Source organism: Natator depressus, chromosome 4 (assembly GCF_965152275.1).
Source record: "Natator depressus isolate rNatDep1 chromosome 4, rNatDep2.hap1, whole genome shotgun sequence".
Lineage (NCBI taxonomy): Eukaryota > Metazoa > Chordata > Testudines > Cheloniidae > Natator > Natator depressus.
This window is the reverse complement of record NC_134237.1, coordinates 96,558,485-96,680,380: the sequence shown is the minus strand read 5'-3', so window position 1 is coordinate 96,680,380 and position 121,896 is coordinate 96,558,485. Positions and strand designations below refer to the sequence as shown.

General features: G+C 42.7%; 1 protein-coding gene across 4 annotated transcripts; it reads left to right on the top strand.

Annotated features, from left to right (window-relative positions):
• Positions 1-2,805: 2,805 nt before the first annotated feature.
• On the top strand, positions 2,806-81,705 carry N4BP2 (NEDD4 binding protein 2). Of its 4 annotated transcripts, none has more exons than XR_012639350.1 (17): positions 2,806-3,011; positions 35,414-35,768; positions 39,806-41,078; positions 43,286-43,410; positions 44,580-44,668; positions 48,906-48,982; positions 50,427-50,582; positions 54,118-56,510; positions 58,375-58,460; positions 59,524-59,569; positions 60,673-60,893; positions 62,533-62,651; positions 64,481-64,619; positions 67,017-67,205; positions 71,605-71,773; positions 72,745-72,876; positions 73,798-73,894. XR_012639350.1 is itself a non-coding variant. In XM_074951520.1 (17 exons), exons 2-17 carry the CDS (start codon positions 35,540-35,542, stop codon positions 78,198-78,200), a joined length of 5,481 nt encoding a protein of 1,826 aa, XP_074807621.1. In that variant the 5' UTR covers positions 2,806-3,011; positions 35,414-35,539; the 3' UTR covers positions 78,201-81,705. The 4 variants fall into 4 exon arrangements, 3 of the variants coding, with proteins under 3 accessions (XP_074807621.1, XP_074807623.1, XP_074807622.1); XM_074951520.1 differs by lacking the exon at positions 72,745-72,876 and adding an exon at positions 78,155-81,705 and having other exon boundaries at positions 73,798-73,921; XM_074951521.1 differs by lacking the exons at positions 2,806-3,011; positions 72,745-72,876 and adding an exon at positions 78,155-81,705 and having other exon boundaries at positions 35,443-35,451; positions 35,539-35,768; positions 73,798-73,921.
• Positions 81,706-121,896: the final 40,191 nt, after the last annotated feature.

The window sequence follows — 121,896 nt, the reverse complement described above, 5'->3', positions numbered from 1 at the left end:
GTCTTGTCTTTAGTTAGTGTAATCTCTATGGGTATGTCTATGTTGCAGTCAGGCGCTGTTACTGCAGCACACGTAGGCATACCCAAGCTAGCTTTGATAGAGGTAGTTCACTAAAAATAGCAGTGAAGTCATGGCAGCATTGGGTCTGGTATGTACCCAGGCTTTTGGGTGAGCTTGACTTGGGCAGGTGCCACAGCTTCACTGCAATTTTTAACAAACTAGCTTAGGTAAGCCTACATCTGCTGCAATCACACCCCCCAATTATAGTTAAGGCTACGTTTTAGTCATGGATACTTTTAGTAAAAGTCATGGACTAGTCACGGGCAGTACACAAAAATTCATGGCCTGTGACCTGTCCATGACTTGTTCTACATACCCCTTACTAAAACTTGGGTGCTCTGGGGCATGGGGCAGCCCAGGGCACTGTGAGTGCACGGGAGGTTGGTAGTGGCGTACTAGGGGAGAGGGGAGAGGGATGGGCTGGAGGGGCTGGCAGGCTCCTTACCCAGCTCCGCGCAGCTCCCAAAAGCGGCTGGCATATCCCTGCGGCCCTGAGGTGGAGGCATGGCCAGGGGGACTCCGTGTGCTGTCCCTGCCCTGAGTGCTTGCTCCATGGCTCCCATTGGCCAGGAACTGCGGCCAATGGAAGCTGCGGGGGCGGCGCCTCTGGGCAGAGGCAGTGTGTGGAGCTGGACTTGCTGGCCACTTCCAGGGAGCCCCCTCCCCCGAGGTAAGCGCTGCTCGAAGCCTTCACCTCCTCCCGCTCCCCAACCCCCTGCCTCAGCCCTGATCCCCCTCTCACACTCAAACTCCTGCTGCTGCTGGGGGTGGGGGGTGCAGTGACCCAAGACTGCCCCTGCAGCAGCTGGTGTGGCTGGCCCGGGGGCTGCCTGAACTGCTCAGGCAGCCCGCGGGCCAGACGCTGCAGAAGTCACAGAGGTCCCGAAAAGTCACAGAATCTGTGACTTCCGAGACCTCCATGACAGACTCACAGCCTTAATTATACTGTACACATACCCTATAAAGGACTGTCTTCATTGAGCCCAACACAACAGGGCCCTAATTGTGAGTGGGAACTCAGGGCGCTGCAAAAATACATATAACACTAATGTTGTTCATCTCCCTGCTAATGCTTGGTTGAATATTTGTACAGCATTTTAAAAATGTGAATTACTATTTAAGTTTGGATTGCCACCTCTGAGGTACAAAAAACTGGGACACCCACAATGATCGAACCCATAAAACTGGACAGCTGGTAGTGTGCATTGAGCACCCTTACAGATTTTTGGGGACAGCTACCTCAAAAAAGGAACATCTGGCAGTGTTTACTGAAAACCCTTATAGATTTCCTGAGACAGCTACCTCAGAAAAGGGACAGCTGGCAGTGTGTACTGAACACCCTTACAAAGATTTCCCAGGACAGCTATCTCAAAAAAGGGGTGATCCAGGGAAAACCTGAACAGGTGGCAACTCTAATCCAACTGTTAAGAATTATTACTAACTAGATGAAAATGTTAATATAATTGCAAGCTTCTCAGGACAAGTACTACTTCATATTTTGTTTTACAGCACCTAGAACAATGTGGCCTCTGTCTTGATTGGGGACTTTAGGCACTATTGCAATAGAAACAATATCAGGTGGTTGTTTTTTTAATTCAGGAAACATAGATGGTTCCTACCTCCACGTTAACTCTGCCTCAACCACAATGCATAGATACTATTTTGCTGTTAAAAGAAAAGGAGTACTTATGGCACCTTAGAGACTAACCAATTTATTTGAGCATAAGCTTTCGTGAGCTACAGCTCACTTCATCGGATGCATACTGTGGAAAATACAGAAGATGTTTTTATACACACAAACCATGAAAAAATGGGTGTTTATCACTACAAAAGGTTTTCTCTCCCCCCACCCTACTCTCCTGCTGGTAATAGCTTATCTAAAGTGATCACTCTCCTTACAATGTATGATAATCCAGGTGGGATTTCCAGCACAAATCCTGTTGTTTATGCATACTGTAATGTGTTACCGTTCCCACCCTCCCTCCTAAATAAGTGCTACAGAACAATCAGTGAGATATAGAACCACAGACTCTTATGATTCTAAAGCCCAAGTCTGGGACCCCCAGATCAGCGATCATGGTGTTTCCGTCTCCCTCATTCTGTTCATGTTGCAGAAGGGGCTTTTGAGTCAGGACATTTCCCTCCAGTCTCACTACTACCCGGAAAAGGCCAAACAACTGCAAAGCTCCACCACGCTGGGGTCTGGACTCTGTGCGGCTGGCAGGGGGAGACCAAGCGAATGACAGTGAGGCTCAGACAGTCAGAGCCTGGCTGGGAAGGGGCTGGGCTCGTCCATGCCGCGGCCAGTACTCCCACGTCCCCACATACAAAGGCTCCAGCCTGGATCCTGCCTGTCTATGGCAGGTACCGCCGCTTGCCCGGGTTCCCCTGCGGTACGACTGAGCCCCGTAGTTGCCAGGTGTCCAGTTTTCAACCAACACCCAGTGGAAAAAGGACCCTCCCCAGGCGGGTGAAAATGAGCGAGTGAGCGAGGGTGGGGGGCAGCGAGCGACAGAGGGAGGGGGAAGGTGGAGTGAGCGGGGCAAGGCTGGGGCAGAGGTGCTGGGTTTTGTTCAGTCAGAAAGTTGGCGACCCTGTGGCTTCCTCTCCGCAGACGAGCGGGGCGCGGGTTCTGCTGCCAGCGCCGGGCTGGGGCGGGGGGTTTCCTGGCGGGCGGCGCTGCTGGGCCAGGCCCCGGGGGGCGGGGGAGAAGAGTAGCGCGGAGCCGCCTCTTGGGCTGTTCTTCCCCGGCCGGGCGGAGAGCGGCACTGTGTCCCCGCGGCGCGGCGCACGCTCCGCCTGAGCCGGGGCCCTCTCACCCCTGCTCCTGCCGCCGCCGAGCAGCCTCCTCTCCCCGGGCACCTATTGGAAAACCCGGGAGGTGGGCGGGCGCACCACGACGCGAGCCGCTGGAGGCCGCTCAGGGCTGCGCCTCCCCGGAGCTGTGTGAGGTAAGGGCGGCCCTGGGGGGTCGCTGCAGGGAGCGCGGCGCGGGTTGGGTGAGGGGGCCGCGGCTGCCGGGGAGGAGCCTGCGGGCGGTTGTTCCTCTTGTTTCCAACAGGGGCGAGCTGCCTGGCTTCCGGGGCCGGCCGATCCGGGCTCTGCTGTAGAGCGAGGCCTTGTCCCACCCGCACTGGCCAGTGCGTCGCGGCCCTCGTCCCCTCCCACCGCTGCCGGCCGCCCCGCCTCATCCCCCGGCCATAGGGGCACTGGGAGCTGCCCTCGCCCCGTCCTGTGTCCTCCGCCTTCCCACACAAGGCTGCCCCGGAGGTTCTTCTCTGGCCCCAGCACATCACCCCTGTGGACTCACCAGCCTGCTGGGAGATGAGCCGCCTGCAGCTGGGGGTATCGCCCAGGCAGCGCTTCTTGTGGGGTGGGAGATTTCCCATCTTTTCGAGCCAGTATGGGAAATGCTGAGCGGAGTGGTGGAAGCGTGGCGGGGCTGCGTTGGCAGGACTTTGCAGGCTAATTGGCTTAGGGCTTGACTACACTGGGAAATTGACTGGACTAGCTCTCTCCGAGCACTGTCGTGGAAGTTTTAGGGCATTTCCAAAGCAGAGTGATTATTCTGGAATAAAAGAACTTGTAGCAGAGCAACTGCACCACCTGCGCTTTTAGTTGAAGCTAGCACTGTAGTGGTGCAGAAGGACCCTGTGCAGGATACAAGTTCTTGGCTGTACACACACGAAAGCTGCACAAAGAGTAGGACCCTCCTTAACTAGTTAGTAACTGCCTTGCTGCCACGCATGAATGATTTCCCATCAAAGGCTCTTTTGTCTTAAATCAGTACAAGTTACTCTAGTTCAAAACTGTAACTGTATCCGTGGGAGTTAAATTGATTTAGGGGCAGTGTGGACATATGCATCCCACTCTAATGTAATGAAATCAGTGCAAGAAGGCCATAATCTTTCATTGCAAAAATGGCCTTCCTGTTTACCTTTCTACACTCACTTCCTTTGGGGTTAGGCAAACCAGAAATCAAATAACACTGGCAAGTGATAGGATTCCATTTGTGAGCTTTCAAGCAAATCTAGACATTACAATAATGCTGGCAGTACTTTTGCGCCCTTCCAATCACTTTGACGTGTGGTCATGAGGTATATTACAAGTATGGAAGCCACTTGTAATACCAAAATTCCTGACAAGATTCACTCTCTTCTTGCTAATCTAGAAGTATGTGTAGATGCTATTGTTCCTCCAAACTTACATACTCTAAGTTACCTCACACTATAACAGCAGCCATGTCAGGATAGTGTATTACAGCTCATCTCCAAACACTTAGTTTGGCTATAGCAAGATTCAGATCTACTCAAATTCACCCCAAAATATAGATTTTTGTAAAAGATTCTTCACACATATAACCTGTGGAAATGTTTGTTTAATTTGTTTTTAAATCTTACGAAGTATAAGAAATAGCTGTTTGCCGTGTTCTCAGTTCAAAAAGTGAATGCGTGAGAACCTTAAAGCGAAACTAACAATGCACAGAATGATGCAATTTACTTTAAAATAAATTAGTATTTTTAGACATTTTTGTTTTTTAATAGTCTCATGATTGTTTACAATGTGATTTTTATGTTTTGTCCATTTTAAACATAATTTTAATCTATACTTTAGACGTTGGTTATGGGAATAACCAGAGTGTAATCACGTGTTGCAACGTGGCTGATGTTGGTAGAGATGTGATTTAAAATATTGGACAGGAATATTGCACTCTTGTTTTCAATACTCTTCATATTTTTCCCTTGACCCCTTCCTTTAAACAACTTTAAACTTGTTCTAACTAATGTAAACAACTTGAGTGCTAAGTTTTTAAACATTTACAGTTCCTCCTCCGTGATATATTTTTCAGCATGCTCATTAAGACTTGTGGTTGACTTGTGCCCCCATTTGCTGAAGTCAGGGGTGGCAACTCTGCTAAAAATAAAACAAAAACCTAAATACAAATCCTACTGGGAGTTAGCCTCCAGTTAAACAAAATAGCAGTTGCGAAGAAGTCAGTTGGTTCCTTCTGCATATATTTCATCTCAGTGACGTTAATTTCAAGAGGGCTATTTAAATAAAAGCATTATTTAACATGACAGTCTGAGGGTTTGTCTACACTACTGGCTGTAGCTGTGCTAGTGTAGTGTCATAGTGTAGATGTTTCCTACACAGATGGAAGGGGTTTTTCTGTCTCTGTAGGGAATACATCTCCCTGAATAGCAGTAGCTTGGTCAGTGGAAGCTTTCTTCCCTCAACTAGGGATGTAAATATTGTTTAAAAAGTTAATCGGTTAAATGATTGAAATTATATCGTTTAACTGATTAACCCATTAAAGGGAGAGGGGCTGGGGGCTGCTGCTCGGGTTGGTTGGCCGGCTGGGGAGCTGCTCCTGCCGGCCCGGGGCTGGGGATAAATGGTTAAACTGGTAAACTGGTAAAACTAATGCTTACCGGTTAAGCGTTTAGCTGTTTACTATTTTACATCCCTACCATCAGTTTACTCTTTTACATCCTTAGCCACATCTACGCTGGGGGTTAGGTTGGCATACCTACGTCATTCAGGGATGTGAATTTTTTCCACACCTGAGAAACAAACTCAGCTAGGAGCAAAGAACTTACAGTATTCTTTATGGTCTTTCCCCCTTCTTTCTATGTTCTTCCCTCACAGAATGTATTTATTTTCCCAAATTTTTTTTGTTTGCTGGCTTCGTCAACACTTTCATTTTTGATAAAACTTTCTCATCGTGGCAGTAGTAGTGGTGCATCATAACCAATGGGCGCAATAATGGAAGCACTAATGTAGGCTGGCGGCCAGTCTACACTAGTGTTGCAACTGCATTGGTGGAAGATTTTAACAAAAATGTAGGCAAGGCTTTAGGGCCCATCAACACCACATTTTAAACTGTCAGGGACCCAATTACAACACAGTTCTCTTTTGTACTGTAGGTGGGATGTTAACTGTGTTACAAAATAGAACCATGTTGTAACTGAAACACTGGATAATGGTAATATATTAATAGGGTTTTGTGGCATTTGTAATTGTCTTGCAGTTGGGCCTTATTTTCCTGGCCCTCTGCCTTTGGCTTCAGTTCACCTTAGTTTTCATGTGTTGATATATCCTCTATACCAAAACAAAATATATTTGATGAAAAAGGACCCTCTTAAAGGAACATCTGTGAATGGAATTAACCTGTTTAAAAATACAGTCCAAGAGGATTACTTTTATGTGGGAATTTAGTGCTAGTGAAAGCTGCTAAATAGTTAGCTCTGAGTCTTGTCTACACTGGGGAAGTGTTTGAAAGAATTGTCTGTGGTTGAAGTCCTACCATAGAGAAGTCTTCAGCACTATGTTAGTTAATTCTGCTGAAACTGCGGAAGTGCTGACGTAGACCAGGCCATAGGGCTTAACTACACATGGAAGTGTTATTCCTGATGGCTTATCTGCACTTGAAACGCTACACCACTGCTGTAACACTTCACTGTAGATGCTACCCACACTGATGGGAAGGGTTCTCCTGTTGGTGTAGGTAATCCACTTCCACAAGAGGCAGTAGCTAGGTCAATGGAAGAATTCGTCCTTTGACCTACTGCTGTTTACATGGGGGCCGGGGTAGGTCAGTTGAACTGTGCCATTCAGGAATGTGGAATTTTCATACACCTGAGCTCTATAGCTGCGTCAACCTAACTTTAGTGTAGGCCAGGCCTGAAAAACTCCATGGGCTTATCTGTATTGAGTCTTGGGGTACATCTACATTATGGAGACTATAGATCAGCCTAACTATGTTGGTGTAGCTATGTTGGCATAACCCCATAGTGTAGATGTGCCTACACTGACTGAAAAGGGTATTTCCTTCAGTGTATTAATACTAGGGTGACTAGACGTCGTGATAATAGTGGGACTGTCCCGATAGTTAGGTGTTTGTCCCACATCCCGACCTATGTATGGTCGGGACGCCATTTGCCATGGGGCTGGACTGGTCATCCTGGCTGGCAGACTCCCTACCTGGCTCTGTGCAGCTCCCGGGAAGCTGTGAGGGCAGGGCCTGCGGACACGAGAAACACACAGAGCCCCATGGCTGCTTCTGATCCTAGGAACTAGAGGGACCTGCTGTCCGCTTCTGCCACCTGGATCCCGCCCCTGCCCCAGCCCTCAAGTGAGAAGGTGGGCGGAGAGGCTGGCTGTGGCAATGGGGCATGCATGGTATGGCCAGATGCACATTGGTCCACCTGGCCCTGTGCTGCCAGCATGCCCCTTCCTGTTGGGGGTGGGCCCATGCTGTGCCACACAGCTCTCCGACCCAGCGCCCCCGGGTCAGCTATGCCCTGCACATCACCACCCCTGCCCAGCGTCCAGCCCCCCACAGCCCCACCACAACTGCCCAGCAACCCATACAGAACCCCCCACTCCCTAGTTCCCCAACACACACAGATCTCCCCCTCCCCTACCACCAGTGCCCTTCCCCATAATCCCACCACCACAACTACACAGTGCCCCGCAAAGACCCCCACTGCCCAGCGCCCTGACACACACAACTCCCCCAGTGCCCCCCCCAACAGGCCTCCCAGTGCCTAGCACCCCAAAGCACACAAACCTCCCCCAAAGCTCAGCACCCTCCACCCCTCACAGCCCAGCAGTCCCCCACAAACCTCCCAGACACTCACTCCCACATGCTCTGCCGATTCCCCGGGCTTCAGTCACTGGCCCTGCTGAGAGGTGAGGTAACTGTCAGCTGGGCTGAGCCAGCAGCGCGACCCAGGCTGGAACTGGGATCATGCACCACTGCCCCGTGGCTTCAGCCAGGGCTGGAGCCAGGGCCCCGTTCCCCCGCCCCGCGGGTTGTGGCAGGGGCTGCAGCAGGGACTGTATGCCCCTCTCACAGCTTCCTAGGGCTGTGTGCCCCTCTCCCCCATTGCTCTGGTCGGGGCTGTGCACTTGTGACTGGCCCCTCCCCCCCCATGTGTCCTGATATTTTACTCTTGCAATCTTGTCACCCTAATTAATACCACCTCCCTGAATGACAGTAGCTATATAGACAGAAGCATTGTTCTGTTGACATAGCTGTGTCTGCACTGGGGGTTAGATCAGCATAGCCATGTCAGTCAAGGTTCTATTTTTTTCACACCTCTGACTGACATAGCTTTGACAACCTAACTTCTAAGTTAGAGCAAGCCTTAGCATGCATCATGCTGGGGTGTGAATGTAAAATACACTAGTCTGCTGTGCACTTAAGGGCATGGCTACACTTGTGAGTTAGAACGCATTAAAGCAGCCCAGTGTGCTCTAACTCACGACCCGTCCACACTGGCAAGGCACGTAGAGCTCTCTGACTCCGCGGCTAGAGCACTCCTGGTACTTCACCTCGGTGAGTGGAATAACGTTTGATGCACCACCTCTGGAGCGCTGCGGCACCAGTGTGGACGCCCTGGTCTGTTAATGCGCTCTGATCGCCTCCAGAAGTGTCCCACAATGCCTGTTCTAGCCTCTCTGATCATCAGTTTGAACTCTACTGCCCTGCCCTCAGGTGACCAACCATCAGACCCGCCCTTTAAATTCTCTGGGAATTTTGAAAAATCCCTTCCTGTTTGCTCAGCCACGCGTGGAGTGCTCTCAGCGAATCTTTCCAGGTGACCATGCCTCCACGCGCCAGGCGAGCCCCAGTATGGAGCAATGGCGAGGTGCTGGACCTCATCAGTGTTTGCGGGGAGGAAGCTGTCCAGTCCCAGCTGCACTCCAGCTGTAGGAATTACGATACCTTCGGGCAGATATCAAGGGACATGATGGAAAGGGGCCATGACCGGGACGCACTGCAGTGCAGGGTTAAAGTGAATGAGCTGTGGAATGCCTACCGCAAAGCCTGCGAGGCAAACAGCTGCTCCGGTGTTGCCCCCGCGACCTGCTGTTTCTACAAAGAGCTGGATGTGATACTTGCGGGCAACCCCACCTCTACTCCGAGTACCACCATGGACATTTCAAAGCCCAGTTCAACAAGGCAGGAGGAGGAGGAGCAAAGCGGGAGCAAGGGTGCTAAGGTGGAGGAAGACACCCTGGAATCCCTAGATGCATACAGCCAGGAGCTTTTCTCAAGCCAGGAGGAAGGTAGCCTGTCGCGGCGGCCGGTGCTTGGGGAAGGATAAACACCAGAGGAGGTGCCCGGTAAGTGGCTTTTATTTTGGAAAGGAAATTGTTCAGTGCGGGCTCTTGGGGCGAGGAGGGTTAGGGCTGCATGCATGCCTAGATGCGGAATAGGGTGTTGTTGTGCTCTCTCACATTGTGGTAGTCGGCCTCAGTGATCTCTTCAAAGGTCTCATCCAGAACTTGGGCAATGCGCTTGCTCAGGTTTCTCAGGAGAGCCACTGTGGTCCTTGACCCAGTCAGGCTAACGTGTCCGTGCCACTGTGCCAGGAGGGGTGGAGGGACCATTGCTGCACATAGGCAAGCTGCATATGGGCCAGGGCGGAAGCTGCATTGTAATAGAAGACCCTCCCTTTTTTGGCTTTGAAAACATTCTTTATTATTGCATAAAGTAAAAGATACCTTAGCCCAGGAAAGCAGCAGGCACTGCAAGTCAGCGTAGCAAACACAGATTCCTACTAACATTGGAACCACTGCACTTCACTCCTGTGCAGGGAACCAGACGTTACTGCTGGCTTTCAGCCTCAGATTGCTCCCTCAAGGCATCCCTAATCCTTGTAGCCCCGCGCTGGGCTCCTCTAATAGCTCTCTCTCTGGCTGTTCAAATTCAGCCTCCAGGTGTTGAACCTCCAAGGTCCATGTCTGAGTGAAGCTTTCACGCTTCCCTTCACAAATGTTATGGAGGGTACAGCATGCCCTGGATTAAGTTTAGAAGTGTGTGCAACAAGAGTGATGTAGTGGTGGGAGTCTGCTATAGACCACCGGACCAGGGGGATGAGGTGGATGAGGCTTTCTTCCGGCAACTCACGGAAGCTACTAGATCGCATGCCCTGATTCTCATGGGTGACTTTAATTTTCCTGATATCTGCTGGGAGAGCAATACAGCGGTGCATAGACAATCCAGGAAGTTTTTGGAAAGCGTAGGGGACAATTTCCTGGCGCAAGTGCTAGGGGAGCCAACTAGGGGGGGCGCTTTACTTGACCTGCTGCTCACAAACCGGGTAGAATTAGTGGGGGAAGCAAAAGTGGATGGGAATCTGGGAGGCAGTGACCATGAGTTGGTTGAGTTCAGGATCCTGACGCAGGGAAGAAAGGTAAGCAGCAGGATACGGATCCTGGACTTCAGGAAAGCAGACTTCGACTCCCTCAGGGAACAGATGGCCAGGATTCCCTGGGGGACTAACATGAAGGGGAAGGGAGTCCAGGAGAGCTGGCTGTATTTCAAGGAATCCCTGTTGAGGTTACAGGGAGAAACCATCCCGATGAGTCGAAAGAATAGTAAATATGGCAGGCGACCAGCTTGGCTTAATGGTGAAATCCTAGCGGATCTTAAACATAAAAAAGAAGCTTACAAGAAGTGGAAGGTTGGACATATGACCAGGGAAGAGTATAAAAATATTGCTCGGGCATGTAGGAAAGATATCAGGAGGGCCAAATCGCACCTGGAGCTGCAGCTAGCAAGAGATGTCAAGAGTAACAAGAAGGGTTTCTTCAGGTATGTTGGCAACAAGAAGAAAGCCAAGGAAAGTGTGGGCCCCTTACTGAATGAGGGAGGCAACCTAGTGACAGAGGATGTGGAAAAAGCTAATGTACTCAATGCTTTTTTTGCCTCTGTTTTCACTAACAAGGTCAGCTCCCAGACTGCTGCGCTGGGCATCACAGAATGGGGAAGAGATGGCCAGCCCTCTGTGGAGATAGAGGTGGTTAGGGACTATTTAGAAAAGCTGGACGTGCACAAGTCCATGGGGCCGGACGAGTTGCATCCGAGAGTGCTGAAGGAATTGGCGGCTGTGATTGCAGAGCCCTTGGCCATTATCTTTGAAAACTCGTGGCGAATGGGGGAAGTCCCGGATGACTGGAAAAAGGCTAATGTAGTGCCAATCTTTAAAAAAGGGAAGAAGGAGGATCCTGGGAACTACAGGCCAGTCAGCCTCACCTCAGTCCCTGGAAAAATCATGGAGCAGGTCCTCAAAGAATCAATCCTGAAGCACTTACATGAGAGGAAAGTGATCAGGAACAGTCAGCATGGGTTCACCAAGGGAAGGTCATGCCTGACTAATCTAATCGCCTTTTATGATGAGATTACTGGTTCTGTGGATGAAGGGAAAGCAGTGGATGTATTGTTTCTTGACTTTAGCAAAGCTTTTGACACGGTCTCCCACAGTATTCTTGTCAGCAAGTTAAGGAAGTATGGGCTGGATGAATGCACTATAAGGTGGGTAGAAAGCTGGCTAGATTGTCGGGCTCAACGGGTAGTGATCAATGGCTCCATGTCTAGTTGGCAGCCGGTGTCAAGTGGTGTGCCCCAGGGGTCGGTCCTGGGGCCGGTTTTGTTCAATATCTTCATAAATGATCTGGAGGATGGTGTGGATTGCACTCTCAGCAAATTTGCGGATGATACTAAACTGGGAGGAGTGGTAGATACGCTGGAGGGGAGGGATAGGATACAGAAGGACCTAGACAAATTGGAGGATTGGGCCAAAAGAAATCTGATGAGGTTCAATAAGGATAAGTGCAGGGTCCTGCACTTAGGATGGAAGAATCCAATGCACCGCTACAGACTAGGGACCGAATGGCTAGGCAGCAGTTCTGCAGAAAAGGACCTAGGGGTGACAGTGGACGAGAAGCTGGATATGAGTCAGCAGTGTGCCCTTGTTGCCAAGAAGGCCAATGGCATTTTGGGATGTATAAGTAGGGGCATAGCGAGCAGATCGAGGGATGTGATCGTTCCCCTCTATTCGACACTGGTGAGGCCTCATCTGGAGTAGTGTGTCCAGTTTTGGGCCCCACACTACAAGAAGGATGTGGATAAATTGGAGAGAGTCCAGCGAAGGGCAACAAAAATGATTAGGGGTCTAGAGCACATGACTTATGACGAGAGGCTGAGGGAGCTGGGATTGTTTAGTCTGCAGAAGAGAAGAATGAGGGGGGATTTGATAGCTGCTTTCAACTACCTGAAAGGGGGTTCCAAAGAGGATGGCTCTAGACTGTTCTCAATGGTAGCAGATGACAGAACGAGGAGTAATGGTCTCAAGTTGCAATGGGGGAGGTTTAGATTGGATATTAGGAAAAACTTTTTCACTAAGAGGGTGGTGAAACACTGGAATGCGTTACCTAGGGAGGTGGTAAAATCTCCTTCCTTAGAGGTTTTTAAGGTCAGGCTTGACAAAGCCCTGGCTGGGATGATTTAACTGGGAATTGGTCCTGCTTCGAGCAGGGGGTTGGACTAGATGACCTTCTGGGGTCCCTTCCAACCCTGATATTCTATGATTCTATGATTCTATGCGGATCTAACCTTGGGGATGCTGTCATCGGCCAAGTCCAGCTTCCCATACAGAGAACGTTAGCGGCCCTTTAAACGGCCAAAAGCACACTCCACAGTCATTCTGCACTGGCTCAGCCTGTTGTTGAACCACTCCTTGCTGCTGTCAAGGCTCCCTGTGTAGGGTTTCATGAGCCACGGCATTAAAGGGTAAGCGGGGTCTCCAAGAATCACAGTGGGCATTTCGACTTTCCCTATGGTGATCTTCTGGTCTGGGAAAAAAGTCCCAGCTTGCAGCTTCCTGAACAGGCCAGTGTTCCGAACATTACCCAGAGTCACAGTTCTTCTGGGCAGGATAGGATTAATGGCCCTGCAAACTTGCATCAACACGATTCCAACGGTCGACTTCCCTACTCCAAACTGGTTAACGACCGATCGGTAGCTGTCTGGAGTTGCCAGGTTCCAGATTGCAATAGCCACCCGCTTCTCCACTGTCAGGGCAGCTCTCAATCTCGTGTCCTTGCGCCGTAGGGTGGGGGCGAGCTCCTCACACAGTCCCATGAAAGTGGCTTTTCTCATCCAAAAGTTCTGCAGCCACTGCTCGTCATCCCAGACTTGCATGATGATGTGATCCCACCACTCAGTGCTGGTTTCCCGAGCCCAAAAGCGGCGTTCCACAGTGGTGAGCATGTCCGTGAATGCCACAAGCAATCTTGTGTCGTATGCATTACCTGAGTGGATATCGTCAGAGTCCTCACTGCCAGTTTGGATCTTGAGGAGTAACTCGACCGTCAAATGTGACGTGCTGGCGAGACTTGTCAGCATATTTCTCAGCAGTTCGGGCTCCATTCCCACAGACCAAAAGGGAAGAGAGAGCGCACAGCACAAAAAACGTTGAAAGATGGTGCCAAATGTGCACGGAAGCAGAGGGGTTGCTGGGATGCGAACCGATGCATTACTGGGCGTTGGGACAGGACCCAGAATGCCCCGCACCCCCTGCCCCCTTCCCACAAGCCACAGCGCCAGAATGGGAAGAAGTGCTCTGTGGGATAGCTGCCCATAATGCACCGCTCCCAATGCCGCTGCAAGTGCTGCAAATGTGGCCACGCCAGTGTGCTTGCAGCTGTCATTGTGGACAGACTGCAGCGCTTTCCTTACTGCACTCTCCGAAGGCTGTTTTAACTCAAAGCGCTCTACATCTGCAAGTGTAGCCATGCCCTAAGTCACCATGTGGACCCTGATACAGTGCACTAAAAGTTCCATGTAGATAAGCCGTATCTGTGGACAGTCTTATTCCAGAATAAGAGTGCCTTGTTCCTGTTAATTTAACCCGCTTTCAAAATGCATTAATTTAAATAGGAACCAAGGCACTCTTTTTCTGGAATAAGAGTGTCCACACATGGAGTTATTCTGGAATAGTTGTTCCTGAATAACTGTATGTGTAGACAAGCCCTTACTTGCTTGTTTAGCACTTACCCTATTAGAAAGTTTTGACAAAACAAATTGTAAAACATGGTTGACTGAGCTGGCTGGACCAGGATGTTAAGGTCTTTTAAAAATTGGCAAAATTCTGAATTCAAATGTCTAGTCTTCAGTGATTTTACTTTATTTTCTACCACTGTGATGCATCTGTGACAGCTTGTTTCACAAACATATATTTGGGTTAGAAAGTGGGATCATCAAATTTAAGTGCTAGAAGAAAAAAACTCGGGATTTTGTCCATCAGCCATACTCCAACCTCTTCATCCTGTTCTGGACACAACCTTTGATCTTTATATTTGGGATGAATCTTGTTGGCTAAAATAGTAGAAATATTTCAGAAATCTTCCAGATGCTACTTTGAAACTACGTTTTCAATAAGATTGGGATGGTAATGTCAGGAGCTTGTAATCTGTCAAGTCGTTCATCACTTTTGTAAATTATTTCCTTTTTGTTAAGGACGGTGTTATGTAAAATATGCTCTATGTTTTGATCAAAGTTCTCCTTATGCTTAAAAAAAATTCCAACATACTTTGGTGCAGATGTGTAGACAATCTTCTTAAGAGTTCCATGAAGTGTCTTTAGGAAATTGGGGCGTCAGTCCTCCTTTTTGAACCAACCAACCATAACAGTGGTTGTGGAAGAATGTTTAAACTTCCACAATGTGCTTTAGTCCATAGTTGTGGTCCACTAATTTAACAAGATTGAAAACGCCATATAGCACCAGTGTAAACATGATTTAACACCTTTAGCTCAGTCTAGGAAGTCCAATTTTAGCATTAGGCCAAAATGTCTCTATTAGTGTTAAATGGGGTTTTCAGTGAGTTAAGTTAGCTATATTGAGCTAATTTAACTCAATTGAAAACCCCGCTTAACACTAATGTAGACATATTAGGGCTGTTGAGCTAACTTGACTGAAAAAAGCACTATTTTCCTCATCTAGACAGAGCCTAAAAAAGCTTGATCACTCTGGCTGCAAGGGATATATTCTGATTTCTGTGCGCCACAGTTTCCCTGTGTGCTTAACTCCCCACATCGTGAGCTGAATCTTTTCCTGACTGTCTCAGGTGTAGTGGAGAATTCTTTCATGACAGCATAAGAACTACTATGAGGACATAAGAACCAAATGAAAAAACGTATTTCTAGTTTGAACTCTATTCTGTTTTTCCAGTTATGGTTGGTGAGTTATGGCTATGTCTGATGCAATTCAGTTTTTTCTAAATTAGTAACTAGAGAACTTTGATTTCGACTAGGGATATCTTTGTCCTTCAGAAAAATGAGTTAAATCTGACTGAGCTCATTGCACATGTGCCAGGGTAATTGTCATTAAATGTTAGAATATGTGGCTGTAAAATAAATTATATTATCCGGACTTTAAATTTGCTCAGTGTTATTAGGTTGTTTAAAAATTATGTACGGTATTTTGTTTTGTATTTTGATGATTTCTCTTTATAAAGAAAGTGCACCCTTACCAACTGATGCCTGATTCGTACGTTCAACAATATGGTTTCCTGACAACAAGAAAGCAGCATACCAGATATCTACAAACTCTTTGATGAATGTAAACATTGGTGCTGGTTTCTGCAAGATGTGAAGGGACTCACCGCTAGGTAACCTAATATGATGCATCCGATGAAGTGAGCTGTAGCTCACGAAAGCTTATGCTCAAATAAATTTGTTAGTCTCTAAGGTGCCACAAGTACTCCTTTTCTTTTTGCTAATATGGTATAGTCAACAAAGCTCAAAAGGTAAGTTCCTTTAGAATTATTATTTTACTTTGAAGGACATAAATCCACACTGTGTAGCGGTCAAGGAGTTTATTACGTACAGCGCTGACGGAGTGTCACCTTGCTTATTAGGCTCAGAGACACTGTCAATCAATTGATTACAATGGAATATATGGATTTTCCATGGGTGGGGGAAAGTGACTGGATAGGCAGTCCCACACCCCCGGATAGGTTTAGCTGCAAGACATGATAGCACAGTAGCCAATGGTCAAAATGTTACATAATGTCTCCGCCCATGGTCTCAAGTTGACAAATTAACATTTAGCATTTAATTAGTACTTTAATAAATGTATTAGTATAAAATATATGTTGAATTCTGATTTGGGGTCCATAGGAATGAAGTAGCTCCTTTGATTGTCCAACAGATACATATCTAGGGGTAAAAGCAAAGAAACAGTGAAAGTATATGGCAATAAAGATTGTCTTTCAAGTTGCTTATTTATGTTTTAAGGCAGGCATTGGTCCCTGGGAAAGGGAGGTGGGAGGAGGTCATATATTATACTGACATGCTTGAACCTTTCATAAACTCAAGGTTGGTTGTGTGGGAAGAACATCTCCCTACAGAAGAAACTAACACAACAGAAACAGGGCTTCTTTGACCTATTTGCAACTTTGAATAAGATGCAATTATTGCCCCCAACATCTGGCGTTTTGCTGACCAGGCATATCTTAGCAAAAGCAAGGTTATCTTTGGTTATTCTGCTTTTTCTTAGCGAATTCCTATTTGCTAGGCCTCTGACCTCTTGACCAAACTCTGGACTTTTTTTCAGTCTGTAGAGACTCTATAGTCTTTCAAAACAAAAAAAAAAAAGGAACACTGAAATGTTTTGAGTATATGTGGTTTGAAAAATAGAATGTCAAATAGAAATATTGATTCTTTTAAATCTAGTTACTTAAATATCCTCTCTCAAATTTCTCTGAGCAATTTAAAATTAACATAGGAGTCAGACCACCCGAGATTGTATGATAAAAGCTAGGCCGTTTTAAGGTTTATACATGAACTGGAGGCCTCCACGATAAAAACATGTAAGTGTTTTTTCCCCACTTGTCTCAAGGTCTGTCTTTTTTTTTTTTTTCTTGGACTGTTCTGTGCCCCACAGTGTTTGTTTGCTCAATACCTACCCATTGTTTAGATGCAAATTCCCACCGCCAATTATTCTTGGGGGTTGGGGTTTTTTTGACCAATCACGCTTGTTTTGGGTGGGTTTATTGACAACTGTTGGTCCGCTTTTTTGTATGAAACATAAAACCAAATTTGGGACCACTTCTAGTCATTAATCTCATGCAAAGCTCAAAAACTTACCTGACATGACTAAGTACTAAGACAACTAATGGCTTTGAAAAATTACCTATACTTGCATTCCCCCCTTGATGCAGTGCCCCCTGTGAATTAAAGATTGCAACTTTCTAATTGCACAAAACTGAACACCCTTGCCCTGCCCCTTTTCTGAGGCTCCACCCCACTCACTCCGTCCCCACTCCCTCTGTTGCTCACTGTCCCTCATTCTCACTCACTCACTTGTTTTCACTGGGTTGGGAAGGCTCTAACCATCAGTAGCCAGAACTTTTATTGATTTGGGGGACAATTGGAATATTGAAAGAGGAGAAAAAGGAGACACATTGAGCCACTTTGTCCTCTGTTAATGCGATCAATTAACATTGGCAGCATAACAACACACCTGCTCGTTCTCCCAGTGGAGTGTAATATGCTGACACCTGAATGGCAAATGAGAAATAATTGCTTTCGGTCCTGGGAGCTGTGGTTAGAATACTTAGCCATCAGGGCATAGCCAAAAGGAGAGGCAAGAGAAGGCTTCATTCTTTCCTTCCTTCCTCTTTCCTAATGTCCTGCTGTGACAGTCTGTACCCCTATATTTATTCTTTTACAGGATTATAATAAGTTCTGTACAAAGTATGCCTTGTGAGGTGTCATTTGAAAACTCATAATCTGGTGAATATTATTGTCTTGTTAAAATATGTGTGGCAACACTGTGTGTAATGTTGTAAGATTTTATTGCATGATGTTACTGAAGTATGTTGTAATTTTGGGGTGTGCCCACAGACCAATTCATCAGAGACAGAAAGGCTAGCCAACACCCCAGCCAGGTTTCAGGGAGATCAACTGGTTAAATGGCCATTCTTTAGCAGGAGAAAGGGTGTGAGTGAGAAAATCTACATCTTGAACAAAGGAACAGTTTAAAGTTCCCTCCAAACAGACTTTCTGTCACTCATGGCTCAGCTGGAAACAGGTTTTGTGAACCAGCTGGAGATGCTTCTAGCACAAAAGATTGGATTATAGGAGAGGACAATGCCTTGGGCACTCCTCCCTTTCTTTCTGTTCATGGTGTCAACAACTCCTGAAGTACGGGAGAGGGGGAGTCCTGTCTGAAGAGGCGTTCAGCCAGTAAAAGATTGCAAAAAAACATGTGGTGAGAAAAACCTTTGCTTTTAATTCACTTAGCTTGCTAAATTAAGCCTGTCTACACTGCAACTTTACAGTGCTGCAACTTTCTCACTCAGGGGTGTGAACCCTCCTCACACCCAGAGCGCTGCAAGCTTCAGCACTGTCAAGTGGCAGCGTAGGCAGTGCACCCAGCGCTGGGGGCTACTTCCTTCGTGGAGGTGGGTGTGGTTTTTTTTTATCGTGCTGGGAGAGCTCTCTCCTAGCGCTGGAGCCACAACTACACAGCCACGTTACAGTGCTGCCACAGCAGCCCTTTAACGTTGCTAGTGAAGACATACCCTTAGATGGTAGCTGTGTTTTACCTTTTATTTCCTTTGTAACCTCATTACTTTTAGGCCTGGTGTACACTGGCAAGTTTTTTTTGCTGAAAGTCAGCTTTTGGTGATGAAACAGCAGGGGTGTCCACACTGACAAGCCACTTTTTGCGCCAAAACTCCTCAGTTGCAGTGCTGTAATAAAACCACCGCAATGAAACTGATAAGGCTTTTTGCGCTGAGGCTGCCTGTGTGAATGCCTTGATTGCTTTTATCGCTGTAATTGGTCTCATCCAGAAGTGTCCCACAATGCCTGGAGTGACCACTCTGCTCGTTGTTTTGAACTCAGCAACTCTGCAGGCATGCACCCCTCCCCTTTCAAAGCTCTGTTCTGACAGCTGGCATGCTGTGCTGCTCTGCTCCGGGACACAAAGCAAATTGTTAATGTGGAATGCCCCTGCTGTCATCCACAATACGAACAGAGGCAGACAGGCGGGGTGGATATGTGTGTATGACAGCGAGAGAGACTCTGTGCTGTGCAGAGCCAGAGAGGGAGGCGGGAGCTGAGGTCAGGATCTCCGCCTTCCTCGTCTCAGGACTGGTTCTCCTGAGGACCTCGTCTCAGGAATTCCTGCGGCTATCTGAATTCACGAGACAGCATGCCGACACATTCTCCCCCAACACACGCTGTCTGTTTCCCACCTCCCCCTCCATACACAGGCTCTCTGTCTCACACACTCTTCCACACTTCAGTTGAAAAGCAGCTGGCAATGGGATTGAGAAATCTGCATCATGTGATGCTGTACCCGCCCCATGAGGCATTGCAAACCCTTCCCAAAGCACCCTGCGGCCAGTTGCATAGTGGGATAGCTACAACAGTTCAGTTCTCTCTTTGTCGTTGCAAGAGCTGCTAGTGTGAGTGTATCCCAGCGATACAAGGAGCTAGTGTGGACACACAACAGCGCTTTTAATTAAAGTGCTTTAATAAAAGTGCTATAACTTTTGGCGCAAAACTTGTAAGTGTAGACATACCCTTAGTCACTTAAAATCTTTCTTTGTGTAGTTAATAAACTTATTTTATTGTTTTATGTAACCAGTGTGTTTGGATTAAAGTGTGTGGGAAACTACAAGGCTTGTGCGTGTAATTTCCATTGATGAAATGATGGACTTTATATGAGCTTGCATTGTCTAGTAGGGTGCTGGGCAGTACAAGATGCCTATTTCTGGGGGAAAGTCTGAGTTGGAGAGTTTGCTGGTGTTCTCCTGTGGTGTAATTCATGAGCAGCTGGTTATAGCACTCATTCTGTTACATGCTGGAGACTGTGTGTGAGTAGACCAGGAGTGGTTGTTCCCAGAGTGGAGCACTGTAAGAAGCACCCCAGGTTGGAGAACTGAGAGGACACAGCAGTTCAATGGTCCAGATTGTACTCTGGGGAATGTCACACCTGCTTCCTCAAAGTCTGCTCCAGTGAGGCAGAGAGGTCACCAGTCATCCACCCCTCTCTTCCAGTCTGCGGGAAAGAAAGGTACTTTGGGGATTGGAAGGGAGGAGAGACCAACAGAACCCTTGGCATGGTGAGAAGAATGGGGGGCCCTGATTTGGGGTGAGAGGGGAAGGGAAAGGAACAGAGCTGCTGGGATAGTGGGGAGAATGGGGCACCCTGCTGGGGCATGGGGCTGCACATACAATCCCTGTCAGGAGATTGGGGAGCGTTGCTAGGAGTCCCTGACATAGAGATGGATTGGAGGCTGGCACACAGAGTGCTTGTAGGGTGAAATGGAGGACTGCAAGGAGCTCCTGGTGTGTGCAATAAGCTTGGCCTACAGAACCTAAAAAGCATGCATCCCCCTTGTTTTTTAAAGAATACATCACTTGCAAAATGAAATTGGTCAAATTAAATAGTTTTTAGGCAGCATCTGATGTTCTGGGGAGCAAGTGGTGGAGCTGTCTCGGTAGCAATGCTTCCTAAATATTTTGTGGTATTTCTTTTAAATTTTCAAAATCAATATCATTTTAAAAAAAAAAGCTGTAAAGTAACTTAATATGTGGTGTGAAAAGAAAAGAAGAGTAGTAGTCCTTTTTCATTGTTATTCTTTTATATAGGGCATATCAGTATGGATTTAACAGTTTTAACCTCAGTTTTATATACTACTTCAACAAAGAAATAGCAGTAATTGAGATGAGAGGGAAAGAGAACGAGCTAACTTTTCTTATATTAGCACAATCAACATACAAAAAATGTATTTGTATACAGATAATTTAGATCTGTGACAACGGTGGTTTGGATCGAAGCAGAACCTGAAATATTCAATGGAGGGTATCCAAGTGTGTTTGTATACCCCCCAATTAAAAAAGGTGTAATAAATAGTGGGAGTGGCAAAAATTTTCTTCCGCCTCCTTTATTTACTTTTGCCATTACTGTCATTATTACTAGAGAGCTGAATCATAGCATTACCAAAGCTCCAAACAAGAGACAGCACGTTGTTATGCTGTTCCTGGAGAAGGCCAGGAAGCAGATTTCAGAGTAACAGCCATGTTAGTCTGTATTTGCAAAAAGAAAAGGAGTACTTGTGGCACCTTAGAGACTAACCAATTTATTTGAGCATAAGCTTTCGTGAGCTACAGCTCACTTCATCGGATGCATACTGTGGAAAGTGTAGAAGATCTTTTTATACACACAAAGCATGAAAAAATACCTTCCCCCACCCCACTCTCCTGCTGGTAATAGCTAGATAAGCTGTTACCAGAAGGAGAGTGGGTGGGGGGAGGTATTTTTTCATGCTTTGTGTGTATAAAAAGATCTTCTACACTTTCCACAGTATGCATCCGATGAAGTGAGCTGTAGCTCACGAAAGCTTATGCTCAAATAAATTGGTTAGTCTCTAAGGTGCCACAAGTACTCCTTTTCTTTTTAGGAAGCAGATTGTGATTCAGGCAGTTGCAGCCAGCTTCTCGATCTCCCCTTTTCCAAAGTTTCCTTCCCCTGGTGTTGCTATAATAACCACTGCAATGCAGCGCTCACCACTCCTTTCCGATTCGGAGGCAGATAGGCCTATGTATAAAAACTGAATGACACAGTTGCGATTTTTAGAAGGAAAAGACTTTCTTGCTCAACCAAGTTAGTCTAACCTTTCAGCCAGATTTTGTGTGTGCAAGTCAAACTGTTGAGTACCACAATATGAAAGAGGAAATTATAAGCATCTGTCTGTAGAAGAGGAACTATTCTATCTACATGGCTGAGAGAATGTCTGATTGGTATTTTCGTATTTTTTTGTTTCAAATTTTTTATTAGCCTTGCATTTAAAAAAAATAATGTTGACCTTTGACTTTTGTAGGTTTTGTTGAGATAATGTCTGTAAACTGACCCATGACCTGAAGAGTGTCAAAATATGTATAGACCTGCTGACTAGATATATTTTTGGATCTGTGGGATTTCGGAGCCCAAAATTACTGGAATGGGGAGTTGGGGTTTTTGTTTTTGTTTTGTTTACTTAAATGTGACCCCTGACATCACCCAAAGGGGTAGGATTAGACTTGAGAAGAGGAGTATCTCATTCTGAATTCATCTAAGAATTTTAAAGGAGGAGGAATCAGGTAAGCCACCATCCTAAAAAAGTGAAGGAAAGAAGAGCCTTAGCTTTTGGCTAATGGCTTGTTGACCTTTGCTTGTTTGGTTTGCTTGCCTGCAATGGCTGCTCACCTCTGGCCATGTGTTACTTCCATGTCTGACAGAGAGGTCTGTACTTCCTCCATTTTCCCAGCTGGCCACTGAGGTAGGAGTCCAGTAGCGTGCAATGTCAAAATCTACGATCAAGGAAATCCCAGCTGATGGCGGGGAGAGGGTGGGGTGCATAGAACCACAACATTTATTTGAGAATGGCACCTATACAGCAGTTCCTAAACAGCTGTGATGTCAAAAAACTCACATTCATAAATATAATGAGTTAGGAGTTGTATGTTTAATCCAGAGAGGTCATGTTAATTTCATTTTGTGGGGAGAATGGAGGGAGAGAAACAGGCTATTCCCTAACCACCAATAATTTGGGTAGATGGCCTTAATTGGCATCAGTCTCGATTAGCTTTATTCTCAGAAGGTTTTGACCTTCCATGTATCAAATCAGTTTGGCCGGAATATAAATATGCCAGTTATCATTGTGATTCATAGTTAAGCTTGGAAGGATTAGTTTTTTATTGATACATGCCGATTTCACCGTACACTCACAAATCTTTGAAAAGATATTTCTACCGATGATAGTTGAAATTTACAGACTGGCAAAATAAGAAACTTCTTGAGAACTTATTAGAGTTTGATTTAAGGCAATTTACTTTGTATATTTTAACATATGATATTGACAATTTGTGTTTTAATGGCTATAAAGCTTTAACTTTTGTAATCTCCACATCTGTTGTCATTAAATAATTATTCTCACACACACACTCACACACCGCAACCAATTTCCCACAACTGAAAATTTAACTGTCCCTTTTTTTAGGGCTGGCATTAAATTAAAAAATTGTCTTCAATGTCTTTCACCAAATTAAAGTCCTTTCATCTATTGTTTGGATAACTGTGGATTTTTTGATCAATTTCATTGCAGTCTTGAAGCATTTTGATCTAAATTTGAAAGATTCCAGTGTCTCTGGGGAGTAATTCATATAACACATTGTAGCCAGCACGAAACAATTTAGTAAGTTGCAGGGTATGGGGGATGTCTGTGAAAGGGAGAGGTTTTGGCTGCATCCTAACTTGAACATCAGTCAAGGTCTCAGCAAATTGTGTTACATCTACATGTGGTAAGTCAGAAAGCTGGATTGACTCTGTGTCCTGTTTCTCATTCTCCAGTTTCTTGACAGATGGCAGATACTTATGTTCAGTCCATCAAGAAATTAGAAAAAGATGTCATTCATCAAACTTGGGAAAAATTCAAGTACCTTCTATCACCAGGGTGCCCACCAATACCCTGAGTAAGGCAGATATTTTGATACCCATACCTTTATCCACTCACAAAATACTACCAATTTTTTAGTATAATTCTTGGGACAGATGTCTCCTGTAGAAATTTCTAGAAATATCAGAGTGAAGGCTATTGCCAAGTATCAAACATATACTCAGAAAATATGAGCCCTGCACATGTCTATAGCATACTACACTTTTGTTATTAAACACAAAATCATTTATATTCTGCATAAATCATGAGTCTAAAATTAAGAGGCAAATGCATACTACTGATAGGACAAAGGGGTTACTCACTTTCAGGTGCACGTCTTGAACCTTTGTAAAGAAACATTCACCAGACATTCATTTGCTGAATAATTTAAATCTCTTTTTGATGAATTAGTGTGTCACGCTGTCTTGCAGTGGCTCATGAACATGAGTACCAACCTTAGGGCAGACTGTTAGGAACCAGAGCACAAGCCCAAATTGGCTGTGATTTCTATACTTCAAAGTCAAGTGAAATCTCCTCAGGTACTATAATAGACTTAACATGGAGTCACAGACAGTTCCCTGGGGTATTCTGATCTGTTTTCCCACACAGTTAAGTCTACCTTTGTGATAGATGGTCCCTTACACCAAGGATCACAGCAATATTCAGATTACTCTCAGGACCAGTTACCTACCCCAGGTCAGTTGCACTTTAGATCTCACACCAAAGACAATGCTTGTAGCCAATCCTATAATAAACTATCTAAAGATTTATGAAGAAGGGAAATGAGTTATTTGTAAAGTTAAAGCAGGTAAACATATATACACAAATGAGATACAATCTTAAGGATAAAAAGGTAATAGAAAGTTCTGTAATAAGCAAGCTCTATATGTCCTTTAGGGCTAACCCAGGCTAAACAGCTAGGTATCGCTTGCTTATGCTTATGCTTAGGGCATGGCTACACTGGAAACTTCAAAGCGCTGTCGCGGGCACGCTCCTGTGGCAGCGCTTTGAAGTGCGAGTGTGGTTGCGCGTGAGCGCTGGGAGAGAGCTCTCCCAGTGCTCCTGGTAATCCACCTCCACGAGCGCTCGGAGCCTGTTTACGCTAGCGCTTTAAAGCGCTCAGACTTGCTGCGCTCACGGGGGTGATTTTTCACACCCCTGAGCCAGCAAGTTAGAGGGCTATAAAATGTAAGTGTAGCCAAGCCCTTAGAAAACTTTACCCTCCTTCCCCCCTCACTCCAAGCAGCACAGAGATGCAGTTTCTTCTTGTTAGGGATATTTATTCTCTTCCCCTCTTCTGCTTAGAGCTGCAAACTCAGCTGATGGGTGGAGGGATAGCTCAGTGGTTTGAGCATTGGCCTGCTAAACCCAGGGTTGTGAGTTCAATCCTTGAGGGGGGGCCATTTAGGGATCTGGGGCAAAAATTGGGGATCAATCCTGCTTTGAGCAGGGGGTTGGACTAGATGACCTCCTGAGGTCCCTTCCAACCCTGATATTCTATGAATTCACTTACAAGACCCATCCTCATGGAGGAGGGAGAGTAAATAATAAGTCTTTTGTCCTCTTTAATGTTCCATGCTAGTCCATCTGGTGTTGATGAGCCTTCCTTGTAAGGCAGGAACACCTTCTGTTAGAGATCAGCATTTCACATGAGTTAATGTCTCTCTCCTGTCTGGTGATTTACACAGTTGCAGAGGCTTACAGTGCAAACACTCAAATACTACTTTACAATAAAGGATACAAATATTATAAGTGAGGGCATGGCTACACTTGCAGATGTTTGAGTTAAACCAGCCTTCGGAGAGCGCAGTAGGGAAAGCACTGCAGTCTGTCCACACTGACAGCTTCAAGCGCACTGGCATGGCCACATTTGCTGCACTTGTAGCAGCATTGGGAGTGGTGCATTATGGGCAGCTATCCCAGCATGCAAGTGACTGCAACGTGCTTTTCAAATGGGGGTGGGGTGGGGTGGAGTGTGACAGGGCGTGTGTTGTGTGTATGTGGGGGGAGAGCATGTCAGCATGCTGTCTTGTAAGTTCAGACAACAGCTAACCTCCCCCTTGCCCCCCCCACCTCTCTCTCTCACACACACAGCATTCCACACTAATGGTTGCTTTGTCTCGGAGCAGATAAGCAGCGGGCTGTCAGAAATGGAGCTTTCAAAGGGCATATCTGCATTCTTGCAGTGATTCAAAAACAATGACAAGAGTGGTCACTTGACTTAAGGGGATTATGGGACATTTCCAGAGGCTGATCAGAGCGCAGTAATGCAACACCTCGTTCACACTGACGCCGCGGTGCTCCAGCGGGGGTGCAGCAAACGTTATTCCACTCTCCAAGGTGGAGTAGCAGCAGTGCTGTAGCCGTGGAGTCAGAGCGCTTTACATGCCTTGCCAGTGTGGATGGGTAGTGAGCTAGTGCGCCCGAGGCTCCTTTATTGCGCTGTAACTCGCAAGTGTAGCCAAGCCCTGAGATTAATACATGCAGCAACTCACAAGCATTCAGTAAAGTCTAATACTAACCACATTCTTATCATTCTAATACCTATTTTGACAATATTAACATAGAGGTGAGCCAAACTGATGAGCTGTGTATTTATCAGTATTCAGTTGAGGCATGGGGGAGGACATTGGCATGAGGTGGAACCTGGTCTGCCAGTGTCATGTAGTGGACAAAGAACATAATTTCCAATTGCACTTCAATATACAGACCTGAAGGATGGCCTCAGTTGTAGGTTCCAGGTAACATAACATGAATCAATTTGTATTTAGGGCCCTGTACTGAACTTTAGATGGGAGTTCTTTCACCTAGATTAAGATGGGGCAGTAACAGCATGCTGATGTAGATGTAGTGAAGGCTAGAGCTATGTTGAACATGCAGAAATGGATTTCTCATTAGTTAGCCAGAGGCTGTAATATGCTCCGTAGTTCATGGTGTAATTCTAGGTAGCTCTGTTGTACACATATCCAGTTAGAGTAAGCAGCTGTTTCATTTCAGCATTGATAAAGAACTGTGCGCCTCTGGCACAGTCTCAACTTCACTGTTTTCACACATATCTCTTCCCTGATAACTGCTTCAAGGACACACATTTCTTGGAATTAAATATTCATCCACAAGATGATTCAAGTACACAAGTGAGTGGATGTGCAGAGTCCACTTTTCTGAAAATTGCTTTCTTAATAACTCTTCTATTCATCAAATCAGCTTATTAAGAAATGGGCATTTTCTGCAAACCAAGATGGTTTTTCAAATCACAATACTTAAGCAGTTATCCTTAGCCTGGATTCTCCAGTGTGGATGAGAGTAAAGAGAGGCAGCTGCAGGGAGCCGGTTGCAGCTCTGTGATCTTCTGCTACTTCCCACTCCAAAGCAAGTTAGAACAGCAGGGCTGATGTAAAGTCCCACGAAAGCTTATGCCCAAATAAATTTGTTAGGCCATGTCTACACTACGAAAGTACTCCGATTTTACAGAAGTCGATTTTTGGGAACAGATTATATAAAGTCGAGTGCATGCGTCCACACTAAGCACATTAATTCGGCGTCCACAGTACCATGGCAAGCATCGACATTCCGAGCGGTGCACTGTGGGTAGTTATCCCACAGTTCCTGCAGTCCCCGCTGCCCACTGGAATTCTGGGCTGAGCTCCCAATGCCTGATTGGGCCAAAAATTTGTCACGGGTGGTTATGGATAAATGTCATCAGTCAACCCTCCCTCCCTCCGTGAAAGCAACAGCAGACAATCATTTTGCGCCCTTTTGCCTGGATTGCCTGAGCAGATGCCATAGCACAGCAAGCATGGAGCCCGTTCAGTTCACCGCAGCAGTTATGACCATTGTAAACACCTCGTGCATTATCGTGCAGTTTATGCAGAACAAGCACCTGAAAAACCAGGCGAGGAGGCGACGGAAGCGTGGTGATGAGGACATGAACACAGATTTCTCTAAAACCGTGGTCCCCAGAAATTTGGAGATCATGGTGTTACGGGGGCAGGCTCATGCCGTGGAACGCCGATTCTGGGCCCGGGAAACAAGCACAGAGTGGTGAGACCGCATAGTGTTGCAGGTTTGGGATGGTTCCCAGTGGCTGTGAAACTTTCGCATGTATAAGGGCACTTTCATGGAACTTTGTGACTTGCTTTCCCCTGCCCTGAAGCGCAAGAATACCAAAATGAGAGCAGCCCTCACAGTTCACAAGCAAGTTGCAATAGCCCTGTGGAAGCTTGCAAGGCCAGACAGCTACCGGTCAGTCAGTAATCAAGTTGGAGTGGGCAAATCCACTGTGGGGGTTGCTGTGATGCAAGTAGTCAACACAATCATTGAGCCACTGCTATAAAAGATAGTGACTCTGGGAATATGCAAGTTATACTAGATGCCTTTGCTGCAATGGGATTCCCTAACTGTGGTGGGGCTATAGACGGAACTCATATCCTTATCTTGGGACCGGACCACCAGGGCAGCCAGTACATAAACGGCAAGTGGTACTTTTCAATGGTGCTGCAAGCACTGGTGGATCACAAGGGACGTTTCACCAACATCAACGTGGGACGGCCGGGAAAGGTTCATGACGCTTGCGTCTTCAGGAACTCTGGTCTGTTTAAATGGCCGCAGGAAGGGATTTACTTCCTAGACCAGAAAATAACTGTTGGGGATGTTGAAATGCCTATAGTTATCCTTGAGGACCCAGCCTACCCCTTAATGCCCTGGCTCATGAAGCCGTACACAGGCACCCTGGACAGTACTAAGGAGCTGTTCAACTATAGGCTGAGCAAGTGCAGAATGGTGGTAGAGTGTGCATTTGAACGTTTAAAGGGTTGCTGGCGCAGTTTACTGACTCGCTCAGACCTCAGCGAAACCAGTATTCCCATTGTTATTGCTGCTTGCTGTGTACTCCACAATCTCTGTGAGAGTAAGGGGGAGACATTTATGGCGGGGTGGAAGGTTGATGCAAATTGCCTGGCCGCTGAATACGTGCAGCCAGACACCAGGGCGGTTAGAAGAGCACTGCAGGAAGCGCTGCGCATCAGAGAAGCTTTGAAAACCAGTTTCATGACTGGCCGGGGTACTGTGTGACACTTCTGTTTGTTCCTCCCCCTTCCTCCTTGATGAAAATCCGCCCCCTTGGTTGCCTCTAAATTCCCTGTAAACCACCCGCCCTCCCCCCTTCAATCACAGCTTGCTTGCAAAGGAAATAAAGTCACTATCATTTAAAAAACATGTATTCTTTATTAATTGATTATAAAAATAGGGAGATAACTCACAAGGTAGCCTCGGTGGGGGGAGTGGGATGAGGGTAGGAGGGAAGGAAAAGGCCACTTTAAAACTTGTTGAATGACAGCCTTCTGTTGCTTGGGCTGTCCACTGGGGTGGAGTGGTTGGTTGCCCAGAGCCTCCCCGCCCCCGTGTTCTTGGGTGTCTGGGTGAGGAGGCTATGGAACTTGGGGAGGAGGGAGGGCAGTTAAACAGGGGCTACAGCAGCAGTCTGTGATCCTGCTGCCGTTCATGAACATCCACCAGACGCCGGAGCATGTCCGTTTGATCCTGCAGTAGCCCCAGCGTTGCCTCATGCCTCCTCTGATCTTCCTGCTGCCACCTCTCCTCACATTCATCGGCCACTTTCCTGTACTCTGCTATTGTGTCCCTCCTCACATTCTGCTGAGCTCTGTCAGTGCCGGACGACTGCATGAGCTCAGAGGACATTTCATCGCACGTGCATTTTTTTTGCCGCCTTATCTGTGAGAGCCTTTGGGACGGAGGAGGGAGGCTTGAAACATTTGCAGCTCCTGGAAGAAAAAAAAGGAGTGAAGTATTTAAAAAGATACATTTTACAGAACAATGGCTATACTCTTTCACAGTGAACAACATTATTCACATTACATAGCACATGTGATTTTGGTACAAGGTCACATTTTGCATCTTATATTGAGTGCCTGCGGCTTTGGTGTTAGAGATCACACATGCATTGCCGGGCATCAGAATTCGGCTTGTAGGCAGCCATGGTAAGCCATAGTCTTTCGGCTTCTGCAACCTTCATAACAGCAGTACCCTCCTCTCCCATACCAAGCAAAGCACGTTGAGTTGGCCATTTAGTGCTGCGGTTTTCCTGTTAACGTGCAGCAGCAGAAACCAAACTAACCCCCCCATCCAGTTCTCTGGGATGATTGCTTTACCCCTCCCCCCACCGCATGGCTGGTATCAGGGAAGATCCCTGCTAGCCAAACACGAACAGCTCAGCGCCAATGCCCCCCTTTCCCCCTCGCAACCGCGTGGCTAACTGCAGGGAGGATTTCTTTTCAGCCACAGGCAAACAGCCCAGTAGGAACGGCCACCTCTGAATGTCCCTTTAATTAAATTCCCTTATTTCAACCAGGTTACCAGGAACAATATCACTCTCCTGAGGACAACACAGAGATAAAGAACGGATGTTGCTTGATTGCCAGCAAACACCAAGACCATACGCTGCCAAGCTTTGTCATGCAATGATACCATATTACTTGCTACGAGCGTGGCGTGGTAAAGTGTCCTACCATGAATAAGGCTGCTCTCCCCAGAAACGTTCTGCAAAGGCTTTTAGAGTACCTCCAGGAGAGCTTCATGGAGATGTCCCTGGAGGATTTCCGCTCCATCCCCAGACACGTTAACAGACTTTTCCAGTAGCTGTACTGGCCACGAATGCATCCCAAGTCCTCAGGGCTACATAATCATTAAAAAATGCTTGCTTTTATAACATGTATTATATTTAAAAAGGTACACTCACCAGAGGTCCCTTCTCCAGCTTCGTTGAGCTGGGAGGGTATTTCAGTCAGGGTGATAAAAAGATCCTGGCTGTAGGGGAGAACGGTGTGCTGTGTGCTCTCCTCAAGCTCGTCCTCCTCCTCCTCATCTTCCCCATCCGCAAAATCCTCAGGCATGGCGGAGAGTACCCCATCATCGGAGTCCACGGACAGGGGTGGGGTAGTGGTGGCGCCCCCCCCTCCCTACCCCCCCCCTCCCCCGAATTGCATGCAGCTCAGCGTAGAAGCGGCATGTCTGTGGCTCTGTCCCGGAGCGTCAGTTTGATTCTTTGGTTTTCTGGTACACTTGTCTGAGCTCCTTAAGTTTCATGCGGCACTGTGTTGCATCCCTGCTGTAGCCTCTGTCCCTCATGGCCTCGGAGATTTTTTGAAATGTTTTGGCATTTTGTCATTTGGAACGTAGTTCTGATAGCACGATTCCTCTCCCCAATCAGCGATCAGATCCAGTACCTCCCGTTCGGTCCATGCTGGAGCTCTTTTTTGATTCTGGGACTGCATGGTCACCTGTGCTGATGAGCTCGCCTGGCCAAACAGGAAATGAGATTCAAAAGTTCCCAGGGCTTTTCCTGTACACCTGGCCAGGGCATCCGAGTTCAGAGTGCTGTCCAGAGCGGTCACAATGGTGCACTGTGCGATAGCTCCCGGAGGCCAATACCTTCGAATTGTGTCCACACTAACCCTAATTCGAAACGGTGATATCGATTTCAGCACTAATCCCCTCGTTGGGGAGGAGTACAGAAATCGGTTTTAAGAGCCCTTTATGTTGAAAAAAATGGCTTTGTTGTGTGGACGGGTGCAGGGTTAATTCGATTTAACGCTGCTAAATCCGACTTAAACTCATAGTGTAGACCAGGCCTTAGCCTCTAAGGTGCCACAAGTACTCCTCGTTTTTTTTGCTGATACAGAGTAACACGGCTACCACTCTGAGACCTTACTCCAGTTGAAGATGAGTCATAGGCGAGCTGTGATCCATCATGTCTCTTTATCAGAACACTCCTCCTTTCTCTTACACTGGTGGAGGAGGAGCTGCTGGCACAAGAGGAGTTTCCACTGGCAGAGAATCTCCTACAGAAGGGAAATTCTCCAATAGCTATTCCTGGCTGTTCAAGCAGCACACAGCGCTCTTAGCGGACTAGAGATGCCAACCCTACCACTCTTTGCAACTTGCAGCTTTTGGGGTTATTCTTAGACTGTAAAAGAGCTCCTGCATATAACAAAATATGAACTGCAAGAAAAAGCAGAGGTGTGTTTCAGAGTTCCAAACTGGGTTAGTATAAGCAGAGGGTGGCATAAAAATGCAACAGATAATATGCTCAATTTGTGCTACTAGAAACCATGTTCTAAGCACAATGCACCACGCTAAGAGTGCACACTTTTCTAAAGCTGGAACTGCGTTTAAGCTGAATTTATGCATTGTTTCATTAATTCTGTTCCTGGCTCTGTGGTATCAGGGCCTAAATTTGTTGTTTCTTCTTTAAATACTCCATTTTCAAATGATATGCCAACCTTTGTGTGCAACTCTGCTTTTTCAGTTACCTCTTGTTTTGGCGATTGATACACACATTAATATTTGCCTACTCTGACTTCACCTGTTTAAATTACCACAGTATTCAACATAAATAAAATGCTTTTAAGCACGTCTTCTTATATATAGGACCTGTTAGTGACTGGATCTTGCAAGGGCACTTGGTGGAGTGGAAAAGAGAAATCACCTTCTCTCCAGATACAATTACAGTGTCTGAGCTGTCCTGTGTACAGGGACTACTTTCTGTGCAGAGGTTGAAATCATACCAAAAGGGGCAGAGAGGAGTTTCTGCCAGGCAGTACTTCTCCTCCACAGCTGGTCAGCAGCGCTGGCCAGGTACAGAGGGAAGCACACTCCACCATCCTAAGGATGGATATACAGAATGCACTCTCCCTGGATGCCAGGGGCCAGCCCCCACCTCTGTGGGGGGGCTGCGCAGGACTCCACAATGTCTAGGGATGGCTTTGACTGCACCCCACCACCAGGGCAGGGTTTTCCTTATCACACACAACTAAACTCAGAATGATTAGACATTAGAGATGCCACTTTTAAAGTATTTGTGAAGAACCTGTAGGAATTTGATGCTAGGCAGTTGTATGTTTTGCATAGACTTCTGAGTATCATTCATGAGTAATTCTGGATATATTTTTAAAATATTGCCTCTAATGTTGATGGGAGGGTGGGTGGGTTGTATGTATATGGTTGATATCATCAGCTTAGCTCATTTCAAAACTTTCTTTCCTAAGTAGAAGTACAGTAACTCCTCACTTAAAGTTGTCCTGGTTAACGTTGTTACGTTGCTGATCAATTAGGGAACATGCTCGTTTAAAGTTGCACAATTCTCCCTTATAACGTTGTTTGGAAGCCGCCTGCTTTGTCCACTGCTTGCAGGAAGAGCAGCCCGTTGGAGCTAGCTGGTGGGGGCTTGGAACCAGGGTGGACCGGCAGCCCCCCTACCAGCTCTCCTAAGTTCCCTGTGCGGCAGCTGCCCAGCAGGCTATCAGTTGCCAGGCAGTTTAACTGTCCCTCCCCACACTGCCATGTGTTGCTCCTGCCCTCTGCCTTGGAGTTGCTCCTGGGAGCCTCCTGCTTGGTGTGCAAGGAGGGCAGGGAACGGGGGGGGCTAATGTCAGGGGTCCCCCCCCCCCAGGGCCGGCTCTAGGCACCAGCAAAACAAGCAGGTGCTTGGGGCGGCACATTTCTAGGGGCGGCATTCCGGCACCGGCCATGCTGCCCCTAGAAATGTGTCCCTGCCACCCCAGCTCGCCTCCGCTCCGCCTCCACCTGCTCCCCTGAGCGCACAGCTGGCAATCTGCTTCTCTCTCCTCTCTCCCAGCCTGTTCGTGCGGCAAGCCTGGGAGGGAGGGAGGAGAAGCCGAGCAGCAGCGCACTCGGGGGAGTTGGTGGTGCAGAGGCGAGCTGGGGCAGGGAGTGGTTCCTATACCCCCCCCCAGTACTTCCTGCGCTCCCCCCCCACCCTCGCTCACCTCTGCTACGCCTGCTCCTCTGAACGCACTGCCTCTCCCTCACCTGAGAGGGAGGGAGGAGAAGCAGAGCGGCGGCATGTTCAGGGGAGCAGGCGGAGCGGAGGTGAGCTAGGGTGAGGGGTTGGAGAGGGAGCCGCAGGAAGCAATGGGGAGGGGGGGAAATGCAGCATGCCCGGGGGAGGAGGCGGGGCTAGGGATTTGGGGAAGGGGTTGGGAAGGGGCGGAGTTGGGGCAGGGGTCGGGGGGCATGAAAAAAAAGCGGGGGCAGCCAAAATTTTTTTTTTGCTTGGGGCAGCAAAAATCCTAGAGCTGGCCCTGCCTCCCACTTCTCCACAGAGCCAGGGCTGGGGGCGGGGGGGGGAGGAGGAGGAGGGAGAACGACACAACAGGGCTCAGGACGGAGGGAGCTTGCTTGCAGCAGCTGCTGTCTCAACTTGCTGATCTACTTAAAAGGATTAGGGTGGGGTGAGTGTACTTAAAGGGGCAATGCACGTATCGCTCTCTCTCTCTCTCTCTCACACGCGCACACACACACACGGGTGTATGTCTCTGTCTCTCTCTGCCATGCTGTCCTCCCCTCCCTCCATTCATGCTGCCTTGTAGAGTGTGAGGCTACATTAACAACAATGAGTTAACCCTTGAGGGCTCAGCCAATTGCTAGTTCATGATTTAGCAGTAAGGCATCCCCTGGGAAATATCCCACCCTCTTCCATCCTCTGACTTCACCACCTCAATCAAGCTTAACAATCATCATTGCTGTGTATAGTATTAAATTGTTTAAAACTTATACTGTGTATTTGTGAGTGTATATATATAATATATAGTCTTTTGTCTGGCAAAAAGAATTCTCCTGGAACCTAACCCCCTTCCCCCTCAATTTACATTAATTCTTATGGGGAAATTGGATTCGCTTAACATCATTTTGCTTAAAGTAGCATTTTCAGGAACATAACTACAACGTTAAGGGAGGAGTTACTGTGGTTTACTTTCAAATGTTTATTTTTCATTGGTGATACTGCATTCTGATTCAATGTTGTAGCCAACATGGAAGATATGAAATCATTTGAAAATATAGCTCCCATTTATTACAAAATTATTATGCATATTGGAAGAAATACTTAATACATAAGTAAATTTTCCTTCAAAAGCTAAGTGTGTTCTGGTTTGGGCACCAGCAATAGGAGAACTGTAAGATACTTCTGAAGGCGACTGTTAGATCCTTCACAGAGTTACCTCTTCCATCTACCTCAGGGTTTCTCAGGCCCATAACCCTGACATCTAGGAAAAAATATGTAAACCACATAGGTTTCCAATTTTATTAACTAAACTAAATAAATAAGCAAAAGTGTAAACAAGTCAGATTAGAATAAAGTGGGTTAATATAAAATTAATCTAATTATCAGGTTAACTAAACCATATCAGATAGAAAATTTAGTAACTGCCTGTACATAGTTCTTTGTAAAGTTGTTAAACTGAATTTATAGTGTTTTCTGCTGCTATCAGTTTGAACACACAACAACAAAACTTTGAAGTTCTGCATTATAAAGAAAAAGCAGCCTCACTGTATACATATACTGGCTATAGATATAGAAAACTAATTGCTTTCCATGTTGGCTTGGTGTAATAATTAGTGTGTACCCAAAGTGCTATTTCATTTTGCTAGCTGAAAGGCAAAGAATTTTTTTTTTAAAAGGGCTTCTGCACTTTTTCACTTCATGGTGTATAAGCACCTGAAAGGCTTTTCACAAGACTTCTTTCTGCCTTTTTTTTTTATCTTTAGAAATATCAGGAATGTTAAGTTTAGTCTTTTCTGATTTTACTGGAAGACCTCTGGAAGATCTTGGAGATGTTTATTGTGATCTCTAACACCTTAATAGTGGGAGTGAGGGTGCTACATCTTTAACAAAGGCTACATTTCCCCCAAAAAATGACTGGTCATGGAAATTTAATGTGTTAACAAAAAAGGGTTTAAAACTGATTAAATAGTCCTTCCCCTTTCACTTGCTTAACTTTCACTTTCTTGGCTCTTGTAATATCATTTCACTAGTTCTTCTGTATAAACAGGACCTGAATGTCTAGTATAAAAATTTTAAAAAATAAAAATAGAAGTTCTTCCTTTCCGTCCCCTGAAAAAAAAAGCAAAGCACCTCCCCTCTCAAAAAAATAAAATAAAAAGCTTTCAGACCTTTAAATACTAAGAGTTAATGCAGTGGAAATTCAGTTGCCTATTTTTAAGCATTTCTCCATTCTCTTCTTTCTAGGTCTGCTATTGGTAATGGGACCTTCGGAGACATGAAAGGTATCTTGCCTTCTTTTTTCTGAACTTGACAAAATCAACATCATGTGGACAAAATAAAACAGAACGGAAACTTGTTCTGAATAACAGAATGCCAAAGAAAAGGAAAAATCCAGGTGTGAGTCCCTCCAGGAAGATCATGGATTCAGAGAGAATGGGTGCTTCTGGTGAAGGACTGGTACCACCTCCAGGAGATGTGTCGGTGTCACGAGCAATTTACAGTGTCAATAAGGAAGAGCTCTTCAACAATATGTCAGAAATGTTTTCTGGCCTGGATCCTAGTGTAGTTTATATGGTGCTGTCTGAATGTGATTTTAAAGGTAAATAAAATGTTTATTATGTTAACAGTTGGATTTCATAGGGAAATTCTGCTCTCAGATAGGCAGTGCAGCTCCCACGGACTTCAGCAGTATTTTAAGAGATCAGAATTTAACTTTTAATGAATACATGAGTGTGATGGGGGTGTTCACCACACATTAGCCCTGGAGGGGCTAATATAGGCAAGAGGCCAATTAGCCATTGGCTGCTCCTGAAGAGAAGCTAGGATGTGATGAGGTTTAACTGGGGATGAAGCTTACCTGGACAGAAGCAGGTGGGGCTTTTGTAAAGCCAGGAAACTGGTAACACATTGCAGTGAGAAAGCCTACAGTCATGCTCTCTGATACAAGGGAGCAGAGTAGGAGCCTGTACTAGGAGTGCACTGGGGTTTTCGGTTTTGGGTTTTTGTTTGTACCACAGTGGAGAAGGTGGTGAGAGCTCTGGTGTAAGCCACGGCGGCTCAGTAGGAGGCAAACCGGGCTCAGGCGATGGCGCAACAGTAGTCCATGAGGCTACAGCAGGAAACCAACCAATTATTAATGGGCCAGGCAACCCAAGATCAAGTCCTCCTGCAGGAGATAGTGGACCAGCTGAAGATCCTCACCACCCAGGCCCAGGGGTCTGACAGGACGTGAACCCTGAGGGCCACCGGTTGTCTGCCAAAGATGATGGCAGAGTATGACATAGAGGCATATCTCCTCTCATTTGAAAGGACTGCTTAGCGTGTGGCGTGGCCCCAGGAGCAGAGGGCCAGCATTCTCACCCCTTTTTTGTGTGGAGAGGCCCAGAAGGCCTACTTTGATCTGCCCACCGAGGATGCCACTGACTATTCCCGGCTGAGGGCAGAGATCCTAACATGATCAGGGGTGACAGCAGCGGTATGGGCCCAGAGGGTCCAGGAGTGGAAATACAGGGAGAACAAACCTCTGAGGTCCCAATATTCGACCTCATACACCTTGCTCAGAAGTGGTTATGGCCCGAAGCGTGCAGCCTGGAGGAGATTTTGGAGACTTTGGTCATGGACCATTACATGCAGGGACTGCCGCCAGATCTCCGCAGATGGGTATGCCAGAATGATCCATCCACCTACGATGAAGTGATCACATTGGTGGAAAGACGGATGACAGCCAGGGAATTGACCCAACTACCCAAGGAAGGCCCCTCACGAAGCAAACACTTGACCCCAACCCTGGAGGGTCAGGCGGCCAAACCCCCAGGGAGTCCTAAGTGGAAGAAGAGGAAGACTGAAAACCAGCCGGGAACCCAGAAGGAAGGGAAAGGCTGGGGGGGAGGGACCCTGGGACTAAACCCCCTAACCCATGTGATAGGGGAGTGACTAGAAGCAATTATAAGTGTTACAGGTGCGGGGAGTTGGGGCAGATAATGGCCCAATGCCCCAATGTTGTAGAGCCCATGCAGTGTAACCTGTGGGATGGGGCAGACCCATGCAGCCTACTCAGTATTGTAGGGGTTGCAGTCACCCCACATAAATATACAAGGCAGGTAAAGTTGAATGTGGTAGAAACCATGGCACTCATAGATTTGGGGAGTGCTATCACCCTAATATTGGGTAAATTAGTGAAGCGCAGCCCGTTAATGCAAGCTAAGCATATGGGGGTAACCTGTGTCCAGAGGACTGTTACTTGCTACCCCATCAGACCAGTGAAAATTGAAATTCAGGGAAATGTCACCGGGGTGAAAGCAGGGGTAGTCCCAAACCTCCCATACCCCGTGCTCATAGGTAGAGATTTCCCCGGGTTTGGAAACTTGCTCCCACCGGAGGGATTGGAGGGAGGGGAGCTCCCGAACTTCGGGAGGCTTCCACGGCAGAATGTCACCTCCCATTTTTCGCAGAAATGTCCCAGGAACTATTCCCTGTCCCGGGAAAAGGCAGGACAAGGGAGCAGAGTAGGAGCCTGTACTAGGAGTGTAGGAAACACTCCAGGGAAGGAGCAGTAAGGGCTGAGAGAATAAACTTGAACTGCTGGTTCAAGGGTCCTTGGATTGGAACCCAGTGCAGAGAGCAGGCCTGGATTCCCCTACAAGCCACTGTGGGAGTGGCACAGTCAGTACAATGGCTATGAAGACTGCTTGAGACTGTGTGGAGAGATACTGGTGAGACCTTGGAAAGGGAGACAGTTGTGACTTGGCCGGAGGGCTAAGCAATGAAGGAGATGAACTGCAGCTCCTGACCAGTGAGAGAGGGGCCACAGAGCGAGTGACTGGCAATAGGCTGAGCAACTGCCAGATGGGGCATGGACGGTGATGAGCTAATTCCCCAGATGAGCCACAAGGAGACTCCACCGAGTGGCGAGTAGCAAACACCCCGTTACAATGAGTTATAATACTTAGGAATTTTATAGCACTTCCCATTAGTGACCAGATAGCAAGTGTGAAAAATTAGGACAATTGGGGGTAATAGGCACATATATTGCACAACGCCCGGAATATTGGGATTGTCCCTATAAAATTGGGACATCTGGTCCCCCTACTTCCCATGTCAGATTCTCAGATTCGTAACGTTTTTGTGATGTTGGTAAGTAATAATATGTTTTACTTAATGAAGTTAGGTGGCTTGCTGTAAGCCATACAGCAAGACAGTGATTGGGAAGAGAACCCTGCTTTCCTGACTGACATTTCTGAGCTTTAACCACTACACAAGACTGTCCCACATTCTGTATGGGTGTATGTTACATATCAATTTCTTGTGATTTTACTAGGAATACCCACCAAGGGAATTGTCATTTGCCATAATTTTGTTAGATATGTAAAGTGTAACGGTTGCATGTTTTATTCAAAAGAATCTATCCACAAAGATAATCCTTTAAAAATAAAAACCAATAACACCCATCCCCCCGCAGGCCACTTGTGTGACTAACTGAAGGAAGCATGCTTCATAAACAATATGTTAGCAAAGAAACTGGATTTTAGACCAATTATTTGAAGTATTGAAGATTTCCCTTTGCTTGTCTTTAAGTCTGCTTTGTTTGTGCCTGTGTGTGAGAGTACGTGTGCATGTGTAGTTTTTTTTTAAAACAACTCCAGTATCTTTCCTGTCCTTCAATATACTCTTTGTTGTGTTTCTCTATACACATTTTGGCTGGATGTGCTTTTCAGATAGGCCTGGCCAAGTACTCTGAGGGAGCAAATAAGATGGAAGGGGGAGAGAAGATTGTTCACAAGAAAAAGTCCGTTTCTCTTCTCAGTAGATTCATTGTGTCATCTTTGGCATGGAGGGGTGGTTTTTGACTATATTTTGTTATCTTCCTCCTGTGAACAGATTCAAAAAGGGAAACTTATCACTATCACTTTTTTATGGAGTGGTAGTTGTGTAATAAACAAGGAGGAAAGGCTAGCCAGATTCTCTAAATTAAAGAGAAGATCTACCTAGCTGTGCTGAAAGAGCTGGACTTTAGGAAACACCCCCCCCCTTTTTTTTTTAGTGTGCAATTTCTTTCTACATAGTTCTTTGGAATAAACTGGTAAGTTCCAGCTTATTTGAGTCATCTGGAGACTCCCGTGCCCCCTCCTCCGCTTTTTTTTGTCATTAATGCTTTTAACTAGCCCTGACTATAACAAAGAAAAGTTTCTGTGCCTGTCTTTTTTTAATTTGTACTGCTACAATTCTCCTTTTAGTGATTATTTCAATTTATTTAACCCTATTTCTCCTGTGTAGTACAGACTAGAAACAAGTATTCCAGTTAATCAGTCTGTGTAATCTTTTCCTTTGTACCCAGAGTTAAACTTAGCTTCACAGTTTATTTACTTTTTTGCATATTATGGTGGTGTATTGCAGTGTGTGCAGATTCAGTCAGGTCTTGTCCCTGGTGAGCAACATTTGTTGTAAAGGTAGGAGGAAAATATGTTAGCAAATGAATCGGTAAATTTTCTGTTTACTATCTCTGAAATTCAGGGTTTGTTATAAATAATATTTCTTGAATTATAGATTGTAAAAATTTATTTAAATTGGATTAAAATTAGGCTGTATTGCCTACCATGATCATTTTCTTTGATTTATTTTCTTTATCTTATTTAACAGTTGAAAATGCTATGGACTGTCTGCTAGAACTTTCCACAGCTACTAAGGGAGTAGCATCTTCAAAAGTCTCAGGTTTTGATTCAATAGCATCATCTCTGTCTCTCGTTAACCAGCAAAGCTCTGTTTCAAATGAAATAGTGGGCGAAAGTTGTGCAAAAGAAGATATTGTGAACTTTAAAGAAGAATCAGTAAAGATCCCATCACCTGATATTCAGCTGACGGAAGAGCTAGATTCCTTGATACAAACTGCTTTTGAGAAATACAGTCTGAGAGACAAATTGTATGATTCCACAAATGACAAAATCACAGGAGAGCAGCCTATGACATCTGACCAGAGTAATTCTAATGGCATTAATGAGTTTCCTGAGAGTGAAAAATCCAGTTTAGGGTTTAATGTCCTGTTTTCTCTGCAGCAAGCAGAGACAGAGAATGAGAAATTTGAAAACTTCTCATCTATGTTAATCTCAGAGGTTCGCAAATCTTCTCAGCCAGCTGTAAGTAAATCTAGCATTCAGACAAAGGATAGTTCATCAGTTGACATGGACATTTTTGCACAAGTATCAGTAAGCTCTAGTCTGCCAGAAATTGATACTGACAATGCTCCAGAAGTCATTAAACCAGCAAACTTGGAAGTGGCTTGTAGAAATCGTAATCAATCACAGAATATTGTTTCAGACCATGGAAGTTTGTTTGATACGTCTAGTCATTTTTTCCAGGGATTTGTAGAAGCTGGTACAACAGCTAGTGGAAATTCCAGCTCAAAATACCTTGAACAACAGGAAGGTGTAATGGCTGTGTGTAGTGGCCAAAAAAGCATTTCTCTCCCTGAAGTGTCTGAATCTCTTGAAGGATCCAGTTTCAAATTGCCACAGCTTGTAGATGTTCAGCAGGGAAGGAATTTACATTTTTCTCCATCACCACAGCAATCTCCACAGCCTCCTTGGAATCCAGTGGCTCCTGTGTTTTATCCATCAAGTGGGAGTCACAGCTTTGTAACTCCAGTAGCTATCAGTCCGGGACAATGGAGACCTCTTGCAGACTACAGGACGCATGGCAAAGGAATGCCTTTTCCTCCTCCAGTGGTTTCACATGTCTGGGATAGCAACGCTTCTCCGAAGGTATGGGGAAATCAAGATGGAATCCAAAAAATGAACCTCTCTCAAGTACACCAACCACCTGTTTGTCCAATGATGAGGAAAAAGACACATCTTGTAGGTCAAGTACTTGTTCTTCTCAGAGGGGTTCCAGGATCAGGAAAATCTTTTTTGGCAAGGTAGAACATTTATATTATGTATTTATAAGAGAAATCACTTAACACAGTGGTCCCCAAACTGAGGTGGGTGGAGGAATGTTTGGTGGGGGCGTGGTGGGTCCCAGGCCAGCCCTCACAGGGGGTGTGGAGGGAGCGCCACCCAGTCCTGCTCTGACCCCCAGCTCCACTCTGGCCCCAGCCACAGGTCTGGCCTTGGTCATCGGCTGCAGCTCCCAGCCGCGGACCTGCTCTCAGTTGCAGCCCCTGGCTCACAGCCCTGACCGGAGCCCTGTGCCCTGCTCCCAGTTAAGGCCCCAGCTTCAGCGCTGGTCCCACTCCTAACCACGACCCCCAGCTCTGACTGTGGTCTGGCCCTGTCTCCCGACCGTGGCTCCCAGAGTGGCACAGACAAAAAAGTTTGGGGACTACTGACTTAACAGTATTATTGTAGGATTTATTAACAAGAGAAAGCAACAACAAAAAATAGTTTTCTGGTGTTTGCAAATGGCCTCATTTAAGGCCCAATTCATCATCATGTCCATGCTGCACTCAGACATAGTGGACACTGGTAACTGCAGGGAGCTGAGCCAGTTGCATCTCCCTGATTCTTGGCCAGCTGTTGCTGGTGGAGGTTAGAACAATTGGGGGCTACTCTAATGTCTGTCACTGGTGCGAACTCCATAGTGGAGCTTTTGCGAGCAGAGGATCAGGTTTAATACAGATCAGCTCCACCTTGCCCCTCCTGTCCCTGCGCCACTTCTGACATGCCCCCACCTCCACATGGCATCAAGGATGGGTTTAGCTGGGAATATGTCAGGTCTGACAGGTTTATAATTGTTGACATTCCCCCTGGCAGAATTCTGCGGAAATCTCTGGCCTGTTTAAGTTCACTTTAAACCAAATGAGTAGTGCATAGTGAACTTGAGAATCCAGCCCTTTGTTTTCTGGGGAACTCCCAGAAAGCTTTTTGATAGTTAGACTTTTAATATACATATAGTAATCAATTTTAGACTTCTGTAGATGTGTCATACTGCTAGTTATGCAAATAAAACTTTGTGTGGGACTGTTGATGCAGAAGCATATCATTATATACAGATATTTATTTTTCTGTTAGGTTCTATTATTAGGTATTTTTTGAAATTATATTTTTCCCCTTGCATTTTTTCTATCAAGTTAGTCTTTAATTTCTTTTCTCTTATTCTGTAGTATGAATTCTTGAAGTGTCTTTCACACTCTTCTTAGATATGTTTTTACTCCAAACTATTATCAATTTCTTTCAATTACTGTAACTGTTCCCTTCCATTAAAAATATTTGAGGGTCCTGTCATCCCCAGCACAATACTCTCGTGCACAGAATATTGGGATACATGAGCTGCATGCTCATTCTTCCAGCAGGGCATGGGGTTCCGCCCCTCCACTGCTGCCTAGAAGGAATAGGGGCATTCTGCTTCCAAAACCTCTGAATTCCTAGGGTTTGCAGAAGTATTGGACGATCAACATGGAGGCTTTTTCCTTCTCTACCCCATCCTATTCTTCCCTCCAAAACCTCCCCTCTGCTCCTCAGCAGAAGGAACTGGAGGAGCCACATAGCTAGGGTGTTTCCCAGTAGCTGCTTTCATAGAGACCAAATGCCTATAACCTCCCCATTAGAGGGTGACAGTTGTATTGTCACCTACCCTCTTCCTGGGGCTGAACCTTCCTTCAGATGCATTTGCTCCCTGTGCCCCTGGGAATGAATCAAGAAGTGTGTGCAGGAGTCAGTAAACCTGTCACTGAGACACATCTACTACTGGTTTGGAGGGTGTACGCCAGGTTTGTGGGTGTCCACAGGTGGATAAACCATGTATAGCACTCTGCACATGGCACAAAGAGAAATTTTGAAGGCGCCTAAAGCACACTCTCTTTTTCACAGAAAGTGCTAGAGGATCTTTAATATCCATTAAGAGAAGACAAAATTTCAGGTTGAAAGGTCTTGTTCAAAAAATCTGTACACAGTAGACTCCATGAATCTTAATTTTTCTGCAGTGGAAGAAAGTAAGGTTGAGGCAACCATACTTGCTAGGAATGAAAACTGGTTTTTAGAACCTGAGGTTTAGATCACTAAGCCATTCTCTGTTGTATATCTTATGTAAACCCAAAAGGAGTTAATATTTGGTTCACATATATTGTTGATAAAAGGAGACAAAAACTGGGAAAATGTATTATTGTCTCTTTGTGATATTTCACAGGACTTTGCTTGAGGATAACCCAAGTGGAATCATTCTTAGTACTGATGATTACTTTTACAAAAACGGACAATATCAGTATGATGCAAATTGCTTAGGAGAAGCACATGAGTGGAACAGGAAACGAGGTAAGAACTGTATAGGGGATTAGCTCAACTGCTTTGCGGATTGCTTAAAACTATTATAAAAGCAGGCTTTCCTGTAGTTGTACCATGGGATGAGCTTTAATCCCCTTTTAGAGGTATACATTTTAAATAATATTGGCAAAAATAGGATCCTAGACTCCAGAATGGCCTATCTAATGTGCTGTTTGCTAACAAATGTCCAATTCAACACTGAAGGATTATTTTCTCCTGGAATTATATCAGGGTATATATGTTGCATTAGCTTCTACTTATTGAGTGGTAATCTGTGCTAGCTCTCAGGAGGATTCCTTCCAAGATTAAGATCAATAATCATTATTTGCACTCAGATGCTATCCATGACAGTGGATGTGTTACACATATGGCATCTATCCAGATCTTTTCCCTGCCTTTGAACTAATGTTCCTTATAGAGCACTACATTGACAAAAATTAGGAAACAACCAAAAATAGAGGAAACCAGTAAACAGCGATTTTCACCAACAAAAGATTTTTTTCTGTTTCTCCTCCTGAAACTCTTCACTAAGCAATTATTTTCAAGCTTTTATGTGCTAAATTTTAAATATGATATTTTTGCAGGCGTGTTCTAAACCTATTCAAAAAATGGATTTATAGGAAAAGTACACACTTAACAGCAACTCTGGTTGTGCAGGCTACTTTAATACTGCCTTCTGTTATTTTTTTTTAAAGCAACTGATAAACATTTTGTTATTGTGTGTAAAAACTACACAATTTTTTTTTATTTTTCATATTTTATACAGTTTACAGAGTGGACTTTTCTTAAGACTGTTATAAGGCCAAGAATTTTGTATGCAACAAAGAAGTCCACTTGAAGGTGATAATGTAGTTTTTAGTATAATTTACTGATTAGTCATATTGGTGTATTATACATCTGCATTTCCATTTCTTTATTATCATACATATATTATTTCAATGTGTGCAATACAATGTAATTGCAGGTTTTTATATTTGGAGGGTGGTGAATTTAAATAAAATATGTGCTTGAGTGGCAGAGAGATCAGACTCCAAAAATAGTTATTTTGGCAACTGATTAAACGTGGTGTCTTTTAAAAGATTAAAATTAACATTAGATGTCGATTTTTATTATCAAGAAATTAACCACACCTCGCTCTTCTATATGCGTTTGTGTTTCAGCTAAAGAAGCCTTTGAAAAGAGAATCTCTCCTATAATAATAGACAACACAAACGTACAGGCATGGGAGATGAAGCCTTATGTTGCTTTGGTTAGTATGATGATTTGAGCAATGTGCAAAGAGATTGGTAACCGACCTGAGAACATTTTAAAGAGCGGTTATGGGGCTTAGTCCAGCTTCTGTTTGAGTTCAACAGGAGTTGGATCAAGCACACAATAAAAAAAAAAAGTGTAAAAACGGTACCATGTCATTAAATATTCTGCTTTGTGTAGGTCTGAGTGTTTTATCTGCTTATTTTACTGACAAATTCAAGTGTTTTGTACTTCAGAGCAAATACACATTTTGAAGAATAAGCTGGATTCTGTTCTTCTTTATGCATAATCAATAACACTGTTAGCTAGTTTTTCTTACTGCTCAGATTAGCTGAGTACCAACAATGGGGTTGGTGGTGCTCTACAGAAAGCCAAGAATACAGTCCCTGCCTCATCCTAGTTTTGACATCCAGTGTAGTTCAGTGACACAAGCACCAAATGATAGATGGAGACCTAACTTTTTTATTTGCTGGACTACCGTTGATAAGTTTCACATGAGAAGTGTGTCTTAAATACTGATTTGAAGATCAAATTGTCCTGTAGTGTTATATTTTATTTAGCTGAAATATTTGAAAATAAATATACTCTACAACTGGAAATCCCACTAAAGTGTTTAAGTAGCAATATTACAGGGTTTTATTAGGATACAGGTGAGCCTACTTGTAAAGCTTTTCTTATCTTCTATAAGCAGTTATGAAATACTGTTAGCTCAGTTGAAGGCAGGCTAGATGAATCAATTTGCATTAAGTATATGACTCATATTTAGTTAGTCAAAATAATGCTGCTGTAATGTTTGTTAGTGATACATTTTTCTTGTAATATTGTCTTTTCTTCATCTTCTGATCATTTCGCTCCCAATTCTGTGAGGCCCTTAGTGCGAGTAATGCCTATTGGAATACATCCTCAGCTGGTATAAGTTGTCATAGCTCCATTGTGAAGCTTTGACAACATATGTCATCTGAGGATCTGTTCCATTGACTTCAGTGCGAGTTGAGGAATCTCGGCCCTTTGAAACAATGGTATCTTAGGGCTTGTCTGCACTTAAAATGCTACAGCTGCAGCCACACCACTGTAGCGCTTCAGTGTAGACATCACCTATACTGATGGGAGGGATACTCCCACTGGTGTGGGTAATCCTGAGAGGCATCGCTAGATTCACGGAAGAATTCTTCCGTTGACCTAGCACTGTTTACATGGAGACTTAGGTTGGCTTAACTACACTGGTTAGAGCTGTGGATTTTTCCTGAGCCGCGTAATTATGCTGACCTAATTTGCTAGTGTAGACCAGGCCTTAGGAATGGCAGAAATTCACAGTACTCTTCTGGTCCTTCTATATTTGGAGCCCAATTCTGAATGCTTAGGTCAATAATTTCAAACTGGTATGCATTTTTAGGCTTTTAAGAAAAAGTGGTCTTTTTTTTTTTTAAAGGGGGGTTGGGTCACAGAAACTCCCTCAAGACTGTCACTAGATGTGCTGGGATACCACTGAGAACAAACCCCCCTGCCAGAAGAGGCTTCCCTCCACTCCTGTCTTGCTGAGTTAGAGACTTCAGTCAGCTTCAGCACAGACCCAGAGGTTGGGCCACACCTCTTTGCAGTTCACTGAAATTGAGATCCACTCAGCTCAGGGGCTTCTTAGTTAACAGGGACTTTCCCAGCACCCAGTATTCAGTCTTTCTGGGAGCCTAAACCCCGAATAAATCCGTTTTACTCTGTATAAAGCTTATACAGGGTAAACTCATAAATTGTCTGCCCTCTCTAACACTGATAGAGAGATATTCACAGCTGGTTGCTCCTCCGGGTATTAATTACTTACTCGGGATTAATTAATAAGCAAAAGTGATTTTATTAAATATAAAAACTAGGATTTAAATGGTTCCAAGTAATGACAGATGGAACAAAGTAAGTCACCAAGCAAAATAAAACAAAACACACAAGTCTAAGCGTAATACAGTAGGACACTGAATACAGGTAAATCTCACCCTCAGAAATGTTCCAATGAGCTTCTTTCACAGACTAGACTCCTTCCTAGTCTGGGCCCAGTCCTTTTCAGACCAATGTTGTGGCTTATGGCGTGGGCCCAGCAATCACTCACACCCCTGAAGTTACAATCCTTTGTTCCAGTTTCTTTCTGGCATCTCTTTGGGGTGGAAGATCAAATGGAGAGGCTTCCAGGGCCTTTTATATTCTCTCTCTTGGGGGTGGAAACCCCTTTGTTTTTCTGTTCAAAATCACAGCTAGAAGATGGAGTTGTAGCCACCTGGGCAAGTCACATGTCCATAAATGATTCAGCTTTTTGAAGGCTGATGCCATTGTTAACATGTTAGTTTGAATGTTCCCAGGAAAGCTCAAATCTGGATTGGCGTCTCCCGAAGTCCATTGTCCGTTAAGTGTTTCTTGATTGGGCACTTACTCAGAATAGTCCTTTCTCAAGAAGCTGGCCAAGTGCTTCACTGAAGCTACTTAGAATCAAACACATTGAGATACAAGTACATAGCCAATATTCATAACTTCCAATACAAAAATGATACACACATACAGACAGCATAATCATAACTAGCAAATTACAACCTTTCCATAGACACCTTACTTGACCTCCTTTGTACAAGATTTGATGCAACTATAGGACCTTGGTTACAACAGTGATCTATATGGTCACAGTTCATGTCAATAACATCACACATGCATTTTACTTCTTAGATTTTATTTAATTTTTAAAGTAACTTAACTTACTGAACCATTTTACAGGATCCAGTAATAGAGCTGGTCAGGAATTTTCCACCGAACATTTTCTGGGGAGGTTTCTCAGATCCAGGATAGATATTCTGATTAAAACTTTCTTATTTTCCATTGTTCCATTCATCACTATGTTTGTAAGATACTTTATATTTAAAAGGTACTTTCAAATCCTTATATTAAGGAAGCTCACTTATGCTTGTTAAAAAGAATACCAAGGACTGGAAATGATCTCTTTGTTTGGATCTCCCACTTGTGATATGGCATTGAAGCCTAGTTTTAAAAGTCGTCCATGTCAGTATTGCGAACAAACCAAACCAAACCCTCAAATTAGAACTAATTGTCAACTTTGTTGGCAGCCTCAGCCAAGAGACTGAGAGTTGAATTGGGATGAGGATTGATCTACTTTCTTACCCCAAGAGGTTTTCATCCTAGTCTGGGTTTAGGCACATCAGTGGGAAAGTGTTAGAATCTTCTGCTGCCAGTTCCTGTATTATAACTGGTTTTGTTGATAAATAGAGGACTTAACTCAGCAGTACTGTCAGGTTGGTACTTTTCAGCACAGTAAATTAACTTAAAAAATAAAAAATAGGTCTCCTCGGGATTTAATGCCCTTGTAGATATGAAAGCACTTCTTTGCTCAAAAGAAATGAACACAGGATTGAAGTGGTTAGCAAAAAATATTCTGCCTTAGCTGCATAGAATCATAGAAATGTTGAGCTGGAAGGGACCTTGAGAGGTCATCAAGTCCAGCCCTCAGCATGTGTGATGGACAGGTGAAAGGTGGGACTTGTTCAATATTTAGATTATTTTTATGAATGGGGTCTAATTTTATACCCGGTCATAGCTACAGTGTTAATTGTGGAAGGTTTTAAAAAGGTACTTTTGAGTGCCGTCAGTTCATGGCTATCTTCTTGGTAGTGTTGCATACTTCATGAAAGTATAAGGAAAATACTTTAAGTTCTGTTTCCAGGAAAGTGCTTTGGTATGTCTCCAGGACAATAGGAATGGTCCTGAAGATAGGAATGGGGGACAATCATCTCCTAAGTGATTTCTCTTGGCTAGATTTAAAGCAGATTTGTTTTTGCCTTGAGAAAATACCACATAGTATTCTAGAAGGAGAAAGAGCTCCATGCTTGCAGCTAACGGAAATAAGAAAAGGTTGAAAAAAGGGAAAGAAATGGTTCTTAAAATAGTGAGATTTTTCAGAATGTTGCTTGGACAAAACTAAATTAGCTCTGTCACGTAGAGACTGTGGTTGAGATGTGAGATACATTTCATTAATTTTAAAGGAAGATATGTATCTAAGTAACCTAGACTGCTTTGAAAAATCCCTATCTGTGTAACCATAAATGAAGCCTGATACATGGTTAGTGTATTTTTGGAGTGTTTAACTTGTTTTGTAAAATGGGAACCTGATATGTGTCTGTCTTGTACATTGTGTGCTCTTTCATGGAAATATGACATCACTGATGTATTTTGTATTTATTTTTATTCAGTCTCAGCAGTACAAATACAAAGTTATGTTCCGAGAGCCTGATACTTGGTGGAAGTTTAAACCAAAAGAGCTTGAAAGGTAAAAATATTGTAGAAGATATTGAAGTAAGCTGCTTCATCTTTCATTTATCCTCTTTAAAATAACTTTTTACCTTGACAATGGCCATTGAGGCTCCAAAACATCAGTAAGCCCCTTATTAACAATTAAATAAACACCTGATTAACTTTTTATTTTAACTGTTCTGCTTACAACTTTATTATGTCTGTGTCGGGTTTGAGAAATTCCTTTAATCATTTTGTTTATTTTTATATCCAGTTTCAAAACAAATTAGCTTGCAACCAGAAAGGCACCTTTGTCATTTATATGACACTTTAAATCTTCAAAAAGAAAAGGAGTATTTGTGGCACCTTAGAGACTAACACATTTATTTGAGCATAAGCTTTCGTGAGCTACAGCTCACGTCATCGAATGTGAAGTGAGCTGTAGCTCACGAAAGCTTATGCTCAAATAAATGTGTTAGTCTCTAAGGTGCCACAAGTATTCCTTTTCTTTTTGCGAATACAGACTAACATGGCTGCTACTCTGAAACCTTTAAATCTTCAGAAAGCTGTGCAAATGTGTATTCATCCCTAAAATATCTCTTGGAAATCCAGGCACAATGATAGATCCAATAGGACCCCTGGAAAGCATCCAGGGTTTGTCTCATCATATTGGGTCTGTCCTTGCATTGAGGTGATCTATTCCGCTGTTGGCTGTCCTGATTCCAAGTGTCCCTCCTACCTTATGCATTAGAGTAGCAGACACTTCTTCATGTGAGCAGAACAAGCTCCTGGAGACAAGCTCTGTTGAACCACCAGTGGAAGCTTGGTTACAACTTTTCCTAGGCATTACCATCTGGGTTGAACACATAGCTAATGCAGCTCTCAGATGGTGGGTGCTTATGGGGATCCTTCTGGAGCAGCTGTGAGTTGATTTCCTTCCATGGAGTGGTGGGTACCACCATTTCTTGCTGCTAGGGCTTACTTGGGGTTTTCTCCCCTCCCCTCAACCCCTTTTCCCCTCTGCTTGCCACACTGGCCAGGATTTACATACCCTAGCTCAGGCCACTGCCAAGCAAATTGCTTTCTGAGACGTAACAAAGTCAGTGCAAAATCCTACTCAGAGGATAAGATACACTGACAGATGGCTAGAAGCGGGGAGATCAGAGTAGGCAAATATGTTTTCTTCCCACTCTGAGAAGTTCCCAACTGAGTATAGCCTACAGGAGGAGGACTGAGTGCCAGAATCTCCTTTATGCAGTTTGACTCCCTGCCTGCCTAACAGAAGGTAAAACACCCAGCATCTGGTTTACAACATCCCAGAGAGCAGTTTAAGAAAAAAATATTTTAGCCTAATTCTTAGGTTTAATATTAAGCAAAACTAGGAATATAACAGCATGAAGAGAAATGATTCCATCTTTCAGTCTGTTTTGTTTGAGTATTAAAATCTGGAATGTTACTTTTTTTTATCTTTTAATCTCTAGGCGAAACATTCATGGTGTATCTAAAGAAAAGATCAAAAGAATGTTGGAGCGATATGAACGTTGCCTTACTGTTAACTCAATCTTGAGTTCTACTGTCCCAAACAAATCAGAAAATGCTGATTGGAATGAAGATCTTTGTCAGGGGGAAGGTTACGGGTAAGACGTACTTGCTCTATATGCCTAAATAAAAACTTTGTTACACAATTCCAATCTTTTTTTTTTTTTTTTTTAACAGTGAAGGCTGGCTAACTCCTCCTAACCCAGAACTGTTCAAACCCCCACCCCCCCAAAAAAACAGTTTAATAAAAATTTAGTGTTTTTTATATTTACAAGGTTAAGAATTTTATACGTGAACAGTTAAGGGAATCAGCTCCTTCTCCATTTCTATATGATACACTATTAGTCCACTAGATTATTGCTGTCCACCAACCTTAACTTTTCCCTCTTGTTTTCTTCTGTACTGGAAATATACTACTGGGTGTACAGTATAGATTTTTATATACTAACTATTAAATGTGTCCTAAAGTTTTTAAAAGGAGTATAGTCCTATATATATGTAAACACCCTAGGTCTGCTTTTTGTACTTATAGAGTGGGGTGTTGGTGGAATAGATGATTTTTATGGTTAGGATTGGAGTGATTGATCTGTTTGGTATTATGGAATATATTTATTATATGGAGGGTTATATGAGTATATGTATACTGAGAGTATATTTCCAACCGTATTTTGTAAGCAACTAGCATCTGTGGCCTTCTGTAGTGGATAATGTAGAATGTGTTTATAGTATCTTGGAAATGGATCCCTTAAATAGAATAATAGAACTGTAGTGTTGGAAGGGTCTTTGACAAGTCATCTACTCCAGCCCCCTGTGCTGAAGTAGGACAAAGTAAACATAGACCATCCCTGACAGGTGTTTGTCCAACCTCTTCTTAAAAACCTCCAGTGATGGGGAATCCACAACCTCCCTTGGAAGCCTATTCCAGATCTTAACTACCCTTCTAGTGAGAAAGTTTTCCCTAATATTTAACCTGAATCTACCTTGCTGCAGATTAAGCTTATTACTTCTTGTCCCTCCTTCAGTGGACATAGAGAACAATTGATCATTGTTCTCTTTGTAACAGACTGTAAAACACTGGAAGACTGTTATCGGGTCACCTTCAGTCATCTTTTGTCAAGACTAAACATGCCCAGTTTTTTTTAACCTTTCCTCATAAATCAGGTTTTCTAAACTTTTTATCGTTTTTGTTGTTGTCTTCTGGACTCTCTCTAATTTGTCCCAGAATTGGACATAGTACTCAGCTGTGGCCTCGTGAGTGCCGAATAGAGCAGGACAATTACCTCCTGTGTCTTACGTATGACACTCCTGTTAATACACCCCAAAATGATATTAGCCTTTTTTGAAACTGCATTACATCATTGACTCATATTCAGTTTATAATCCTTTATAACCCCCAGATCCTTTTTAGCAGTACTACTACCTAGGCAGTTATTCCCCAATTTATAGTTTTGCATTTGATTTTTCCTCCTTAAGTGTACTACTTTGTACTTATCTTTATTGAATTTCATCTTGTTGAATTCAGAACAATTCTTAATTTTGTCAAGGTCATTTTGAATCGTAGTTCTGTCCTCCAAAGTACTTGTATCCCCTACCATCTTGGTATCATCAGCTAATTTTATAAGCATATTCTCTACTCTGTCATCCAAATCATTAATGAAATGTGGAATAGTACTGGACCCAGGACTGACCTTTGCAGGATCCCACTATGTATGTCCTCCCGTTTTAACAACAAACTATTGTGACAAGGTTGGGCCAGATGGCTACAGGAGAGTGATAGAAGGCAGATATATTAGCCCCAGATTAAGCATGTCCCTTTTCTCTGAGTAAGGTAACGGGCAGTTCCAGAACAATTAGGAATTTGCTGGAACCAGTTAAGGCAGGCGGCTAATTAGGACACCTGGAGCCAATTAAGAAGCTGCTAGAATCCATTAAGACAGGCAAGCTAATCAAGGTACCTGGTTTAAAACGGACCTCACTTCAGTGAGTGAGGGGCGTGCAAGGAGCTGAGAGTTAGAGGGCATGCTGCTGGAGAACTAAGGCGTACAAATGCTATCTGGCATCAGGAGGAAGGTCCTGTGGTGAGGATACAGAAGGTGTTGGGAGGAGGTCATGGGGTAGTAGCCCAGGGAGTTGTAGCTGTCACACAGGTGTTACACGAAACACTGTGGACAGCTGTGATCCACAGGGCCCTGGGCTGGAACCCGAAGTAGAGGGTGGGCCCGGGTTCCTCCCATCCCCCCAACTCCCTATTGGATACAGGAGGAGTTGACCTGGACTGTGGGTCCCACCAGTGGGGAAGGTCCCTGGCCAGTCCCCCGACCCATTAGGGTGGATCAGCAGAGACTGCGGGGATTGTTCTCCTTCCTTTTCCCCATGCTGGCCAGTGATGAGGTTAGCTGAGTGAATGGCAGGTTGAGCCACTAGCAAAAGTGGCCAAACTGAGGGCTGCCGTGAATCTCTGAGGTGAGCAAAACATCCAGTAAGCGCAGGACCCACCAAAGCAGAGGAGGAACTTTGTCACAGTATCTACTCTTTGAGACAGGCTTTCACCCAATTATGCATCCACCTTATAGTAATTCCATCTAGACCGCATTTCTCTAGTTTGCTTATGAGCCTGGGTCCTAGAAATCTGTTTGCCATGGAAAAATTCAGAATTTGCATTTTTATACAGAATCTTTATTTTTTCACAAAATGTAATAACTAAAATCATATACAATAGAACTCTGTTTATCCGAGCCTCCATTATCTGTCTCTCTGTATTAACTAAACTAGGATTTGACAGCCTGAGCCCCAGGCAGTGAGAGCCCTGTCTGTCAGCCCTGCCGCTCTCTGGATTATCCAAATTTTTGATTATCCAATCTTTAGCCTGTTCTTTTCCTGTTTTGACTTGCATTCCTTTCACCTTGTTAACATTAATTGTGTTGAGTGATAATAAACGGGATTTCATTTTAATCTAGTTATTTATTATTTTGACTTTTTGCGTACATTTCTGTACAAGTTAGGGGGTACTGTTAAAGTCGGGTGGGCTGTGAAAATTAAATGGAATTATAATGGATTGTAAAACATCATATGGCAATGGGGACCTGGCTAAAACCCTTACCTATTAATTTCTAGAGTTTTTATTGAACATCTGAGTTTGGGAAAGCTATGAAACTCATGACATTTGAACATAGTCACCATATCTGTTGCAAAGGTGGGAATATTATCCAGGCTAGTGCTCCTGTTGGAAACTGCAGGTTGGGGTAGAGGGAGATAGACTAATGGAAAGAGAAAAATGTAATCCCTATTTGGAATCAAGGAGGGGCCCTTATCAAGTAAAAATCTGTGCTGTTTTTTTTTTTATTCGTGGGGAGTGTTCAGATTTGAGCTAGTTCTTTTTAACCTGTTTTCCTCTCCCTAGATTTCATGGGTTGGGAGCGTGTGAACATTTTATATATCTCTCAGGTCAATGATTGTATAGTATCCAAAACTAAAATATGGGACCCTGGTTTAAAGAGCTTATGAGCTTTAATTTAAATTTATTTAGTACCCAATCCAGAATAGAAGTTTGTAGGGAAGTGGGGTTAGCTTGTTAGTTTTTTTTTTCTTTTAAGTTTTCTTTAAATGTCTTCTGTTTAATTATTTGTCTTACAGGCAAAAAGAGGTACATGCTTATGTGAAAGAAGAGAGACTTTTTGCTTCAGCTTTGAAGCTTCCTGAATTAGCTGAAGAGGAGAAACATGCATCTGCTATATCTTCAGCACTAGAAAATAATAATTTAGCTGATAAATATTTTCGAAAAGAAAAGGAGGAAATTGAAAATAATTTAAGAGAACACGTTTCTGAGAATAGCATTATTCAAGGTGGTGTGGATATTAGTTTATCAGATTATGAAGAAAAGGAAGTGCCTTTGGGGGAAAAAGCTGTAAAGAGAGAAGAAATACATAGAATTACTGAAACAGAAACTAGTAAAACTGATGAGGTGAAATCTGAAGAAACCACACATTTGCACATCTGTTCTTGTGAACATATTCAAGAACATAGTGACAAGATTGTGGAAGTTCAAACTGAAAAAGATCAGTACAATGAAATTGCAGTAGAACCAGTATTATCACGTGGAAGGAACATTATGAAACAAAATGATTCATCTTTGGATGTATCAGTGAGGCCAGAATTATTAAACTTTCTGGGTGACTGGCCTGTAGAACAAACAATCGGGCAGAGAACCAAAAGGACTAGAAGAATAGACAAATCTTCTATGAAGAGTGATAAAGAGGATAAAGCAACCAGCCAGCATCTTCTTGATTCACACAAGGCACAAGTGGACCTGGCAGATATTCAGCAGGAAGTACTACCTGGTGAAAAAAGACAGGGGGAAGAAAATTTAGCCTCTGACTCTTTTTGTGTTCTTGGTGCAGATACAATTACCCCAGAATTGCAAATGATGGGAGACTGGCCTGCTATGAGCTCTTTACGGCAGAGGCAACATAGATCAAGGAGAATATCAAAGAGAAGTCTAAGTGAATCTGATGAAGCTGGAAATAATAAATGTGATATACACAAAAATGTTCTTGACACAGTGGATGTGCTTCATGGAACATCTGTGAGCACTGAAGAGCTACAGGAGACAGAGAAATCAAATTTTCAAGAACCTGAAAGAGTAGCTAGTGAAAGTATCAGTGAGAAAAAGCCCCAACAAAATAAAAGAACACGGAAGCATCATAAATTAGCCCTCACATTTACCAACAGCAGTGTGGCCCTCTCCAAACCAGAAGAACAGTTGTCTACACTTAATTTGCTGGAAGAGAAACCTAAAAAACACATATGTAAACAACCAAGCAGGTATTCACAGACTGAGCCACAGGATTTCGCGCTCTTATGGAGATTAGAAAAGAAAATTATTACTTCTGAGAATATTATTTCCGAGAATACCAAAGTATTACATGGCAGATTAGAAGCGTTCAGACCAAAAAACATGGATGCTGCTTCAAGTTCTCAAGAAAAAATCCCCTATAGAGTTATGTATGATAAAAGCACGTATGTGGAAGAAAGTGAACTTATCAGTATTGATGAATCTGAAAATCTGAATGTTCTTTGTAAGCTGTTTGGGTCCTTTTCATTTGATGCACTGAAGGACTTATATGAAAGATGTAACAAGGACATTGTCTGGGCCACAGGCCTGCTATTGGATTCTGATGAAAAGTTGTGTAAAGGCGAAGACATTGAATGCTTGCAGGAGGCAGGAACTGAGCCAGGTACCCCAGACCTTGAATTCAAGGCAAATACAAACTATGGAGAGAATCTTAAAAATTCTGAACAAACCAGCCAAATAATTATGACTGATGGTATCACTCAACTTTCAGAAAACAGTTTATCAGTGTGTTATGCAGAGAGTGAAACTACAGACATACTTGAGACAGATGCTAAAATATCTGACTCACTAACAAGACTTCCACCGAGTGCTTCCGTAAAACTCAAAAATACCAATGATATTGCTCCCAGAACTCAGGCAGAAGATTCAGGAACAGATATCATTGAGCAATCTGTTTCAGACACACAGAAAATAAACTCAAAGGTGATGAGCCTTGTTAATGAAACAGAAGAAAAACCAGTGGTGTCTCAGTTTGATGTGGGCTTATGTCTACCTGTGACTTTACCTAAGGAGTTTAACACTGCTCCAATCATTTTGAAACCCAAATTAAATAAGGAGATAGACAATAAACTTTCAGAAACATATCAAGAGAGTTCAAAAGTAAATAATATGATTCTTCCGTTACTGCAAATGGATCAAGCACCTTTGAAGAGCTATGCAAGTGATGAAGAAGAACTGGAAACCTATAAAGAAACTCAGGGGAATCCTATGATATCAATTGGAGGTGATAGGGAAGAAAGCAAACCTTCTAATATGGATGAAGATAGAACCAAGTTATTGAACCCTAGTTCATTATCCTCAGGATCCATGCATATAAATTGCCTAGAATTGGCATTACCTCCTGAACTAGCCCTTCAGCTGAAAGAAATATTTGGGCCAGTTGGCATTGACTCAGGTAAGGACATGAAAAATTATTAATACAAATACATATGTAATGTAGTTCTTTTTTTTAAACTATTTTAATTTATTTATTTATGCTTACTTTTGAATTCCTCATGATATTGTGATGCTATTCAAAGGCTCTTGTTCATTTAAAAACTGAACTGAACCAGAACATTACATAAATTATAGCAGCAAAGATAGCTATCATTCCTTTTAAATTTTTTGTCTCTGCCCACATATATATTTGAAGAGTATCGCAAGAAAATATTTCCACTTGTCTGGCTTGGAGCAGAACCTACTTTCTGTTTCCCCAGGGTGGAGAGGTAGATAATGATGAGGAAAAATTTTGATTGGTTGGGAAAAGGAAGAGAGAGAGAGAACCTTTGACAGGACAAGTAAATGGGGAAGGGAGATGCCAAATTAGAAATGAAAGAAAGTTAGAGAGAGAGAAAATAATATGAAACATTTGTTTTAAGTGAAAAATTAGTCTGAGAAAAAACGTGCATTGAAAACACCTGAAGATGCATCAAGATCTAGAATTAAAAGGGGAGAGATCAAGAGAAAAAGGAAAGAAAGAAAGAAAAAACAAAATAATCATCAAACACACAAAGTCCACTGGGGACTGTTGTGCCAGCCAGAGTGACCATGGTTGGTGGTATCACATCAGGCATTGTTTAGTGAAGTTCTCAGATCTGGCTCAATCCTGCAAATCACAAATCTCTCGAGTGGCCCCGCAAGTAGGGTCAGAGCCTTCATCCCTTCGTGGGATGATGGAGAGTTTGAGAACATGTATCTATCCTGGCAACATGGCTGAAGAGCATGCAGCACCACTTTTGAATGTAATGAGGGGTTGAAGAAAAGCCAGATCTTTATGAGACTCTGACATTTGGCACAATATCAAACCATTTTTTATGCTCAGGATTTGGTGCTGACTGTGCCTCTAGCCACTCCAGGTCTGCCTGTAAGAGGGTCCAGGTTTCTGACCCGTATAGTAATACGGTAGTACACAGGTTTGATTGATCTTGAACTTGGTTTGAAAAAACAAAACGAGGTTTAGTAATCTTTGAAATGATTTTTCATAAAGTTTACTTGATATAACATTTTGAATCTATAATTTATTGATGTGTTTGGCTGTGAGCAAAAAAAAAAAAAGACTTTTTCTTGGGTTGGGGCAAAAAGGGGGAGCGTGGTGTTACTATTTCTCAGACCTGTCCCCTTTCTTTGCATGCTCTAAATCACCCTCCTTTTCTTTTTGAGAAACTGACAGGTGTACTGGTATCACGTAGGTGTGCCGGGGAAAGATTACACTATGCTGCTACCATGGTCACTCTTGCTGTCTGATTAGCATAGAAAGGTTTCTTGGCTTTTATGCTTCCTAGGGAGGATGCTTCTCTAAATTGGGTATGATGCAGGGAACAATGAGGACACTAATGCCTGATGTATTCTGCAGGGATGATTATCCAAGGAGAGAGATTAAATAAGGGAAAAATACAGCATCACAATTGGTCACAAGGTTCAGAGTTAACTGCAAAGACATTAAATTCTAGGTTGGACTTATAAAAGAAGAATATGCATTAAAAATTATAAGGGTATAAAAGAGCCAGTCGTTCCAATAGTCAGGTTTAAACAAGATGCGATTAATATTAACTTGCCCTCTCCCGCCCCTTCCAGATTGTGTTGGTTTATGAATCCTGTTGGGTGAGGGCTCAGAACTCAGTGTCTTTATTTAACTTGGCAGTCACTGCAGTTTTCGGGCATGACATTTTTATGCAAAATTTCCTAAATGCAAATTAATTAGTGGTAAGCCACAGTGCTATACTTGATAGGATTAATTTTTGTACAGTGCTTTAATGAGTATATTTTCTTTCTTCCATAAGGATCACTAACTGTTGAGGATTATGTGGTTCATATAGATCTGAATCTGGCCAAAGTGATTCATGAGAAATGGAAAGAATCTATTATGGTTGGTAGGCTTCTTTCTTATAAGAAGTTACACTTGGGCTTTGTCAATCTATTTGTTTCTCTTTCTTCATTTGTCTAAATATTTATATAAGGTATTTTATATATTTACTGTAACAGTGAGAATATTAGCTATACTTTGCAAAATACATAGGGTAAGTGGGCATGTAGCACAGAGGAAATAATTATTGTAGTTACATAGTGTCACCTGCCCCTGCAACAAATAAAACCCAAAGGCAATATAATACCAATCTCTTAAAATACAAACATAAAAACAAACTATGGAGTATAATTTCAAAATGAGCATCAGTGCCCCACTGCTTCTAAAATACATTTTTGAAGGGAAGGAGAGGAAGAGGAAATCTTTGACATTTTTCAGATTTTGGGGGGGATAAGATGAGAAGGATTTCAGAGAAGAATAAATTTCACACCGTAAGGCATACCATTAGCAAAAATTAGATTCATGATGGGGGAAAAAAGATCATAACATACACATTCTCATAAAAAGATCAGTTAATGTCCAATCTATTATTATGTATTGCCCATTGTTTAAACATGAATTTTAAAACCATCCACCAACAATGACATTTGACCTTAAAAAGCCTTGATTTTATTCTTTAAGAGGAAGTCTCAGTGCACATTACCTATTATGTACAGAAAACAAATATATTTATATTAACTAATTGAGAAAGGTTCTCTTTCTAAGAGTCTCATGTCATCATGAATTCAGCCAGAGAAAGAAGAAAAACTGCTTCAAACTGCATCTTATTTTTTGGTACAATCTTCTCTTCTCTTTTGTCTAATCCTTAACTTAATTATGAGATCTGATTTGATATCTTACCACTACTTCGATCTGTCACTTGAAAAATAGTATTATTTTCAACACTTTACCTCTTAATGTATTTCTTATCTTAGATATATACACATTTTTTCCAGATAAAAAAGTTTAAAAATTGTAATGGAATTTGAAACCTGTTTACCTGAAAAGTAACATCTGTTGAGTTAACATCAGGGGGAAAGCTATATCTGTGGTTCACTAATGTGATTTTTTTAATATTTGTAATTAGAAGAGACAAAGGAAAGAAGAGGAATATTATAAGCTGCTTATGCAAGGTACAGTGTACTGTTCCCTTAAATTACTGTAATAACGCTTAGTTTTCGAAAACTAAAACTAGTAAGGTTAAAAAATTGCAAATTGTTGAAAATCAACTGCTTCATTTATTAAGCTCAGCTTGCATTTAGTGGACTTGATGTGCTACTCACCATTATCATACAACCCTAGCAGTGGTAATAAAAATAAACAAACCACTGACTTATAACAATAGCATTAAAGCACTCTGAGGATTGGCTTTACTCATGTCTACCTGGGATCAAAATGCATAGGGTGATATTGTGACTGAGTCTGTATGAATGTTCAAGGGCCTGATACAATCTCCATGGGTAGAAGAGGCACTGATCCAGGCTAGTGCTACAAGTGGGGCTACCCTTCTGCAAGAAGAAAGTGGGAGGGGCCATGGCCTTAGTGAGCACCCATCCTTTCACCTTGGTCACCAGAACTGGCCCAGCATGGAGGTAATGCATGTGACCCTTGTTCAAGTGGTGATGGATCTGCTAATCAAGCATTCAGTCTCTCAGCTCCCCATGAGGAATCTTTCCTCTGCAGCAAACACCCTCTCTACTCACCCACAACCTGGGCTGTGACTTCAAGCTGCAATCTGGTCCTTTTGACTAAAAAAAGGTTTTGCCTAATAGCTAAACTGTGCCATTAACATCGCAAGAGAAACACATGACCGAATAGTTAAATATCTGTTCATAAGTTGTGGATGCAATATATGTATACACACACAAAGGTAACTGTGAATATAAAAAATCCCACACATGGTCATATACAGTTATTTATTTGCAGGTGTAAGTTAGGTTCCAGCATTTAAAAATTCCACCTGGATTGTCACTTTTTTATTAGTTAGAAGAAAAATGAAGCTTGATAAACTTTGCGGGGGAGAGGGTGAGGAGGAAGATTGAAGCAATGTAATGTTATTTTTGCTAAAAATATAAGTTGCTTAAATAAAATTAGATTATTAATAAATAAATTAATGAAAATGTAGTAAGGTGAAATGTATTTTAATTATTTCTGGCTTTTCTTTAATTAAATATATTGACTTTTTCATTTTGTCACCTTGAGATTTTTGTTGCTTTTGTACTGTTTGACCAATTAGATCTGGATGACTCCGACACAATCTTATCTCAGAGCACAGACAGTAAACTTCAGAGGAAGAAAATGGCCTGGCCCTCTCGATCATCAACAGAGAAACACAGCGAAAATCTAGCAACATCAGAAATTTTCCCTTTTATGGATCACTGGAATGCACAGACTCAAAGAGTATCACTCAGAGAAATAATGTCTGAAGAAATAGCCTTACAGGAGAAACAGGACCTGGTATGAATATTGCCACTTTTTATGATGTCTAAGTTGTATCACACTGATTTTTCCCCCCCGCACAGTTTGGTATGGTTAGAAGCCATATTTTGCTTCTATAGTTGCCTGTCTTTGTACAGGCTGACTAGTGCTGAGTTTCTGAGATGGATGTTAACTAATTTTATTAATTGTTTTCTGATAGCTAGAGTTTACTTAAGGTGCTAGATAAAAGCCAGCTGATGTTTCTTTTTAAAATAAATCTGTCATTTGAAAGTTTAATATCTTAATTGTTTCACAAACAGATCACGCTATATCTTGGTGTACAGGTTAGCGTTTGCATTTGGCTGAGCTGCATTTTTGATTGTTTACTTTTAGAAATGTATTTATCAAATTGGCTTCATGCATTCTTTGTGAGACAGCCATGCAAAAATTTGTAATTAGCACCATGCTATGCTTGTTCAAAAAGAGATTTAATTGCTTGTGATACTTTTTAAAAAACCCACAACATTCCAGACAGCTGACACATTTAAAGGATATTTAAGATGTAATTCTCTCTCAATTTGGCACACACTTATTATTTCCTAAAGTTTTGTTCTTTTCCATTTTCTTAGTTTCCATTTAGTTTTCCCCTGTTTTCAGTTTGAATGATCTAACTAACTGCACTACTCTCCTTTCATGGATGCAATGACAGACTAGTGCAATTATGTCTTTCTTTGTAATTCTGTTGCCCTGTAAGTAGTTGTCCTAAAAATAAAATGTCCCTATTTCTGTTGACATTGACGTTCAAATACTATAAGCCTGTATTTCTGAAGCAGAGTGTTGTGGGTTCTTTTCCTTACGCTTATATGTGGCTTACTGATAACTATGGTGTCCAAAGATTGATTTCAGCTTGGTGTAATCTGGCTCAGTTTTGTTTTGATCACTTCTTTTACATGAGCACTGCAATTTTCAGTTTTATAATTAAAGACCTATCATATCATGTCCTCTAGGTCAGTGTTTCTCAACCTTTTGGTACCAGGGACTGGCTTGCTGCCTTCCCAAACTATGTCAGGGAGATCTGAGGGACTGGTGCTGGTCCACAGGCCAGTCATTGAGAAACACTGCTTTAGGTGACTTCTGAAATTTGAATGCATAATACATCGAAACAACCGATACCGGCCTCAGAACAAAACCAATATTTCCCATCGTCAATAAAACCACCATAGCTCAACCCCAAACACTCAGTATGCTCCTTGCCCAATTGCCTGAGGGGAAAAAAGATGGGCTTTACAGCATGCCTGGAATGTTCAGGAATTTGGACTTTTATAGACGAACAGTGTAGTAAATTCCAAAATTTAAGGTCCCTCTTGAAAAATACCGTGCCATCTGCCTTCTCTCAGTTTAAATTGAGAGAACTCTAGCTTAGTCACTTCCAATGATTGCAGACTGTGGCAATACAGTATCACACAGCATGATATGTCCGTCCCAGCTTTCTGTGCACCAGATGAGTGTGTGTGGCTGATCCTTATATGTAATTAAAATCTTTAGCATGATAGGTGCCTAGGTAGTGAATAAATTTTTTTGGTCATAACAAATTAGTTACATTATTGGATCAGTTTTATTAATGTAGGTTCCTCTAATGATGATTTTACCGTTCCACTTACTTTACTTTCTGGATTAGAAACATGTTCCTTCCATGGCTAGAAAAGACTGCGCTGCCAGGTTGAAGGGGAAGCAACTCTTTGAGATGTTCCCAACCATAAACCAAAACTTCTTAATGGACATCTTCAAGGACAACAAGTGAGAGATCTTTAAATATTTCCTTTGTAAAATGCTGCATAGTAATAACATACAGTACATGGTTATTCTGTCACAATTAAGTGCCCAAAAAGTTAATACTTTGCTAAAGAATGGTTCTATCCAAAATAACAAAAGGCCAAACTTCGTGGTCCTTAACAGCAGATTTTTTTTTCAAATTTATACATGTTTTCACTTGTTTTAGTCTTGTTTTACTACTTTGAGAAGACTCTTCTCTCATTCCCTCACTTTCCCTCTACAACCTTCCTTGGATGATGTTGGCTGACTGGAGCCACTTTCTATCAGTGGTTCTGCTAACTCAAATAGCAGCCATCCTAAGAATTGACTTGGAGATATTGGCAAGTAATGGGAACAGTATGGTCAGTGAGAGTGGCACGCAGCCAGAGGGAAAATCTACCGTGGCCTAACATCTGCTGCTAATTCTTTACTCCTTACCACAGCATCTATGAAGCAGGCCGTGGCAGAGTCATCTCTCCTTCCATCCATTCTTGCATCTGATTCTTTTCAGCTTCTTATCCTTGATGTCCAGCTACCACTTGAAACTCAAGATTGTGAAAACTGAGGTCCATCTTTCTTCCTAAAACTTCCCTTCTCCTTCTCTTGCTATCACCCTTGACCATTCCAACTATCTTCCTCTTCACACGGGTTGCTTGCTTCCTGCACATTCTCCCTACACATCTAGGCTGTCATCAAAGCTTGCAAGTTATTTCTCTACAGCATTTCTAAAATTTGTCCTTTTCTCCATCTCAGCAGTTCAAGCACTTGTCCATACCTTCGTCATCATTCACTTTTACTGCTGCAGCCACCTCCTCTCTCTCACCTCTCTATAACTTTCTTCAGTCCATCTAAAGTGCTGCTGCTAAAATAGCCTTTCTCATCCACTGCTCAGGCCATTTCACAGGCCTCTCTGAATCCATTCACTGGTTTCCGTTAACCTTTTACATTAAGTTTAGGGATCCTGTCCTCCCTTTCAAGCCCACACAATTCCACTTTTGTGGTATCTTTGTTTTCATTTCTTTCTTTCCTCCTAATTCCTTTCTTGGTATCTTTGCCTTTGTGGCTTCTTCACAACACCTCATTGATTTAAAACAGTCTCCCTCTTATCAGCCTATTGAGCAAAATGAAAATTAGAAGGACTACCAAAGTTGTGATAGTAAGAACAGGATTAATTTCTTTCATAAATCTGTATAGCAAAGGCTGATTGAAAATAAGACTAAGTATTACATAGTTTGCTTAATGTTCAAAAGTACAATGTCAATATATTCTTCATGATTTTTTAAAGTCACTTTTCTTACTGTTGGTTATAAATTCCCAGAAGCTTGAAAATGAAATCTGTTTTCTTCTCACAATTATTTCCTCAGCCACACTTACGCACATGATTGTTGTTGTAGTGTAGGTCGTGAGTGCTGGACTATTGTCTATGATTATTTTTTTCTTAATGAGCACTTCTGTTTAAAATGCACACAAAGAATACCATGACCTTTGCAAAGAGAAATAAAGTTCAGTTTTGATTCTACAAATCTTAGCAGTGTCTGTCCCTTTTAATTACTGGCGGTCAAATGGCACTGGGTACATCTGTTAGCACCAAGGCAAGTATAAGTGCAATGAATATCTGAGTCTGGTGATGTATTACAAGGAACTTTGCTGAACTACTGAGTAGAAAAATGACAACTCCAGTACCGTTATGATAGCATTTACTCCCGTAGCTATATGAAGGTCTACTGTACATATTTTAACAAATGCACCTGCTGTTAATATGCATTGGGACAATATATATGCAAAGTTACTGATATTTTATTGACTCTCTACAGCTACTCCTTAGAACAGACCGAGCAATTTCTGAACTGTGTCCTGGAGGCAGACCCTGTAAAAACGGTTGTAGCTCAAGAGATTGCTCAGCAAACTGAGTCTCTCCCTTCCTGCAGTGCTATAAAGAACCGAGAGAAAAAGGTACAAGCCAATTTTTTTCATAATTACAAATATATATACTGAAGTCCTGTCATCAGTGTTAAAGTATACATTTTGCTGCAACATTTGTGGTTTGTATTTTTGTCACAGTGAATGTGGATATTTTTGACATTAGCTTCTTCCTCGAATGTGAAGCACTGATTAAAGAACACTCAGTTCTACTGAGATTTTTAGAAGGGCAGTACTAACCTGTCTTTATTATCTAACAAGCTTGAACCATAAAGTGCTATTATTCTGAAGTTTAGCAGTTTTGGTGTTTTGCCTAATTTTCTCAGCCACATATGCACACTCCCTTCCTTCATGGAGTGAATATTGAGATTGGGTAGGGAAAAGGGGTGCTTAGAACATTCCAGTCGATCAGAAAAATCAATCAGAAAATTCCAGTCTAGAATTGGAAAGTTTGCACTTGATCAGCTGCCCTCCTCCCCCTTCCCAAGGGGTATTTATTTTAAGGATCTACAGTGAAATATTTAAAAGGCCTTTTTGGAAATTACCAAGGCACCATCCTTCAGTTTAACTGAAAGCAGGGACTGCTATTTCCTCAACTGATGTCATTAGCTCCACCATCCTCTTAGAGATAGAATCATAGAACTGGAAGGGACCTCGAGAGGTCATCTAGTCCAGTCCCCTGCACCCGTGGCAGGACTAATTATCTAGACCATTCCTGACAGGTGTTTATCTAACCTGCTCTTAAAAATCTCCAATGATGGAGATTCCACAACCTCCCTAGGCAATTTATTCCAGTGCTTAGCCACCCTGACAGTTTGGAAGTTTTTCCTAATGTCCAACCTAAACCTCCTTTGCTGCAGTTTAAGCCCGTTGCTTCTTGTCCTATCCTCAGAGATTAAGAAAAACAATGTTTTTTCCTCCTCCTTGTAACAACCTTTTACATACTTGAAAACTGTTCTCATGTCCCCCCTCAGTCTTCTCTTCTCCAGACTAAACAAGTCCAATTTTTTCAATCTTCCCTCATTGGTCATGTTTTCTAGACCTTTAATCATTTTTGTTCCTCTTCTCTGGACTCTCTCCAATTTGTCTGGACACAATACCTCAGTTGAGGCCTAATCAGAGTGGAGTAGAGCGGAAGAATTACTTCTCGTGTCTTGCTTACAATACTCCTGCTAATACATCCCAGACTGATGTTTGCTTTTTTTGCAACAGTGTTACACTGTTGACTCATATTTAGCTTGTGGTCCACTATGACCCCCAGATCTCTTTCTGCAGTACTCCTTCCTAGGCAGTCATTTCCCATTTTGTACATGTGCAACTGATTGTTCCTTCCTAAATGGAGTACTTTGCATTTGTCCTTATTGAATTTGCTTACTTGTGCTTGTACAGTTTCTTAGTACACCTCTACCCTGATATAACGCCGTCCGCAGGAGCCAAAAAATCGTACCACGTTATATGTGAAACCGCGTTATATTGAACTAGCTTTGGCCCCCCTGCTCCTTGTCCCCTGACTGCCCCCTCCAGAGACCCCCCGTCCCTAATCACCCCCAGGACTCCACCCCTTACCCAGCCTCCCTGCTTCCTGTCCCTGACTCCTCCGACCCCTATCCACACCCCCGCCCCATGACAGGCGCTCACCGCCAGCGGCAGGAAGTGGAGCAACGTGGCCCCAGCCCGCTCTACTTTACCAGCTCCCAGCCATGGTGCTCTGCTTCCCACTGCTGGTGAGTGCAGAGAGGTTGGGGAAAGGATGCCCCCTGCACTCACCGGCGGCGGGAAGCAGAGCGCCGTGGCTGGGAGCTGGCGGAGTGGAGTGGGCTGGGGCCGGGCTGCTCCGCTTCCGCCACTGCCGTGAGTGCTGGGGGGATCCCTTCCCCCAAGCCCCCTCCGCTGAGCGACACGGCTGGGGCTGGGGTGAGGGAAGTGGAGCAGGCTGCTCCCAGTCCCCCCGCTAATCACCCCGGCCACTCTGGGCCTGTGGGGCCCCCCAAAATGCCCCCCCCAGCTCCTGCCTCCCAGAGCAGGGGGAGGCCTGCTTTACCGCGTTGTATGCGAACACGTTATATCGGGTTGCGTTATATCGGGGTAGAGGTGTAATAAAAAAGGAAATTGGACACGTACTCCTGTATATACACATTAGCCTGACAAACAGAAACTACAAACATGGGGGATATTTTCACTTGTCACAGATCTGTCAGTAAAACATTACAGTTTTGCTTGTAATGTGTTAATATTTTCTCTCAAGTTTGTTTTCCTGCAATAAGTTTGTATTTGCTATACTGCAATGAATAAATATCACATAGCCCATGTTTCAAACACAAGTAATCTCACTTAGGGGTTGGTACTGCTCTAGTGAGATCAATGGGAGCTTTGCAGTGGACTTCAATGGAATTCAGACCAGGCCTTTACGGCAAATGTTACCTGTCGCAGGCAAAAAAATCCAAGGAGGCTGAAGATGTTCTGAATGAGATGGTGTTCCAAGACATTGAGTACCCTGGGTATGATGACTTCAGAGCAGAGGCTTTTCTTCATCAGCAAAAGAAACAGGAATGCTTAAAAAAAGCAGAGGAGGCCTATCGCATGGGTATGAAGCCTGTGGCAACATTTTATGCACAACAGGTAAAAAGAAAAAAGTGTGTTGTGTTTTGATTTGAGGATGTACTAAATACCCAATTGAATGTGATTTGAACATGAATTCACCTACTGCACTTGTTTGGATTTGCTTTATTATTAAACCTTCCAAAATATGCAAATCTTGGGAAGTCCCCCAACTATCACAGGTGCATTCATTGGTTAGAAAGTAGATTGTAGTTTTGCACTGCTCTGAAGGCTTTTGTAAAACCAATATTTATATAATGCAAATTTCTATTGAAAGTTTTAAAACTTTGAAATACTCATCACATCTTTACTATACAGTGACATAGAATTGTTACTATAAAATCATTTTTCTAGGGCTGTCGAGTTTTCTCAATTAACTCATGCGATTAACTAAAAAAATTAATCGTGATTAAAAAAATTAATTGTGATTAATTGCACTGTTAAACAATAGAATACCAATTGAAATGTATTAAATATTTTGCATGTTTTTCTACATTTTCAAATATATCTATTTCAGTTACAACACAGAATACCAAGCGTACAGTACTCATTTCAAGGTTCCTTCCCCACTCTGAACTCTAGGGTACAGATGTGGGGACCTGCATGAAAACCCCCTAAGCTTATTTTTACCAGCTTAGGTTAAAACTTCCCCAAGGTACAAGCTATTTTACCTTTTGCCCTTGGACTTTATTGCTGCCACCACCAAGCGTCTTACAAATATATAACCGGGAAAGAGCCCGCTTGGAAACGTCTTTCCCCCCAAAATCCTCCCAAACCCTACACCCCCTTTCCTGGGGAAGGCTTGATAAAAATCCTCACCAATTTGCATCGGTGAACACAGACCCAAACCCTTGGATCTTAAGAACAATGAAAAAGCAATCAGGTTCTTAAAAGAAGAATTTTAATTGAAGAAAAAGAGTAAAAGAATCACCTCTGTAAAATCAGGATGGTAAATACCTTACAGGGTAATCAGATTCAAAACATAGAGAATTCCTCTAGGCAAAACCTTAAGTTACAAAAAGACACAAAAACAGGAATATACATTCCATTCAGCACAGCTTATTTTATCAGCCATTTAAACAAAACAGAATCTAACGCATATCTAGCTAGATTACTTACTAAGTTCTAAGACTCCTTTCCTGTTCTGTCCCCGGCAAAAGCATCACACAGACAGAGAGAACTTTTGTTTCTCCCCCCCCCTCCAGCTTTGAAAGTATCTTGTCTCCTCATTGGTCATTTTGGTCAGGTGCCAGCGAGGTTATCCTAGCTTCTTAACACTTTACAGGTGAAAGGGTTTTTCCTCTGGCCAGGAGGGATTTTAAAGGTGTTTACCCTTCCCTTTATATTTATGACAGCTCACTTTATATTATTTTGGCTATATGAATCTTTAGCACATCTGACATGTAAATATCTTGTGACACTGGCTACAACGGTGCCATGCAAATGCCTGTTCTCACTTTCAGGTGACATTGTCATTAAGAAGTGGGCAGCATTATCTCTCATAAATGTAAACAAACTTGTTTCTCTTAGCGATTGGCTGAACAAGAAGTAGGACTGAGTGGACTTGTAGGCGCCAAAGTTTTACATTGTTTTGTTTCTGAGTGCAGTTATGTAACAAAACATTTGTAAGTTGCACTTTCATGATAAAGCGATTGCATTACAGTACTTGTATGAGGTGAATTGAAAAATACTATTTATTTTGTTTATCATTTTTACAGTGCAAATAGTTATAATAAAAATAAATATAAAGTGAGCACTGTACACTTTTTATTCTGTGTTGTAATTGAAATTGATATATTTGAAAACGTAGAAAATATCCAAAAATATTTAAATAAATGGTATTCGATTATTGTTTAACAGCATGATTAATCACGATTATTTTTTTAATTGCTTGACAGCTCTACATTTTTCTAATAGAATATTTAATATTTTATACATATTGTGTGGAATTTTAATACCCATTACTCATATTGGTGAGTTGAGAAATTTTATTAAAATATTTAGTATCTGATTCTTTTTTGATTCTGATTCTTTAACAAAGTGGCTTTGTTATATTTCTAATCTAGATATTGTTATGGCTTGTTCAGGAAGATTCTAAATAGTGGTTTCTGCATGATTATTGGACAGAAATATAATTTCAACTACTATCCTGCCTCTTCATCATGGACACAAATTATAAGTGAAATTTGCAAAATAAATAATTTATTATAGGGCTTTTAGGGAAAAGCTAACTGTTACCTTCACTCTTGTGAAATACTTGCCTCTTGTGTTTAATTTTTTCTTTGTACTTTCAATTTGAGGCAAAAATTGTAAAAACTAGATTTTGTTTGTGAGCCTGAGTTTGAGACTTGAATGTTACTGGTGTTTGCCTGTGCTTGCAGCCCCCTGCAAGTGAGGATTGCAGGGCTGGTATCTCTGAATCTGCCACTAATACTTGTCAGCCACTAGAGAAACTTTAAGATAAAATGTCACCTGCAATGTCTTCTTCTGCTTATTGCACCATCAGGCCAATATCCTAAGAGTATTTCCACAGTTCCTAAAACTGTACCTACAGACCTTCAAGGTCACTCTTTGGTGCTACACTCCTATAGTGGTGGTATCTGAGGGTTTTAGATGAAGTTATTGCACTAACAAAACAGAAGTACATTTATAGCAGTTACAGGAAATACTCAAGATATCATGAATCAGAAATGCGGGACAACTGTAAACCAAGAGCCCAATATTGCAGACACGATACCAGCTGTATTGCTTAGTGAGTAGTAAGTGTCTATGGCAGAGGTGGGCAAACTACGGCCGTGGGCCATATCTGGCCCACAGGATCCTCCTGCCCGGCCCCTGAGCCCCTAGCCCGGGAGGCTCGCCCTGGGCCCCTCCTCTGCTATTTCCCCTCCCCCGCAGCCTCAGCTCACAGCACCGCCGGTGTAATGCTCTGGGCGGTGGGGCTGTGAGCTCCTGGGGCAGCGCAGCTGCAGAGCTCAGCCTGACCCGGTGCTCTGTGCTGTGTGGCGGTGCGGCTGTAGCACCGCCAGCCATCGGTGCTCTGGGCAGGGAGGAGGGGGGTTGGATAGAGGGCAGGAGAGTTCAAGGGGGTGGTCAGGGGCCAGGGATGTGGATAGGGGTCGGGGCGGTCAGAGGGCAGGAAATAGGGGGGTTGAATGGAGGCAGGGGTCCCGGGAGGGCAATCAAGAATGAGAGGAGGGGTTGGATGGGGCAGTGGGGAGCAGTCAGGGGCAAGGGTTCCGGGAGCGGTCAGGGGACAGGGAGCAGGGGGTGGTGGATGGGGCAGGAGTCCCAGGGGGGCCATCAGGCAGCGAGAAGGAGGGGGGGTCGGATAGGGGTCGGGGGCTGGGCCACACCTGGCTGTTTGGGGAGGCATAGCCTCCCCTAACCGGCCCTTCATACAATTTTTGAAGCCTGATGTGGCCCTCAGGCCACAAGGTTTGCCTGCCCCTGGTCTATGGGATTGGGCTCTTAGTTTGGGGTTGTTCCAGATTCCTGGTCCATGATAGACTCTCATAGCTCAGGCTACTCATTGCAGAAATCACTGCATAGGTAATACATGTTTGTAAGTCTGCACTTGGGTCTGTAGTTTAATATGTCCTTTGCAAACCTCTTTTTATTTAAAACATCTTTCTAATTTTTTTTAAAGATTGTTTCTGTTCAGCTGCTCCCTGCTGTATTGACAGTTCCAGTGCTTGTTCTTTGTCTCTTCACCCTCTTCTCCTTAGCAGGCTGCACTATTCCCCTGATAGAGGTGCTGCCTCCATCATGGAAGATTTTCCATAAAGTAAACCAGGAGATTTGGCAGCTATAGAGGAAATGTTCACAACTGCATGGCTAGTCTGATCTGAATGAATACATTCTGTAGACTCAGACTAGATTTAAAGTATTTGAGAGGCTTGTTCTGGCCTGTGGGCCAATTGTTTGAGACTTCTGATTTAATGAATGTAATATTTTCTAATATTTTCAAAGAGTACAATCTTTGAGTACATCTAATATTCAAAGAGTACATCTAATATTTTCAAAGAGTACAATACCATTGTTAAGATAGAATATTAACTAACAAGTTAAAATTCAACAGTGAATGGGATTTATGTTAGTGTTCATTTAGACATCTTATACTGTTTATTTCTTTCTCTCTGGCTTTCCTTCGTTTTCTTGTCTGTCTTGCATTCTGATCTCTTCTCTGTGCCAGCTTTGACCAGTGTCCCATGAACAAGTTTGATTAAATCAGCACATGACTCCCTCTAAATAGATTTTAGTGACACACTTGCAGAATTTCAGTTGTGATTATAGTTCACAGTTCGATGCAATGAAATTTAAAAACACCCTGCTTGTGCTGTCATCTTGAATCCTGCTAACCAGTATGGAGCTTAGATTAAGTCTTAAAATTTAACAGTTGATGTGTTTATGAATAAAGGGTCGCCTTCATGAGCAGAAGATGAAAGAAGCAAACCATGATGCTGCTGTGCAAATCTTTGAGAAAGTAAATGCATCCCTGCTGCCTGAGAATGTTTTGGATCTGCATGGTCTTCATGTAGATGAAGCCATTAATCACTTGTCCAGAGTACTACAGGAGAAAAGCCACGGTAGGAATAAACTAATAATCCACACACACAGTTCTCTTTTTGACACTACGCTCAGGAGGCCAAAGTAGAAAGAATACATTTTATAAACAGGGAAATATAAGGGGTATGAATGTCACTCCATCCACACTCCCTCCGTCGCTTTCTCTCCCCCACCCTCACTCACTTTTACCAGGCTGGGTCAGGGGGTTGGGGTGCAGGAGGGGGTGAGGGCTTTAGGCTGGGGCCAAGGGGTTTGGAGTGTGGGAGGGGGGCTCCGGGCTGAGCCTGGGGCAGGAGGTTGGGGTGCAGGAGGGGGTGCGGGGTGCAAACTCCGGGAGGGGGCTCAAGGCTGGGGGTTGGGGTGTGGGAGGGGTGCAGGCTCCCACTGGACAGTTCCTGGGCAGCGGTGCAGTGGGGCTAAGGCAGACTCCCTGCCTGCCACTGCCCCACGCCGCTCCTGGAAGTGGTCAGCTTGCTCCTGCAGCCCCTAGCAGGGGGCACATGGCTCCGGGTGCTGGCCCTCCCTGCAGGCACTGCCCCTGCAGCTCCCATTGGCCACAGTTCCCCGTTCCTGGACTATGGGAGCTGCGGGGACGGTGCTTGCAGGCAGGAGCAGTGCGCGGAGACCCGTGGCATACCTCCCCACCCCAAGGGGCCGCAGGGATTTGCTGGCCACTTCTGGGAGTGGCATGGAGCCAGGGCAGGCAGGGAGCCTGCCTTAGCCCCACTATGCTGCCGGACTTTTAGCGGCTGGAGATCACGATCGACTGTCAGAGGCTCCAGGATCGACCAGTTGATCGCAATCTACCACTTGGTGACCACTGCTATAAATCTGAACCCCTGCTTACTAACATACTGTATATTTTCCCATTAATCCATAGAGTTTTAATTTCCCTCAGCTCAATACTTATTGTCAGCAGCTCTGGAATGCTGGTAGAGTCGTCCTTGCTCAGTAGCCGCCTAACTCTGAAATATTTATTTATTTGTTTCAGTTTACATAAAAAGAGACCTATCCTAGACTCTAGGTGCTTTGAAAGTTGTCAAAGATCACAGATAATACGAAAAAGAAGTAGATAAAGGGGAGAGAGCAAGATTAGGATAGCTCCTACACAAAGCGCCAATCTGTAAGTGTTCCCTTCAGTTTAAAAAATAAATGAAAGAAAGAAAGAAAGAAAGAAAGAAAGAAAGAAAGAAAGAAAGTTAGCACCTCCAAATATTTAGTTATAAAATCCAGATTAATTCAACTCTTCCTTCCCCTCCCCCAGTAGTCCCCATCCAGAGGATATAGTAATAGTAGATTACTGGCACCTTTTCTAGAGGCAGAAGATTTGTGACTACTAGCGAAGCCCTAGAGAAAAGCCCAAGTTAGAGCCCATACTGATGTATTGAAATGCTTTATTGATCCTTAGGATGTTCCCAAGAACCTGCTCCAATGTTTGAGAAATTACTACCTTGCTAGTCTGACTTTGATTCAGAGGTTAAAAATTAATGTACAGTTTCATGTTTCTGTCTTGTCCTATCTGTGTGTGTCTTGTGAAAATTATTTCAGTTAAAAAATTTCCTCGTGCAAAGCTGATACGATTTGTTTAGACTTAAGAATTTTGCTTCATGTTCATGATGAGTTTGTTCTTGTAAACATGTTCTGTACTAAAAGATCTGTTTTTTACTGTGCTCTTTTAACTATCTTATGTTCTAACTGGCTGTAAATTCCACGTACAAGTCTGACATGAATAATGAATGATATTGCTATAAAATCATGAGGTTTCAGTGACAGAGCACAATGTGTAGGTTTCAAGATATAGTCCAGATTTGAACAGTTCATTCAGACATTTTTCTTAAACTCTAAAGGCAAATTGAATTTACTTCTTATGCCAGAGGAAAAATGGATGGTAATGATGCATACATAACAGTTAAAGCTAATGTAGGAAAACAGAATTATAAATCACTGTGGTGAAAATTTTCAGATGTATGGATAAGAAAGTTCTGTTAAATGCTGAGTCTTTTCAGAGAGAACATTTTAACCGTTACAATTCCTCCTGTAACAGAGTACAAGCAGACTGGTGGTAAACCATATCTGTGTGTGATCACGGGAAGAGGAAACCATAGCCAGGGAGGAGTTGCTCGTATCAAACCAGCAGCCACTAAATACCTCACAAGCCACAACTTCAGGTGAGCTTAGATTTCTGTTACTGATATTTTGAAACAACATTCAGCTAACTAAACACTGAAATGTGTTTTAGAAAACTATACAATTTGTAAAATAATTAAGGCAGATCAACTATCCTAATAGTTAAGGTTGCCAGGCATCCGGTTTTTGACTGGAACGCCCAGTCAAAAAGGGAGCCTGGTGACTCCGATCAGCACTGCAGACCAGGCTGCTAAAAGTCTGGTCGGCTGCAGCAGCCAGCTCTTTGTGGTTTCCGGAAGTGGCCGGCATGTCCCTCCGGATCATAGGCGCAGGGGCAGTCAGGGGGCTCTGCACACTGCACCCGCCCTGAGTGCTGCCCCTACAGCTCCCATTGGCCGGGAACCATGGCACCAGAACCCCCTGGCTGTCACCGTGCCTAGGAGCCAGAGGGATATGCCTGCCGCTAACGGGAGTCTCCTGCACCAAGCAGTGCCCGGAGCCTGCACCCCAAACTCCCTCCGCACCCTAACCCTGAGCTCCCTTCCTCTCCCAAACTGTTTCCCAGAGCCTGTACCCCCTCCCACACCCCAACCTCCTGCCCCAGCCCTGAGCCCTCTGCAACATCCAAACTCCCTCCCAGAGCCTGATCCCCTCCCGCACTTGGCCCCACCCCAGAGCCCCTTCCTGCATCCCAAACCCCTCATTCCTGGCCCTATCCCAGAGCCTGCACCCCAAGCTGGAGCCTTCACCCCCTGCACCCCAATCCCCTGCCCCAGCCCGGAGCCCCCTCCCACACCCTGAACCCCTAATTTCTGGCCCTACCTCGGAGCCTACACTCCCAGCCCAGAGCCCATACCCCCTCCTACTCTCCATCCCCCTGCCCCAGCCGGAACCCTCTCCCATACTCCGAACCCCTTGGCCCCATCTCCAAGCCCGGAGACTCCTGCACCCCAAACTCTCATTCCCGGTGCCACCCCAGAGCCCACACCCCCAGCGAGAGCCCTCAACCCCTCCTGCACCCCTGCCCCAGCCCAGTGAAAATGAGTGAATGAGCAAGTGTGGGAGAGCACGAGCGATGGGGAGAGGGAGGATGGAGTGAATGGGGGCAGGGCATCGGGAAAGGCGGGGTCTCAGGGCAGGGGGCAGGGCAAGGGTGTTTGGTTTTCTGCAATCAGAAAGTTGGCAACCCTATAATAGCTCCAGTGGAGATAAAATTTCATGACATAAAACTGTCCCATAAGGGAAGTTCGATACAGTTTTCTTCTGTCCACATTTACTTTGGAAGGTAATTAGATGAGTTTGTTTTTGTGTACATAATTGAGTTACTGTCAAGGTTACGCCAAATTACACCAAAGACCCCTTTTAGTCCCTCACAAGTACATCCCTCAGGTGATAAGCCTGGCTTCCTGCATCTTACCCTGGGAGGAACTCCATAGTCCATCCACTCTTAGGCTGGATGTCTGGGCTGCAGCCCCAGTCCCCAGCCAAGTTAACAACGCAAGTTCAACTGGCATCTGTAAGAGTTTCCCTTTTGGAGTCTGTGACAGCTCACATTTGCATTTGGAGTGGCACAGAACCAGCATCTTCAAAACAATGTATTCATTCCCAAACAATACAAAGCATATGGTGCAAAGGGTAAAAATAATGAGGCCTATACATGTGGATATTACTTAGACCTTTTAAAGTTTTCCCCTCAGCCCAGATGATTCTGTCTCTTGAGTTGGGAGAAGCAGACTGCACTTCTGCAGTTTTTACCTCCCTCCCTCTGTGTGAGTTTGCTTGCCTGTGAGCTTTTCACTGACACACACCGGGAGCCTTTCTCAGATCACCCAACCCCTCCTCCTTTTTTCTAGGATCTTGAGGTTTTAGATCTCCTTTGATCCAAGGTTTAGGCTTCTGAAGAGTAAACCATTCTAACCTGGATGGAACCAGACTGGTAGTTTCTTCTCTATTAATGGCTCAGCCATTGTTATCTTGGCTGCTTTGAAGGTGTGTTCCTGAGGCGGTTTTATCTTTGATATCGTTATCTTTGCTATTGTTAACTCATTGCAAGTAACCCATCATAATCAACCACACAGAAGCCTGCACGTATTCGTAAAAAATACAGATATTTCCCAGTTTGTCCCTATTACCCATTTCCAATCAGTATTATCAGTCTATGAAGGGAAGCAAATACTTAGAAACATATTAAAATTAAGATTTGTATTAAGAATGTATACACGCATGCCAAACATTTCATATGCTTACCCATACTTTTAAAATCTATAAACTTTTTTTTCCCAGAATACTCTTAAACTATCATTGAATCAGAGAAATAAGATAGAGAAAATACCTATTCGTTCATCCAGCAAATTGACAGGGCAGTATTATTCCCTGTTGTGCTTTGTTTAGTTCTTTGACCAGTCATTAGAGATGTCTGCACCGAGGTGATAGAGGAGCACTCACATTGAGAGGGTGCAGGATTTTTACCACCTTGTCTTTAACTTTGTGATCTGTTTGCAAGGTGGTTAAAAAGCTTGCACCCAATCCTCTAGTGCTCCTACTACTGGTAGCTCCCAATGGAGCATTACATCAGTGCCAGATCACCAACTGGACAAGCTCTGAGAATGCACAGTGTAGACAAGACTTAGCTGTACATGCAATGAAGCATGTAGCATTTCAAATAATTCTGTAGCCTATGAGCATTTTTTCTTGATATTCAGCCTACAATTTTCCATTTCTTAATTTCATCCCATTACACCTCGTTTGTTTACACCATTGAGCTATAAATAAATTCCTCTCCCTTCTACTATATCTTCAAATATATTCCTCATAAATCAATCCCTCCAAACCTCTGAACTCCCTCCAGTTTGTTACTGTTTCTATTTATGAGGTGCCCATACCAGTGCAATATTCAAGGTACAATCATATCATAGCTATCTGAAGAAGGATCATTGTGTCCTTGCTCTATGAAGTGATGCATCTGCATATCTTGCCCAAAATTGTATTGGCCTGTTTTGTTGCCATATCACACTAGAAGTGCAGCTCTGATTCATCTTCTATTCTCACTCCAAAAATCTCTCTTCTTAAAAAGAAAAGGAGGACTTGTGGCACCTTAGAGACTAACCAATTTATTTGAGCATGAGCTTTCGTGAGCTACAGCTCACTTCATCGGATGCATACTGTGGAAATTGCAGAAGACATTATATACACAGACACCATGAAACAATACCTCCTCCCACCCCACTCTCCTGCTGGTAACAGGAGGAGAGTGGGGTGGGAGGAGGTATTGTTTCATGGTGTCTGTGTATATAATGTCTTCTGCAATTTCCACAGTATGCATCCGATGAAGTGAGCTGTAGCTCACGAAAGCTCATGCTCAAATAAATTGGTTAGTCTCTAAGGTGCCACAAGTCCTCCTTTTCTTTTTGCGAATACAGACTAACACGGCTGTTACTCTGAAATCTCTCTTCTTAGTACTTCTTTCCAAGTTTTTCCCTCTTATTGAAAATCTGTTTGTCTTATTTTTCCTTAGGTGTACTACCTTGCTTTTTACTAAAATTAATCTAATTTTTTATTTTATGACCGTGTTTCTGATCTCTTTAGGTCCCTTTTTATTTCTTTGTCCTAACAATCCTCCAGTTCTGTATAATCTGTAAAGTTCGTTAAACACCTTCATTAATGATGATCTCTAAAAAGGATGAAGTACAATCAGTTTAACATCAACTCTGCAGTGCCACCCTAGACACCTCTCTCTGATAAATGACAATGTCTAAAATCAATCCAAGTTTGTCTGCCAAAATTTGTACTTTATAAATTCATGCCGCGGAGTTTGGTCAACACTACACACTTCTGAAAATCCTACCATCAATATTGTATGATCTTTCTTTTTCCCACCCTTAATGTTGGTTTCATTATCCTATTAGGAGTTGAAGTTAGATTTACAGGATGGCAGTTACTGGAATCCTCTTCTTTCTCTTTCTGAAGATGAGTACCACATTTACTTTTCTTCAGAAGACTAGGGGAGAGTGGGAAAGATAAAAGCATAGTAGATATAAGGAGGAGGACTGGGCAATCTTTTTTCTCTCTCCCGTTCCAGTTCACAGCTCTCTTACCATACCAAAACCATCCCATGTAAAACCTTCCACTCTCTATATAGAGGATGTCCTGATTTCTTCAGTTTGGAAATCTTGTCACTCTACTCCTGGATGACAACCTTATTCACTTTCTAGGACTAGGAAATATGGTGCTGGCATAATATAAATTTTGAATCTTAATTTCTTCTTGTTTAACAGGTTCACAGAAATAAAACCAGGCTGTCTGAAAGTCATGCTGAAGTAAAAGGATGTGAAGAAGGGGGGTGTGAAACTAGAAATTTTAAACATTGTCAGTAATTATAACTTAATGTACTTTAAAAACAGTATTTTATTAGAAATTTTTTCAACTTATTTTATAGCAGTTAGTTTTGTCAGCATGTGTTTCCAACAAAATGGTAAGAGTGAAGTGTATTTTTTCGTAACTCCAAAGGGAAGACCCTTTTACAGAGATTACAATATGGGAAGTACAGACCTACAGTACTGCTAAACAATGTGAGAAGTATAGACCTACAATACTGCTGAACAATAGATGAGGATTTAAAGAGAAATTAGGGTCCCATTTTCAAACACTGCTTCCTTCTCAGTGCAGACAGAGCCTAAGATTATCTCTGGCCCAATACATTTTAATAGTTGTGGATTTTGTAATTTTAAAATATACACAGTAAAAATTAACTTGTTTAAAGATAGTTATTGTGTGTTTTAGAATTTTGAGTTGAGATTTTCAAAGGAGCGAGGTATCCAACCCTCATGGAAATTTTAAACCCAAGGCAGGTGGGTGCCTAACACTCAAAGGCTCTTTTTGAAAATCTGACCCATGATCTTTAAGTGGTGGTTTCTTGAAAATATGGGCCAGTTCTGCTGTCCTTATTCATACACAACTCTTCTTGAAGTCAATAGGAGTTGTGTGTTATAAGGAGTCTAGATTGGGACCTAAAGTCTGTTAGGGAATTTTATTAATGCACCTTAATTCTTTAAGGAGAAAAACATAACCCCATAGTCTCATCTCTGCCTACATTTTATCTGTGTATAATAAAATAAATAAATAAGTAGAAAAATTGGTACCCAGTAGTAAATATTATGTTTTAACTGCATGGCATTTCAAGCACATTTTCTAGTAGGAAAACAGATTATAGTAGTATAGTGGTAATTGCTCAACTGGAAAGATCAGATTAGAGGAAGAATTCCTTTGACATTAGCGGTTCTTCAGGATCCAGAAAATGTGCTTATAATGCTTTTGCCCCTGCCTCCCCCCATACTTAGAAGATATTTTTCAGTAAACAGAGTGTTTATTTTAAGAACAAAATGGAACATCTTAAAATATACTTTTATTATAGTATGTAACAGCCTTGAAAATTGAGAGGCATAAGTTTCCTTTAATATAATAGTTTTTAAAGCTTTGCTATGAAACATTTTCATAACAATTGAGTTATGTACTGGAAATAATGTTGTTAGGTGAATGTGAGGTATTTTTCATATTCTTAAGTTATTATGTCAGTAAATTTTGGGGAGGGGGGATTTCAAAACAGTACCCTTTGTGCTCACACACAGTTGTATGCACACAAATATTAGGATTTACACGCACCACCCCATTTGTATGTGCCATTGAGGCCTTGCGGGTCAGGCAGGCTTGTATTCAGCTAGCCTGGGATGCCTCCAGTGCCGCAGTGTCCAGGCTGTTATGTTTAGCATGCTAGCTTGAGCTGAGCTAGCATGAGTCTGTCTACCCATGCTAGGAATCATGCCTCCCAGCTGCAGTGTAGACATAGTCTGTAATAACTGTCTTTTGGTTTGTGGGTACTTATGTACACTGTTTGTCTCTCCACTTTAGCTCTCTGTCCTGTTCCTGTAGGCAAAGTGTTCAAATATAAAGGAACCCGGCTCTTCAAGTCCTTAAGAGCAGAGTTCTTTTTATGCTTCTGGACTGTGCACTAGTGGCCTGAATGTGGTAATAGGCAGTAGTGTCATACCCTAAGATAAATAGATCCTTCTCCATGGAAATCAATGGCCAAACTTCCATTGATTTCAGTGGTGTATGATCAAACCCTAAGGTACCAATTAAGCAATGCATTTTAAACATGTGCTTAAGTCTCATTAAAGCAATGGGACTTAAGTATTCTGCTTTGCTGAATAGTGACCTAAAAAGGAGGAGAAAACCAGAGTGGAAGAGGAGTGGTGGATATACAAAAAACCTCCTCTCTATCTTGGATTATTTGCCTAGTTGTCCAGAAGAAACATTGAAACTTTTTTTCATTTTATAGCCTTTGTTTTAGGAGCCCAATAATTTATTTTATAATGGGAAGAACTGTTTTAAATAACTGTATTTTACAATATTTTGAAGTAGGTAAAATTTTTGGGACTTCCAGCCTTTACGGTGTCCTTTTAAGAAGAAACCAGTGACATAATTTTTACTATGAAAATTTCAAACCTTAAAGTATTACCACCAGCACTCTGAAAGAACATAGACTGTTAAAATAAGTGTGCACCAGTTTCTTCTTTTCCTTTTATTTAACAGGACACTGTAGAGGTTAGTAGGCCATGACTCCTTTCTTTTAAAAGTACTTGTTCATAAAGTTCACTCAATTTGTTAAATTAAAAAAATGCTTCAAAACTTTTTCCTAAAGAAAAGTTAATGTCAGCAGCTTAGTATTCATGAGCAATCCTCAGTAACAGACCAGTACATGCACATGCAATGAAAGAAACATGATTCTGTAAAGGAACAGATTTGTTTAAAAAAAATTAAAGATTATCTTTCAGATTTCCAGGGATTATATAAATAGTAATAATACTATTACTATTAATTACTATTACTAATAAGTAATAATAGTAAAATACTTTTAAAAATACTTTGATGGTCCTTTTTACAAATGCTTTTGTTTTTCTTTTATAGTTTGTGGTTCAATTTCTTTTAAACTTTAAATATTTTTCTAGACTTAGGGCATCTTAAACACAGTCATAGTGGTACATTTTTGAGGTTAAGAAGTTGGAAACCTTTGTAATTCAGGAGTCCTCATTCTTACAGTTTTATAGATGCCCCATACTAGCTAGTAAGGAGACCATTTTAATAATCCATACATTGTATATAAGTGATATTCATTGCATGCCCTACAGAACATGTATTCTAATTCAGTTTTACTGTGAAGAGATGGAATTGAACCACCTTGACATCCAACGTGTTCATCAAACATGTGCAGAACATGTGTGGATAAGAGAATAATCCCAGTGTTGGTATTATTAAACCAATGTTGTTGTAAATGTGCTGAGGTGCATTAGACATAGAATTTACATGACTAGTGCTTCTATCTTTAAACGTAATTCACGTTTCAAGAATGGTAATTAGCCCTCTTCACAGAATTGAAGAGAGGATGGAGTAGAACACACTGAAAAAGAAGAGTACTTTGACTTTTCACAGTTCTGTGGCAGCAAGGTTATTTTTCTTTAAAAAGAAAAAGATCTTGCTATCTCAACTAATGAGCAAGCTCTGATGAGAATTAAATGACTGATACCCATGAAAGTGCACATAATAAAAGTACAGGGTTGCAGCTATCAGTTGTAAAAGTTATTAGGACCTGTATAATAGAGGATATACACTTCTATTTTTTAAATTAGAATATGAAAAAAAGAATTTTATTTGTATAAAGTTGTACATTTACTGTTAACTATCATGCTCATTTTTACTGGAATACAGTTTTGTAATTTGCAGTTAGGGTTTCTTATGTCAAAATGAATTTGCAAATGAAATCTAGATTAATAAAGGAATTTTACCACAAACATGATCTTCAGTCTTTCCTTCAAAGACTAACATTGTCAACGTTTGAAATAAAATAAAATGTAGTTGTGGAGTTTTGTAAGAAAGCTTGTCTTGACTTCAAGAAAGAAACAATCTTCTGGGATACAAAGTAACAGATTCATGGTCTAATTTTCAGTGATGTGAATGGAAAGTGAGTGCTCAGCATCTCTGAAAATTAGGTAATTGGTTCAGTATTCCTTTGTTTTTTTCAGTAGCTGAAAGGAAGCCAAATAATACTAGATCCTTCTGTGTTTTGCACAGGTGAACTAGAGAGAGTGTCACAATAAAATGCCCCCTCCCGCATGGGGTCCCCTGGGTAAGCACCAGCATTGTATATTGCTAACGCCTTTATATGCATTGGGAAGTATCTTGGGAAGGGTTGAAGGTGTGAGTGTGGAATGGAAGATTCCTTTGTAGGTTACAAGAGGCTGAAGGGAGAAAGGAATAGGTTAACTCAGCGATCCAGCAAGGCCCAAAGATAAGGAACGAAACTGTAGCTCAAGGCCAGCGTTCACAAACAAGCTCTCTGCTGCCAAACAGCCAGAAGCCTGTATCTCAAACCCCAGCCAGCTGTGAGAAAGGGAGAACTGAGCCAGACAGAACCGAAGGGGTTGCAAAACCAGTAAGATTGCGAAGGCCAGTGAGTTGAAAAACAACAGTCTCGCAAACCTGAAACCGGTGTGTTTTGGGGAAACTAAGAAAGCCACGGAAGACCGGTGCGGACTGGTACCAAGAGCACAGGGGGCAAAGGTCCTTGGACGAAAATGCCCCCGGAAGAACCCGGGCTTAACACCCTCCCGAGGGCTGAAGCAAGTCAGAGATTTACAGCGGGCCCTAGACGACATGTGCACAGGGCAGAACTCTCGTCTACCCTTCCCCCGCTCTTCTTCTTATGTTATACCCAGGCTTGGCCAGCCTTGGGTCGTGCATGTGTAAGTATGAAAGTGGGTTAGGGCTCAGGCACTAACGCTTTCTTCCTCCCTCCCTCTGAGTGACGTGGGGTGTGCCCAGCACTCATCTCTGTTATTTGGTTAATAAAGGTTTAAACTTAGTCACTTGGTGTGCTCCTTCATCTTCTCCCCTAAAGATCCTGCAGCCTCAGCCTGATCACCTGAAGCCCCAGGCAGACTGATAACATAAATCTGTCACAAGAGACAGGTAGGAGGAGCCATTTCTCACCCACCCCCAGTGCACCTCTGCAGCCGCAGGGTAAGATAGATTCCAACTTTGTGTCAAGAGAGCGCTAGGAACTGAGTCCAGCTGCCATTCTTACAGCCACTTTACAAACTCTAGGGGGCAAAGAGATGCAACTGGTGGCATGTGTGTATGCTAATGCTAGGGTGAAGTACATGCTGAGGTTGGCACTGTTCCCTTGGCCTGGCCTGAGCCATCCTGTTCTGTACAGGCAAGTTGGCTCTGGTAACTAACGGGTGACATGCTATGCTTCATCCTTATACATATTTAGCTCCAGCAGTTGAGGACAAGAATTAGTCCTGATCACCCAGAGGAGAAAGAAGAGTATCAAGAGCCTGAGTAATCCCTGAGAGGTTTTATTGATTCATCTTCACCTGTAGTCAGCAGAAGGTCACTCAGTACCTTACAAGACCTGACCCTAAGTCTACATTGATCAGGAGACTTCAATAGGTAAGGAGGCAGCCTATCAAGTTTGGAATCCTAAATTAAAGCACAAGGCCACTCTCTTCCTGTGGCTGAAAAGGTGATAGCAAAGCTAATGAAATTTTTATTTTCATTGCTGTGCATGGAGTTTCTTACTTCTAGTGCACCTATATGTGCATACACACACACACAACCCCTCCCCAACACTAAGAGAACATTATTAAGGTTGCAAAGTCAAGCACTCAAATGTTAGGAAATGCCAGAATTAAGGTTGCCAGTGTAACCTTAATTCATCTTCCTTCTGTGCATTCTGATAGTCTTTAATTACATGGTCACATACTGTTTTTTCCACAGGACACCTGCCTCATTCAGTGCACACGACGGATGGTGCTCACTGAATGAGCAGCTATTCAATATTTAGTATTCTCATTGTTCAATGTGGTGCCCCAGCTCTTATTTAGAGCACACGAGTCAAACCCTGATCTGAATACAGAATTATTAATTTCCTCTTGGGCTTTTCTCTGTCCCTTGTCACTATAGTATGAGTGCTTCGCAAGTGTTAATGAAGGTATTTTTGCACCACCGCTGTGAGATGGAGTGGTAATTCCCATTTTACAGATGGGGAACTGAGGCACAAAGAGATGAAGGTCAAAAGTATTCACTAATTTTGGATGCCCAGTTTGAGATGTCTGACATGATTTTTCAGAGTCCTTAGCATTATACAGTATTAAATGTGTTCGAAGCACAGCTCCCAAGCACTTCAGATCTAACTGTGAGCACTTAGCACTTCTGCAAATCAGACCCAACGGTCTCCATGTCAGGCACGCAGAAAATGAACGCAGAAGTAGTCGCTACCTTTAAAAAGTTTGTTTTAAATGACTTGTCTAGCATCATATAGTAGAACTCTGTGGCGGCAGCAGGGATAGAATCCAGTTCTCCAGGGAAGCATTTGCTTACCTTAACCATGCCTGTCTCCTCATGGCTATCTAGCCATCAGCTCACACGCAACTTGTCTGAACCAGAACTCCTAATCTTTCCCCCACAAGTCCTCCTCCTACCTCCTTTCTCAATTACTATGTAAAACACTGCCATCCTGCCTGACAGTCCCATAATCTGGGCATCATTTGATGAGAGACCTCTGTCTAGGTCCTCATATCCAGTCTATATTTAAAATTTCATGCAGATTTTTTTTCTACATAACATCTCTTAAGATATGGCTTCTCCTATCCATTCACACAGCTAAAACTTGTGTCCAGGCTCTCATCTCACATCTCAGTTACTGCAACATCCTTCTCTCTAGCCCTGACAAATTAAGTCTTGCGCCAGTCATAGCCATTCAGAATGCTGCTGCAAAGATATTTTTTTCTAGCCTGTCGCTTTGACCATGTCACCCCTCTCTGAATCCCTTTGCTGGTGCCCCCTTCTCTGTCACATCATATGTGAGTTGTTTCCCTTTCAAGGTCCTTCATGGCCATCCTACCTATAATTCACTATCATAATGTCAATTCCTGCCTCCAATCAGCCCATGATGCCAGCCTCCATTGCCCACATGTTAAATTTTCTAACAAGCACATTCATACTTTCTCCCATGCTGCCCTTCATGTTTGGGAGGAACTCCCTGTGAACATCTACAAAGCTACCTCCTTCAAATCCCTCTTTAAAACTCTCCTTTGCCACGATGCCTACAAAAACATGACAATGGTTAGGCCTTGCCTATAATACAAGTTCTTGCACTACTCTCACCGCTGGTTTCTCAGTGCCTTCCAGTGGTGCATGAAGCAGTGTTACTCATGTATTGCATGTGGTTCATTATCTCTCGTCCTCTCTCCGGGGGGAGAATGTTGTGTGCAGCGTAGTGATTTGTTTTGATAGGACAGGGTTTTTCAGGAGGGAGGTTGTGACTAATATGTACATGCTGTTTCGTGATTATGTTGGAGATGGCACGTCAAAGAAGTGCACCTTGCGCTTGGAAAGGAAGATTGTGATGTCCTTAGTTCTTGAGTGAGTTCGTTCCACTGTCTTGGACCTGCACAGATGATTAACCTGCAATGAAGGATAGCAGTACATGTACATATTGACTGTCTTTTTCTTCTGTGTATGTGCAGCCCTTAGCAAAATGAAGTCCTTGTCCATGGCTGAGGCTCCTAGGGGCTATGATATTACAAATAATAATAATAGGGGTGTCCCTTGGGTTCTGGGCAAGCTGACAGTACATCACTAGGTTTTGATTGTGTTGTGAGGCAGGAAGGAGATCTGGAGTTGACATCTGCCACAGTACATCGTTGAAATGGCGGGGAAGGGTGGGTCAGCGGTTAGGGCACTGGCTTAGGACATGGGAGTCCTGGTTCAGTTCCCTGCACCACAACGGGCAAGTCACTAAGCCTCTCTGTGCTTCAGTTCCCAATCTGTAAAATGGGGATAATACACAGGGATGTCATGAGATCTACTGATGAACAGTAGAAATAGGCATTATTATTAAAATACTCAATTTGCAGTTAAATTATTGAAATTTGTATTCATAGGAAAATATTTTAAAAGGTTCATTTATTTTCAATTGTCATTTTATTGTGATGGCTGTGTGTACCACACACACACACACACACCTCTCAGTCCACCCCTTTTAAAAGGGTGTCGGCACTTGAAGTTCTATACACACTACTCTATACGAAGAGGAGAGTCTTGTATTCTATGTTGGACGCTTTATAAATTAATTTAAAACTGCTTCTTTAATTGAAATAATTTAATGCAGCAACTCTTTTACAATCTTGACCATCTTTCTCCTCTGGACCTTTCTATTGCTATCAGTAATCACTGCACTACCAAAAGCCTGTCATACTGAAAGAAAGTCTTTGGCAGAACCAGAATCCTGGCTCAGAAGGCAGATGAACAGAGAAAAAATGGACAAGGAATGTTGGTCAGTAGAGAGCTACTGCCCTCAGGATTCTATAAACTAAGAAAGCTGGTCTCCGAGACACCTTGACTTTTCTACCCTACCATAGATCTGGTTAACCTGATCCTGCCATGTATAAATAGGGAGGAGGTAAGAAACTCTGCTCATCTCTGTCTAAATTGGAAATGGGATACTATCTCAGTTGTCTCTACCAAATCTAGCTTTCCTAGGACATAGACTGTACCCTCAAACCAGACTCCCCCACCTAGATGAGCAACTTTGAGAACTGAGGATTTATTGAATTAAACATGAATAACACAAATGGGTCAGCATTTTTTGTTACTTATTTTTATGTTAACTTCAGATAATGTAGCTCCCATATTTTTTCTATGCTACAGATGTTTGTCTTGACAACATTATTTTAACTGTAGAAGTTGAAAGGGGGATTGGAAGTCTTGGCAGCTTGTTCAGGAAAAATGGGAGCTTTGGTACCAAGTTATGTAGCAGACACATTCAGTGGCTTTGAAATCACGGAAAATGCAGAACATTGCTTATAACAAAGAATTTGGCAAAACAGCAGTGCGTCTTTACCACCACTAGAGGTCACAGTTGATATAACACAAGGTCTGGCCCTTAGGATTTTTTTTTAAGTTGTTATTTATACCGTTAGAGAGAGAAAAGATCCACCATATTGCTCCGTACCCCGTCCCGCCTCCCAACCGTCCCAGGTTGTTTTGTTACCTTTTTCATTGTGTTAGGTCTAAAATTAGATTGCAAGTTCCTTTGCGGCAGGGACTGTTTGCTTATTTATACTCCAAGCTGCCTGGCACACTTTTGGGCACAGGAAAATACTAGAAACAGTATATAAAATATTAAACAGATTTACAATATCACCCGTCACATTAAAATCAGCAGATTGATGTAGCCTTTTGGCTTTGTGGTAAGCTTTTGGATGTGAGGTTTCTTTTTTCTTTTTTGATTTCTACAATGTTGAAAGCAAATGGAGTCAGCCTTAGCATTTTTGCACAGGCCCAAGAAACAATTCCACCACTGATGCACTTCTATGCACAGCACTGGCCTACAGAATTTGGGAGTATGAGTAAAATGAATCTTTTGGATACACTCCACACTTAAGTCTAATGGTCTAATGTTGGCAGCTGGGTGATCCGGATTCTAATGCTCGCTCTGCCACAAAACGTGTGTATGTCCTGGGGCAAGACATACTCTGTGCCTTAATTCCCCATCTGTAAAATGAGGTTAATGATACTTCCTCCTAACCTTTGTTTGTCTGGTCTTTTCAGATCCTCTCTGCTCCTCGGTGTTTATCATCTTCCGCTATGCATTTGTGTAGCACTTGCAACAATGGGGCCCCATTATTGGCTGGGGCCTGTAGGTACTATTGAATAACAATAACATTAAGTGTGTATGTATGGTAGAGGCAGAATTTTTAACTCCTCCTGCCCCTAGCCCATTACTTCCTAGTAGGATAGTGGAGTCCAGCTGCTTGGTCTTTTTATCCCTAGTGATCAGTTGTGCTTGGGATATGGCTACTTTTAAAACGCTATTGGGGCACAGCTGCAGCAGTGCAACTGTGCTGCTGTAGAGATTCAGTGTACACACGTACTATGGCCATGGGATGGGTTCTTTCTTGTAGTTAATCCACCTCCTGAGGCTGTAGCTAGATGGATGGAAGCGCTGTCTACACCGGGGGGGAAATCAGCATAGCTACATCTCTCGGGGTGTGGACGTAATTATGCTGATGTAAGTTTTCAGCGTAGACCAATCCTGTTTGCATTTACAACTTATATCATCATAGCTATGTCAGTCAGGAGCGCGGGGACAAAATCCCCAGTGTAGTCGCGGCTGTGCTGATAGAAGACCGCTTCTGTCAGCACAGCTAATGTCATTCGAGGTGGTGTTCCTACACTGACCAAAAAACCCCTCCTCCTGTTGGTGTGTAGGCCGTGTCTATGCTAGGGGGCTAAGCCAGCACAGGCTTTTTAGTGCCGATATAGCTTTTGTTTACGAGGCTTTTTTCACAAGGAAAAGGGCAAGAAAAGATGTTTAAACAAAAACAGAGTGTCTTCCTTACATATCTGGTTCCCCCAAATCAGGGGCTCTTGTGACTTTGGGCTTTGTCAGAGCCAAAGACTTGCTCTGTGGTGAGTGTTTTTTTAATATACAAATCTCTCACTCTCTATAAGTTTAGTATATTACTAGGGTTTTTTTTAAAGTCCTCAACTGGCATTCCAGAATAAGATTACAAGCAGTACACATTCTCTTTTGCCCCTTATCCTCGTATTAATTATTCTACACTGATTTTACACTGTTATTCTCCACTTACTATATATCTTGCCTGGTGTATGTGAGTGCGTGGGAGGGGCTGGAGTTGAGCTGCCCATTATGAAAGGGTTGTGGTTTTCTTGGGCGCGGTAGTGCAGTTTTGTATTTGTATTAGTCACTGGAGGAGACAGGAAAGGCAGGCGGTTGGGTATCGGAGGCTCTTGGGGTCAGTTGATTGTATGTATGTGTGTTCTGATCATGAGAGCCTGTAAAAGAGAAAGTATTTTCCTAGAGAAAGGATGATGGTGGCTCAAGAGCAGGTCCCATTTCCTTTCAGCTACCCCAACTCCTGTGAGCAGGGTGGATCAGAAACTGTTCTGAAGCTACAAAATAGCCACAGCGCTTGCTAATGCAGCCAACAGCAACCTGCATTTTAATCCGCTGCTGAAGTACATCCCACGGTGAGTTAAATTTCACAGTCATCTGTACTTGAATTGTGCGCAAAAAGTTGGTGGACTCCCCCATTACGTCACATGTTCACCCTCCACAATCCTTCTCCCCTAATAAAAACCTCAGAACCAAACCCCAAAGTTATGCCGTCTCTTCTCCCTACCAAAATAAAGGTTGGGGTCAAGTTTTTCACAGTTCTCTTTCAGCATTTTTCTTTTCTTATTTCCCCTCTCCACTTCCCCTACCCCCCAACCTGCAGCAATGAGAAAGGGAAAGGCTGCACAACCATTTCTGCCAGCCCAATAATTCTAGTGCTAAGAATGTGGAAAGTTGACCCTTCATGGAAGTTACAGAATAGTTTTCATAGCAGATGGGACTATCATAAAGAAAATAATCAGAAATTCCTCCTTCGCTTTACCATAGCCCTGGGTTGTTTACATGTTCACTACACATGTGATGTGATATAATAATACCAAGCTCCGATATAGTGCTTTTCAGCAGTAGATCTCAAAGCGCTTTGGTCTTTAATGTATTTATTCTCACTACACCCCTGTGAGATAGGAGTGGGGAATTGAGCTACAGAGACGTTATGACTTGCCTAAATTGAAGAGGAAAAATATCACTTTCCTGTCGCTTATGAAATAGAAATGTCAGCATATGCTTTGAAATAAATAAATAAACGGCATAATGTGTCAAGCCAGATGCTGCCCTGCATTTGGACAGATTTGTGCTGCTTTAAGTCTGGCTGATCCAGCTGCAGGAGGAAGGCCCCAGTGCAAGACGACAGTCAGGTGGTGTAGGGCCCCACAGCTCTTATGCCACCCACTTGCTTTCCAACTGGGCAGGGCAGATGATGCGGCTATGGGCACCTGTTGTGCTCTGGTGATCTCATATACAAATAAACAAATTAGCTGAAATGGTGACTTGGGGCTGTAAATAGCTCTAAATAGCCAAGACTGACAGAGGGTGGGGGAAATTAAGTGTTTTCACCATTTTACAGAGTCTCAAAGAGATCAAGTCTCACACACATGCACAGTAACATATGTATGCATATATGGGAATTAGTACATCTTTACACACACCGTTTTAACTTTGAAGAGGGGAATTTAACTTGTTTTCAAAGGTTTTATTTTTTTTATGGTAGAACATCAGTGGAAATAATATTTAAACTGGGAAGGGGGGAATTAAGTAACTGTAAATGTAACAGCTGAACAGAATTCCAAGTTGAAACCATTTAAAAGAAATGAGAAGTAGAATTTCACGGTACCACAGAGAAAGGCTTGTAGAAAATAGCTTCGTCCAAGCTGCACATGCCACTACTTCTTTATTGTTGTCATGATGGGAATTCCCGTGGAAAGTTATCACATTTTTTTCTGCCGGTCAAACGTCAAAAGCAAAAGGTGTAAATATTAGACTGGGCACACAGCATAGACTACATACAAACAGTCCTCAGTATTTGATTTGATTTGATTTATTAGTAAACAATAAGTAGGAGAAACTATTTAAAAGTGGTAAAGAAACAATTCAATACTTCTCGTATTAAAAAGCAGATTATAGAGCAGATGTGGGCAAACTATGGCCCACGGGACCCTCCTGCCTGGCCCCTGAGCTCCTGGCCCGGGAGGCTCGCCCCCCCGGCCCCTCCCCCGCAGTTCCCCCTCTCCCGCAACCTCAGCTCACTGTGCCGCCAGCGCAATGTTCTGGGCAACGGGGCTACGAGCTCTTGCTGGGCAGCACAGCTGCAGAGTCGCAGTCTGACCCGGTGCTCTGTGCTGTGTGGTGGTGTGGCTGGCTCCAGCTGGGCAGCACAGCTGCCTGGCCTGGTGCTCTGGTTGGCGCGGCTGCAGCACCGCCAGCCACCAGTGCTGCAGACAACGCGGTAAGGGGGCAGGGAGCAGGGTGGGGTTGGATAGAGGGCAGGGGAGTTCGGGGTGGTGGTCAGGGGGCAGGGGTGTGGATGGGGGGCGGGGCGGTCAGAGGGCGGGAAAACAGGGGGGTTGAATGGGGGCAGGGGTCCCGGGGGGGCAGTCAGGAAGGAGGGGGGGGGTTGGATGGGGCAGCGGGGGGCAGTCAGGGGCAGGGGCAGGGGTTCCGGGGGTGGTCAGGGGACAGGGAAAAGGGGTGGTTGAATGGGGCAGGGGTTCGAGGGGGGCAGTCAGGAATGAGAGGAGGGGTTGAATGGGGCGGTGGGGGGCAGTCGGGGCGGGGGGTCCGGGGGCGGTCAGGGGACAGGGAGGGATGGAGGGGGCAGGGGTCCCGGGGGTCCATCAGGGGACAGGGAACGGGGCGGGTTGGATGGGGCAGGAGCCCCGGGGGGGCTGTCGGGGGCAAGAAGCAGGGGGGGTCGGATAGGGGGCGGGGGCTGGGCCACGCCTGACTGTTTGGGGAAGCACAGCCTCCCTTAACCGGCCCTCCATAAAATTTTGGAAACCTGATGTGGCCCTCAGGCCAAAAAGTTTGCCCACCCCTGTTATAGAGGGTTCAAAATGTAGGGAAACATGCACCTTTCTGAGGTTATCTATAGTACAAATTACACACAAAATCTACATTAAAAGATCAATTATTAAGAATATTGCACTGTCAAGCACTCAGAAATTAGGAAATGCCAGAATTAAAGTTGCCTGTGCAACTTTAATTTGACCCCCTTGTGTGTGTGCATTATGATCTAGTGCAGTTACACAATCATACTTTTTTCCCCGAGCATTCCTACCTCATTCAGTGCACAGGATGGACAGTGCTCACTGTCACTGGTAACTGCACCTGTATTTCCTCTCTGTCATCCCTCTAGGCCACCCCTGTAAGGTTTCTGGTTTCCAGTCATCACCTCTCTTGGGCAGAGACCTATGTCTCTCTCCCTCCTGACCGGGATTTTAAGGCTGCATCGTTCCATGCCTTAAACTGTGAGATCCCCAACAATCCAAACTGCCTAAAGTTCAGCACTTGTGCTTTGTTTTCTCTCCAGTGGCTATGAACGGGTGTACTGCCAGCACTTCCAAGTTACCACACAGTTCTTTCTAAGCAAGTACCTTTTATTCTGAAGGTGAAATCATTACAGAGAAAACATGTAGAAAACAATAAATGTTTCTATACACATGCTAAAAGCTTACCAGAGGTCACCCATCAGTCTTGTGAGGCCCTAGTAGGCCAAAGTCTTTCCAACCCTTCTGCAACGTTTGAGGCCTTTGTACAGAAGGTCCTGTTTATTCATCCTGATCAGAAAAAAGACTCTGACTGAGTCAGTTTAACTGCAGTCTTTTCATGCCCAAACCCCTCGCTTTGTCTGTTGCTGTATGGAAAATACAGTCTGAACCAGTACATGCAAGCCTCTTCAGGACTTGTTCCTCTCTGGAGGTGTTTAAAATCTAAGTGATTCACCTTAATCACCCTGTGACAGGGTGTATAAACCCCTCACAGGACAGGAGGAGATTAAGGATGCTCGGGTTGGAGACAGGGTTTAAAAGCCAGCCATGCAGCTCAGTCAGGGACTGGCAAGCCAGGGAGGAGGACATGCCCTGAGAGCTCTAAGGGAGGACTGGAGCTGAGTCTGTGGGTGAGCAGAGGAGCCACAGCATCAAGTGGTTAGGATGAGGCCTGGAAGCCCAGAAGGTGATGTTCCCCAGAGATGGGCATTGCCTGGATGGGCTACGGATTGGGTCAGAATACGATGGAGTGGGAGGGCCCTGGTTCCAGTACCCCAGCTGCTTGTAGCCACTATGCAGGATAGCCGCTGTATGAACTGTGTCCACTGGACAGGATCGCCATCCTGAAGACCGTAAGTAGTAGGAGGGACTACCAGCACCTGAACTCTACTAACTAGGCAGGGAGCTGTGCCCCTCCCCTCTGCTTATAAACCCCCACTGTTTCTGGTTCCTCGTGGAGCTGTGGTAACCCTCCACCACTGAGTACAACACAGTTTTACATGCAATTCCAGGTCCACAGCAATAATACAATGTGGGCTCCCAAAGATACTGTATGTGTTTGCAGTATCAGTTATACTCACTTAATGAGCAGCTGTCCAATACTTTGTTTTCTCCTCATTGTCCAGTGTGTAACCCCAGGCTTTATTTACTGCACACTGTTCACACCCTGCTATGAAGACAGAATTAATTTCCTTGTGGTTCTCTCTTTGGCGTTCATCATTACAGTGTCTTAGGGCTTCACAAATGTTAATTAATTTATTTTTGCAAAACCTTCATGATGAAGTGATGTTATCCCCATTTTACAATGGCAAACTGAGGCACAGAGAAATTAAGGTAAAAAAATCACTAATATTGGATGCCCAATTTGGGACTTAGGACGTGATGTTTTGTTAAGTGGCACTTTATATATTCAGAGCACAGCTCCTGTTGACCTCAGTTGCAGCTCTGGGTGCTCAGCAATCAGTGACCCAGAAAATGAGGAACACAGTGACTATGTGTGAAAAGTTTAGTTTAAGTGACTTACCCAGCGTCACACAAGAGCTCTATGTACAGTCACAAATAGAATCTAATTCTCCAGGGCACCAGATTTAATGGTGCGACCATCCTTTCTTTTTCTGCCATTCTCTGCCTCAGACACTATATACTTTCCAACTTCTGCAACAAAGGAGGCCGAGGTCACTACACTCTCTAGAGCAGGCGCAGCCTGGGCACTGAAGGAGACAGGGGTCTTGGGGGGATGGGGGGGGGAAAATGTGATCATGTATTAAAGATTGTATCTTAATGCATACACACATGGGGATGAATTAAGATTGCACAGACAACCTTAATTCTGGTATTTCCTAACTTTTGAGTGCTTAGCTTTCCAACCTTAATAATGTTCTTTTAACATAGTTTTTTGTGTGTAATTTCCTAGATTAAAAACAAAAACCTAACTAAACCGACTGTCTCTCTCCCTTGCAGTTGCCAACCCCTCCTTCCCCACGTTGCTGGTCTTCACTGGCTAGCAGTCCTAGGGCTGTTCTACACTGGGAACTTACACCGGCATAGCTACAGGGTGTGAAAAATGAAAACCCCTGAGAGACGTAGCTATACTGACCTAAACCCTGCTGTAGACAGTGCTAGGTTGATGAAAGAACTCTCCCGTTGACTTAGCTGCTTCTTGGGGAGGTGGATTACTTATGCCGACTGGAGAACCCATCCTATGGGCATAGGTAGGGTCTACACTGAAGTGCTACCGCAGCTCAGCTGTAGCTGTGCCACTGTATCGTTTAAGTGCAGACATAGTCCTAGTCTCCTTCCCTGGGTTCGTTGTCTAATCTCAGTGCCTCCTCTACCCCCATCTCCTTGCCCATTCTCTTTATCCGGCCAGTCCCCGTTCTCCCTCTCCACACAGCTTCTTGTCAAAGATGTCTCCCCTCCCCCCACCTTCTTTCCCCCACCACACTGTTTCCCAGTCACAATCTCCTTGTCCTGTCAGTTTCAGTCTCCTCCTCCCCCAGCTCCTAAGCCAATGTCAGTTTACTACCCCCAACCACTGACTCCCCCATTTCCCTTTCCAGCTCCCAGACCTAGTCTCCTTGCATGGGCAATCCCAATCCCCATCCCTGTCTCCCAGTCCCAGTCTCTTTCCTCGTGTCGCTGCCAGTTTTCAATTCCAGTTTCCACCTCCAGGCTCTTTGTCCCAATCTATTGCCCAAGCCCTCCCCCCAAGCATCCTAGGTTTGGCTCTTGTCCCCTGTGCATTTGAATCAGATGGCATCCTTCTCCACTCTGCCTTCGTGCCAACAGGGGGGAGAGGGGGAGGAGGTCACTGAGAGCACAGGAGAAACAGGCTCCCGGTCCTCAGTTCCAGTGCCCAGCCCCACTCTGGCCCAGAGCACCTGGAAGCAGCAATTACAGGGAAAATCCGGTTTCACTCCAGTAGCCCTGGGCTGGAAGGAGCATTCTCAGTTGCTCTGTGGGGAAGGTACATGTGCAGTCTGAATACTAAGAGCGATGAGGGGCTGGAGCATGCTCAGTGAGGATTGAATCTGTGGCGATTTTAGCTGTTAAGACTTAGCAAGTCTTTACTGAGCATGTGTAAACTGTGATATTTCAAAGGCTTATAACTTAGGTGGATTTTCACAGGAATAGCAAAAGGCATATCCCTGACACAAAGCCCACCCCCTGTCTCAAATTTCAGGTCCCTGCTCACAATCATGGGGCTGCTAAAGCTTTCCAAATAAAAGGTTACAAGAATATTTTTAACATTGAAAAACAATGTATTTTTCCCTTGCTTTATTTTTCAAAACGGCTGAACTGTTTTGTCTGAATTTTTTCAGAAAAAAATCAGCCCAAGGCAGACATCTGGCATGGGAAATTTCAAGCTGAATGGATAAAGCCTGGCAAAGGACGAAGAAACTAAAAACATGATCTTGTCATGGGAATTGTCATGCAACCTAAATAATAGGGAGCACTACCAGCTCCACCTGTAATGCGCAACAGTTTAGCTTACAGAGTGGTTATAGAACTCTTTTGATTCACTTAGGGCACATTTTCACTGGCTGCCACGGCAGCGCTTTAACGTGGCTTGTGTAGTTGTGGCACAGCGCTGGGAGAGCGGCAGCGCTTTAATGTTGCCAGTGTAAATGTGCCCTAAATGAATCAAAAGAGTTATATAACTACTCTGTAAGCTAAACTATTGCACATTAGCGGTGGAGCTGGTAGTGCTCCCTATTACTTAGGTTGCATGACAATTCCCATTACAAGATCAAAATTTTGCTTCATGAAAAAGGGAACTCAGCCAGGCTTCGTTGAAAAGGCTGAAGAGAACACTGGGTGAGATAAAACTTCTATAGACAAGAGAGTAACTTGTTAGTTAAGTTTAATCTCTAGACAGCATGTTATGATTTTATTTTACCTAAGAAAGTGGGTGAGCTCCAGAGCTTGAGCTGCAACTTCAAAACACTGTCTGCCCAGCTATTTTTGGTGAGGTAGCACAAGCTCCATGAGCCCAAGTCTGTTGACCCAGGCCGGGAGGCTCGATTCCCTGAGCTGTGCAGGCATTCTCTTGTGTCTCTGTGTTTCAGTTCTTCATCTGTAAAATGGGGATACACAGGAACACAGGAGTGTTGTGAGGATAAACATATTAGAGATCGTGAGATATTCAGATACTGCAGTAACGGACACCATGTATTTACCCAAGATATATAGATCAAGCATGATGACTTCAATGGGATTACTCATGGTAAAAGAACGACACCGGGGCTGGGGGGGGGGGGATTTTCATGAGTAGGCCCTACTACAGTAAAACTACTTATGACAGTGTCAGTACTATGCCTGGTTGTATATTGTTGCTTGGTGCCTAAGGGCTTGTCTACACTGGCACTTTACAGCGCTGCAACTTTCTCACTCAGAAACAGCCTCCTGAGCACGGCAAGTTTCAGCGCCGTAAAGCACCAGTGTTGACAGTGCACCAGCTCTGGGAGCTGCGCTCCTAGCACTGGTAGCGCTTCCCTTTGTGGAGGTGGTTTTTTTAGAGTGCTGGGAGAGCCTGGCTGAGTCCCCTTTTTCATGAAGCAAAATCATTGTCCTTTTGCTTCGTCTGCAAAGGTGCCAAAGTGTCTTTTTTGTCTCCCAAATATAGTGAAGCAAACATTCAAAGTGCACCCCATGATAAGGTTCTCTCCCCACCTGTGTTTTTCTTACTATTAAACCCTTTTTTGAAGTTCATTCTTACAGTCCTTCATTTGCATTTGGTTTAGACTTGTGGTAGGAGACCCATTGTAAATGAGACAATACTCCATTTACAAGAAAACGGATAGATGAATAAACATCTCTTGTCTGAGAAAGAACCTCTTTTTCATCTTTGTTGGTGACCAGCCCCTAGACACTTACTTTAAGAACATATTTTCAGGATATATACATAACTCCTTACATAGCAGCTTTACATACATTTCACAATGATATTAATGATCAGTGTGTCAGCAGCTCTCACATGACATTCTTTGTTGCTCCAGAACTTACACACCAGAATCCAGAGTTTTTGCAACCCCTTTGCCAACTGGCATTAAGAGGTTCTTGGCTCACGTACCCCAAGACACTTGTCCAAGGTCACACAAAAATCCTGTAGTAAAGCCCAGAACTTAATTGTAGTCTACCATATCTGAGACTAGCAACCTAACCACAGAGTCTTCCTTCCTTCCTTCCTTGTTAATGTTAAGAATATAGTATGTAAATCAATTATATATAGAATTGAGCACAGCTTTAGTTTTATTATCGATTAAAGTTTTTACAAAGTGTCCAGACAGTTAGTCATGAGTGTTATATAAACAACTTAAAAATAAAATTAGTTTGTACAATGTTAAGACATCCTAGGATATGAGTTGGGCTTGCAGGCATCAATGTAAACAGATATCTTAATGGAGATTCCTCCCCCAAATCATTTAAAAGTAGTTCACTTTACTTTCTGAGCATGTGTGTATACTACTGAGGAGGAAACAACAGTGTTTTCTATCACTTAGAGCTGCCCAAAGCATAGCTAAGAGAAGCTGAGAACAAAAAGGAAATCAGATAGTGGTTATATGAAAGAAAATTCTGGGCTTGATCTCACAATCCATACTGACATGAGTAATCCTTACACAAGTAGCAGCATGTTGCGTCTCACTGTTATAGTATGGACACTATTTGAATGAGTAAGGATTGCATGTTCAAGCCCAATGACTTTATCATAGAAACTGTTAAAAGAGCAACACAAACTTGTATGTAAGTCAGGGTGCATCATACATTAGTGACCAAAAACCTGAGTAATGTTATATTATGTAACTTGACATAAACTGAGTTCACCTGAATGTTCCTATTTAGTTTCTGAATCATTGTTAACTGATTTTCAATGCAAAACCAGAATGCAGTCCTCTGCACCTCCCCCACCAGCCTTCCATAAGTAATAGGTGGTTTCTGCAAAGCCCCGGAATTGTGACTCATACCGAATTTCAAAAAAAGGAGAACCAATATATTTTGTTGTGTGCTAGTGTTAACAGTACTGTTTCACAGCCAGATGTTCCCCGCCATTGCACGGCACAGAAAGGAAAAAAGGAGCAGAAAAACATCAAGAAAGCCAAACAGAGAAGTCCTGAGACTCAAGGAAGGGAGAAGTGACAGCTATGCTGTGTGATTCTGCTCTTGCTCCTGAGCTTGTGGGTTCTCTTGTAATTTAAACGGGTTGGCCATAAATAGAAAGAGCCATGGAGCAGTTGTTGCCTACAGCATGCTTCCCTAAGAAAGGTCTCAAACTTTTATTGAAAAAAGTATCTTCTACCCAAATCTTCCTAGAAACCTCTAGGTTGAGATTGTTCTAGGAAGAACAGGGAATTTTGCAATTGTGGAGGGAATGGATGGAAATCAAGATAAATTAAAACCAATTTCTTACTCCCAGGCCTGCTTTTCCACAGAATTCAGTTTAGATTAAAGTTGTTTATGAAATATTTAGCAGATGGCTGTGTTATTTCAACCAAAATGCAAACAGTTTACCAGATGGTCTTCACATCTGGGTTAATCAGTAATAAAAAAAAACCAAGAAAAACATTTGCATTTCTAGGCAACTATTTTGTCTGTAACTCCTAAAAATGGATGGTGATCACCTCAGATGTTTAAATCAATAGCAGTTGAGTATTGTATTTGCTATCCCTGATCCAGACAAACCACTGAGTTCCGGGGGAAACAGCCCAAGACATCTTAGTGTATTATAATAGAAAGAGACTGATTTTCTCTTTATGATAAAGTGCTAATAATCTTTACAGAAACTTTTAGCCTGGGTGCACAAACTAGTCTTGGGAAACATAAGCCTGATAAAGTGGATATAAGAATTAAGAACTAAGACAGTTTATTTGTAATCAAGTGACTCAAGCACTCTTATCTAAATCGATGATGTGCTGAACCCCTTTGTCAAAAAAATTGATAGGAAGATCAGGGTGATTTTCCTGTCTTCCAGAGTGACATCCTTTCTAGATTCTAAATCATCCCTTCCAGAGGTGACATCCTGAAAGCCCGCAAAAGTTCTTTTGAAGATCAATTTGTTTCCATTGAAATAGACCAGGTGGCACCAAATGTTAGATGTGTCCTAAAAATTCCCTGGTGAGGATATTTCTGGGCCCACTACAGAGTCATCACCCTCACTCCCTTTTCAGATTATACAACAATGTACTGTCCTAAACTCTGTTATTTGCTGACTCTATAATTTTCAGAACAGAGTACTCCAGCAAATGACCTTTGTTTGTCAAATGATGTTCCCTTCTTTCTTAAGCATGATTATCAGAATGGATTTTAATGTAAATGGGAAAAATAGATTCCCAAGTCCTTCATGCCTCGACTCTGAAAGAACACTCAATACTTTTGTGTGGTTATCTCCGCAGGGTTAAAACTTGTCTACACAGGAAAGAGTTTTTTTCGGTATATCTTTAGATATTTTTGGCAGAAACTGCCTTGTGTCCACACGCAAATGACCTTTTGTCTTTTTCACTTTATCTTGCATCTTATTCTGCTATAATGAATCCTCTTTGGAAATGACAAAACTATTTTAGAATGAGTTACACCACTATAAGGTTTGTGTGGATGCATCCCAGTGAGAGAGTGCTGGGCAACAGCAGCTGAGCCAGCACTCTGATCACTGCAGCTCCAATTAAACACTGCAGAACAGACCTTGTTTAGAAGAGCTGTGCCTAATTGGTGGGTGGAGAAGAGCTGGAAGGCTAATTAAGCCATTAGACAGAGGATACAAAAAGGCACAGGAAGGAAGTGGGGGGAGGGGGGGAAGAGATGGGTCAGAGGGAGAAGGGTGAAAGAGAGATTGTGATTGCTCTTCCCTGCTTGCCTCAGGAGCTGAGGGTCCCCTAAGACTGTAGGAGTAAGGCTGTACAGTGTACAAGGGTGGTGGGAACTAACATTGTAAATAAACTGCACCAAGTGTTTTACCAGCATAAAGGTCTCTGAGCTGCTTGTGGACTTGAACAGAGGCAGGAGTGAGTGGGCCCTGCCACAATCCCCATTTTGAATTATTAACGATATTGTTTCAGGCAGTCCTCCCATTGATGCAATGCAGTATGCAATAGGATATCTGGATTGACTTGTCTGTTTACATGCATGCTTTCCACTGCTCTAGGAGCATCTTCCGTTTAAATGCAGGCATACCCCCAAGCATATCTGTTTGCAACTCTCGCTCATGCCAAGTTCACAGTCCCTAAGTCTAGTACCCATGTGTAACAAGGAGATCTGCTCCTTCCATGATTGAGGGTGGGGGACAGGGAGCAGCTAACCTATACTCCAGAGAGAAGCCCAGAGGCAGGTGCTGGCAATCAGCTGACCCATGCTGAACAGCACTTCATAACTGGCCCATGCTCTCAGTTGGAGGTATAAAGGAGTACTCAGCTCCATAGGGGGTGGGGAATCAGGAGACAGTAAGGCGCGTACTCTCCTGTAACCAGAGCAAGAGGCAGCAGCCAGGAGGCCTCTGTGGCTCCCGCTAGGGTTGGAGAAGGCCCTGCCCAGTAGCTGCCAGAGGGCCCAGTCTGAAAACTTTAAACCAGATTGTTGTTTGTGTCACTTTTTGCCCATTTTTCTTTGTTTCTTTGTAAAGATAATAAACAGAGCCCTGAAGAAAGTGACAGAAACTAATCTGGGCATGGCTGACTATTGGTCCCCATCTGATGATTAGGACCACCCGGGTACACCACCATGCCCTGTGCTTCTGGTTGGTCTTGTCAGAGACCCTGGACTTCCTTGCCTTCAGGAGCAAACAAATACTAGAGAAATTATAGGTTGCTGTGGAAGGAATCTCGGGAATTTGACACTAAGTCCTAAAATTTCAGCAGGTTCTGCTAGGTATCCCACAATCCACCATGAACAACAACTCAAAATGCATAGAGCCTAGCAGCAAAAGATTGCCCCCGGGGATAACTACTGTACACTTATTTTAAAAAGCACAGTGCTGTGTGAGGCACAAGGGAAGTAGTTTAAGCAATTTTAGACAAAGCACAGTAAACACACTCTTTTGGTTTAGTTATATGGGTATAATTATAGCAAAGCAAGTATGCTGAAAAAAATTTCCTGTGTGGTCAAGACCTGAGACTCCATCTGGACATACAAAAAGGGTGTGTTTTTAACTCATGTTAGCTCATATTAGCTTAACACAACTGAGATGCCCTCTTAATTCTAATTAAGGGCTTTTCTACACACAAATATTGTATTGCTTCAACTAAACCAATATAAATAAAGCAGTACGACAACCCCCCTTCAGTATGAACACAGTTATACTGGAAGGCACCTTTACACCGATATAACTGTGTTCACACAAAGGGTTGTACTGATATAATTATTTAGGTAGAAAATCACACCCTGAGTTAGATCAGTAAAACAAACAAACAAACAAATGTGTAGACCACGCCTAAGATGTAGGCTATCATGTTTCAAGCCATTTTGCCTGGTCATGTTGTAGCCTAAAAGGGAGCTGAGGCAACAACACAGACAGACAGCTAACATGGGTTCAAATATGTTAACCTGAGGCTTTGTCTACATGAGAAAGTGTGGTGTATTGAACATTGTGTTAAAATGATAAACTATCACTTTAAATTCTCATGGGTTTTCTTGGTCTTGCTTGCAGGCGAGGGGCTCTATAGGAAAATGTATGATCTGGGTCATTCAGCAGCCATCCTAGAGGAAGGTGGGCTGAGCTATAACTCTTTGCCTTAAAGAGCAGCCTGCTTTCTTTCTCTCTGTTTTACTCTCTCTATTTAGCTTTGGAAGGGATTTAAGCTAAAACAAAAAAACCCAATTCATATCAGAATCAGTGTGTCTACAAAGAGCACAAGTCCATAGGGCCGGATGTGCTGCATCCAAGACTGCTAAAGGAGTTGGCGGATGTGATTGCAGAGCTATTAGCCATTATCTTTGAAAACTCATGGCGATTGGGGGAGGTCCCGGACGAAGGGAAAAAGGCTAATGTAGTGCCCATCTTTTAAAAAGGGAGAAGGAGGATCCGAGGAACTACAGGCCAGTCAGCCTCACCTCAGTCCCTGGAAAAATCATGGAGCAGGTCCTCAAGGAATCAATTCTGAAGCACTTAAAGGAGAGGAAAGTGATCAGGAACAGTCAGCATGGATTCACCAAGGGCAAGTCATGCCTGACTAATCTAATTGCCGCCTATGATGAGATAACTGGCTCTATGGATGAGGGGAAAGCAGTGGACGTGTTATTCCTTGACTTTAGCAAAGCTTTCGATACAGTCTCCCACAGTATTCTTGCCAGCAAGTTAAAGAAGTATGGGCTGGATGAATGGACTATAAGGTGGATAGAAAGCTGGCTAGATCATCGGGCTCAACGGGTAGCGATCAATCAGTCCATGTCTAGTTGGCAACCGGTATCAAGTGGAGTGCCCCAAGGGTCGGTCCTGGGGCCGGCTTTGTTCAATATCTTCATAAATGATCTGGAGGACGGTGTGGATTTCACCCTCAGCAAGATTGCAGATGACACTAAACTGGGAGGAGCGGTAGATACGCTGGAGAGTAGGGATAGTATACAGAGGGGACCTAGACAAATTAGAGGATTGGGCCAAAAGATATCTGATGAGGTTCAACAAGGACAAGTGCAGAGTCCTGCACTTAGGATGGAAGAATGGAAGAATGGAAGAATCCCATGCACCACTACAGACTAGGGGCCGAATGGCTAGGCAGCAGTACTGCAGAAAAGGACCTAGGGGTTACAGTGGATGAGAAGCTGGATGTGAGTCAACAGTGTGCTCTTGTTGCCAAGAAGGCTAACGGCATTTTGGGCTGTATAAGTAGGGGCATTGCCAGCAGATCGAGGGACGTGATTGTTCCCCGCTATTCGACATTGGTGAGACCTCATCTGGAGTACTGTGTACAGTTTTAGGACCCACACTACAAGAAGGATGTGGAAAAATTGGAAAGCATCCAGCAGAGGGCAACAAAAATGATTAGGGGACTGGAACAAATGACTTATGAGGAGAGGCTGAGGGAACTGGGATTGTTTAGTCTGCAGAAGAGAAGAATGAGGGGGGATTTGATAGCTGCTTTCAACTATCTGAAAGGGGGTTCCAAAGAGGATGGATCTAGATTGTTCTCAGTGGTAGCAGATGACAGAACAAGGAGTAATGGTCTCAAGTTGCAGTGGGGGAGGTTTAGGTTGGATATTAGGAAAAACTTTTTCACTAGGAGGGTGGTGAAGCAATGGAATGCATTACCTAGGGAGGTGTGGACTCTCCTTCCTTTGAGGTTTTTAAGGTCAGGCTTGACAAAGCCCTAGCTGAGATGATTTAGTTTGGGTTGGTCCTGCCTTGAGCAGGGGGTTGGACTAAATGACCTCCTGAAGTCCCTTCCAACCCTGATATTCTATGATTCTATGATTATTTGCATGTTAAGGTTCTAGATTATAAGAAGTTAAAGTAATGTTACATTTCAACCTTCCAGAAAGAGTATTTTATGTTTTTAGCTAACTTCCTTGTTTGTATGCTGTTGTAACCCACACACCTCCTGGGTATGGAGTTCTGTCCCATCTAGTGGCACTGAAACCACTTAGAGAGAGAGAGATTAATGAGTCTGCTCAACAGCCTTAGCTAAGATCCATGTGGCTTTTAGCTCATGCAGTAGAGGCTCATTCATTTAGCTCCAGAGGTCCCAGGTTCAATCCCGCATGCTGCTGATGGGGGTCTGTTGGCATTACACTATGAATATAACAGAAAGTTTTACTATTTATCCAATACAGTTGTATGGGGTAACCCACGTTGTAGACACACTGATTCTGATATGAATTGTTTTTTTTTGTTTTTGCTTAAATCCCTTCCCAAGCAAAATAAGCTAAACTGAAAAGGCCCTCTTATACCAGAATAAGGGCTTGTCTGCACTACAGTGGTTGAGCTACAACCCTGTAGCTATGCCACTGTAGTGACATAGCATAGATGCTTCCTACAGTGACAGAAGGGATTTTTTCCATCGGTGTAGATAATCCACCTCTCCAAGTGGCAATAGATATGTTGACTGAAGCATTCTTCTATCGTGGTAGCTGTGTCTACATGGGGAGTTAGGTTGGCGTAGCTACCGTGCTCAGGGTTTTTTTCTGTGGCCATGACAGCCTCCTGGGCAGAGATGGGGGAGGGGGGAAAGCAGCGGCCCCTCCCTGCAGCACCCAGGCACTCTGGGGGGAGGGCTTCAGTCCTCCACTCCCCCCCCAAGCCTGGCTTCAGCCATGAGATTCCAGGGGTGGGCTTCAGCCCCGCCCCCCCCCCCCCGACCCGGATTCAATCAGAGACTCTGATGGCAGGCTTCAGCCCCCCCCAGCCCCCCGCCCCTGACTTCAGCCACAGCACGGGGGGGTGGCTTCAGCCCTCCGTCTTCTGATCCAGCTGGAGGCTCTGGCAGTGGGCTTTACTCTCCCCCCTCCCTGGCTTCAGCCAGAGGCTCTGGAAGCAGGCTTCAGCTCCCACCCCCATTCAGCCACAGGGTTCTGATGGCAGGTTTTGGGCTTCAGCTCCTCAGGGTGGTGGGACTCTGGGCTCCAGCCATGGGGCTCCGGCTCAGGACTGCAACCCAGGGCGGTCAAGCTTCAGCAAGGCCAGCCTTACTGGGTGCTATGGTCAAGAGGCAAGGACTGGGATGAGCCTGGGGTGTGAGACCGCGGAAGGGAGTTCAGGGCAATTGGGGGAGGAAGCAGTGGAATCTCGGGAGTCTGGGGGGACCATGAGGAGTTTTTTGGTTTAGCTGATATTGGGGTGATGTGGTGGGATCTGTGGGGGGTTAAGGGAGGCAGCAGGGGCTGGGGGGAATCCGTGGGGGGCTGGGGGAGGCAGCGGAAGCTAGGGGCACCAAAATACAACTGTACATAATTTTTATTATTGAGTCTGCACAAAAACCCCTACATAAAGAAATTACAATGATTTGGACATGTGTATGTGCATATTTATTTGTGTTCCTAAGGTTAATTAAGTATTTTAGCAAAACTTGTCAGAGCGACCACCAGGAAGAATTGGTGGCCACTCCCTTGAGGCCACCAAAATTTGTTGTGAGAACCCGTTTTAGGGTATACCAAAAAACATTTCCCATGTAGACTAGACTTGAGTCTTAAAGGGGCTTTTCAATCATGTTAAGCTAACTCAACTGAACTAACACAACTGAAAAATGGACCCTTTTAACCTGTCAAGACAGAGCCTAAGGGAAAGAAAGCAGCATATCGCTCAGCTAAATCAGTCCCTCTTTCCCTTTTGTGATTTAGGCCTTGACTCAGGGTTGCACTGATTTGTCTAAAGGAGTGTTTTTAAACACAATTTAATTAGATATGACAAAAACAAGTGTGGAAATTCATCAGTCAATGTAGCTTAATTCATTTCCTAACTGAATTAAGCCAAATCCCTATAAAACAAGGTTTAAATCAATTTAAGAGTGTCTACACTGTTTTGCACCTGTTCGATTTACAATTGCACTTTTTAGGGCTGGTCTACTCACAGACTGGAACGAAAATGTTCAATGGCGTGAATTAAAATCAATATAGCTATTTCGACCCAAGTCTGTGAGTAAATAAATTATTTGTTAAACTGATGGAAGATTGAATTATAGACCAGACTCGTGGGCAGTTGTTGAACTGCTCGTCCTTTTACTGGTTGCTGGTGAGCGGGCTGTGGTGTCCCCATGTTAGTAGCAGCGGCAACAGAATGGAGGTGGCTGTGGAAACAGCAAGCTGCAGAGAAATCTTTATGCATCAGGGCCTTGCTGTGCCCCCTCCCCCTCTCTGAGTAGGTTTTACATGTACGTTCTGGAGTCATCACAGAGAGAATAGGACACACAAACCCACAGCAAAACCCACACAGGCAGAGCTGAGAACTCTTCAGGAAGCTGACTTGAACTAAACCACTCGCTTATTTTTCATCACATTATGTCTGTCTCTGCTGCCCCATCACCAGATGAACTAAACTCAGTCTCTTACACCGGGCTTATTTGGAAGGTATGTAATTCTCTTTTCTTTTTTCCTCTCCTCTCCCCAACCCCTTTTAAGAAAAAAGAAAATTTACTGTTAATCCAGCAAGGAAAATTCTATTGGAAAACACAAAAACCATAGAGCTCCAGTTTTCTTCTTTACCTTCCACTTGCACTAAGAGTACTTGACTTCCGTAACATTTATTTTCAAGAGCCATGTTCAACATCCTGTGTCTAGTGAATTTTTGCCCCCTCCCCCCAAGTGTCTTAATATAAATATTTATATTTTAAATAGGGTGACCAGATGTCCCGATTTTATAGGGACAGTCCTGATATTTGGAGCTTTTTCTTACATAGGCAACTATTACCCCCCCACCCCATGTCCCAATTTTTCACACTTGCTATCTGGTCACCCTAATTTTAAATCAAGATTAGTGTTTTTAGCTGTCACCATTGTCTCATCTCACAAAACTTGATTTGAAAACTACAAATACTTTCAATTTTTATACAAAATAGAACATTCCTTATTGTGATATCATATTAAAAGACAACCTAGTCCCCCTTGTGTACTTCCCCTGGATTTTTTATTATATTTTATTCTTATTTTCTACTTCAGCATAAAAAGAACACGCTGCTGTCCCTGGATTTTTGATTGTGTTTTAAGGGTTTTTTTGGTACTTCAGCCTAAAATGACCCATTATAAAGGGAGGACATAAGTGAGGTTGAACGTACCAGTAACTTTATATATTAATCGATTTAGGTAAAAAGATAAAAAATAAAAAAATCTAAAAATCCTGGGTCTGATTCTGATCTAATTGACAGTAGTGTAGATCATGAATAACTCTACTGAAGTCAATGGAGTTATACATGCGTAAACCTGGTGCAAATGAAAGGAGGATCCCATCCCTTTTTTGCGAAATAAACTGTCACTGAGGGGAAAATTTATTGTTTTATTTTCATAATATACATTTAGAATGAGAATTGTTTCATAATAATTTTTTCAAAGAGGTGAAATGTTAATGTTTTATTAACTGAAGTTAGTATTAAAAGGTTTTTAATTTGCTAATTTCTTCAGCTCCATTCCTAGTTTCAGTTGAACCCTGGTCCAGCTAGGATCCTAATGGTTTTTTACCTCTTCATGTTGAGAATGAAGTCCTTAACTTGCCTTCTAAATGGCCACAAACACAATTCTCCTCTTCCTTCTCAATGCTACTTTTCTATTGAACAAGTACGTTATTTTCACGACACATGGTCTGGTTACATATGCGGTGGTGTGTATATACATATAGACCTAGATATACACATGCATTTCAAGCTTCTGTTTTCAGAGGCTGCTCCTCCAAATGTATAGGCTATTCAATAATGGTCACCTTGCCAATGAAAGGTAGCTAATGTAAGAAGTGGATAAGGACAGAGTCTAAGGGTGCTAGATCACATAATATCCATCAGACACAGCCAGGTCTAGATTTCTCTCAGGTACCCGTAAAAATCTGAATGTAATTCTTAATTTTCCTATCCTCCTCTTTCAGTGCTATTTCCATTAGTACATGGCATAGGAGTGGGGGTGTGACCATCTGGAAGAGGCCGTCTTTAACACAAATTTGTCGTAAGGAAAATATTTTCAGAGTGGAAAGGTAGGATAAAAAAGGCTAGACGATCCTTGCTGGGCTGATCTGCCTGCTTTTTGCTGTACCTACTGTATGCCTGACTTCTACTGCTGTAGAAATAAGGTGGAACTTTGCATTAGATTGTGTAGTAGTTTACATTTATAAAAAATCTAAAAGAATTTTTATACAAATAAATTAATCTAACTTTTGATGTTACCATAAATGTGAAAGTGATTTAAAAATGTGATTGAATCTCATCCATCAAAGAGTGACTTAAATATGTGTCACATAATTAATCCAATTTCATTAAAGAGGCAGGGACTCGGCATATATCTACTGTTTAGACGTTGGGCAGAATTAAAGTTATAGGAAGGCTTACGTGAGTTTACTTCCTACAGCAAGAAATACCCATGGAAGGAGGAACTGGCTGAATTTACTTTAGGGTTTTACACTCACTAGAATAGAAGCTGTACAATGGGAAAATTAGACATTTATGTGTTTATATCTTTTATGTATTTATAAATGACCTCCACCCATTGTCTAAGCCTCTGAGCTCATTAACAATTAAATTGTAATATATGGGCCTGAGTCTCATTTACACTAAGACCAGTTTACACTGTCTGTTAATACCAAGTTGCCTTAAATTTGGTATAAGTGTAATTTATGCCCATTTTAAGGCTTCTTCACCCTGTACACTATAAAGTGGCCATAGTATAAATGAGAATCAGGCTTCAAACATTTAACTTTTTTCTGCCAATGATTAGCTGCATCAGAGGACACGCCTCACATGTCCATCTGCCAGAGTAAGAGCATAAATTTAAGTCTACGTCCCCAGCCACTGGACCTGGTCTACATTTAAAAATTAGATTGACTTAGCTACATCACTCAGGGCTGTGAAAAATTTTGCACCCTGAACACCATAGTTAGATTGATCTAACCCCCAGTGTGGACGTGGGTAGGTCAACTGAAGAGTTCTTTCATAGATCTGGCAACCACCTCTCATAGAGATGGCTTAACTACATCAATGGAAAACCCCCTGCCATCGATGTAGGAAGCATCTACACTACAGCAGCACCTCTGCAGTGCTTGGCTGTGCTGCTGTAGCAGCTATAGTGTAGACATGACCTTCCCAGAGACATTCTGACCAACCTTATCAGGAAAATCGTGAGTAGAGAAATGGGTTTTACACCCATGTGCTGAAGTTCAACAAATTCTGGCTCTGTTAGAACAATGTGGGAAGTGAGTTCTAGGGTAAAATGCCCTCCAATGAAAACACCCTTGAAGCAGCCCGCAGTTACGGAAACCTCAAGAGAGCATCAACTGATCTCAGCTATCACAGTGATGGACAGCAGAGAGTCAGTCTCTTGGGTAGATAGGACTAAACCATAGACCTTTAAAGGCCTAAATGAACATTTTGCATTATACCCCGAAGCAAACCGGAAACCAATAGAACTAGAGATGTAATGAGCTCCCTGTGACCAATCTTGCAAAGCAAGAGATCTGCTATATCTGCACTAGTGGAACCTTCTGACTGGTCTTTCCAGGTAGCCCCATGTATAGTGTACAATATAGTAACCAATATAAAGGTCACAAAGGCATGTGGAGATCAAGACATTAGCCTGTCTCTCACTTCATGGATCTAGAGCTGGCTGTAATTTTTCATTGACAATGTGGTTAGCTGAAAAATGGCCTTTGAAAAAGAAATATTTCTTTTGTTGCAAAAAGTTCATGGTTTTTTTATAGTTAAAAATAATGAAAACATTATGTGAAAAGTTGTTGCAATTTTTTGTTTACCATTAAATGAAAACCTTCAATAACCTTTTCGGTAATGTTTTTGTTTAAAAAGAATTTGTGGAAAAAGGAATGAAAATCATGAACAATTTCTAATACACTAAAAATGAGTCTGTTTCAAACACTTACGAATGAAAATAACTTTGACTTTTCAGAGTTTTTCACAAAAGTAAGTTTTTAATTTTTTGACTAGCTCCAGCTGGATCTTTTAAACAGTGGTTCTCAAACATCACCATGCCATGACCCCATAAAAATATCAGAAAATAGTTTTGGGATCCTTCTCCCACCTAGCCATAAAGAAAGGGAGAGTGGCTATTACCCTGTCAAACTCACCACTGAGAACACATTTTAAAATATTGCGCCGATACCTCTATGTATTGGAAACATACAACAAATTTGAGGACCATGACTTGCCATCGTCCCTTTCACATAAAATTAAACATATTTTCATATATATTTAGCATAATTTAATTGTGCTTAATTTCTAATGTTCACTGAAAAACCAGCAGACTCCCCAACAAACAAATGAGCTCTGATCTGTGTTGAAAGGAGAATAATATGGAGCCAAAGGCTCTGGTTATGCAGCTGCTAAGTATGAACAATGGGAACCACTTGTACAAAGCAGCTGCCTAATCAGGTCTAAAATGTATCTCTCACCAGAGAAAGGAAGGGCAATTGAGAGATTCTGCTCTCAGTTATATCAGAATACCCCCATTGATATTAATGTTACTGCACCAATGGAACTAAGAGCAGAATTTCACCAAAGATTTTATCTGTTTGTATGTCCAAAAGAAAAAAGGGATAACCAGTGGCATAAATTATCACAGATTAGGTTACCTTTCCTAATTACCTATGTCTTAATATATATAGGCAAACATACCTTTTGTGCAAAGGACCCTAGTTTGCCCTCTGATACTTCTGTCCAACCCCCACAGGAGTCAATGGCAGTTGTAAATTCATATGTGATGAGAGTGGAATTGAACTCAAGAAACATATTTTTACCCACATGGGTCAGTAAAATAGGCAGATCAAACATTTAAAAATGTTAAAAACCAAAACTGATGCTGTTGTTGGTTTTGGGGGTTTCCCAAAGGGGCACCACTGATGACACACCGTGTGGGAAAGACCCGACATAGATGGGAAGAGAAAGAACATCTTCTCTTCCAGCAGAAGCCAGAATTAATATTGTGGTTAATGGTAATGCGTGATACTGTTTTCAATACACACGTTTGCAAGGTTGAAAATTAATCTAAAATAGGTGAAATTCACCCAATTTGAACTAGTGGTAACATTTGTTGATTTTTTCACGTCTCACAAGTGATATTGATTTGATTTTGAAGGTTACCCTTGTCTACTTAAAATAAGGCTGATTCTCTTCATGCAACCAGGGCCGTAGTTAGTTAAAGATTTTTTTTTCTTGTCTTTCATATCCATGGGCTTTGAAAAGTCCTGAAATCTTTCACTTTAATAGGAAAGGCAAATGTTTTCCCTTCTGATGAAAGTCAGTTTGGGGATAAGCAGAAATATGGATAAATTGCACTTTGGATTTTTCCATTTACAATGGTTATGCTTAAAAAGTTGTCAAAAACTGGAAAAGCTTTAAGTGTGGCCATTATATCAAATTACTTCCAACAGTGTATGGTATACTGAATAATTTATACCGTCTTCTTTTAATCACATTCATATTTTTGATTTCCTCTTTTTACAAAGGCGTGTTATAAAATAAATTAAACAAAAGCTTTTCAAGATGGGATGTTTCATTATTATCAAACTAAAACCAGATTTGAAAATTCACTTATGTTTCAATAAGGCTTTAATGCTGAATGGGAGAATGTTATAAAACTTCCAGATGGGCTTGGACCAAGCCCCCTGAGTCCAATAAACCAAATTTTGCAAATGTTGGTATACAAGTCCAAAATGTGGCATTCAGCCATATTGCCAATAAAAATGTCTCTTTTTCATATAAATGGCTGATTTCATGCAAAATGTGCTAAGACTTTGCCAATAAAGAAAAACTTTAAAAAGTTCCTGACCACCCTCAGAGAACAGAAAAACTCTGCCAAAGTCTACCCCGGCCTGGTAATATGTATTATCTATTCACTCGATGAAAAAAGACATTCCAGCTGTAAGAATCTAAAATGAGGTCCGACAAAACTGTATTGCGGGATGAGAAAAGAAGGAGTATCTATTTTTGGAAGTGGAGAGAAGTTGGAAAATCCACTCTTGAGGTTTTTTTTTTCTTCTGAAACTATTCCCTATGGTCCAATGCTGCTTGTAATATTACACATTTTATATAAAAGTGATAGGATGTTAAGGTTGCACAGAAATCAGAGAAAGCTAATAAAGCAGGCGTTCTCAGGCCAAATTCCACAAAGACTTACACCATGGTTTGCACAGCATATACATCAATGTAAATCTGACCCTCTGTGTACAACAGGTGCTACTTCAAAAATAAATTAAATAAATACAAGCATGACAGCTTGTTAAGGCTGGGGCATTCCCTTTATTTATTTTTTTTGGTCATAACTGCAGCCCTGACCCTGAAATAAGATCCATGCTCACGGGTTCCTGCACCTAGTTGGAGAGCCATTGACTTCATTGTGACTCCGTGTGAGTAGGAAAGGCGACTTCAGTGACATTTATACATACTTTTGTATTTAATTTCTTTCGTTAAAATAAATCATTCCTAGGGAAGCTATGAATGTGAGAAAGGAGCCTTTGCAGTGTATTCCATAAATATGCTTTTATACCAATTTTATGACTGCACGGTATAAAGTACATGAATACTGGATTTTCGAATAGACCTTGCAAGGTAGCCACATATAAATTAAATACAAAAAAGTAGAAAACAAATTAAAGGGTTAAATAGGTTAAACCACCAAATGCAGGAATAATTATTATAACCTTCCATCCACAAAGTGCTTTATAAAGTGATTTGCTAACTAGGTACAGACATATTGCCACACAAAACCTGTAATTGATAGTTAGGTTCAAAAGGGGGATACCACTTACTACAGCTAACATCTAACTAAAGATTTTATACCTTCCTACCATACACACAGGACAGAAACTGTGGACATTGGCAATTCTGGAAATACACGGTTAAAGTATGTAGTCAGTTCCTTACTACCTTGACATAATGAATCATTCATCATTCACCACCCCACCCAAATTTCTACAGCTCACTCAATTTTACCTTTGCCCCGTTAAAAATCAACACATAACTTCAGACATGAAATAGAGGAAAATATTTTTTCTCTAACTAATAAATGTTCACCATAATGTAGCAATAACACAATATCCTGAATTGTTCGCTATGAAATACAACATACGTTATTTCAGAGTGGTAGCCATGTTAGTCTGTATCAGCAAAAACAACGAGGAGTCCTTGTAGTACCTTAGAGACTAACAAAAGTTATTTGTTACACAAAACAGTTACAAATTCAACATAGAGTATCTTATACCCACATCCCCATACTTGGAACAACAGCACCAAAACCAACCAAAAACACACGATGTGTGTTTTAGTATACATGAATTTATAGATTCATTATTGAATTGTTCATGTTTTTTAAATATATGCTGATTGATTTGTGCATACATCTATATACCTACCCAGGTTGGCAAATAGTGCCATATTCTGAATAAAGGTATATATTCATTTTATACACAAATTTGTATCCATTTTGTGTGCATGAGGGATGGACACTTACGTACATTGTACTTCCTAATGGGTGTTAATCACTCTTTAGATATCCAATAAATTATTAAAAATTCAAACAAAAACAGTGAAAGGCATCAGACTTTGTGATAAGTCCCATCTGTAGAGAAATCAATACCTGAAATTCAGTAAAACAAAAAACGATAGAAGGATTTTAAAGAGTTAAATCGCTAAAAATGTTTTTACCAAATATTATATAAATATTTACATAATATATATGTTACCATAGATATGTCTTTTCTGATTTACCTCATACTTCAAGAAAAAAGTTCTGTGTTTAAAGTAGGATGTGTTGTCATGAGAAATTTGAAGTGGTTTGGGGCCCAGTGATGCAAACCCTTATACATGTGAATAACTTCACACACAAGCAGTGCAATTGAAGTCAATGAGACTATTTGCATGCCTAAATGGTTACAAGATCGGACCTTTGGTTTGATTATACTGAAGTTAGGCATGGCCTTAGGACTGGAACCTAGCTCATTTTTAATTATGAAAAGACGTCTCTTCATAATATGTACATATAATAGGAATATAATGTGAGTGTGTTTATATAAGTTTAAGTATGTTGTGTGTGTGTGTGTGTGCATATCTATACCCAGATGCACACACAGAAGTAGCTGTATTTCATTGATGGATACACATACACTAATGCGGGCCATTAAGTATCTTAGATAGATAAATATGGGTGTATGTGTGTAGAATACCACCCCCCAATATGTATATACATATCCACCACTGAAATACAGCCACATCTGATGTAAAACTTGTGAATTGTTTAACAGCAAGAACAAAAGGGTGTTACAGCTGAGGATGGGAAACAAAGGCTATTTTATCCAATATACAGTGTACCAGAACAATTTTACATGGCACAACGGATGAAGTTCACTGCTATTCAGGTAACCAGTAAAAGGCGTGAGCATCACTCGCTTAGGGCGTGAAACAGTGTTCCCTTTCCATTGACTTCAAAGGATGTTGGATCAGGGACTTGTATTGCCCCCCGTAAAGGGTGAATTTCACCTCCAAGAATTAACCTCATATGAATTTGGGCAGCACACAGGGGTTAGTGTTGAAAATCATTTACCGTTGAGTCTTGGGCACCCAAATAATGAGTTATCTGACATTTCGTACCATATGCCGTACCTAAGCACAATGAGAATGAGGTAGTTTAAGGATCCACCTGATCCATGCCTTGATTATCAGAGGTACTCAGCACTCATAGTTCCCATTGGCTTCAATAGTTCAGGAACCCTAAATATCAGAACTCAGACTTTTTTGACCTTTTAAGGTTGTTTTAATTCATGTGTGTGCATGTTTAATATTCATGATGTGGTTGTATCAAAAGTGTGATCAGACACAAATAATCATGGTATGCGGCTTCATCTCTTATTTTTACTCCTTAATACTGCTGGACCATATCATGCTACCCTCTTTGAAGTAGAAATTTCTATTCTCAGCAATGGGGATTTCAATCTCAAAACTGAGGGCATGAAAAAGCCTATTTAATAATAACATAGTTACAAATGTCTGAAAATTTGGCCTTTCCCCCTTGTTTTTAGTTTCAAGCTTTACATCTTCTGAAAAAGCATTTTAGGAATTCAAAATGTTCATGCTTTGGCTCATCTCAGACGTGAATATTTTTAGGGAAGTTTAACACCAAGACGTTTGACTGTTTCTGAGTTGCATGAAGGTGATTAAAAGACAGCTTTCTATTTTTTAAAAAAGAAACAAGTCTTTACCTTCCATTTTTCTTATTTAGAAAACTGAAAATCTTTGTTAAATTTCACAGGTTTGAATTGGGACTGGTGTCTTAGTCTCAAAACTATATTTCTTCAAACAACACAAAGTTCTCAAGGTTTGAAAGTAAAGATTTAACACATGTGGTTTGTTATCCTAACTTCAGAAAGACATGGAAGGAGTATTTTCCCATTTATTTATTTAAATGTATAATAACTGTATAAAGAGTGCTCATCACAACCTCTGAGCACTTTTAAAAATGCTTAAAACTACAATTAATGATAAACTATCAATTGATCATAATTCTGGCAATTATGCACTAACAACACTACACCAGCAGTAATATAAATATAACAGACATTTAAAAAACCTTACCAATTAAATTAGCATAGTCTGCCAACCTCACCCTTCTCCCTGCTCCCGCTCGGTCAGGAAGAAAGAGGGACCTTGTAGCCTGCCCTGCAGATTAACAAATTGAACAAAGGCTGTTATGGACCAAGTGAGAGAAGAGAGTTGGAAAGGGGCCTAATGGAAAACACTCAGGCAGTATCCCCTTCACCTCCACCTTCTCTTTCGTACCAATGGTGCCATAGCTCAAATGCTTCCACAGACTGCAACTGTGGTGCTGTTTTATGAGGAAAGAGATTGTCTTATGTCTACACTACAGCTGGAAGATGTGGTTCCCAGCGTAGGTAAACAGAGTCACGCTAGCTCAGCTCAGACTAGCACCGTAAATAGCAGAGTGGACTTGCGGCACTGGCGGCATCTTGGGCTAGCCACCTGAGCTCGGACTTAGGAAGTTGGGCGGGCTTGGACTGGGGTGGCTAGGTAAGCCGCCACCAACACCGGAGAGTCCACACTGCTATTTTTAGGTGATAGCTCAAGCTGAGCTACTGTGAGTCTGTTTACCTGTGCTGGAAATTACGCTTGCCAGCTGCAGTGTAGATAGGTAAGTCATTTAGGGTTTTACAGGTCAAAAGCAACATCTTAAAATTAAATTACAAACTAATAGGTAGTTGGTGCAGATAATAGAGCATTGGATGAACACAGTGATACTCAGACTTCAGGAGTCAAATTAATGATCAACATTAGTGATCAAATTAGTGATCAACATGACCCAAAAGAGCCATAGTAGTGAATGTATTGTTTAATTTACTATAGTACTGTATATTCATATTTAAACAGTATGACAGGGGAAATATGTAGTTTATATATATATATCAGCAAAATGACTGACCAAGTATTATTATTTTATCAACTACAATTGGTTACTAACATAATAAAAGCACCCTGATTGGTTAATAACTTAGATTGGTTAATAATTAAATCACACAGTGGTTTAATATCATGTGTTGCAAAGAGCCGCAGGAGGCACATTAAAGAGCCACCTGAGGCTCGTGAACTTCAGTCTGAGTATCACTAGTTTAACATTTTCATGAAAAGAAACCCTCCCTACCAAGTGGGGTCTTGGATTCTGCACCAGTTGCAATTTCCAGATGGATTTAAGATGTAGCCCATACATTGCAGTACTCTAACGTTGGGGTGACAGAGGCATGGATGGCAGTTGCATAAGTCTGTATCTGAAAGAAACAGGCACTACCTGATCCAAACTGTAGCAGCTACTTGTCCTTCTAATACCAGCTGGGAGTCTAACCAGATTCCCCAGACTATGAACCTGATCTACAGATGGCAGACCCACATCCTCAATCAAAGGGGCCAGTATTATTTCTGCCATATCTTCTGGTTGCTTCCCCCAACCAATCAGCATTCACTTCTCAGCCAGCTAGCCCTCATCCATTCCCCAGTCTCCTCCAGACACTTAGTACTGCAGTCCACAGTTCTGGCTGTATCAGTAGTGATGGAGATATATAGCTGTATGTGATAAGCAGACATTTCCACTGCTATGCTATTTCCTCACTAGCCCTCTTAAGAGCCTCAGATATGTGTAAAACAAAAGGGGTTACAGATATAGTTATACATATGGCAATAAATTCCAGTTGCAGGAGCAGTTGCAGGATAACGATGATAATACTTAGCATATGCATTGTATTTAATCTTCAAAACACTTTGGCTGGCCAACCAGACTAGCATGTGTTAAAGGCCTTGTCTACACTTTTCTTTGTACACATGTTAACTAATCCAAATCCTAGTCTAGAGAAGGCCGGAATCATTTTCAAAGTACCCCGAAGACATTCTGTGCCAAAATATGAAAAATTATGCACCAAAAAATTAAAAATTCTGTGCATAATATTTTAAAATTCTGCAAAATTCTGCAAATTTTATTTGTCAAATAAATGTGGAGGCTCCAGCATGGCATTGGGGCACACAGGCCACTGGTTGCACAGAGGTGGAGATCTGTGCAGCTCCCCACCTGGGAAACAGACTCAGGGGTGAGGCTGCACCCAACCCTGACGCAGTGCAAGGACCTGACACAGTGCAAGGAGTGCGGGGGAGTGAGGCTCAGTGAGAAGGTCTGGGTATGAGGGGGTCTGGATGCATGGTGGATGGGGAAGCAGCTCCCACTGACTAACCCTAAGCTCCCACTGAAGCTGAGGAGCGATGGGGGCAGGAAGCAGGGAGAGAGGGGATTTGCAGAGCTTCCTGCAGTTGGGGAAGAAATATCAGGGTGGGTCTGACCCGGCCCTGGATGCTGTGCAGGGGAAGAGGAAGTCCTGTCCTCCCCAGCCCAGCCAAAACTAGCAGCTGAGCCTGCTACAGGATAGGAGCTACCAGACGGGTCTTTCCCAGTCTTGCCCCCTGCCCCACAGTGATTTACCTCTCTGCCGGCTGCCCTGGGCACCTGAAACATACTGGTGGAGAGGTTACAAGGCCGCTCTTGTGGCTTCCCTTTGCTTCCCTATCAAAAAGTCATTTTTCTGCGGGGAAGCAAAGAAATCCGCAGGGGACATAAATTCTGCACATTTGCAGTGGTGCAGAATTCCCTCCAGGAGTATCAAAGATAGGATTAGAATGTAGGAGTTCCTGATGTATCTTTCTGAGCTCAGGGATGTGTTTTCTTATAGATGTTTGACCACACTGGATGACATTTTATGCTTTAAACTAGAAGCCAGCATTATTTCTAGTGAAATTGAAAAACAGTCTCATTTAGTTCAGCAGATAAACCTGCCTCATTAAGCTATAAATGTTCCTGAATCAATTGTGTTTGGAATTGTTTCCGCACAAGTAAAGCTAGTTCTTCATGTGATGTATACTCACTCAGGCCCTGATCCTGCAATGAGCGCTGTGTCATGAGGCCACTGCTCCCATATGGAGTCCACTGCAGGATCAGGGCCCTGGTTACTTTCCTGTACTACTCACAAACCACATCAGGCTTTGCAGTGTTTAAATATTTTTCCAAGAAGTCACTTATGCATTAGTCTTTCTACTTATTTTTTAGGTAACCATTACGGATTATAAACTGTTCTTTATATATGGTAAAATTAATCATTAGAGGGCCTGATCCTGCAACCACACAAACGAATCTTGTGCCTTTACTTGCATCATGTACTGACTACTGATGTGAACAAAGGTACTCCAATGCATGTGTACAGGATGAGGCCCAGGGCAGCTGCTGTTGCTACAGAAGGGTGGTGAGTCCTAGATACCATCAATCGGATATGGTTTGATTGTGTCAAACAGCCTCAGTCTCCCATTGAGTGTGATGGAGGCAACAGTGTGCCAGCGGGAGCTCTAGGAGGCACTGTGCATGGAGCAACTAGACTCTGGAACTCCTGGGAGCATGGATACTGCACTATTCCTGGAGAAGGAGCAACATCTGCTCTGCGCCCAGCTAGCTGCACTGCTCCGTGTGCAGAGGTGTAACCTACTCTCCTTAGCGTTGCCAGAGTTTACATACAGTCCTGGAAGTCTCTGAGCTCAGAGATTCTCATGTGATTAACCCTCTCATGGGTGGTGCATGTAAGGAGCAGTTTCTTGTGCCTTCTCCCTACAATGTGCATGAATGCAGGTACTGGACACTAACTGGCCTTTAGTTCAGTAGATGATATGAATCAGTTGTGGTATCAGTGCATATCAGTGATTGACATGCGGCGGGGGGGAATGGAATGGGAACAGGAGGAAGCAAAATCCTGGCTCCATTGAAATTAATGGGAATTTTGCCATCAGCTTCACTGGATCCAGGATTCTGTAGATTTCCATTATAGCCTATTGCAATCAATCCTTGCTTGCTTGTTTTTTTAATATTTCTTTAATTTAGAGTTTTTCTCCAATATTTTACCGTTGTGGGTGGAGGTGGAGAGGGAATTTTTCAAAGGCTCAAAGTGCATTTAGGCACCCAGCTCCTCTTGAAAGACAATGCAAAGGGAGTGTCTATCTATTCGGGCCTTGGGAAATCTCCCTCGTGATATTTTAAATTTTTACTCACTTTTTGTCTTTTTCTTTAAAATTATATGCAAAACCCTGCTACGTCTGCATTAAGGTTGATCACACAGAAGTTAGGAAATTCAGAGTTAAATTTCCCTTAGCAACCTTAACTCTACCCCTGTCAGCAGGAATTTCTAATAGGATCTTTTATTTGGTGATCACACAGAACTGGGCAATGTGATATATTATTTAGCACATTCTGTAATACAATGCAGTGGAAAGAATCTGCAATATTTTTTTCTAGCCTTGCAGGTGCTTATGCAGTGTGTTGTGTTGCCACTTTTGCTCTTAAACCAAGGTTTAGTACTGCCCCTCCAACAGGACTCTTTAAAGGACATCAAGTATATATTCTTCATTTTGGTTTAAACTGACTATTTTTGTATAGCTTTAGCTTTACTTGTGTAGTGTTTTCTTTACTGCTAATTACACTGAATTTTAATACTCTTTCTACAGTAAGACTTTGTCAGTGAGATGAATTGTGCATTCTTGATGTATGCTTAAATTGCATCTTTTCTTGTAAACTTTCATGGATGTTGGTGGAATTTTGCAATGCTGCACATATGTCGTGTGATCATGTCATTTTAAGACCTTACTGTTTTGCACAGATAGTTGGCAATTACAGTGAAAGTTGTGTGAGAATTTTACATCTGACATTTTTGGCTTTTGTGTAATTAAAATTCCAAATCTAATAGGCATTTATGTAGTGCGTATAATATATGGTAGAGTGAAAACTGCAGCCGATAGCTAAAATAAATCCAGATCTAGATCAGGATAGAGGTTCCTGGGCCCTTGGACACACCCACTCAAGAGGAATCAAAAAATGGCCACAACTGGGTACTTTTTGGTTTTATTTATCTATGGATTGTAGTTTGACCCCCTTTACTTTAAAAACAGCCATATGCTTTTCTGATGGGACTTATCAGTACTGTATGTGACAGTATGTGTCAGTACTAGTCAGTGTGTGTCAGTAATAGTACATATAATAGCAGGCTCATTAGTCTGTTTTTACTATATTAGCCATCATTCTATTTTATTTTCAAAATATCCAAAGTAATAGAATCAGATTAAGGGCAAATTGTATGCCACCCCTATGTGTCTGTCGGTCTCATTTTTTAGTTTAGAGAAAACCAAAAAGCATCTTGAATTGGTAACTTCTATTTTTCCCCCCTCAAATAAAAATAAAAATAACCAGACTAATAGGATTGAAAATGAATTAAAGAAATTTGTGCTGTGGAGAGGAGTTTTTTTATGCTGAATTTTAATAGGGGAGCAAATGGTTATATCTGAGTTATAAGCCACTGGAATACAGGGCTTTATCATGGTAATATTGACACAATTTTCCAGTATAGCAGCACGCCAATAAACATGCTTAAATAATTGGACAGCACATCCAGTGTGTGCTTTTCAAGTCTTATATTTATATTTTTTTAAAATCTAGTTTGATTTATTTGGAATTCTCTTCTCTGAGTGAAGTCTATTCCATGAGGGGGTTAAACTTTTACAGGTTACTTCTCACAGTTTTAAAAGTAAATTATACACCAGACACTCAGTGGTATCAAACAAACGTGAGAGGATTTGTTCATTCATGGTCTTGTTCATTTCCTGATACACAGGAGGGCACCTGGGTGTGATTCAGTCTTTATCAGAATTCTCAGAATCCACCATGTACGGGTTGGAAACGGACATTGTGTTTGCAAACCAGGAAATACCGCCTGTTGCGATGACTCTCTTCTAAATACCAGTAACAAGAAATCAGTATGAAAATTTGCCAGTGAGGGTTTGAAGAAGCATTTATAAAATAAAATACTCCCTTGAGTACAAGTCAGATTGCTTGTATGTTTATTTTCTTTCGGTTGGCTCATGTGGCAGAAGACATGAAAGGTGCCCATGCTGCAGGCAATCCCACAGGAGGGTGGATGCTGCCTGATTATAAAACAGAAGCAGGGAATTGCACTGTCAATGCTAGTTAAATGCACTGCAAGTCCAACTGATGCTTTTTTTTTTCCCCTTTGTGAAATCAGTTGAAGCACTAAATATACTATAAATGTATAGCTAGGAGAGCAGAATGCTGGGATAGTTGAAACTAGAGTTGGCTATTGTAAACTACAGAGCATTCTTCTGCCCTTTACTGTGTGGTGATAATTTTTGTCTGTACAAATAAACTCCAGAACTGTCTCCGCTCTTAACAAAAGAAGGGGATGAATGGAAATCAATTATTTAAATGAAAAATACACATTAGAGGGACACTGTTAATTTAACAATTAAACTCATATTTTTAGCTACTATTATTATTCAGAACATCTAAGACTAGAAAGAGAAGAAGGGAAAGTTATTTTTTTTAGTTTTTCAGTTACTGAATTTGAAAACATTTAGTGTATAGTCAGTTTCACTGTTTCCCCTGTACAATCAGACAGTTAGTTTCCCTGTGTTGTTTGTGTGAATCTTTCGCAGAGCAATTGGGGAAGAGAGAAACACTTACAACAATAGGAAAATGTGATTGTAAAACCTTAAATACTGGCAAGGGTCTCAAGAGCAGGTGTAATGCCAGAAACTACTTTAACTCAGTTTTAAAAACTAACTAAATTTTGAATTGATTGCAAACTGTTAACAAAATATAACCACTGGGAAGGAGAATATATTTATTTGGTTTGCTCTTCTGGCCTGTTTTTTTAAAGAGATTTGCAACAAAGAGATTTTAAGCCTTCCCCCCCCCCCCAGTAGTTACTGCACCATTTGTAAAACTAGAAGGGTTCCTGTCACACCAGATTTATATCTAAAGGCTTTTCCTCTGCTTCATTGTCATC

Excerpts from the sequence above, each read along its gene's own strand:
- N4BP2 (XM_074951520.1), top strand. The coding sequence starts at position 35,540 with ATGCCAAAGAAAAGGAAAAATCCAGGTGTGAGTCCCTCCAGGAAGATC. Across the intron at positions 35,769-39,805 it reads GTCTGAATGTGATTTTAAAG|TTGAAAATGCTATGGACTGT; the intron begins GTAAATAAAATG and ends CTTATTTAACAG. Across the intron at positions 41,079-43,285 it reads GGAAAATCTTTTTTGGCAAG|GACTTTGCTTGAGGATAACC; the intron begins GTAGAACATTTA and ends GATATTTCACAG.